We start from the raw sequence: 144,179 nt of genomic DNA, 5'->3' as shown, positions 1-144,179 counted from the left end.
ACACACGGAGCGAAGTGCTTTTTTTCACACAAGCAAGGGCATGTGTGATTGGCAGTGTATGTCACATGTCCTTGCCCTATAAGACCAAGCCATTTTCCCCGTCGCCACCATTTTCTCACTGCTGCAGCTGCGTGTTAGACGGCACCGCTGTTGCTGTGTGCGCTATACCTTGTTAATTTCAAGCCAATTTTCGCACAAATATACAGATAGCTTGGGAGTAGGGAATAGTTGTGATTGCAGTCCTTTTAAGGACTAGGTTACAGCATTTCCTACGACTTTTATCAGGCAGGTCTGTGCTCTTAAATAGATAGATTGTGGGAGTAAAGACTAATTGTAATTGGAGTCCTTTTCAGGACTAGGTTACATCAGTTCCTATCAGTTTTTGCCAGGCAGGTCTGTGCCAGTGCTGTGCAAGTTTTTTTCACAGCATTTGGCTGAATCTAGCAAAGCTAATCCTTTTTGGCCTATTGCAGAGTGTGTTAGTCAGTGGAGTAGCCTATCTGTGTTGCAAGATATACCACCTGTGTATAGAATACCAATTTTTTTACTGCACCTAGTGAAGTAAAATCTTTTGGGCATAGCATCATTCTATTAGTCCATCTATACTGACCTCCATCAGGTTGCAAACTGAATATAATTTTTTTCTGCATCTAGCTCTGAAAAAATATTTGGGCTTCTAGCAGTGTGTGGGACTTGTTCTATTAGTCCATCTATACTGACCTCCATCAGGTTGCAAATTAAAAATAATTTTTTTCTTCATTTAGCTCTGAAAAAATATTTGGGCTTCTAGCAGTGTGTGGGACTTGTTCTATTAGTCCTTCTATACTGACCTCCAGCAGGTTGCAAATTGAATATAATTTTTTTCTGCATCTAGCTCTGAAAAAATATTTGGGCTTCTAGCGGTGTGTGGGACTTGGTCTATTAGTCCATCTATACTGACCTCCATCAGGTTGCAAATTAAAAATAATTTTTTTCTGCATCTAGCTCTGAAAAAATATTTGGGCTTCTAGCAGTGTGTGGGACTTGGTCTATTAGTCCATCTATACTGACCTCCATCAGGTTGCAAATTAAAAATAATTTTTTTCTTCATTTAGCTCTGAAAAAATATTTGGGCTTCTAGCAGTGTGTGGGACTTGTTCTATTAGTCCTTCTATACTGACCTCCAGCAGGTTGCAAATTGAATATAATTTTTTTCTGCATCTAGCTCTGAAAAAATATTTGGGCTTCTAGCGGTGTGTGGGACTTGGTCTATTAGTCCATCTATACTGACCTCCATCAGGTTGCAAATTAAAAATAATTTTTTTCTGCATCTAGCTCTGAAAAAATATTTGGGCTTCTAGCGGTGTGTGGGACTTGGTCTATTAGTCCATCTATACTGACCTCCATCAGGTTGCAAATTAAAAATAATTTTTTTCTGCATCTAGCTCTGAAAAAATATTTGGGCTTCTAGCAGTGTATGGGACTTGGTCTATTAGTCCATCTATACTGACCTCCATCAGGTTGCAAATTGAATAAAAAAAATTTCTGCATCTAGCTCTGAAAAAATATTTGGGCTTCTAGCGGTGTGTGGGACTTGGTCTATTAGTCCATCTATACTGACCTCCATCAGGTTGCAAATTAAAAATAATTTTTTTCTTCATTTATCTCTGAAAAAATATTTGGGCTTCTAGCAGCGTGTGGGACTTGTTCTATTAGTCCATCTATACTGACCTCCATCAGGTTGCAAATTAAAAATAATTTTTTTCTGCATCTAGCTCTGAAAAAATATTTGGGCTTCTAGCAGTGTGTGGGACTTGGTCTATTAGTCCATCTATACTGACCTCCATCAGGTTGCAAATTAAAAATAAGTTTTTTCTGCATCTAGATCTGAAAAAATATTTGGGCTTCTAGCAGTGTGTGGGACTTGGTCTATTAGTCCATCTATACTGACCTCCATCAGGTTGCAAATTGAATAAAAAAATTTTCTGCATCTAGCTCTGAAAAAATATTTGGGCTTCTAGCAGTGTGTGGGACTTGGTCTATTAGTCCATCTATACTGACCTTCATCAGGTTGCAAATTGAATAAAAAAAATTTCTGCATCTAGCTCTGAAAAAATATTTGGGCTTCTAGCGGTGTGTGGGACTTGGTCTATTAGTCCATCTATACTGACCTCCATCAGGTTGCAAATTAAAAATAATTTTTTTCTGCATCTAGCTCTGAAAAAATATTTGGGCTTCTAGCAGTGTGTGGGACTTGGTCTATTAGTCCATCTATACTGACCTCCATCAGGTTGCAAATTAAAAATAATTTTTTTCTGCATCTAGCTCTGAAAAAATATTTGGGCTTCTAGCAGTGTGTGGGACTTGGTCTATTAGTCCATCTATACTGACCTCCATCAGGTTGCAAATTAAAAATAATTTTTTTCTTCATTTATCTCTGAAAAAATATTTGGGCTTCTAGCAGCGTGTGGGACTTGTTCTATTAGTCCATCTATACTGACCTCCATCAGGTTGCAAATTAAAAATAATTTTTTTCTGCATCTAGCTCTGAAAAAATATTTGGGCTTCTAGCAGTGTGTGGGACTTGGTCTATTAGTCCATCTATACTGACCTCCATCAGGTTGCAAATTAAAAATAATTTTTTTCTGCATCTAGCTCTGAAAAAATATTTGGGCTTCTAGCGGTGTGTGGGACTTGGTCTATTAGTCCATCTATACTGACCTCCATCAGGTTGCAAATTAAAAATAATTTTTTTCTGCATCTAGCTCTGAAAAAATATTTGGGCTTCTAGCAGTGTGTGGGACTTGGTCTATTAGTCCATCTATACTGACCTCCATCAGGTTGCAAATTGAATAAAAAAAATTTCTGCATCTAGCTCTGAAAAAATATTTGGGCTTCTAGCGGTGTGTGGGACTTGGTCTATTAGTCCATCTATACTGACCTCCATCAGGTTGCAAATTAAAAATAATTTTTTTCTGCATCTAGCTCTGAAAAAATATTTGGGCTTCTAGCAGTGTGTGGGACTTGGTCTATTAGTCCATCTATACTGACCTCCATCAGGTTGCAAATTAAAAATAATTTTTTTCTGCATCTAGCTCTGAAAAAATATTTGGGCTTCTAGCAGTGTGTGGGACTTGGTCTATTAGTCCATCTATACTGACCTCCATCAGGTTGCAAATTAAAAATAATTTTTTTCTTCATTTATCTCTGAAAAAATATTTGGGCTTCTAGCAGCGTGTGGGACTTGTTCTATTAGTCCATCTATACTGACCTCCATCAGGTTGCAAATTAAAAATAATTTTTTTCTGCATCTAGCTCTGAAAAAATATTTGGGCTTCTAGCAGTGTGTGGGACTTGGTCTATTAGTCCATCTATACTGACCTCCATCAGGTTGCAAATTAAAAATAATTTTTTTCTGCATCTAGCTCTGAAAAAATATTTGGGCTTCTAGCGGTGTGTGGGACTTGGTCTATTAGTCCATCTATACTGACCTCCATCAGGTTGCAAATTAAAAATAATTTTTTTCTGCATCTAGCTCTGAAAAAATATTTGGGCTTCTAGCAGTGTGTGGGACTTGGTCTATTAGTCCATCTATACTGACCTCCATCAGGTTGCAAATTAAAAATAATTTTTTTCTTCATTTATCTCTGAAAAAATATTTGGGCTTCTAGCAGCGTGTGGGACTTGTTCTATTAGTCCATCTATACTGACCTCCATCAGGTTGCAAATTAAAAATAATTTTTTTCTGCATCTAGCCCAGCCAATAGTTTTGGCCTAATACCACAGTTTGGCCACTCAGCTCTGCTCGGTTACCATCCATTGTTTTTTTGTGCAAACAACTCCAGAGTTGTGAATTAGTTAACCACCAAAATGAGTGGAAAAAGGCCTGCTGCTGGTGGAAAGGGGAATAGGCGTGTTGGGAAGGGGAAAAAAGGTTGTGTCCGTGGGGTAGGTGCAGAAGAAAGACCATCTTCCAGCCAAACTAAAATGTCTACTTCTTTTAGCGGACAATGTGATAAGATCCCTTTCTTACGGCCACGCCAATCGCTACAAATTCCAGATGAGGCACAAAAACAGCAGGTGCTTCAACGGATATCAAGTGCTCCTTTAAGTGGGCTCTCCTCCACATCAACTTCAACATCACAAATACTCCAGTCCTCAAAGGTGTCACCCAAATCGCACTTGCTTCCTCACAGCTCCCAAATCTCCAGCTGCCCGTCTGAGTATGAGGTAGAACAGATGGTTGAGTCTGCAGAGCTGTTTACTCATACTATAGCCTGGGAATCAGAGGTCGACTCCAGCGCTTCTGTGAATCCAGACGAGGAAATGATCTGCACTGATGCCCAGAATCTTTATGAGTCGGATCCAGGACCAGACGCAGAAGGTTCTGACCATAATGTAGACCCTCATTCCCAAACTGTAACTCCTGTTGGTGGAGACAATGAGGAAGACGATGATAAGACTCAAATACCTGATTGGAGCGACAACTTTAGTTTTTTGTCAGGGCAGGAACAGGTTGGCTCTGAGGACGACGGGTGTGATAACGCACAGGGTGATGATGATGAGGTCGGAGATCCCACTTACTGTCAACCCACAGTCAGCCAAGAGATGAGGTCAGCAGAGGAGGTGGAGGAAGATGCTAGTGACGACGAGGTCAGGTTGCGCCTTCCTGGACAGAGACGTAGTACTGGAAGCACGTCAACAACTGCATCCTCAAACACAACTCTGCCTCTCACCACAAGTCGTGGTGGCTCTTCAGGTCGCATGGGTGCTAAGCCTTGCATAGCCTGGGCATTTTTTCAGATCGATAAAGATGACCCAACTCGTGTTATCTGTAACATTTGTCAGCAAAAGCTAAGTAGAGGCCAAAAAATACATAGTTTGAGTACTTCATGCATGAACCGGCACATGGACATGAAGCATAAGTTGCAGTGGGAAGCTCAGTGTGCTACAATGCGGCCTAGCCGGCCGGGCCAATCACCGTCTGCCATATCTTGTGCATCCACGGCCTCTTCATCCTCTGTGACTGGGGGGACAGCAGTCACACCTGTTTTGGGGCGCAGACCTGCCACCTCTTTACCCGCAACAGCCAGCGTGATTGGCAGGTCATCATTTTCTTTGGAGGTGGTAACACCAGCTGGTGTTGAGCGCTGTCCGACATCGATAGCACCACCTTTGGATCAAGGCAACCTAACATGTCCGCCTGCATCTTCCTCACAGACCGGCAGTTTGCCGGGGACACCCTTATCAACCCCGTCTAAGCACAATAGCCAGCCCTCGGTCCCTCAGATGTGGACAAGTAAAAGACCATTTCCTCCTAGCCATGAGAAAGCTAAGAGGTTGAATTTCACCATCTGCAAGCTCTTGGCTACAGAAATGCTGCCTTTCCGCCTGGTGGACACAGAGGATTTTCGAGACCTTATGTCCGTCGCAGTGCCCCAGTACCAGATGCCCAGTCGGCACTACTTCTCAAAGAAAGGTGTGCCTGCGCTCCACCAGCATGTCGCACACAACATCACCGCTTCTTTGAGAAACTCTGTGTGTGACAGGGTGCATTTCACCACAGACACTTGGACGAGTAGGCATGGACAGGGGCGTTACATGTCGCTGACTGGGCACTGGGTAACTATGGTGACAGCAGGACAAGGGGCTGCTGTCCAAGTCTTGCCGTCCCCACGAGTTGTGCGTCAATCCTCTTTATGTCAAAGTTCCTCCACTGCTTCTGCCTCCTCAACCTCCTCTCGGTCTTCCACCTGCACCCAAAGCCTGTCTGGTCATGCCACAAGCTTTCTAACTGCGCAGAAGGGATCCTGCACACCTCCTTACTATGCTGGCAGTAGGGCTCAACGTCATCAGGCGGTTTTTACATTGAAATGTCTGGGAAATGTGAGTCACACAGCTGAGGAGTTGTGGTCAGCTCTGGAGAACCAATTTCATGAATGGTTGTCTCCACTGGACCTGAAACCAGGGAAGGCCGTGTGCGACAATGCTGCAAACCTGGGTGCGGCCCTTCGCCGGGGCAATGTCACACACGTGCCTTGTATGGCTCACGTGTTGAACCTGGTTGTCCAGCAATTTTTAGCCCACTATCCCAGACTAGATGGCCTTCTGCAGAGGGCACGGTCGCTGTGTGCTCACTTCCGCCGTTCGCATCCCGCAGCTCAGCGACTTACATCTCTACAGAAGTCGTTGGGCCTGCCACTTCACCGGCTAAAATGCGATGTGCCTACCCGGTGGAATTCAACTCTGCACATGTTGCAGCGACTGTGGCAGCATCGACAAGCCCTGGTGCAATACGTTCTGACGTATAGCCTGGGCCAACGAGATTCAGAGGTGGGGCAAATCACGCTGGAGGAGTGGTCTCAGATCAGGAACCTATGCACCCTTCTGCACAGTTTTGAAATGGCGACGAAGATGTTTAGTGCTGACGATGCCATTATCAGCATGACTATTCCGGTGATTTACATGCTGGAGCACATGTTAAACAGAATTCGGAGTCAGGTGGTGGCACAAGAGGAGGTGGAGGAAGTAGAGGAGGAGGAGTTGTATGCGGAAGGGCTAACATCTGCAAGGTCCAGACGGTCGGCAGCACCAAGGCGGCAGGCATGTGAGGGTGGGGGAGATGGTTTTACCAGGGCGCATGGTAGCAGCCAAACTAGTGAGGAAGGTGCAGGAGCCCAGGAAGAAGTGGAGGACGAACTGATGGAAGACTCATCAGATGAGGGAGACCTTGATCACATTTCTGTTGTGCGAGGTTGGGGGGAGAGGACAGAGGAAGGAAGCATGATTGTTACCTCGCCACCAACACAACAGGGACTTGGTGCTCCTGGATGCGCAACACACATGAGTGCCTTCTTGCTGCACTACCTGCAACATGACCCTCGAATTGTGAGAATTAGAAATAATCCTGACTACTGGGTTGCCACACTGTTAGATCCCCGGTACAAAAGTAAATTTGCAGAAATTATTCCTGCCATAGAAAGGGATGCACGCATGCAGGAGTATCAGCAGAGACTGTTGCAGAATCTTACATGTGCTTTTCCACAAAATACCAGTGGTGCACGTAGTGAATCTCACAGTTCCAACTTGCCAACCGTGGGACCGTCAAGTGTTCAGCACTCAAACCGTAACAGAACCACAGTATCTGCTGGTAACATCAATTTTGCGGAATCATTTCACCACTTTTTTAGCCCATCCTTTGCAAGGCCACAGGAGACAAGAAGTCTGACACATAGTCAACGCCTAGAGACGATGGTACAGGAGTATCTCCAAGTAAACATTGAAGCCACGACTGTGTCACTGGACCCTTGCTCTTTTTGGGCTTCCAATCTGGATAAATGGCCGGAGCTAGCCACTTACGCCTTGGAGATCTTGTCATGCCCCGCAGCCAGCGTTCTGTCTGAACGTGTGTTCAGCGCTGCTGGTGGTGTGCTGACAGATAAGCGCACGCGGCTCTCCACTGATAATGTAGACAGACTCACGTTCATAAAGATGAACAAATCATGGATCCGAAACGACTTTTCTACCCCTGTGTCATCCTGGGGAGAGTAAAAGCTTGATGATTGGTTAAAATCACCCTACCAACCGTTTTAAGCTTTCAAATTACTAATCATGTTTATCTGTATCTTGACTGGAAAATAATTTGGGCTTTGTAGCAGTGTGCAGCACTGATCCTATTAGGCCATCTATAATAAGCTTCACCAGATTTAAAATTAAAAATAATTTTTAGCTGCATCTAGCCCGGAAAATAATTTTGGGGCTCCGAGATGCGCAAGACACATAAGTGCCTTCTTGCTGCACTACCTGCAGCATGACCCTCATATTGTCAGAATTCGAAGTAATCATGACTACTGGGTTGCCACACTCTTAGATCCCCCAAACTTTTCGATCAACCTTTTCATTTTAATAAAGACCAAAAAAATGGTCATTTTTGAAATTATAAGCATTAGCAGGTTGTTAGAAACTGAAATCAAACAGTTTTCAACTCAAAACTTTATTCTAGGTGATGTTACATTTTCACATAGGACCCCTTGTTCGAAAGGAGCTTCTGAACTCTCTCGTCCATTGAATTTGTCAGGTTTTGGATGGTTTCTGCTTCAATTGTTTTGCATGAGGACAGAATACCCTCCCAGAGCTGTTGCTTAGATGTGAACTGCCTCCCGCCATCATAGACACTCCTTTTAATGATGCTCCAAAGGTTCTGAATGGGGTAGAGGTCAGGGGAGCATGGGGGTCACACCATAAGTTTGTCCCCTTTTATGCCCATATCAGCCAGAGATGCAGATGTTTTATGTGCAGCATGAGATGGTGCATTATCATGCAGAAAAATGATCTTGCTGTGAAATACACGGTTCTTCTTCTTGAACCATGGCAGGAAGTGCTGTTTGAGAAAATCCACATACATTATGGAGTTCATCTTTAGCGCCTTCAGGGATCCTAAAGGGGCCGACAATCTCTCTCCCCATGATTCCAGCCCAAAACATTACTCCACCTCCTCCTTGTTGGCGCTGTAGCCGTGTTTGCGTGGGGTGTCCATCAACCAGCCATCCTCCACTCCATTCATCTGGACCATCGAGCGCTGCACGGCACTCATCCGTGAACAAAACAGTTTTGAAATCAGTCTTCATGTAATGTTTGGCCCACTGGAGCCGTTTCTGCTTGTGTGAAGTGGATAGAGGAGGTCGACAGGATGGCATATGCACAGCTGCAAACCTCTGAAGGACCCTGCATCTTGTTGTTCGGGGGACGTTGGAGGCACAAGCAGCTTCAAAAACTTGTCTGCTGCTATGACAAGGCTTTTTTGCCGCTGCTGTTTCAACCTGACGTAATTGCCTGTAGGAAAGAGTCCTCAATTTGCCCTTATCAGCACGCACACGTGTGTACTGTGAATCAGCTACATACTTCTTGATTGCCAAGACACTTCATCCTGATCATCGCACAATGTTGATTGTAGTCATGCCTTGACCTAAACACTCCACAATTTGTTGCTTCTCAGCAGCCGACACATCCTTTTTCTTTCCCATTTTGGCAGAAAATGTAGGCTGCTTAATAATGTGAGAGAGCCTTCTTAAGTAGTCTTGCCTTTCATTGGACACACCTGCCAAACTAATTAGCACAGGTGTCTGCAATTGCTTACAGTGATATAAAGAGCCCTGACACACATCACCATCAATGAGTTTAACTGACAAACAAACAAATTCTTCCCTTATCACTCCTAAACACTTTTTGCATAATAATTTGGAACGCGGTGTACATGTGCTTTTCCACAAAACACCAGTGGTTCACGTAGTGAATCTTACAGTTCTAACTTGCCAACCGTGGTCTGTATGGAATTGTTCAATAAAGGGCCCAAAATTAAGATAACATAGATGGGAGAGGTCTCTATGAATAGGAATTCCTAAGTATTTGATACCCTGTGAGGGCCAGGCAAAGGGAAAGTTGGACTGGATGGAATCCTATATGGATTTAGGGAGGGAGACATCGAGGGCCTCAGACTTCGCTGCATTGATTTTAAAATTTTACCATGTAACAAAGTGATCTATTTCAGCCATAACAGCAGGGATGGATATATGTGATTGAGTGATATATACTAGGACATCATCAGCAAATAGAGAGCACTTGTACTCGGTGCCTCCCACCTCAATCCACCTAATATTGGGGTTATGGCGAATTGATGAGAGCAGGTGCTCCGTCACTAGGATGTATAAGAGAGGGGACAGAGGACATCCCTGCCTTGTCCCATTGGTGATTGTGAAAGGTGATGAAAATGTTCTGACGCACCCCCTGGGCCTTGGGACACCCGGAGCCGGACCCTTTTTGGTGGATGCTGGTGGTTGTAGTCTTCGTGGCGGCGATCCGGTTCCGTGGCTCAGGGCGGTCAAACCAGTGGCGGAACTATTTATGTGGTTTTGATGTTTAAATGTCCGACTACGCCACCCGTGGATTGCGGTCAGAGTGAACCGCCGCTACAGGGCAGACCGCTAAGGCTGGTGTTGTGGGTGCAGCAGAGCGTAGCATAACTCCCCACGGGAGGAGTATAGCCTCAGGGCAGTGTATGCGGAGGATGGGGGTGATGGTGCAGGGCAGCAGCAGTAACGACACGGAGTCAGTGATGCAGTTCAGGGCCTTTACTCACAGTTCTTATTATCCAGACCACGTCTGCAGGTAACGGCTGCCCACGTCGTACTGTGCTCACCAGGTGAGGGGCTCAGACAACTCCCAGATAACTTTGGAGCGCTTCACAGGACCCCCTTTGTGTGTCCTTTGTCTGGCCTTTCTTACCAACACTTCTGTCCGGCTGCCTCGGGCCTCCTCTTGGTAAACTTGGCGCCAGTTTCCCTGACCCTATGTGGTGCCTTCCTAGCGGGTGGAGCAAGGGGCTGCGCCACATAAAATGTCAGAGCCTCCGGTTTCTAGCTGAGGGTCGTTTCCTGCCTCCACTAGTTCGGGGACCGGTCTCCCCCTTTGGCCTGACCCCTCCACGCAGGTGGATTCGGGCGTGCGGTGGCGACTCGCCCGTCCGCACCCCTGGGATCCCTTCATTCCTCGTTTCTGGAGCCTTCTCCGCTCCTCTTCCTTCCTTCTCCCTCTTGCAGGCCTGGGCCTCTGTTACTAGGCCCGCCTCCGGAGCAGAGCTCATGCAGAGCCCCTGCTCCCTGCCACTTCTGCTCAGACTTCTCTGCACTGAACTAAGATGGTGCCCACCTTTTATACTCCCTTCTCAATGCACCCAGGAACTGCTTCCTCCCTGCTCCTGCACTGCAGGGTTCCCCTTCCTCAGTGTTCCCTCCCCCCACTCCAGCCAGGGACAGGGACTGTCGTGCCCATCTCAGGGGCATATTGGTCGCCCTGCCCCACGGCAATGTGGTGTAATGCATGCAGGTGTCGGGTCCTGATCCACACTCCATCCTTATCTGAGAGTGAGATATCACACCTCTGGGTGAGGTGCAATACGTCTGTAGCAACCGAGCCCTCGGTGCTACAGTTCCATTTATCTTCAGCCTAGGTGACGTATTGTGATACAGGGCCGTGATTTTGGCTATAAAAGGGTCCCCTAGACCCCTACCCCAAGCTTTTTAAGAGAATCATATATGGCGTGCCAGGAGACTCTATGGAATGCTTTCTCAGCATCCAACGAGAGTATCTACTTACAAATTTTTAACTGCATCTAGCCCAGGAAATACTTTGTGCCTAGTAGCAGTGTCTGCTAGTCAGCGGATTATCCCGGCTGTTAAGCAAGCTACACCACCTGTAGTTTGGACACTTAATTTTTTCAAAGGAAATGCTTCGGGACCACGGGATACTTAGTGAAGAGCATCAGGAGGCACCCCAAGGCATAGGGGCTGGGACTGGCACTAGGATGCCTTGCGGTGGACAGCCGAGCTCGATCCTTATAAAAGCTTTTTAACTGCAGCAGCTTTAGTGGACGCTACTGGAGCTGGAATTACGCGGCTGCTGGCATGAGACTTGCCCTCCAATAGATCCTTGTAAATGGATTTAAAGTGTATTCATTCAAATTAGAGGGACAATTTAAATTAAAAAGCTTAGAGCTGCCTCCACCACAGGGGGGCTCTCTCGACCCACCAGCGGACAGGCACCAGTATTGGGAGAGGGGGGCTGGCCGTCAGGGTTCACCGCGGCTCTGGCACAAACCCGGCGACACGGAGGTGGCACGGGCAGGAGCGGACTGGCCGTCTCGGCTTCTCACTTTTTGGATTTTAGAAGGGCATGACATGCCTATATCTGTGTCTCCCCCTCCTTTTACTCCTCCACCTCTTTTCTTTTCGCATGACTATATGTACTTGTCACTTTTCCATGTGTTAGTTGTGTCTTCTGAGCAGTTTGTCAGCTTTTGGACACCTTTGAAGGTGTTTTCTATGTGTTTATATGTGTTTTTGTTTGCCTGCCATTGGTTTTAACGGTGTTCGAAGGTGTTCGACGAACAGTTCGACGAACAGTTCGGCGAACACACGGGTGTTCGACGAACCGAACCGAACTCGAACACTACGGGGGTGGCTCAACACTACTCGTGATCTGAATCCTGTTCAGTTATCTTCTGTCAGATCCAGATAACACACCACCTTTATCTTCGGCTTCAGCCAGACTACAATAACAAGTTACCCACAATCCCCCTGGGGCTTTGCTAAAACACTCCCTGTCTCCTGTGACTGTGTTAACCCCTCTAGTTGCTGGATGCTTCTGAAGCACAATACTTCCTGTCTCCTTTGCTTGTGTTATTTGTAACAGTTGCTGGGTGCCTTTGAAGCCACAACACTACTTCTGCATGTCACACTTAGTTAATTTTTTTCAGAATTTTCATAAATATAGGGCCTCTTTCATTAAGACTGGCACTTAATCAATTTGGTGCAAGTTACCAATGGTGTCCGCCTAGCCAGAAATGTTACTCCAGCCAGGAACTAGAGTAACATTTCTGGCCTAAGAAACACCACCACTTTCCATGATTTTGACAAACAGGGCTATCCACAGACTGTTCCTCCCCAGCTTCAACCATTTTGGCTGAGCTGCTTGAAACTGGCCTGAAAACAACAAAAGTCGTAAAGTTTCTGCACAAAATGTTGCGACTATTCAAAGTATTTTATACCAAAGTATTTTAGACCCTATTTCTGTTTTAAACACTTTAATGTGTCTAAAATGATAAAATAAAATAAAAAGATACATTTTATTAGTGTTCCTTATTGTCTGTCACTAATTTTGATATATTTCATGTAATTTATACTAAATTAGGTTTAATCGATTACAGCAATGATTGGTTGTGGTAGTAATTTTTTTTTGTATCAAAAAAGACCATTGGGGCATGAGCAGTCACTCTAAACCTGCACTACAGACAGACGTGGACAAAATTGTTGGTACCATTTCGTTAAAATAAGAAAAACCAACAATGGTCACTGAAATAATTTAAAACTGACACAAGTAATTTTCAATTTAAATTTACTGAATATCAACTAATGAAAATCAGACATTACTTTTGAATTGTGGTTCAACAGAAAAAAAACTAATGAAAATGGCCTGGACAAAAATGATGATACCCCTAGAAAATATTAAAAATAATTTAACCACATGGACATGTGAAATTAAAGTGTGTCCTGTAATTAGCATCACAAGTATCTACAAACTTGTAATAAGACAGTCTACCTATTTGAAGGGTGAAAAGTAGTCACTGTGCTGTTCGGGACTGAGCATGGACCAAAGAAAGCTAAGGAGAAAGCTGTCTCAAGAGACTATAAAGAAAATTATAGTCAAATATATTTAAAGTTAAAGGCTATAAGACTATCTACAAACTGCTTAATGTTTCTGCAGGGCCGCCGTCAGAGCATTACTGCCCTTACTGGACCCAGTTCGACGCCCCCCTCTTTTGCTTCTGCTCACCGATTCCCAGGGTATAATATTGCATTGTGCGCTGACGTGCCACAATTGGCGACGCACATCTCTGTGCTGGGAGTTTTCCTGGAGCTCCACGACCGTCAAAACACAACAGCAGCGCAGCTCCTGGGGATATCCCTCCACCTCTTCTGTGACGCGTTGGTGACGGCGCCTACGTGATGACATCATTGCATAGGCGACGGCATGTACGCACACCAGGATACCAGTCCAGAAGTGGGGCTGCAGAGGATCGTATGAGAGGTAAGTATGAAAAACTTTATTTTTAATAAAATTAGTTAAATGGGTGTGGGGAGAGCAAGTGATGATGTATTGAGGTGGGGAGCACAAATAATGATGAATTGGGGGTGGGGCAGAGCAAATGATGATGTATTGAGGGTGGGGGACAGGCGACAGCAAATGATGATGTATTGAGGGTGGGGGCCGGGGGACAGCAAATGATGATGTATTGAGTGAGGGTGGGGGATGGGGGCCAGCAAATGATGATGTATTAAGCTGTAGGAGCTCAAATAATGATGAATTGGGGGTGGGGGAGAGCAAATAATGAATTGAGGGTGGGGACGGGGGACAGAAAATGATGAATTGAGGGAGGGATCCGGGGACAGCAAATGTTGTATTGAAGGTATTGGACAGCAAATAATGTATTGAATGTGGGGAACGGGCACAGCAAATGAGTTGAGGGTGAGGGACAGCAAATGATGAATTGAAGGTGGGGGACGGAGCAAATAATCTACTGAAGGTGGGTGGTGGGTAACAGCAAATTATGAATTGAAGGTGTGGGATGGAGGACAGTAAATGATGTACTGAAGATGGGGGGTGGGGAACAGCAAATTATGATGACTTGAATGTGGAGGGGTGGAGGAGAGAAAATAATGATGAATTGAGGGTGGGGGGAGTAAATGATGATGTATTGAGACTGGGGGATGAGGGACAGTAAATTATGATGAACTAAGGGTGGGAGAGAGCAAATGCTGATGAATTGAGGATGGAGGGTAGTGTATAGCAAATGATGATGGATTGATGGTGGGGGACAGCAAATGATGATGAATTGGGGTGGGGGCAGCAAATAATTATTATTTGAGGGTGGGGGAGAGCAAATGATGCAGCATTGAGGGTGGGGGAGACCAAATGATTAATTGAAGGTGGGGGAGAGCAGTTGATAATGAATAGAAGGTGGGGGTGGGAGAGAGAGAGGAAATTACATAATTAATTGGGGCAGAGGGGGCCATGTAAATGTAATGAATCGGGGGAGCGGGAGGTACAGAGTGGGGGGCGTTGAGGATGTAGGACTGTGACTGGTATTGAATTGGGGGAAAGAGTACAGGTGCTAATTAATTTATAAGTTTATTGGGTGGGGAAAGTGGCTATTTATAGTTAGTGGGGGCACAGTGGTGTATTACCATTTATATTTGGAATGGTGGATTGCATAATAACTAATTATATCTTAATGGTGGGTGCACGTCTGTATTCAGCTGCATAGTGGAGAAGTTGGCGAAAAGGGGGAAATGTGCTCTGGAAGCGGTGCTCTAGATAACTGTGTGTTATTTTCTGCAGAGACGAGTCCTTGCTGGAAGAAGTGATGGTAGTTTGCACTCAATGAAGAAGAAAAACAAAGATGAAAGACTTCAACTATAGACGTCACTGGTGAGTCAGTGTGTTACCTGTACACCTACTGTATATACTATATACAGAGCTCCTGTGTATAATGTCACTGGTGATCACTGTATTACCTCTACGCTATAAAATAATAGTAATCTTTATTTTTATATAGCGCTAACATATTCCGCAGCGCTTTACATACATAATCATCATATAGCATATACTGAGCTCTTGTGTATGGTGTCACTGATGATCTCTATTACCTGTACACTATTCACTATATACAGAGCTCCTGTGTATAATGTCGCCGGTAATCACTGTATTACCTGTACACTATACACTATATAGCATATACAGAGATCCTGTGTATAATGTCACTGATGATACCTGTATTAAAGGTACACTATACTCTATATACAGAGCTCCTGTGTATAGTGTCACCAGTGATCCCTGTATTACCTGTACACTGATACTATATACAGAGTTCCTGTGTATAATGTCATCGGTGATCACTGTATTACATGTACACTTACTCTATACACTGTATACTATGTACAGAGCTTTTGTGTATAATGGCACTTATGATAATATTAGTATTGTGTTTTTTATTGATGATCAGTATTGTATTCATTTACTATGTGATGTTAATATGCGGTCTGGTCATGGTGTGGTGCTATATGTTTCTTGTATGTGGTATTATTCGGTCACTATGTGGTGGTCATATGTGGTCTGATCATGGTGTGGTGGTATTCGTTTCTTGTATGTGGTATTATTCGGTCACTATGTGGTGGTAATATGTGGTCTGGGCATGGTGTGATGGTATTTGTTCCTTGTATGTGGTATTATTGGTCATTTTAAAAAATGTATGTGACACATTATCTTAAAGAAAAATAAATAAAAATATACATAAAGAGAGTATTGAAAAAACAAACAATCAAAAAAACAGGAAACAAAGGCCCCCCAGGTACATACCAGTCCTTGAAATATCCAAAAAAGGATGGAAGCAGCACACAAAAATAGAATGAAGTGATGTAATTTATTAGCCCATATAGCAGCGTTTCAGTTCCAATATTGTGGACCTTTCTCAAAAAGAGAAAGGTCCACAATATTGGACCGAAACGTTGCTATATGGGCTAATAAATTACATCACTTCATTCTATTTTTGTGTGCTGCTTCCATACTTTTTTTGGAGAAAGAGAGTATTGGATATTTTAAGAAATCTTTAATAGGTTAGAGTAGAGTAGCATCCGCCAAACGAGTCTACCTTGTTGTGGTGGTGGCTTAAAAAATCTTTTGGCCAAAAAAAAAGCTAATGGCTATGCATTATTATTATTATTATGTATGTGATATGATGTGCAATGGGAACTGTTAATGTGTGATTGGCGAGGACATGGTGCAGAAGTGGAGTTTTTCCAAGAGTGGGCAGTGGGACTGTGGAGGGGTGGAGCTTGGGCAGAGTCTGAAGGAGGCCTGAAAATGTTGCCAGTATGGGGCCCTGAAATTCCTGGCAGCCCTGTGTTTCAGAAGTGATAGACAGTCGTCCTATAGTTGGTTGCAGAAGATCTTTGTTTGGCATTACAGACAGTGGTCTCACTCTAGGACCCAGCGACTACCTCCCTCCGGTTAACTGACACCAAGGCTGGGTGTTTAAATACTGGCTGTTGCCAGTATTTATTGTTCTCATGAAGGGTGAGAGAGAGAAAGCTCGGCCACTTTGTGAATTTTTTTTTTTAATTAATAAAGTTAGTATTATCGCTTTCTGTAATATAAAAAAATACACATAGCTCTGATTGTTCAGTTTTGATGGAATTCAAATTTTCCTGTATATCCACAAGTCTCAGCCAGTGACGGAGCAGCCGACAGAATCATCAGAATGTACAGCACAAAAGTGGCGCGAATGAGAACAGCCATGTTCTCCAGTGACCTTAAACATTTCTGTAATAATTTGTCACTTCTGTGTCGTACATTATGGTTACTGTCGGGGGCGCTCTATTACGTCTCTCCCCACGGAGCTCCACCCACTCTTCACAAGGTCGATGCTGCAGACAGGACTGTGGACAAATGGGAAGAGTCACATTCTGGCAAAACTGAACGATCAGCGATAAGGGGAATTTTTTATATTACATAAAGCGACAATAAAAATGTAAGTTTCATTAATCAGGAAAAAAAAGAATTTTGGCCAAATCTATAAAATATATAACAGTGTAAAAATACATAAATTATACAACATTATAAAAAAATCATTTTTGACTTGTGATGTCAGCTCTATTAAAAACATGAGGAATTGCATAAAAAAGCATAAGAAAAACATTGAAAAGCCAGAAGAGGCGACTAGACAGAAGTGAGTATGAGGATCCTGGAATCAGCGCCATCTAGTGGTGTCAATGCTGAACTGTCTACATCGGAGGGGATTGTTTGAGGCCCTCACTCCTGCAACTCCGATCTAGTCTCCTCAGCAGTGAAGCGTCTAGATCGGAGTGGCTAAAGTGAGGAGCAAAAAAAATCACCTCCGATCTAAACACTTCACTGCTGAGGAGACTAGATCGGAGTTGCTGGAGCGAGGGCCTCAAAAAATCACCTCCGATCTAGATGCAACCTTGCCGGGAGCAATATACAAAAACATTGGAGGTTCCAGCAGTGAGTGAATGCGGTGCTGACCCTGACTGAATAGCAGGATCACACCCCTATGACTGAATATGAGCAGGTAGGACAAAGTATATATAATGTTATAACCTCATTATATTACCACTAGTGTTGAGCATTCCGATACTGAAATATCGGGTATCGGCCGATATTCGCGGTATCGGAATTCCGATACTTAATTCCGATACTTTTGCAATATCGTATACCGGAATCGGAAGTTCCCATAATGCAATGAGCCATTTTCATTTTATTCAGCCAATGAGGATCCTAAGAAGTGTGGGCGCATCCTGTTAGGCATGTAGGCATCTTAACTAATGGCATGGCTGTGATTGGCTGCTGAAATGATGTCATGATGCACTATAAAAGCCGCCGCCGCCATTTTGAGCTCACTCTGCTGTGAATTCAGTTAGGGATAGGATGCTGTTGTTCTGAAGGACAGTTTTAGCTACCTATTTGGTCTATTCTGCTTTACCCAAGCTACTTTATAAATCGCTGTGCCTTGCAGCGCTAGTGCACAGTTCCCTGTGCTGTTCACCACTTTCTGCAAGGTCTCTGTGTGTGAGTGCAGCTCACCCTGTAGTGTGTGCTTCAGCCACGTCTGGTTATAGTGCACTCAGTGTGTGTCACTGCCTCATACATTGTCCTTTTTTGCCAATTCATAATTTTTCCTGATATCTCCTATTAGTGTGGTGGTTCCATCCGTATTCAGCTAAATTTGTTCCAAACACACTATATAGGAGTAGATAGAGAAATTTTTTTGGTCTTGCAGCGCTAGTGCACAGTGCTCTGCATCTGTACTGTTCACTGCTGTCTGCAAGGTCTGGTGTGTGAGTGCAGCTCACCCTGTAGTGTGTGCTTCAACCCCGTCTGGTTGTAGTGCACTCAGTGTGTGTCACTGCCTCATACATTGTCCTTTTTTGCCAATTCATAATTTTTCCTGATATCTCCTATTAGTGTGGTGGTTCCATCCGTATTCAGCTAAATTGGTTCCAAACACACTATATAGGAGTAGATAGAGAAATTTTTTTGGTCTTGCAGCGCTAGTGCACAGTGCTCTGCATCTGTACTGTTCACCGCTGTCTGCAAGGTCTGGTGTGTGAGTGCAGCTCACCCTGTAGTGTGTGCTTCAACCACGTCTGGTTGTAGTGCACTCAGTGTGTGTCACTGCCTCATACATTGTCATTTTTTGCCAATTCATAATTTTTCCTGATTTCTCCTATTAGTGTGGTGGTTCCATCCGTATTCAGCTAAATTGGTTCCAAACACACTATATAGGAGTAGTTAGAGGAGCCTTTCTGCAGCATTGGGCCCTGCAGCCCCAGCCAGATTAGTATTAGCCTATTTTCTGCAGCCTCATCTATTGCATTGTAGGTTACCTTCCTACATTGTAATAGCTACAAAAAGTTTGTGATACTATCGTTATTACATCTTTAGGCACATCCAGTGTCTTTTTGTGACAAAAAAAACCTATATAAAGTTCACCAAACACTCCACTTTACAGTTGTGTAGGCCACATTAGCTCATATTAAAGTCTAGTCCACACTTTATAAAATTAGTACTTTTCTGCCTATCTTTATCAGTCTACCAAGATGAAGAAGGCAGGGAGTAAGGCATGTGGTCATGGGCGTGGGCGTGGGCGTGGAGTTTCTGCAGGGAGAGGACGTGAGGATTCTGTGCCTGCAGGGAGAGGACGTGGGGATTCTGTGCCTGCTGCGGGCACCAGTGACTCAGGATCCCCCAGTTTTACCGGGGAACAGTCCTTTATGCGCAGCTTTGTAGGAGCTAGCCGTACCCCACTGCTGCGGGAGGACCAAATTGAAGCTGTTGTCGGATGGATGGCAGCTAACGCATCGACTTCAATTAGTTCCAGATCCTCTCAGGTCCTGAGCACTGAAGAGCACCCATCTGTCTCTTTAACACCTGCCAAATTGCCCAGGCAGTCAGAGAGCCCTGGACAGGAGCCATCTCTACTTCTGTTCTCTGAATCTCTTGGCTTGGAAAGAGGGGGCCAGCCAAGCAGAATTCGAGAATTTGAAGAAGAGGTAGTATGCAGTGATGCGCAACCGTTTTGTCTCTCTGAATCTGAAGAGGCGGGTGGGCCAGTGCCTATGGTCAGCAGCACACCTCAGTACGCATCTGATGATGAGACTCAGGTGCCACTTTCTGGTGCGTACTGTGCTGTCGAGACTACCCAGGAGAAGCAGTTGTTTGAAGAGGGTGGTGTAGATGATGAGGTCCTTGACCCATCATGGCGTGAGGGACAGGAAGGTGGTGGGAGCAGCTCTGAGGAAGAGATTCCCCGAACAGCCCAAAAAGGAGGGAGAGGGAGGGGGCAGACTTGGTTGCCTATAGCCCCCACTTCGGCACCCATTAGAAGCATGGCTCTTCCAAAATCCAAAGCGGGCGCTCCCAAGACTTGCAGTGCCTGGTCCTTTTTTGACACAGTTGCAGATGACATTTGCTTTGTCAAATGCAAGCTGTGTAATCAGAAGGTGAAAAGAGGGAAAAGTGTCAGCAACCTCAATACCACAAATATGTGGAAACATGTGCGGACCAAGCACGTGGTGGAGTTACAAAAACACACTGAAGACCTAGGCCAACCTACAGCGCCACCTACCACCTCTTCAGCTCGTGTTGTAGCCTCTTCCTCCAGCTCACACACAGCTGGTTCGGCTTCCTCACAGGATCGCCATGGAAGAATCTCTGGCACTGTTGTACAGAGACACAGTGTAATTCCACCCACAGCACCACTTTCCCAGTCATCCTCACACTCCCAGGCCAGTCTACAGCCATCGTTAGCACAGGCATGGGAGAAAAGGCGCCCATACTCGGCAAACCACCCCCAAGCACAGGCTCTGAATGCTGGCATTGCTAAACTACTGGCCCTTGAAATGCTATCATTCAGGCTGGTGGAGACTGACACATTCCGTAACTTTATGGCATTGGCAGTCCCACAATACAACGTGCCCAGCCGATTTCATTTCAGCAGCCCTGCCCTGCAACATCATGTGGAGGGAAAAATTAAACATGCGCTACAAAACGCCGTCAGTAGCAAGGTCCACCTGACCACCGATGCGTGGACCAGTAAGCATGGACAGGGACGATACATTTCCCTCACTGCCCATTGGGTAAATGTTGTGGAGCCGGGTACAGATCTTGAGAGTGGCGCTGTACGTGTTCTGCCAACTCCAAGGATTGCAGGAATCCAGTCTGTACACATTGACTCCTCCTCATACTCCAGTTCCTCTGAATCAGCGCTGCAGGAGCCATCACGGTCTACCTCCACATCGACCCGTGAACGGTTACCTGTTATGGTGACCAATATGAGCACAGCCATGGCCAAACGTCAACAGGCCGTATTAAAATTAATTTCTTTGGGGAATCGAAGCCACACAGCGCAGGAGCTCTGGAATGCCATCAAGCAGCAGAGCGACGTGTGGTTTGTGCCAGCGAATCTCCAGCCAGGCATGGTAGTGTGTGACAATGGCCGAAATCTGGTGGCAGCTCTGGGCCTAGGCAACCTCACTCACATCCCATGTGTTGGCACATGTGCTCAACTTGGTCGTGCAGAGTTTTGAGGGACTATCCGGATCTTGATGCACTGCTTCACAAGGTCCGCATAGAGTGCGCTCACTTGTGGCGTTCCAGCAATGCAAGATCACGCATTGCAGCTCTGCAGCGCCGATTACGTCTTCCGGAACATCGCATCATATGTGACCTACCCACCAGGTGGAATTCAGCGTTACATATGTTGGAGAGGTTGTGTGAGCAGCAGGCAGCAGTAATGGAGTACCAGCTGCAGCAGGCGCAAAGAAGTTGCAGTGCGCGCCGTTCACACTTCACCACCACTGAGTGGGCCTCTATGAAGCCACGTTTTGCGTACCTTCGATTATTCCACGCGGATGGCGAGTGCAGATGATGCACTAGTCAGCATGACTATCCCCCTTATCTGCCTGCTTGAAAAAACACTGCAAGCACTAAGGGACGAGGTTTTGGAAGAGGTGGAGGATGAGGAGTCACAAATGCCATCTGCTTCTCTACAGTCTGCGCAACGTGGTTCCTCACAAAGGCCTAGGCAGGGGACACTTTGTGAGGAGGATGAGGAGGAGTCAATGGATGAGGAAGACATCTGTCCAGAGGAGGGAGGTACACAATGCTCTAGTAGTCAGTATCTAGAGCGAGGGTGGGGTGATGCAGAGCAGGCAGAGATCACGCCTCAAGCAGGGGACAGCGTTTCTTGGCCAGTTGGCAGTCTGCAGCACATGGTTGATTTCATGCTGCAGTGCCTGAGAAACGACCGCCGCATCGCCCACATTCTCAACACGGCTGATTATTGGGTGTCCACCCTCCTAGATCCTCGCTACCGGGACAACTTACAAAGCCTCATAACACCGTTGAACCGGGAGCGTAAAATGCGGGAGTACCAAGACGCACTGGTGCATTCCATCATGTTCTCCATTCCAACCGAGAGCAGTGCTGCTAGTGCTTTACAAAGCAGCTCAGTGCGTCGAGGCAGTGGAGGAAGCTCTGCACAAAGAGGAAGCAGAAGCAATGCCTCAGCACAAGGCAAGACCAGTATGGCCGAAATGTGGCAAAGTTTTGTGTCCCCGCCGCCACAAATGTCTACACCATCACAGACGGCTCCAGTCAGCAGGAGGCAACGTTTCCGTCAGATGGTGACAGACTACATGTCTTGCCCTCTTAGTGTACTCCCAGACGGCTCTTTTCCCTTCAAGTTTTGGGTCTGTAAGCTAGATACATGGCCAGAGCTAAGTCAGTATGCATTGGAGGTGCTAGCTTGCCCTGCTGCTAGTGTATTATCGGAACGCGTCTTTAGTGCCGCAGGTGGTGTACTAACAGACCGTCGCATGCGACTATCCTCCGATAACGTTGACCGGCTTACTTTTCTCAAAATGAACAAGGCCTGGATCGCTCATGAATTTGCCAGTCCTCTTCCAGAATAAATAATTGTTGGCAAAAGTATCCAGGTCTCCTGTTCTGTTCATGTTTCTACCACCTGAACTGTAATCCCTGAGCTCCAACACCGCCAGTTGGCGCTCGGAAGTGCCGTCTGCACAGTCAACACTTGCTGCCGTGTCATTGGGGTTCAGTAACGTCAGCTGTTCCCCGGCTGTGCGGACGGCAATTTCTCCTGCTCTGTCCACATTCTCACTACTACAGATTTTAAAGTTGCTCCAATTACACCTCTGGCTCCTCTGTTTTCAGTATTATCCCTGAGCTCCAACACCGCCAGTTGGCGCTCGGAAGTGCCGTCTGCACAGTCAACACTTGCTGCCGTGTCATTGGGGTTCAGTAACGTCAGCTGTTCCCCTGCTGTGCGGACGGCAATTTCTCCTGCTCTGTCCACATTCTCACTACTACAGATTTTAAAGTTGCTCCAATTACACCTCTGGCTCCTCTGTTTTCAGTATTATCCCTGAGCTCCAACACCGCCAGTTGGCGCTCGGAAGTGCTGTCTGCACAGTCAACACTTGCTGCCGTGTTATTGGGGTTCAGTAACGTCAGCTGTTCCCCTGCTGTGCGGACGGCAATTTCTCCTGCTCTGTCCACATCCACTGTACTACTGATTTAAAACCTCCTCCAAATACACCTTTGGCTCCTCTGTTTTCAGTATAATCCCTGAGCTCCAACACCGCCAGTTGGCGCTCGGAAGTGCCGTCTGCACAGTCAACACTTGCTGCCACGTTATTGGGGTTCGGTAACGTCAGCTGTTCCCCTGCTGTGCGGACGGCAATTTCTCCTGCTCTGTCCACATTCTCACTACTACAGATTTTAAAGTTGCTCCAATTACACCTCTGGCTCCTCTGTTTTCAGTATTATCCCTGAGCTCCAACACCGCCAGTTGGCGCTCAGAAGTGCCGTCTGCACAGTCAACACTTGCTGCCGTGTCATTGGGGTTCAGTAACGTCAGCTGTTCCCCTGCTGTGCGGACGGCAATTTCTCCTGCTCTGTCCACATTCTCACTACTACAGATTTTAAAGTTGCTCCAATTGCACCTCTGGCTCCTCTGTTTTCAGTATTATCCCTGAGCTCCAACACCGCCAGTTGGCGCTCGGAAGTGCCGTCTGCACAGTCAACACTTGCTGCCGAGTCATTGGGGTTCAGTAACGTCAGCTGTTCCCCTGCTGTGCGGACGGCAATTTCTCCTGTTCTGTCCACATTCTCACTACTACAGATTTTAAAGTTGCTCCAATTACACCTCTGGCTCCTCTGTTTTCAGTATTATCCCTGAGCTGCAACACCGCCAGTTGGCGCTCGGAAGTGCCGTCTGCACAGTCAACACTTGCTGCCGTGTTATTGGGGTTCAGTAACGTCAGCTGTTCCCCTGCTGTGCGGACGGAAATTTCTCCTGCTCTGTCCACATCCACTGTACTACTGATTTTTAAACCTCCTCCAAATACAACTCTGTCTCCTCTGTTTTCAGTATTATCCCTGAGCTCCAACACCGCCAGTTGGCGCTCGGAAGTGCCGTCTGCACAGTCAACACTTGCTGCCATGTTATTGGGGTTCGGTAACGTCAGCTGTTCCCCTGCTGTGCTGACGGCAATTTCTCCTGCTCTGTCCACATTCTCACTACTACAGATTTTAAAGTTGCTCCAATTACACCTCTGGCTCCTCTGTTTTCAGTATTATCCCTGAGCTCCAACACCGCCAGTTGGCGCTTGGAAGTGCCGTCTGCACAGTCAACACTTGCTGCCGTGTTATTGGGGTTCAGTAACGTCAGCTGTTCCCCTGCTGTGCGGACGGCAATTTCTCCTGCTCTGTCCACATCCACTGTACTACTGATTTAAAACCTCCTCCAAATACACCTCTGGCTCCTCTGTTTTCAGTATTATCCCTGAGCTCCAACACCGCCAGTTGGCGCTCGGAAGTGCCGTCTGCACAGTCAACACTTGCTGCCGTGTTATTGGGGTTCGGTAACGTCAGCTGTTCCCCTGCTGTGCGGACGGCAATTTCTCCTGCTTTGTCCACATCCACTGTACTACTGATTTAAAACCTCCTCCAAATACACCTCTGGCTCCTCTGTTTTTAGTATTTACCCTGGGCTCCAATACCGCTAGTTGCTGCTCAGAAGTGCCGTCTGCACAGTCAACGCTTGCTCCAGTGTTATTGGGGTTCAGTAACATCAGCTGTTCCCCTGCTGTGTGTCCGGCAAATTCTCCTGCTTTGTCCACATCCACTGTACTACTGATTTAAAACTTGCTCCAATTACACCTCTGGCTCCACTCTGTTTTTAGTATTTACCCTGGGTTCCAGTACCGTCAGCTGGTTCTCGGCAGTGACTTTGGCATGGGTACTCCCTCCTGCCCAGCCTGGTTCCAGCACGCCAGCTGTTTCCGGGTAGTGTCAACGTCACTTTGCCTCCAATGCGTTGTCCTGTCGTGTTGCGGTCGGGTTAGCCGACTCTATGGTGCCTGCAGTTTAGGTGACTCCTATGTGGGCTGCGGGATCTGGCAATGAAGGCTGGTTCCATAGTGCCAATAGGACAAGCACCCCCTGTAGGACTGTTGGTTTTGGTAACTGCGGCCGGCTCGCGGCCTTGAACTTTTTTTACATGGGTACCTTCTGCTACCCATCCGGGTTCCAGTACCGTCAGCTGGTTCTCGGCAGTGCCTTTGGATTAGGTGCCTCCTTCTCGGTATCCAAGTTCCACCAACGTCTGCTGGTCCTTGGTAGTGCTTTCTGGCACAGGTACCTCCTGCTTAGTAACCGAGTTCCAGTACCGTCAGCTGGTCTTCGGCAGTTCCATTGGCTCTTGTACCTTCTGCTACCCATCCGGGTTCCAGTACCGTCAGCTGGTCCTCGGTAGTTCCATTTGCTCTTGTACCTTCTACTACCCATCCGGGTTCCAGTACCGTCAGCTGGTTCTCGGCAGTGACTTTGACACGGGTACTCCCTCCTGCCCAGCCTGGTTCCAGCACGCCAGCTGTTTCCGGGTAGTGTCAACGTCACTTTGCCTCCAATGCGTTGTCCTGTCGTGTTGCGGTCGGGTTAGCTGACTCTATGGTGCCTGCAGTTTAGGTGACTCCTATGTGGGCTGCGGGATCAGGCAATGAAGGCTGGTTCCATAGTGCCAATAGGACAAGCACCCCCTGTAGGACTGTGGGTTTTGGTAACTGCGGCCGGCTCGCGGCCTTGAACTTTTTTTTACATGGGTACCTTCTGCTACCCATCCGGGTTCCAGTACCGTCAGCTGGTTCTCGGCAGTGCCTTTGGATTAGGTGCCTCCTTCTCGGTATCCAAGTTCCACCAACGTCTGCTGGTCCTTGGTAGTGCTTTCTGGCACAGGTACCTCCTGCTTAGTAACCGAGTTCCAGTACCGTCAGCTGGTCTTCGGCAGTTCCATTGGCTCTTGTACCTTCTACTACCCATCCGGGTTCCAGTACCGTCAGCTGGTTCTCGGCAGTGTCTTTGGCATGGGTACTCCCTCCTGCCCAGCCTGGTTCCAGCACGCCAGCTGTTTCCGGGTAGTGTCAACGTCACTTTGCCTCCAATGCGTTGTCCTGTCGTGTTGCGGTCGGGTTAGCTGACTCTATGGTGCCTGCAGTTTAGGTGACTCCTATGTGGGCTGCGGGATCTGGCAATGAAGGCTGGTTCCATAGTGCCTATAGGACAAGCACCCCCTGTAGGACTGTGGGTTTTGGTAACTGCGGCCGGCTCGCGGCCTTGAACTTTTTTTTACATGGGTACCTTCTGCTACCCATCCGGGTTCCAGTACCGTCAGCTGGTTCTCGGCAGTGCCTCTGGATTAGGTGCCTCCTTCTCGGTATCCAAGTTCCACCAACGTCTGCTGGTCCTTGGTAGTGCTTTCTGGCACAGGTACCTCCTGCTTAGTAACCGAGTTCCAGTACCGTCAGCTGGTCTTCGGCAGTTCCATTGGCTCTTGTACCTTCTGCTACCCATCCGGGTTCCAGTACCGTCAGCTGGTCCTCGGTAGTTCCATTTGCTCTTGTACCTTCTACTACCCATCCGGGTTCCAGTACCGTCAGCTGGTTCTCGGCAGTGACTTTGGCACGGGTACTCCCTCCTGCCCAGCCTGGTTCCAGCACGCCAGCTGTTTCCGGGTAGTGTCAACGTCACTTTACCTCCAATGCGTTGTCCTGTCGTGTTGCAGTCGGGTTAGCCGACTCTATGGTGCCTGCAGTTTAGGTGACGTCAGCTGGTTCTCGGTAGTTCCTCAGCTTTCTTGTACCTTCTGCTACATTTCCAAGTTCAAGCTTTTTGAAATGGTTCTTGGTAATCACTCTGGATCTCCCTGACGAGGACCCTGAAGATGAGGACCCTGAAGACCAACCCTAAGAAGACGAGGACCCCGAAGACAACGACCCTGAAGACGAGGACCCTGAAGACCACCCCGAAGAAGACGAGGACCCTGAAGACTACCCCGAAGAAGACGAGGACCCTGAAGACCACCCCGAAGAAGATGAGGACCCCGAAGACGAGGACCCAGAAGACCAACCCGAAGAAGACGAGGACCCCGAAGACGAGGACCCCCGAAGACGACGACCCTGAAGACCACCCCGAAGAAGACCAAGAAGATGACCCTGAAGAAGTTGACCAAGAGGACAAAGAAGAGAAGACAAGCACCAAGATACAGAAGAACAAGAGACAGAAAACCAAGAAGCAGAAATACAAGAAGCTGCAGAACAAAAAGCGGAAGAACATTAAGCATAAGACTAAAAATCAGAGCAAAAGATAATATCTAAATTATAAGCAGAAGATGACTAAGCAGTGTATGGGGGTGAGTCTGTTCCTCCTCGTGGTGCCCCTGGAAAAGACCTGCTGCTGCAGGCCAAACTGAACGCGGACGAATCCTGTTGTAAATCTTTTGTGACGGGCAGAACGAAAGGTGTAATGTCCAACCTTTTATAGATAACAACTACAGGAATGCCTGTCACAAATAAGAATATGATGAAGAAGAAGAATATGAAGAAGATGAAGAAGTAGAATATGAAGAATGTAAAAAAAAAGAATAATACGAAGAAGGTGAAGAAGAAGAAGATGAAGAAGGTGAAGAAGAAGAGGATGAAAAAGATGCTAAGGATGATGAAGGAGAAAGTGTGGGAGAAGTAAAAAAGAAGGTGAAGAGCATGGAAGTAGTGAAACATAAATATCTGACAAAATATAAAAATACTTAACATAGTCAATATTTCCGTAACTCAGAACGTCTTAAAAAAAATATTAATTCCTGCTATTCCATTTGATTGGGCTAAACCTCTATGCCTTTATTGTCTCCCCCACCTCCCCCAATACATTCTACATTATTCTTAGTTGTTTTCCTTCATGTAGAATTAACCTACAAGGAAAGAAAGGGTTTATTTTCATTCCGATATTTCTGTCCCATTGACTTGCATTGGTTTCCGGTATCGGAATCGGCGATATCCGATACTTTTTCGGTATCGGTCCAATCCAATCCGATCCGATATTTCCCGATATCGGAAGGTATCGCTCAACACTAATTACCACCGATTTTAATGAAAAAAGTTTGTTAGTGATGCACATTGCATCACTAACAAAGCAATGGGGGCAGTGCACATAGCAACTAGGACATGACAGGTTCCTTTTAAGTATACCATCAATTTTGTCCAGGTCATTTTCATTTTTTTTCTGTTGAACCACAATTGTTGTAAATTTACATGGAAAATTACTTTTGTCAGATTCAGTGACCAATGTGGGTTTTTCTTACTTTGACAGAAGGGTACCCACAATTTTGTCCACATCTGTGCACATATAAATACGGTGCTTAGCATAAATGAGTACACCCTCTTTGAAAAGTAAAATTGTAGTCAATATCTCACTGAACGCAAGAACAATTTTCAAAATTTTAACAAGTCTGAGGTTCAAAGAACATTTTTTTAACCCATAACATAAAAGTAAGGTTAATAATACTGCATAACTTTCATTGCAAAATCTTCAGTAGTACTCAAATTAGTTGATGCAAAAATCAATACACTCCACATCAAAAACTACCAGTAACATCTAGTATTTTGTATGCCGTCCATGATTTATAAGGACTGAATTAGGTCTTCTATGCATGGGATGAACAAGTGGAGACATATTGCAACATCTCTCTTTTTGCATTCTTCAAGAAGGACCTCTTTTAGAGCCTTGATGCTGGATGGAGAGTGATGCTCAACTTGTTTCTTCAGAATTCCCCATAAGTGTTTGATTGAGTTCAGATCAGGAGATATACTTGGCCACTTTCATCCTGTTCTTCAGAAATGCAATAGTGGCCTTACACGTGTGATTTGGATCATTGTCATGTTGGAAAAGTGCACATCTACGAAGGGCATGGAGTAATGGTAGTATCTTGTCTTTCAATATATAGCAGTGAATCTGTGAATTCGTGATACCATCAATGAAATGTAGCTCCATGACACCAGGAGCACTCATGCAGCCCCACATAAGGACATTGCCAACACCATAGATCACTGTAGGCACCATGCACTTTACTTTGCACTCCTCACCTTTGTGATGCCATACAGTTTTGAAGCCATCAGTTCCAAAAACATTTATCTTTGTCTCATGACTCCAGAGTATAGAGTCTCAGTAGTCTTCATATTTTTCAGTATGGGCCATGGCAAATTGCAGGCAAGCTTTTTATGCAAGGTGCTTTAGGAGAAGCTTCTTTCATGGACAACAACCATACATGCCATTCCTCTGCAATGTACACCATATTGTGTTAGTGGAACACCCACCCCAATTTGGCTTTCTACTTCGTTCGCTAACTGCAGTGAAATTGCATATTGATTTTCTTCAACCCTTCCCATCAGAAGACGCGCTTGTTTAAGTTTAGTTGTTTAGGTGTTAACTTCAGTGGTTCGCCTGGATGTCTTTGTGAGATAAGAAAGAAGGAGATTCCTGCATCAATGATGCTGGAATCTCCTTCTTTCTAATTGGTTTTCGTGTGGCACTGCAAGTTTTCCCTGCATCGGTCCTTCACATGGTTGACTTTTTCTTCTTTTTTATTTATTTTGTGTGAGATTGTTGCATTTCCACCTTTGTTAATTTTTTGTTTCACTTTTACTACAGTATTCAGAGTGATAAGTAAAGTTTTGCTGACCTTCTTGTATCCTTCACCTTTTATGTGTAAAGAAATGATTTTCTTCCTAAGGTCTTATGACATTTCTCTTCCATCTGGTGAAATAGCTGACAGCATGAAATGGGAAAGGGTTTTCTTTAAGTAATCCCTTTCTTTAAGTAAGACCTTTAATAGTCAACCGTCTTCTGGACATCTGATTAATGAATAATTAGACTTAGTTGTTGTTGAATTCTTGTAAATTTGAATTTTTTAATCTAATCTTTAGAAGACTTTCATTGGGGTGTACTCATTTTTTGCAACATGGTCTTGAATAAACTTGTTAGGAAAATCACTTTTATGAATGTGCAAAATAACAAATTTTCCTTTCAATGGTCCACATTTGTGGGAGTATATTGCAGTATGGTATCCCATAGAACATGTCGATTCTGAAAGGAAACCAAATGTTTTCTGACAAGTTTTTTTGGGGGTACTCATCTATGTTGTGTAATATATATGTCTTTATGCTGTATCATTTTATTCTTCCTTCATAAAGAAAATGTTAGAAAATAATGGACAAAGCTTTTAAGGCTGTGTTCGCAATACTGTTAAACCCTTGTGTTGTCCTGTCTCATTATAGGAGCAGAGCAGCTGAAGACAGCTGGGGATAAATTCATCATTAGACATAAACCAGCCAAGCCCAACTGTTCCTACTGACTATAATGAGCTCCGTCATCTTTTTGTGCAGGTGTCCATCATATTTCCAAGCTAAGTACTTATTTTAAGTACTAAGTACTTAAGTCCATGCTCCAGCTGGCTCCTCAACACCCCTCTCTACTCTCACACCAAGCAATGTCGCAACTCTAAACATCATTATATGCCCTGGACCAAGGGCAGAGAGGAGCAACTGATAAGAGCTGTCTTCATAGGCAACCCTTTAAAAGGGTTTTTCAACTTTCAAGTTTCTGTGCACCATCAGCAGGTCTACGTTAAAAATATTAAAATTAGTATGATCACCTTTCCCTGCTCTAGCACCAGTTCTCTGACCTTGTTCCTGGTGCTTGTTTACAGGCTGCAAGGGTAACATCATGACTATAGCTCACATGACTGCTGAAGCCTTTCACTAGACTTAGTAGTAAAGGGGTTTTACACTACTAAGACAACCCCTTTCCTATCCCAATGTTTGGCACCATAAAATAAAAACACTTATACTCACCTACTGTGCCGCCGCCGTTCCAGCAGTGTTGGCACTCGCGTTCCCAGGGCTCTCGTGTAGTTGTTTTGACATGTGAGCCCTGCGTCCAATCAGCACTGGCATCAATGCCCTGCCTTTGAACAAATCAAACATCAAAAGGAAGTCAGAGTGGAACCGCAGCTCTAACTTCTAGTAAATATATTTCTAAAGGTGCTATTGACATATAATTCTCATCAGATCTTGATAACAACCCTTCCAATCCACACAGGCAAAGAAATCAAACCATAGATGTCCAGAAATTAAGGAGAACAGGCATACACGGGGACTCACTAGAAGAACAGAATGGAGAACATAAAAGAGCACTGCTGTGAGTCATCAGACCTAAAGATGCTGCAGCAGGGCAAGACTGATGGCAGAGAGGGGCTGTGCTGTGTGAGCTGAACAAGTCAGTGACATGCTGACGTCACGCAGTACCCTTTCAATTTATGAAAGCATTCAGTTTTTTGGGTAGGAGTCTATCAGCATGGCACATCTAAAATTGTAATTCTTTGCCAACTCTAGCACCCTCATCAGGTCAATCCACACATTTTCAGTGAGATTCAGGTCTTCACTCTGGCTGGGCAAATCCAAAACGCTTATCTTATTCTGGCAAAGCCATTCTTTTGTTGATTTGAAGGTGTCTTTAGGGCAATTGTAATGCTGAAAGATGAAATTCATCTTTACCATCGGCTTTTTAGCAAAGGCCTGAAAGTTTTGATGCAAAATTGATTGATATTTGAAACTGCTCATTATTCCTTCCAACTTGACTAATGCCCCAGTTCCAACTTCCGAAAAAAAGCCCCAAAGCATAATGCTGCTTTCACTATGTTTCAGTATGGGTATGGTGTTCTTTTGGTAATGGGAAGTGTTAGCTTTGTGCCCAATATACCTTCTGAAATTATTGTGTCAGGAAAATCCTACTAGAACAGCTAAACATTTATATGGGGTTAATCAGAACCACTGTAAATGATGACAGCTGTGTACTGGCTACTATTTATCATGAGTTTAAATGTGATTGGCTACTTCTGAACACAACCACATTCCCGATTATAAAAGGGTGTTCACACTTATGCAACAACATTACATACGTATTACAACAACATACTTTAGTTTCTATTTTTATTTTCTCCCTCAAAATGATTTACATACATTCTAATCATAAGTAAGATATTTTTTTGGTAGGATAATAAAAACAAAACAGGTAATGTTCCTTACCTTATCTCCTTATGCACTTCCTATAGCTACATCTCTGGTGTTCTGATATACAGTACAGACCAAAAGTTTGGACACACCTTCTCATTTAAAGATTTTTCTGTATTTTCATGACTATGAAAATTGTGCATTCACACTGAAAGCATCAAAAATATGAATTAACACATGTGGAATTATACACTTAACAAAAAAGTGTGAAACAACTGAAAATATGTCTTATATTCTAGGTTCTTCAAAGTAGCCACCTTTTGCTTTGATGACTGCTTTGCACACTCTTGGCATTCTCTTGATGAGCTTCAAGAGGTAGTCACCAGAAATGGTTTTCACTTCACAGGTGTGCCCTGTCAGGTTTAATAAGTGGGATTTCTTGCATTATAAATGGGGTTGGGACCATCAGTTGTGTTGTGCAGAAGTCTGGTGGATACACAACTGATAGTCCTACTGAATAGACTGTTAGAATTTGTATTATGGCAAGAAAAAAGCTGCTAAGTAAAGAAAAATGAGTGGCCATCATTACTTTAAGAAAAGAAGGTCAGTCAGTCCGAAAAATTGGGAAAACTTTGAAAGTGTCCCCAAGTGCAGTTGCAAAAACCATCAAGCGTTACAAAGAAACTGGCTCACATGAGGACCGCCCCAGGAAAGGAAGACCAAGAGTCACCTCTGCTTCTGAGGATAAGTTTATCCGAGTCACCAGCCTCAGAAATCGCAGGTTAACAGCAGCTCAGATTAGAGACCAGGTCAATGCCACACAGAGTTCTAGCAGCAGACACATCTCTTCAACAACTGTTAAGAGGAGACTTTGTGCAGCAGGCCTTCATGGTAAAATAGCTGCTAGGAAACCACTGCTAAGGACAGGCAACAAGCAGAAGAGAGTTATTTGGGCTAAAGAACACAAGGAATGGACATTAGACCAGTGGAAATCTGTGCTTTGGTCTGATGAGTCCAAATTTGAGATCTTTGGTTCCAACCACCGTGTCTTTGTGCGACGCAGAAAAGGTGAACGGATGGACTCTACATGCTTGGTTCCCTCCATGAAGCATGGAGGAGGAGGTGTGATGGTGTGGGGGTGCTTTGCTGGTGACACTGTTGGGGATTTATTCAAAATTGAAGGCATACTGAACCAGCATGGCTACCACAGCATTTTGCAGCGGCATGCTATTCCATCTGGTTTGCGTTTAGTTGGACCATCATTTATTTTTCAACAGGACAATGACCCCAAACACACCTCCAGGCTGTGTAAGGGCTATTTGACCAAGGAGGGGAGTGATGGGGTGCTGCGCCAGATGACCTGGCCTCCACAGTCACCAGACCTGAACCCAATCGAGATGGTTTGGGGTGACCTTGACCGCAGAATGAAGGCAAAAGGGCCAACAAGTGCTAAGCATCTCTGGGAACTCCTTCAAGATTGTTGGAAGACCATTTCCGGTGACTACCTCTTGAAGCTCATCAAGAGAATGGCAAGAGTGTGCAAAGCAGTCATCAAAGCAAAAGGTGGCTACTTTGAAGAACCTAGAATATTAGACATATTTTCAGTTGTTTCACACTATTTTTTAAATATATAATTCCACATGTGTTAATTCATAGTTTTGATGCCTTCAGTGTGAATGTACAATTTTCATAGTCATGAAAATGCAGAAAAATCTTTAAATGAGAAGGTGTGTCCAAACTTTTGGTCTGTACTGTACATACAAAGTTTAGATAGAGATATAAAAACAAAAAAGTTGGGATAGTATATAATGTCTAACGAAAACAAGAATTTAATGATTTGGAAATCTCTTATAACCATATTTTATTTAGAACACAAAACATATCAGAAGTTGGACATTAGACATTTTTCCATAGCATTTGAAAACATTAACTAATTTAGATACTGATGTCAGAGACACATCTCAAAGAAAGTTGGGGCAGGGCCATGTCTACCATTGTGTAGCATCCCCTTTTCTTTTTACAACATTCTATAAATGTCTGTTAAGTAAGAAGACCGATTGCTGGTGTTTTGGGAGAGCACACTACACAACATGTTTTAGCCAGACAGGCACTGTTTAATTTGTAAAAACTCTAACAGATAATGCGTTTCAAAGCTATTTGCTCCTATAATAAATGACAAGACTGTGTGGCGTTTAGAGAGGAATGTTGTACCATTCTTGCTACAAAATAAGAATGCTTTAAAAAATAGAAGTATTAAGTAGAGATGAGCGTTGTTCTACTCGAACTGTTCGCCAATCTCAAATTCGAGCTGTTTTGGGCGGTGTTCGAGCCGTTTGGCGAACACGAACAATTTGAGAAAAATTCGGCTGTTCGAGGTTATGTTCGATAACTGATAACTGTATGATAACTGTTCGTGCACCAAAATCATAACTGGATTTTTTCTCAGTAATGATGAAAATTAATGTTAATACGCAGTTTGAGTGTACAGCGGGGTGGGGGGAGGGGCAGGGGATGGATCTCTGCAGGAACAATGAAGATCTCCATTTTTTTTTCTCTTTCCCGCATTTACAGTGGGGAGGTGCAATCTGTCAGCCTATCAGCAGCGCACACACGGAGCGAAGTGCTTTTTTTCACACAAGCAAGGGCATGTGTCATTGGCAGTGTATGTCACATGTCCTTGCTCTATAAGACCAAGCCATTTTCCCCGTCGCCACCATTTTCTCACTGCTGCAGCTGCGTGTTAGACGGCACCGCTGTTGCTGTGTGCGCTATACCTTGTTAATTTCAAGCCAATTTTCGCACAAATCTACAGATAGCTTGGGAGTAGGGAATAGTTGTGATTGCAGTCCTTTTAAGGACTAGGTTACAGCATTTCCTACGACTTTTATCAGGCAGGTCTGTGCTCTTAAATAGATAGATTGTGGGAGTAAAGACTAATTGTAATTGGAGTCCTTTTCAGGACTAGGTTACATCAGTTCCTATCAGTTTTTGCCAGGCAGGTCTGTGCCAGTGCTGTGCAAGTTTTTTTCACAGCATTTGGCTGAATCTAGCAAAGCTAATCCTTTTTGGCCTATTGCAGAGTGTGTTAGTCAGTGGAGTAGCCTATCTGTGTTGCAAGATATACCACCTGTGTATAGAATACCAATTTTTTTACTGCACCTAGTGAAGTAAAATCTTTTGGGCATAGCATCATTCTATTAGTCCATCTATACTGACCTCCATCAGGTTGCAAATTGAATATAATTTTTTTCTGCATCTAGCTCTGAAAAAATATTGGGCTTCTAGCTGTGTGTGGGACTTGTTGTATTAGTCCATCTATACTGACCTCCATCAGGTTGCAAACTGAATATATTTTTTTCTGCATCTACCTCTGAAAAAATATTGGGCTTCTAGCTGTGTGTGGGACTTGTTCTATTAATCCATCTATACAGACCTCCATCAGGTTGCAAACTGAATATATTTTTTTCTGCATCTACCTCTGAAAAAATATTGGGCTTCTAGCTGTGTGTGGGACTTGTTGTATTAGTCCATCTATACTGACCTCCATCAGGTTGCAAACTGAATATATTTTTTTCTGCATCTACCTCTGAAAAAATATTGGGCTTCTAGCTGTGTGTGGGAATTGTTCTATTAATCCATCTATACAGACCTCCATCAGGTTGCAAACTGAATATATTTTTTTCTGCATCTACCTCTGAAAAAATATGTGGCCTTCTAGCAGTGTGTGGGACTTTCTCTATTAGTCCATCTATACTGACCTCCATCAGGTTGCAAACTGAATATAATTTTTTTCTGCATCTAGCTCTGAAAAAATATTTGGCCTTCTAGCAGTGTGTGGGACTTTCTCTATTAGTCCATCTATACTGACCTCCATCAGGTTGCAAATTAAAAATAATTTTTATCTGCATCTACAGTACCTCTGAAAAAATATTTGGGCTTCTAGCTGTGTGTGGGACTTGTTCTATTAATCCATCTATACTGACCTCCATCAGGTTGCAAATTGAATATCATTTTTATCTGCATCTAGCTCTGAAAAAATATTTGGCCTTCTAGCAGTGTGTGGGACTTTCTCTATTAGTCCATCTATACTGACCTCCATCAGGTTGCAAATTGAATATAATTTTTATCTGCATCTAGCTCTGAAAAAATATTTGGCCTTCTAGCAGTGTGTGGGACTTTCTCTATTAGTCCATCTATACTGACCTCCATCAGGTTGCAAATTAAAAATAATTTTTATCTGCATCTACCTCTGAAAAAATATTTGGGCTTCTAGCTGTGTGTGGGACTTGTTCTATTACTCCATCTATACTGACCTCCATCAGGTTGCAAACTGAATATATTTTTTTCTGCATCTACCTCTGAAAAAATTTTGGGCTTCTAGCTGTGTGTGGGACTTGTTGTATTAGTCCATCTATACTGACCTCCATCAGGTTGCAAATTAAAAATAATTTTTATCTGCATCTACAGTACCTCTGAAAAAATATTTGGGCTTCTAGCTGTGTGTGGGACTTGTTCTATTAGTCCATCTATACTGACCTCCATCAGGTTGCAAATTGAATATAATTTTTATCTGCATCTAGCTCTGAAAAAATATTTGGCCTTCTAGCAGTGTGTGGGACTTTCTCTATTAGTCCATCTATACTGACGTCCATCAGGTTGCAAATTAAAAATAATTTTTATCTGCATCTACCTCTGAAAAAATATTGGGCTTCTAGCTGTGTGTGGGACTTGTTGTATTAGTCCATCTATACTGACCTCCAGCAGGCTGCAAATCAAAAATAATTTTTATCTGCATCTACAGTACCTCTGAAAAAATATTTGGGCTTCTAGCTGTGTGTGGGACTTGTTCTATTAGTCCATCTATACTGACCTCCATCAGGTTGCAAATTGAATATAATTTTTATCTGCATCTAGCTCTGAAAAAATATTTGGCCTTCTAGCAGTGTGTGGGACTTTCTCTATTAGTCCATCTATACTTACCTCCATCAGGTTGCAAATTAAAAATAATTTTTATCTGCATCTACCTCTGAAAAAATATTTGGGCTTCTAGCTGTGTGTGGAGCTTGTTCTATTAATCCATCTATACAGACCTCCATCAGGTTGCAAACTGAATATAATTTTTTTCTGCATCTAGCTCTGAAAAAATATTTGGCCTTCTAGCAGTGTGTGGGACTTGTTCTATTAGTCCACCTATACTGACCTCCATCAGGTTGCAAATTCAAAATAATTTTTTGTCTGCATCTAGCTCTGAAAAAATATTTGGCCTTCTAGCAGTGTGTGGGACTTTCTCTATTAGTCCATATATACTGACCTCCATCAGGTTGCAAACTGAATATATTTTTTTTCTGCATCTACCTCTGAAAAAATATTGGGCTTGTAGCTGTGTGTGGGACTTGTTCTATTAATCCATCTATACAGACCTCCATCAGGTTGCAAACTGAATAAAAAAAATTTCTGCATCTACCTCTGAAAAAATATTTGGGCTTCTAGCTGTGTGTGGGACTTGTTCTATTAGTCCATCTATACTGACCTCCATCAGGTTGCAAATTGAATATAATTTTTTTCTGCATCTAACCCAGCCAATAGTTTTGGCCTAATACCACAGTTTGGCCACTCAGCTCTGCTCGGTTCCCATCCATTGTTTTTTTGTGCAAACAACTCCAGAGTTGTGAATTAGTTAACCACCAAAATGAGTGGAAAAAGGCCTGCTGCTGGTGGAAAAGGGGAATAGGCGTGTTGGGAAGGGGAAAAAAGGTTGTGTCCGTGGGGTAGGTGTTAAAGCAACAGTAACATCTGCAGAAGAAAGACCATCTTCCAGCCAAACTAAAATGTCTACTTCTTTTAGCGGACAATGTGATAAGATCCCTTTCTTACAGCCACGCCAATCGCTACAAATTCCAGATGAGGCACAAAAACAGCAGGTGCTTCAACGGATATCAAGTGCTCCTTTAAGTAGGCTCTCCTCCACATCAACTTCAACATCACAAATACTCCAGTCCTCAAAGGTGTCACCCCAATCGCACTTGCTTCCTCACAGCTCCCAAATCTCCAGCTGCCCGTCTGAGTATGAGGTAGAACAGATGGTTGAGTCTGCAGAGCTGTTTACTCATACTATAGCCTGGGAATCAGAGGTCGACTCCAGCGCTTCTGTGAATCCAGACGAGGAAATGATCTGCACTGATGCCCAGAATCTTTATGAGTCGGATCCAGGACCAGACGCAGAAGGTTCTGACCATAATGTAGACCCTCATTCCCAAACTGTAACTCCTGTTGGTGGAGACAATGAGGAAGACGATGATAAGACTCAAATACCTGATTGGAGCGACAACTTTAGTTTTTTGTCAGGGCAGGAACAGGTTGGCTCTGAGGACGACGGGTGTGATAATGCACAGGGTGATGATGATGAGGTTGGAGATCCCACTTACTGTCAACCCACAGTCAGCCAAGAGATGAGGTCAGCAGAGGAGGTGGAGGAAGATGCTAGTGACGACGAGGTCAGGTTGCGCCTTCCTGGACAGAGACGTAGTACTGGAAGCACGTCAACAACTGCATCCTCAAACACAACTCTGCCTCTCACCACAAGTCGTGGTGGCTCTTCAGGTCGCATGGGTGCTAAGCCTTGCATAGCCTGGGCATTTTTTCAGATCGATAAAGATGACCCAACTCGTGTTATCTTTAACATTTGTCAGCAAAAGCTAAGTAGAGGCCAAAAAATACATAGTTTGAGTACTTCATGCATGAACCGGCACATGGACATGAAGCATAAGTTGCAGTGGGAAGCTCAGTGTGCTACAATGCGGCCTAGCCGGCCGGGCCAACCACCGTCTGCCATATCTTGTGCATCCGCGGCCTCTTCATCCTCTGTGACTGGGGGGACAGCAGTCACACCTGTTTTGGGGCGCAGACCTGCCACCTCTTTACCCGCAACAGCCAGCGTGATTGGCAGGTCATCATTTTCTTTGGAGGTGGTAACACCAGCTGGTGTTGAGCGCTGTCCGACATCGATAGCACCACCTTTGGATCAAGGCAACCTAACATGTCTGCCTGCATCTTCCTCACAGACCGGCAGTTTGCCGGGGACACCCTTATCAACCCCGTCTAAGCACAATAGCCAGCCCTCGGTCCCTCAGATGTGGACAAGTAAAAGACCATTTCCTCCTAGCCATGAGAAAGCTAAGAGGTTGAATTTCACCATCTGCAAGCTCTTGGCTACAGAAATGCTGCCTTTCCGCCTGGTGGACACAGAGGATTTTCGAGACCTTATGTCCGTCGCAGTGCCCCAGTACCAGATGCCCAGTCGGCACTACTTCTCAAAGAAAGGTGTGCCTGCGCTCCACCAGCATGTCGCACACAACATCACCACTTCTTTGAGAAACTCTGTGTGTGACAGGGTGCATTTCACCACAGACACTTGGACGAGTAGGCATGGACAGGGGCGTTACATGTCGCTGACTGGGCACTGGGTAACTATGGTGACAGCAGGACAAGGGGCTGCTGTCCAAGTCTTGCCGTCCCCACGAGTTGTGCGTCAATCCTCTTTATGTCAAAGTTCCTCCACTGCTTCTGCCTCCTCAACCTCCTCTCGGTCTTCCACCTGCACCCAAAGCCTGTCTGGTCATGCCACAAGCTTTCTAACTGCGCAGAAGGGATCCTGCACACCTACTTACTATGCTGGCAGTAGGGCTCAACGTCATCAGGCGGTTTTTACATTGAAATGTCTGGGAAATGTGAGTCACACAGCTGAGGAGTTGTGGTCAGCTCTGGAGAACCAATTTCATGAATGGTTGTCTCCACTGGACCTGAAACCAGGGAAGGCCGTGTGCGACAATGCTGCAAACCTGGGTGCGGCCCTTCGCCGGGGCAATGTCACACATGTGCCTTGTATGGCTCACGTGTTGAACCTGGTTGTCCAGCAATTTTTAGCCCACTATCCCAGACTAGATGGCCTTCTGCAGAGGGCACGGTCGCTGTGTGCTCACTTCAGCCGTTCGCATCCCGCAGCTCAGCGACTTACATCTCTACAGAAGTCGTTGGGCCTGCCACTTCACCGGCTAAAATGCGATGTGCCTACCCGGTGGAATTCAACTCTGCACATGTTGCAGCGACTGTGGCAGCACCGACAAGCCCTGGTGCAATACGTTCTGACGTATAGCCTGGGCCAACGAGATCCAGAGGTGGGGCAAATCACGCTGGAGGAGTGGTCTCAGATCAGGGACCTATGCACCCTTCTGCACAGTTTTGAAATGGCGACGAAGATGTTTAGTGCTGACGATGCCATTATCAGCATGACTATTCCGGTGATTTACATGCTGGAGCACATGTTAAACAGAATTCGGAGTCAGGTGGTGGCACAAGAGGAGGTGGAGGAAGTAGAGGAGGAGCAGTTGTATGCGGAAGGGCTAACATCTGCAAGGTCCAGACGGTCGGCAGCACCAAGGCGGCAGGCATGTGAGGGTGGGGGAGATGGTTTTACTAGGGCGCATGGTAGCAGCCAAACTAGTGAGGAAGGTGCAGGAGCCCAGGAAGAAGTGGAGGACGAACTGATGGAAGACTCATCAGATGAGGGAGACCTTGATCACATTTCTGTTGTGCGAGGTTGGGGGGAGAGGACAGAGGAAGGAAGCATGATTGTTACCTCGCCACCAACACAACAGGGACTTGGTGCTCCTGGATGCGCAACACACATGAGTGCCTTCTTGCTGCACTACCTGCAACATGACCCTCGAATTGTGAAAATTAGAAATAATCCTGACTACTGGGTTGCCACACTGTTAGATCCCCGGTACAAAAGTAAATTTGCAGAAATTATTCCTGCCATAGAAAGGGATGCACGCATGCAGGAGTATCAGCAGAGACTGTTGCAGAATCTTACATGTGCTTTTCCACAAAATACCAGTGGTGCACGTAGTGAATCTCACAGTTCCAACTTGCCAACCGTGGGACCGTCAAGTGTTCAGCACTCAAACCGTAACAGAACCACAGTATCTGCTGGTAACATCAATTTTGCGGAATCATTTCACCACTTTTTTAGCCCATCCTTTGCAAGGCCACAGGAGACAAGAAGTCTGACACATAGTCAACGCCTAGAGACGATGGTACAGGAGTATCTCCAAGTAAACATTGAAGCCATGACTGTGTCACTGGACCCTTGCTCTTTTTGGGCTTCCAATCTGGATAAATGGCCGGAGCTAGCCACTTACGCCTTGGAGATCTTGTCATGCCCCGCAGCCAGCGTTCTGTCTGAACGTATGTTCAGCGCTGCTGGTGATGTGCTGACAGATAAGCTCTCCACTGATAATGTAGACAGACTCACGTTCATAAAGATGAACAAATCATGGATCCGAAACAACTTTTCTACCCCTGTGTCATCCTGGGGAGAGTAAAAGCTTGATGATTGGTTAAAATCACCCTACCAACCGTTTTAAGCTTTCAAATTACTAATCATGTTTATCTGTATCTTGGCTGTAAAATAATTTGGGCTTTGTAGCAGTGTGCAGCACTGATTCTATTAGGCCATCTATAATAAGCTCCACCAGATTTAAAATTACTAATCATGTTTATCTGTATCTTGACTGGAAAATAATTTGGGCTTTGTAGCAGTGTGCAGCACTATTAGGCCATCTATACTAAAGCTTCACCAGATTTAAAATTAATAATGATTTTTAGCTGCATCTAGCCCGGAAAATAATTTTGGGGCTCCGAGATGCGCAAGACACATAAGTGCCTTCTTGCTGCACTACCTGCAGCATGACCCTCATATTGTCAGAATTCAAAGTAATCATGACTACTGGGTTGCCACACTCTTAGATCCCCCAAACTTTTCGATCAACCTTTTCATTTTAATAAAGACCAAAAAAATGGTCATTTTTGAAATTATAAGCATTAGCAGGTTGTTAGAAACTGAAATCAAACAGTTTTCAACTCAAAACTTTATTCTAGGTGATGTTACATTTTCACATAGGACCCCTTGTTCGAAAGGAGCTTCTGAACTCTCTCGTCCATTGAATTTGTCAGGTTTTGGATGGTTTCTGCTTCAATTGTTTTGCATGAGGACAGAATACCCTCCCAGAGCTGTTGCTTAGATGTGAACTGCCTCCCGCCATCATAGACGCTCCTTTTAATGATGCTCCAAAGGTTCTGAATGGGGTAGAGGTCAGGGGAGCATGGGGGTCACACCATAAGTTTGTCCCCTTTTATGCCCATATCAGCCAGAGATGCAGATGTTTTATGTGCAGCATGAGATGGTGCATTATCATGCAAAAAAATGATCTTGCTGTGAAATACACGGTTCTTCTTCTTGAACCATGGCAGGAAGTGCTGTTTGAGTAAATCCACATACATTATGGAGTTCATCTTTAGCGCCTTCAGGGATCCTAAAGGGGCCGACAATCTCTCTCCCCATGATTCCAGCCCAAAACATTACTCCACCTCCTCCTTGTTGGCGCTGTAGCCGTGTTTGCGTGGGGTGTCCATCAACCAGCCATCCTCCACTCCATCCATCTGGACCATCGAGCGCTGCACGGCACTCATCCGTGAACAAAACAGTTTTGAAATCAGTCTTCATGTAATGTTTGGCCCACTGGAGCCGTTTCTGCTTGTGTGAAGTGGATAGAGGAGGTCGACAGGATGGCGTATGCACAGCTGCAAACCTCTGAAGGACCCTGCATCTTGTTGTTCGGGGGACGTTGGAGGCACCAGCAGCTTCAAAAACTTGTCTGCTGCTATGACAAGGCTTTTTTGCCGCTGCTCTTTCAACCTGACGTAATTGCCTGTAGGAAAGAGTCCTCAATTTGCCCTTATCAGCACGCACACGTGTGTACTGTGAATCAGCTACATACTTCTTGATTGCCAAGACACTTCATCCTGATCATCGCACAATGTTGATTGTAGTCATGCCTTGACCTAAACACTCCACAATTTGTTGCTTCTCAGCAGCCGACACATCCTTTTTCTTTCCCATTTTGGCAGAAAATGTAGGCTGCTTAATAATGTGAGACAGCCTTCTTAAGTAGTCTTGCCTTTCATTGGACACACCTGCCAAACTAATTAGCACAGGTGTCTGCAATTGCTTACAGTGATATAAAGAGCCCTGACACACATCACCATCAATGAGTTTAACTGACAAACAAACAAATTCTTCCCTTATCACTCCTAAACACTTTTTGCATAATAATTTGGAACACAGTGTACATGTGCTTTTCCACAAAACACCAGTGGTTCACGTAGTCAATCTTACAGTTCTAACTTGCCAACCGTGGTCTGTATGGAGTTGTTCAATAAAGGGCCCAAAATTAAGATAACATAGATGGGAGAGGTCTCTATGAATAGGAATTTCTAAGTATTTGATACCCTGTGAGGGCCAGGCAAAGGGAAAGTTGGACTGGATGGAATCCTATATGGATTTGGGGAGGGAGACATCGAGGGCCTCAGACTTCGCTGCATTGATTTTAAAATTTGACCATGTAACAAAGTGATCTATTTCAGCCATAACAGCATGGATGGATATATGTGATTGAGTGATATATACTAGGACATCATCAGCAAATAGAGAGCACTTGTACTCGGTGCCTCCCACCTCAATCCACCTAATATTGGGGTTATGGCGAATTGATGAGAGCAGGTGCTCCGTCACTAGGATGTATAAGAGAGGGGACAGAGAACATCCCTGCCTTGTCCCATTGGTGATTGTGAAAGGTGATGAAAATGTTCTGACGCGCCCCCTGGGCCTTGGGACACTCGGAGCCGGACCCTTTTTGGTGGATGCTGGTGGTTGTAGTCTCCGTGGCGGCGACCTGGTTCCGTGGCTCAGGGCGGTCAAACCAGTGGCGGAACTATTTATGTGGTTTTGATGTTTAAATGTCCGACTACGCCACCCGTGGATTGCGGTCAGAGTGAACCGCCGCTCCAGGGCAGACCGCTGAGGCTGGTGTTGTGGGTGCAGCAGAGCGTAGCATAACTCCCCACGGGAGGAGTATAGCCTCAGGGCAGTGTATGCGGAGGATGGGGGTGATGGTGCAGGGCAGCAGCAGTAACGACACGGAGTCAGTGATGCAGTCCAGGGCCTTTACTCACAGTTCTTATTATCCAGACCACGTCTGCAGGTAACGGCTGCCCACGTCATACTGTGCTCACCAGGTGAGGGGCTCAGACAACTCCCAGATAACTTTGGAGCGCTTCACAGGACCCCCTTTGTGAGTCCTTTGTCTGGCCTTTCTTACCAACCCTTCTGTCCGGCTGCCTCGGGCCTCCTCTTGGTAAACTTGGCGCCAGTTTCCCTGACCCTATGTGGTGCCTTCCTAGCGGGTGTAGCGAGGGGCTGCGCCACATAAAATGTCACAGCCTCCTGTTTCTAGCTGAGGGTCGTTTCCTGCCTCCACTAGTTTCGGGGACCGGTCTCCCCCTTTGGCCTGACCCCTCCACGCATGTGGATTCGGGCGTGCGGTGGCGACTCGCCCGTCCGCATCCCTGGGATCCCTTCGTTCCTCGTTCCTGGAGCCTTCTCCACTCCTCTTCCTTCCTTCTCCCTCTTCCAGGCCTGGGCCTCTGTTACTAGGCCCGCCTCCGGAGCAGAGCTCATGCAGAGCCCCTGCTCCCTGCCACTTCTGCTCAGACTTCTCTGCACTGAACTAAGATGGTGCCCACCTTTTATACTCCCTTCTCAATGCACCCAGGAACTGCTTCCTCCCTGCTCCTGCACTACAGGGTTCCCCTTCCTCAGTGTTCCCTCCCCCCACTCCAGCCAGGGACAGGGACTGTCGTGCCCATGCCCTCCAATAGATCCTTGTAAATTGATTTAAAGTGTATTCATTCAAATTAGAGAGACAATTTAAATTAAAAAGCTTAGAGCTGCCTCCACCACAGGGGGGCTCGCTCGACCCACCAGCGGACAGGCACCAGTATTGGGAGAGGGGGGCTGGCCGTCAGGGTTCACCGCGGCTCTGGCACAAACCCGGCGACGCGGAGGTGGCACGGGCAGGAGCAGACTGAACGTGTCGGCTTCTCACTTTTTGGATTTTAGAAGGGCATGACATGCCTATATCTGTGTCTCCCCCTCCTTTTACTCCTCCACCTCTTTTCTTTTCGCATGACTATATGTACTTGTCACTTTTCCATGTGTTAGTTGTGTCTTCTGAGCAGTTTGTCAGCTTTTGGACACCTTTGAAGGTGTTTTCTATGTATTTCTATGTGTTTTTGTTTGCCTGCCATTGGTTTTAACGGTGTTCGAAGGTGTTCGACGAACAGTTCGACGAACAGTTCGGCGAACACACGGGTGTTCGACGAACCGAACCGAACTCGAACACTACGGGGGTGGCTCAACACTAGTATTAAGATGAAGTGCACACGTTTTGATGCATTTTCGCGGCGTTTTTTCCACGTGGAAATGCATCAAAAACGCTTGGTAATCACTCTGCGAGCTAATGCTATGGCAGTCCTGATGTGCTGTGCACATGATGCGCAAATTTCCGCTCAGGATTGGCATTGCGTTTTAAAACGCAGCATGTCCTTTCTATGCAGCGTTTCCGCAGTGTTTCCCACCCATTGACTTTAATTGGACAGTAGCAAATCCGCAGGTATAATAATTAGTCAATGGGCTGCCGAAACGCTTCAAAAACGCTGCATAGAGTGGTACCTGGGTCGGCTGGGGAGGACTACTACTCCCATCATCCGACCAAGAGAATGCCAACAGTGTGCAAAGCAGTCATCAAAGGAAAAAGGTGGCTACTGTGAAGAACCTAGAATATAAGACATATTTTCAGTTGTTTCACACTTTTTTGTCAAGTATATAATTCCACATGTGATAATTCATAGTTTTGATGCCTTCAGTGTGAATGTACAATTTTCATAGTCATGAAAATACAGAAAAATCTTTAAATGAGGTGTGTCCAAACCTTTGGTCTGTACTGTATACCCTCAATTTTTGGGGGGTTCCCCCTGTAATCTAGCCAGTAAAGACTGAACAAACAGCAGTGGGTGGTTATTAATAGCCAGGGAACATTTTTGGCTAATGGCCCCTTCCCCGGCTACTAATATCAGCCCCCAGCAGTCGGCTTTCCCTCTGCTGGTTATGAATATGATGCGGGAGCCCACGCCATTTTTTTGGAAAAAAAAATTTAGACTATGTGCCCACGATCTGAACGTAGCAGCGCTTTGGATGCAGCATATTTTTGCTGCATCCAAAACGTTGCATTCTACTGAACGCAGGTAAATCCACTTGTGTTCACTGAACCATGCAGATTTACTGCATTCAATACATTTTAGTGGTGAAATTTCTGTTGCTAAAAGAGGCGCCGCATGTCAGTGTCCACGGGTGATCTGCAGCCTCAGATGCACGCATAGTGGACATGGGATTTCTAGAAATACCATTCACTATGCTGTAACATTTGAACGCTGCGGGTTTGACGCTGCATAAGCACACAGCATCAAACCCGCAGCAGCTCCTGATCGTAGCCACATACCCAGACTCATTTGCAGCATGTCAATTCCTGTAGCGGACATGCTAGTCTCCACTGCAGATTTTGACCGATTGAAGTGTCATTATATGCAGTGGATTCACATGTACCGACAACAAAATGTGCTGAATTAGAACACCGTGTTTTGGACGCAGCAAAAATACACTGCGTGCAAAGCGCTGCTTCTTGCTGTTCGTGGGGACGTAGCAACTAACCAAACAGCTGTGAGCTGTTAATGATAGCCAGGGGCCATGTTTGCCTAATGGCACCTTCCTAGGCTAAAATAGCTGCTCACAGCTGCCCCAGAAATTACATGAATGGGAATGCTAATGAAGATTGGATTTATGGGATTCACTGACACCTAGCTGTTTTGTTTAGTGATGACAAGGTGTCAATCAGACCCTTTCATTACCAAACCTAATTAAAGTAAAGTAAAGAGTTAAATAAACACACAGACCAAACACTTTATTTGAAATACAACAGACACATTCCTAAATTAATCAATATACTCACCCCAATTCTGATGGTAACCCAAGGGTTAAAGCAATGTCCCACATTCCTTTTCAAATAAATTTATTTAGCTCCAAAAAGCATTCATTGATGTACAAAAACGCATTAAAAAATGCTTAAAAAAAGCGTAAAAAAAAAGCGTTTTTCCTGCCAAGGAGATGCAGAAACGCTGCAAAAATTTCTGCTACAAATCCTGAACGTGCACACATACCGTAATTGTTTGTTCTTATCAATTAACAAAATGCAAACTGAATGAGAAAAAGAGAATTCTAAATCAATTCAATATTCCATGTGACCACAATTTCCATCAAAACAGTCGCAAAATTTGCAAAAAGAAAAAGTCAGAGATTTTGTAGGATTATAGGTGTATGAGTAAGCAATTATACCAAACAAGTGATAATGAGCATCTAAAAAAGTAAAATAAGTAAGATTGCAATTGTTGATCATTTGTCTAACTACTTTTTACATTATTTAATTGAAACAAAAACTTTTATCAATTTCCTTTTGTATTTGTATTGTCCTCTAGACTCCATGGTTGATGCCTTTTTTTCTCTCTCTTTGAATGAATACACGGTTACATAGTTACAGTGGTGGCCAAAAGTATTGGCACCCCAGCAATTCTGTCAGATAATACTCAGTTCATTCCTGAAAATGATTGCAATCACAAATTCTTTGGTATTATTATCTTCATTTAATTTGCTTGCAAGGAAAAAACACAAAAGAGAATGAAGCAAAAATCAAATCATTGATCATTTCACACAAAACTCCAAAAATGGGCCAGACTAAAGTATTGGCACCCTCAGCCTAATACTTGGTTGCACAACCTTAAGCCAAAATAACTGTGAACAACCGCTTCCGGTAATCATCAATGAGTTTCTTACAATGCTCTGCTGGAATTGTAGACCATTATTCTTTGGCGAACTGCTCCAGCTCCCTGATATTTGAAGGGTGCCTTCTCCAAACTGCCATTTTGAAATCTCTCCACAGGTGTTCTGTGGGATTCAGGTCTGGACTCATTACTGTTATGTTCTGCTACCAGAGCTAAGGAAAGAGAGGAGATCTGTCCCTACGATAGAACTCAGCTGAATCCCTACAATGTAACAGGGAACCTGATCCTGCGATCAGACCTGCTAAAGTCCTAAGCTAGTCTGTACGGAGACCTATAGATGTGGGGAAGGAATCCCTACAAGTACTAAGGACTGGGAGGAATATGGGACACCTCCTAACAGAAATAGTAGCAGACAGACGAACAAACAAAATATAAAGAACATAGAGGTCCGTAGACCAAGCAAACTAACCGAGTTAGATACAGAGCACAGGCTAGCTAGAAAGTAGTTATACAATGAAGTCCAGCAAAGCCAGAAGGGCGGAGCAGGCTTAAATAGGCCAACAAGGTCATGTGACCAGCAAAGGAAAAAAAACCTAAGAGCAAGGTTCTAACAGTACCCCCCCTTCTAAGAGGATCCTCCGGATCCCCTAGGACCAGGCTTATCAGGAAATCTCCTGTGAAACGCTCTGATAAGTCTGGACGCGGAAACATCATCCGACCTCACCCAAGAGTTATCCTCGGGTCTGAAACCTTTCCAGGCCACAAGATACTGCAAACTACCTCTATACAGTCTAGAGTTAAGGATGCGAGAAATTTCATATTCCCCGTCCTCCACCACCGGAGGAACAGAGGCAGAGGCGTCACAATCCGATACAACAGCTTTTTTCAACAGAGAGACATGAAATACCGGATTAATTCTCCAGGAGGTAGGAACCTCCAACCTAACAGCAGATTGGTTGACAACCTGAAGCACCTTAAAGGGCCCTACAAACTTGGGACCCAATTTCTTAGAAGGAATCCTCAACCGCAGATTCCTAGAGGACAACCAAACCATGTCACCAACAGCGAACAAAACCTCCTGTCGTTTCCTATCAAAGTAGTCCTTAGATTTTCTGTTGGCCTCCTGAAGATTACCACGCACATCCGTCCAAACTCTCTCCAAATCACCGGAAAAATTCTCCTCCTCAGGCACGGCAGATCCCAACTTGGAGAACGACCCAAACGACGGATGTCTCCCAGAACAACAAAAAAAAGGCGAACAACCAGCAGAAGAAGATGTATGATTGTTCAGAGCAAATTCAGCAAGTGGCAGAAACTCAGACCACCCCTCTTGATTGTCTGCCACAAAACAACGCAAGAACTGCTCAACATCCTGGTTTTTCCTTTCTGTCTGGCAATTAGATTCAGGATGATATCCGGACGAGAACGATAAATGAACTCCCAACCTGTCACAAAAGGCACGCCAAAAACAAGCCACGAACTGAGGACCCCTATCAGAAACAATGTCAGTAGGAACGCCATGAAGTCTGACAATTTCCTTGACAAAGGCCTTAGCGAGAGTTTTAGCGCAGGGTAGTTTGACAAAGGGAACCAAGTGACACATCTTGCTAAAACGGTCCACGACCACCCAGATGACAGTAAAACCCTCAGAGGGGGGAAGGTCAGTTATAAAGTCCATAGCCAAATGTGTCCAAGGAGCACTGGGAACCTCCAAAGGACAAAGCAACCCCGCAGCAGGAGTATGTGAGGACTTAGATCTAGCACATATAGTACATTGACGCACCCACTTAATGACTTCCTTCTGCCATCCAGGCCACCAAGAACTGCGACCCACCAGTCTCTTGGTCTCAGAGATTCCGGGATGACCTGCCAACCGAGATTCGTGACACTCAACAAACAAATCTCTCCTAAAGGTCCCAGGCACAAACAACCTCCCATGAGGAGTGTTAGATGGGGCATTCTCCTGTGCTTTAAGAATCTCATCTTCCAAAACGGAGTCCAAAGCAGCTATCACAACACCTTCTTGTAAAATGTTCTCCTCTTTCTCAGCACCGACTATGGGAGAAAAACTGCGAGACAAGGCATCCGCCTTAACATTCTTAGTACCAGGGATGTAAGTAATGGAGAAATTAAACCGCGAGAAAAACAGTGCCCACCTAGCCTGACGGGCATTCAGGCGCTTGGCAGCATCAAGATATATCAGATTTTTATGATCCGTAAGAACCTGAACGGGAAATTCCGCACCTTCCAAGAAGTGACGCCAGTGTTCAAATGCGAGTTTAATAGACAATAATTCACGATTACCAATATCGTAATTCAGTTCAGTCTCCGAAAATTTTTTTGAAAAAAAGGCACAGGGATGTAATCCATCCCCGTTATCCTGAGACAATACTGCGCCAACCCCCACAGAGGAAGCATCCACCTCAACCAAAAACGGCTTAGTCACATCAGGCTGCATAAGGATGGGAGCAGAGGTGAACCTCTCCTTGAGATACACAAAAGCTTCAATGGCCTCAGAAGACCACTGAACCGCATCAGCATCCTTCCTGGTGAGATCGGTCAGAGGTTTGACAATACTAGAAAAAATTTTTATGAATTTTCTGTAATAATTGGCGAAACCTAAAAACCTCTGTATCGATTTCAAACCAATAGGCCTAGGCCATTCCTGTACAGCTTGAACTTTAACCGGGTCCATCTCAAAACCTTCGCTGGAGATAATGTAACCCAAAAAACTAATTCTCTGTACAGCGAACTCACATTTCTCCAGCTTAGCAAAAAGCGAATTGTCCATTAACAACTGTAATACCTCACGTACGCTCCGCCAATGAGACTCCAGATCCGGCGAATAAATCAAAATGTCATCCAAATACACAACCACATTTTTGCCGATCAAAGGTCTCAGGATGTCATTAATAAGATTCTGAAAAAATGCAGGAGCATTAGTAAGACCAAAAGGCATAACCAGATTCTCAAAATGACCCACAGGAGTGTTAAAAGCAGTCTTCCATTCATCACCCTCCTTCATGCGCAACAGATTGTATGCCCCCTTAAGGTCAATTTTAGAGAACCACTTGGCCCCCATTAACTGGTTAAACAGATCAGGAATCAATGGCAGTGGGTAAGGATTGCGTACAGTAATTTTGTTAATCTCACGAAAATCCAGACAAGGACGTAAACCGCCGTCCTTTTTTTTACAAAAAAAAATCCAACCGCCACAGGAGACTTAGAGGGCCTAATGTGACCGGCGGCCAAACTTGTCTGTATGTATTCCTCCAAAGCCTTCCTCTCAGGAATAGTAAGGTTAAATAAACGACTTTTAGGAAGAGTCGCTCCAGGGACAAATTCAATAGAACAATCATAGTCTCTATGGGGAGGCAAAACCTGCGATTCCTTCTCAGAAAAAACTCTCCAAAAATCCTGAATAGGAACAGGCAATTCTCCCCTATCCAAAGCTGCAATACGCCCGTTACAACACTTGTCATAACATTTATGGCTCCAGGATTTAATTTCATTGGTAGACCAATCCAGTACAGGATTGTGAAATTTTAACCAGGGCAATCCCAATATTACTGGAGAAGGCAAGTTATTCAAAACTACCAAATCCAATTTCTCATGGTGAACACCATTAATAGTGGGAGGAAATTCACAGACCTTGAGAGTAATATTCTTCAAAGGGGAACCATCCACAGAAACCACAGCAATGGGGGATGATAAAGGTTCGGGTTTTAAATTGAGTCTTTCCAAGAATCCCCCATCAATTACATTCAGAGTAGACCCACAATCAACAAACACCCGAAATTCCATTAATTTTTCCTGAGCAATCGTGGAAACAGCTAAAAATACACCCTTGGAATTTAAACAGGCAATACGGGCATGACTGACCTTTTTTTTTTCTTTCTTCATACGAAGCTCACAGCCTTTAATCAAATGACCAGATTTTCCGCAATAGAAACACAAGCCTTCAGAAAATCGACGGTCTTTTTCTTGAGAGCGAGGTGCCACCGATCCAATCTCCATCGGTTCACCACTGTTAGTACACACATTCTCATAACCAGAAACTGACATAGCAGAGGATTTGCTCTCATTAACCCTTGCACGCAGTCTCCTATCCACCCGTATAGCTAATTGCATAGCCTGTTGCAAATCTTCAGGTGTAGGATAAGCAATTAGCAGGTCTTTAACCCTTTCACTGAGCCCAGCAAGAAATAGACTTTTCAGAGCAGAATCGTTCCACCCTATTTGAGTAGACCAACGACGGAAATGAGTACAATATTTTTCCACATTACCTGATCCCTGTTTCAAACGTCTCAACTCAGTCTCAGCTGATGCAACACGGTCAGGATCATCATATAATAGTCCCAAAGCAGAAAAAAAACTATCCACTGATCTGAAGCATGTATCACTAGGTTGCAAAGAAAAGGCCCACTCCTGAGGCTCTTTGCGCAAAAGTGACATTATGAACCCTATGCGCTGGGATTCATCCCCAGAGGACTTGGGTCTCAAATGAAAATACAATAAGCAAGCATTTTTAAATGAAAAAAATTCTCGATGCTCACCAAAAAATAAATCCGGCAAACATACCTTAGGCTCCAAGAAATGTGCTCCAGGACAGTTACTCACGTGCTGACGGAGCTCGGTCACCTCCAGAGAGAGTCCCTGCAGGCGATGAGCCAAATCCTGAACCGACACCATGATGGAACAGAAAAATCTTTCCTTAGAGAATTTGCAGGCTGGACTTACTGTTATGTTCTGCTACCAGAGCTAAGGAAAGAGAGGAGATCTGTCCCTACGATAGAACTCAGCTGAATCCCTACGATGTAACAGGGAACCTGATCCTGCGATCAGACCTGCTAAAGTCCTAAGCTAGTCTGTACGGAGACCTATAGATGTGGGGAAGGAATCCCTACAAGTACTAAGGACTGGGAGGAATATGGGACACCTCCTAACAGAAATAGTAGCAGACAGACGAACAAACAAAATATAAAGAACATAGAGGTCCGTAGACCAAGCAAACTAACAGAGTTAGATACAGAGCACAGGCTAGCTAGAAAGTAGTTATACAATGAAGTCCAGCAAAGCCAGAAGGGCGGAGCAGGCTTAAATAGGCCAACAAGGTCATGTGACCAGCAAAGGAAAAAAAACCTAAGAGCAAGGTTCTAACAATTGCTGGCCACCTTAGAAGTCTCCAGTGCTTTCTCTCAAACCATTTTATAGTGCTTTTGGAAGTGTGTTTTGGGTCATTGTCCTGCTGGAAGACCCATGACCTCTGAGGGAGACCCAGCTTTCTCACACTGGGCCCTACATTATGCTGCAAAATTTGCTGGTAGTCTTCAGACTTCATAATGCCATGCACACGGTCAAGCAGTCCAGTGCCAGAGGCAGCAAAGCAACTCCAAAACATCAGGGAACCTCCGCCATGTTTGACTGTAGGGACCGTGTTCTTTTCTTTGAATGCCTTTTTTTTTTCCTGTACACGCTATGTTGATGCTTTTTCCCAAAAAGCTCTACTTTTGTCTCATCTGACCAGAGAACATTCTTCCAAAACGTTTTAGGCTTTCTCAGGTAAGTTTTGGCAAACTCCAGCCTGGCTTTTTTATGTCTCGGGGTAAGAAGTGGGGTCTTCCTCGGTATCCTACCATACAGTCCCTTTTCATTCAGACGCCGACGGATAGTACGGGTTGACACTGTTGTACCCTCGGACTGCAGGGCAGCTTGAACTTGTTTGGATGTTAGTCGAGGTTCTTTATCCACCATCCGCACAATCTTGCGTTGAAATCTCTCGTCAATTTTTCTTTTCCGTCCACATCTAGGGAGGTTAGCCACAGTGCCATGGGCTTTAAACTTCTTGATGACACTGCGCACGGAAGACACAGGAACATTCAGGTCTTTGGAGATGGACTTGTAGCCTTGAGATTGCTCATGCTTCCTCACAATTTGGTTTCTCAAGTCCTCAGACAGTTCTTTGGTCTTCTTTCTTTTCTCCATGCTCAATGTGGTACACACAAGGACACAGGACAGACGTTGAGTCAACTTTAATCCATGTTAACTGGCTGCAAGTGTGATTTAGTTATTGCCAACACCTGTTAGGTGCCACAGGTAAGTTACAGGTGCTGTTAATTACACGAATTAGAGAAGCATCACATGATTTTTCAAACAGTGCCAATACTTTTGTCCACCCCCTTTTTTAGCTTTGGTGTGGAATTGTATCCAATTTGGCTTTAGGACAATTCTTTTTGTGTTTTTTCCTTGCAAGCAAATTAAATGAAGATAATAATACCAAAGAATTTGTGATTGCAATCATTTTCAGGAAGAAACTGAGCATTATCTGACAGAATTGCAGGGGTGCCAATACTTTTGGCCACCACTGTACGTAGGTTGAATAAAGACCTAGGTCCATCAAGTTCAACCTTCCTCCCCCAATTGTACATTTTGTCTAATTTAACTGTAACCCACAATGTTATGTGCATCGAGGAAATCATCCAGCCCTTTTTTGAAAGCTGTTAGAGTGTCAGCCATTACTACCTCTTTTGGTAAGGCATTACACAGTCTAACTGCTCTGACTGTAAAGAACCCTTTCCTGTTTAGCTGCCGGAATTGCCTTTCTTCCACCCGTAATGAGTTCCCCCTGGTCTTTAGGCTATGCTCACACATGTTGGATTTTTTGGCATCACAAATCTGCAGCAAAACATAATCTCTGGCAGGAAATCAGCTGCATCAAAAACGCAGGTTTTGCTGCGTTTTTTGATGAAGCTTTTTGTGGTTTTTTTTCAGCATTTTTTTCACTGTCCTTCTGTCTCTATTTATGCATGTACATAAAGTTATGTGAAAAAAAAGAGCCCCATTCTATTTTGCCATCAAAAACACTGAGAAAACGCTGAAAAAATACTGATGCAAATTTTGGTGCATTTTTGATGCATTTTTCAGCGTTTTTTTCCTCCACCCATTGTTTCCTATGGGTGAAAAAACGCTGAAAATACACTGAAATAAGTGACATGCTCTATTTTCCAAAAACCCAACCAAGGCACAAAATACGCAACAACAACAAAAAAAATGATGTGTGAACAGAGAATTCTGGTTTCTCATAGACTTTGTTGGTACTGCAAAACGCAGCTGAAAATTTGCATAAAAATCTGCAGCAAAAAACGCTGAAAAACCCAACATGTGTGAACATAGCCTTAGTATGGTCTTTGGAAGGATTAAGTCATATGCTAGTCCTTTGTACTGACCACATATATATTTATAAATGTAATTGAGATCTCCTCTGAGGCGTCTTTTTTCTAAGCTAAACAATCTCAACTTTTTCAACCTCTCTTCATTTGAGAGGCCTTCCATCCCTTGTAATAATCTAGTTGCCCGCCTTTGAACTAACTCTAACATCTGAATATCCTTTTTAAAATGTGGAGCCCAAAATTGGATCCCATACTCTAGATGTGGCCCCACCAGTGATTTATAAAGGTGTAACAATACATTGGGAGAGATTATCTCTCTTTTTATACATCCTAAGATCTTGTTTGCTTTTGCGGCTGCTGCCTGACATTGAGTACTGCTGCTCAGCTTACTTGTAACAAGAATACCCAAGTTCTTCTCCTGCTCTGTAGTCTCGAGTATACTCCTATTTAATGTAAATGCAGTAACAGGATTACTCCATCCTAGGTGCATTACTCTGCATTTATCTACATTAACCTTTAAACCCCGAAGCCTGTTTCACCTTCCTGACCAGGCCAATTTTTTCAATTCTCACCAGTGTCAATTTATGAGGTAATAACTCTGGAATGCTTCAACTGATCCTGTTGATTCTGAGAATGTTTTGTCATGACATATTGTACTTCACAATAGCGTAAAAAAAATTTGATATGACTTAGGTTTATTTGTGAAAAAATCTGAAATTTGGCGAAAATTTGGAAAATAACATTTCCCACATGTCTACTTTACATCAGCACAATTTTGGAAACATAATTTTTTTCTTAGGAAGTTATAAGGGTTAAAGGTTGACCAGCGATTTCTCATTTTTACAACAAAATTTACAAAAACATTTTTTTAGGGAACACATCACATTTGAAGTGACTTTGAGGAGTCTATATGACAGACAATACCCAAAAGTGACACCATTCTAAAAACTGCACCCCTCAATGTGCTCAAAACCACATTCAAAAAGTTTATTAACCCTTTAGGTGCTTCACAGGAATTATTTGAATATGGAAGGAAAAAAAAATAACTTTTTTTCACAAACATTTTACATTAGACACAATTTTTTTTACTTTTACAAGGGTAACAGGAGAAAATGGACCCCAAAATTTGTTGTGCAATTTCTCATGAACACACCAATACCCAGTATGTGTGGGAAAACAACTGTTTTGGCTCACGGCAGGGCTTGGAAAGGAAGGAGCGCCATTTGACTTTTTGAATGTAAAATTTGCTGGAATAATTAGCGGATGCCATGTCGCGTTTGGAGAGCCCCTGATGTGCCTAAACAATGGAAACCCCCAAAAGTGACACCATTTTGGAAACTAGACCACTCAGGGAATTTATATAGATGTGTGATAAGCACCTTGAACCCCCAGGTTCTTCACAGAAGTTTATAACATTGAACCGTGAAAAGAAAGAAATCACATTTTTCCACAAAAATGTTTTTTAGCCCCAGATTTTACATTTTCATAAGGGTAAAAGGAAAAATTGCACCATACAATTTGTTGTGCGATTTCTCCTGAGTATTCAGATACCCAATATGTGGAATAAAACTACTGTTTGGGCACATGGCAGGGCTCAGAAGGGAAGGAGCGCCATTTGACTTTTTGAATGCAAAATTTGCTGGAATAATTAGCGGACACCATTTAGAATTTGAAGAGCCCCTGATGTGTCTCTCTATGTGAGAGGTGACACTCGCACTCGAACACGGCGGCGCTCAGCGTGAGCCTGCATGATTGTAGCGCCGTTTATATACGGCGTATGTCGGGAAGGGGTTAAACCTCATTTGCAAAGTGTTTGCCCATTCAGTCATCTTCTCCAGATCGTTCTGCAATATCGTAATGTCAAGATCAGATTTTAATATCCTACATAGTTTGGTGTCGTCAGCAAAGATTGACACTTTACTCACAATCCCATCCACAATGTCATTAATAAAGAGGTTAAACAGAATCGGTCCTAGCATAGATCCCTGCGGCACCCACTGCTGACTATATCCCATTTAGAGAATGCAGCTGTTACGCTCACGCCTGGACTGACTGGCGTGAGCGTGGTTAGTGGTCCCACTGGGCCACGAACCGAGGAGTGCCTGGAGGGGCGTGACTAGGGGCCTCACCAGATCTGACCACGAACACACTGCGGCTTAATTGACTCCGTGGTCCGAGAAGGGACATGGGAGGTGGACCAGGTGCTACTCCAGGTCAGACCCCGGTCACAGCTGTTGACCCACACCGCGGAATGCAGGAACGGGCAGGTTTGGCTGGTATGCAGACAGGCGGATGCTAGCAGGTACGACAGGTATGCAGAGAGGTGGGTACTGGCAGGCACGGCTGGTATGCAGGCAGGTGGGTACCGGCTGGCACGGCTGGTATGCAGGCAGGTGGGTACCGGCTGGCACGGCCGGTATGCAGGCAGGCGGGTACTGGCAGGCACGGCTGGTATGCAGACTGGCCGATAATGCAGACAGGCGGGTACTGGCAAGTAGGAAAACAGGCTGGATAGGGACCAGTACAGACTGGGATACAGGAACAGAGCCGCAGGTGTGGTGGACAAGCAGAGCAGAACAGAGCCGCAGGCACGGTGGACAAGCGAAGCAGAACAGAGCAGAAACGCAGACGCGGAGGACAAGTGGAGCAGAGCAGCACCGCAGACGCGGAGGACAAGCGGAGCTGAGCAGAGCGGAACCGCAGACGCAGAGGACAAGCAGAGCAGAGCCGCAGGCACGGTGGACAAGCGAAGCCGAACAGAGCAGAAACACAGACGCGGAGGACAAGCGGAGCAGAGCAGCACCGCAGACGTGGAGGACAAGCGGAGCTGAGCAGAGTGGAACCGCAGTTGCGGTGGACAAGCAGAGCAGAGCAGAGCCGCAGGCACGGTGGACAAGCGAAGCCGAACAGAGCAGAAACGCAGACGCGGAGGACAAGCGGAGCAGAGCAGCACCGCAGACGTGGAGGACAAGCGGGGCTGAGCAGAGTGGAACCGCAGTTGCGGTGGACAAGCAGAGCAGAGCCGCAGGCACGGTGGACAAGCGAAGCAGAAAAGAGCAGAAACGCAGACGAGGAGGACAAGCGGAGCAGAGCAGCACCGCTGACGCGGAGGACAAGCGGAGCTGAGCAGAGCGGAACCGAAGACACGGAGGACAAGCAGAGCAGAGCGGAACCGCAGACGCGGAGGACAAGCAGAGCAGAGCGGAACCGCAGAAGCGGAGGACAAGCGGAGCAGAGCGGAACCGCAGACGTGGAGGACAAATGAAGCAGAGCAGAGCGGAACCGCAGACACGGAGGACAAGCGGAATGGAGCAGAGCGGAACCGCAGGCGTGGAGGACAAGCGGAGCAGAGCAGAGTTAAGCTGTAGGTGCAGAGGGCAAGAGGAGCAGAGCAGAGCCGCAGGTGCAGAGGACAAGCGGAGCAGAGCAGAACCGCAGGCGCGGAGGACAGGTGGAGCAGAGCAGAACCGCAGGCGCGGAGGACAAGCAGAGCAGAGTTAAGCTGCAGGTGCAGAAGGCAAGAGGAGCAGAGCGGAGCAGAGCCGCAGGTGCAGGCAGACAGGACAGGGCTCTGTTCACATGGAACCGACTGGGAAACACAGGAAGATAGCTAGAACACAGGAGGTAGATACGGAGGCAGGGAAACGGGACAAGCAGAACCAGATGCACACAAGGTATTTGCAATGAAGTAGCGAGTGGACACAAAACTCACAAGCAGAAGTACAGAGACAATGAGCTGGAGTTAGGTGCAGGTTCAGACACTGCAGGAAAAGGAAAGGATCGGACAAAGAGACAAACAGGTAACGGGCTAGGACACAGTTCAGACAGGAGCTGGACCTGGAACGAGATACAGGAACGAGCCTGGGTACTCAGCCCCCTGGGGTGGTGGAAACAGACTAGAAGTCACAGATACAGGTAACGGGCCTGGGTACTCAGCCCCCAGGGTGGCGGAAACAGACTAGAAGTCACAGATACAGGTAACGGGCCTGGATACTCATCCCCCAGGGTGGCGGAAACAGACAAGATACAGGACAGGACCTGGCGACTCAGTTGCACAGAACACACTGAAAGAAAGTGTTTCTCAGGCACCTCCTACTGGGTGGAGGGGGTTTAAGTATCCAGTGACTCACAGCAATAGGCTGGGGACGCATTAGGACTGCGCACACTGTAACTTTAAGAATCAGGAAGTAACAGGGCCGCTGCCCTAAGCAATCAGACAAGAGACATGCACACAGCAAGTAATGGAGCAAATTGTGCAGCCTGGACTGATAGGTAAGTTGGCGGTCTTGAATGGTCGTAGATGGTAAGCTATGCCAGTAAGCCGCCAGGGATGTTACAGCAGCATTTATGACAACTCTTTGTTTCCTGTCATTTAGCCAATTTCTTAGCTATCTGCATATAGTTCCCCCAAGTCCTTACTTCTGTAGCTTCAGTATAAGGCTGTTATGTGGTACAGTATCAAATGCCTTTGCAAAGTCCAGATAAATCACATCAGCCACATTACCAACATCCAGATTTACACTTACCTCCTCATAGAACCCCAACATGTTGGTTAGACACAACCTTTTTTTCATGAATCCGTGCTCGTTATCATTTATTATATTATTCTCTGCCATATAACTCTGCAGGTCATCTCTTATGATGCCCTGAAAAACTTTGCACACTTCCAATGTCAGACTTGCTGGACGGTAGTTACCTAGTGTGAAAAATGGCACCAGAGAGATCCACAGAAACCCACTGTTGCCACCACATGTCTAGAATGGCACCAGAGAGATCTCGCATAATCCCACTGCTGCCACTACATGTGACGAATTCCCACCACGCCGCCGCCTGACATCGATATTACGTCAGACGGATCACGTGATACAGATCAGGACTTTGCGCCAATGTGATGTTCCGCACCCCCTCGGGGACACGTAAGGTCAGATTGGTACAGTTCTACACAGACACCCTCTGACCTCATGGGTCCAAGAAGTTACCGGGGGTGAGAAGAGGTGGCCCACTCAGTAACTTACGTGGCATCACACTTGCTCACACCACTGACAGGTTGAGATGCCCCTCTCACTGACTCCAATGAAACAGAACCTTATCAACCCGGTAGAGCTGCCACCAGTACCTATTAGACAAAAGCCCAGGTCTGTAACAGGAATTATATCGGGCCATAATCCTGCCCCGGTAGCGTGTGAGTTGAACCGAACAACGAACGTGTGGATTCGTAGATCGAGATAAAAGAGCAGCCCAAGGTTAAATTATATATTTCATCGCCTTAAGGGCACACTAGACAATACACTATATACATAAGTGTTATACATAGATAATGGTCAGAGATGCAAACACAATAGTAGTGATACAAAAGATATAAGCAGATATTAAGAGTCAGTTACCAGTCAGATGAAAGGCTTGGCTTGCGGGGGAGGGGCAGCCAAATGGGAGGCTTGTGGGTCCCTCTGTTGGGTGACTTCTCTCACATGATGAAAGCCCTAGGCCAAGAGCTGCAGGAGCTTTTTCACCTCTCTGGGTCTTCCCCTTCTGCCCCCTGGGCTGGACACAGATCTCTACCCCTGACTTCTAGTTGCTACAAACTGCAGAAACTAAGATGGGTCATAGCTCCTGAATGGATGGTCCTAGGGAGCCGATTCTGGTGTCATTGGATCCAGCTGGGCCCCTGCTACGCATGGAGACCAAACACAGTGGCCCTAGGGGTTTCCAAAAGGCTGTGCCATGTGTCTCCCTATCCCTATGTGCTAGAATGGTGGAGACCCAGGTGGACATTCCACATGTTTTTGGGATTTCGGAAATCTGATCAGTGTATGGCTGGCACGTATAGTATTTCCATAACTCAATAGTGAATTATAGCTGTCTGAAACAAAAGGAGACTGCATGGCTGAGATCCACAGGGGGTCTTCCAGTAGCAGCTCACCAGCTAGCTGGTGGGGGTTTAACTCCTTTGTTGAAGCTGGCCAGGTGAGATATTTTTCACTCCTAGTCTCTTGACCCCCCCCCCCCGCTGCTGCTCCAGGTCCTGTTACAACTGCACACTGAAGGGCTTTATAATCCTCTGCCAAATAGTATAAATTGACATGGAATAACATCTCCAATATTCTTCACACATGGATCCACCTTCTTACCTTTCTTAAATATCGGTATCACATCACCTATCTTCCAGTCTTGTTGCAACAACCCTGTTACGAGAGACAGAGACTAAGAATATGAGATATAGCAGTCTGTCAATTACTGAGCTCAATTCCCTCAGTATCCTTGGATGAATGCCATCTGGGCCAGGGGATTTGTCAATGTTTCATTTGCTCAGACGCAGGCGTACTTCTTTTTGTGTTAAACTAGTTATATCAGGTGGTGAACTTGTTGAAAGATCCCTGGAACAGACGGTTCATTGGTGAACATGGATAAAAAGTGTCTATTTAATATCTCAACCTTTTCTTTGTCCTGTATAATAATCTTGTTCTTAATTTTTTTTAGGGGGCATATACCTTCTGTTTTTTTCTTTTTGGCATTGATGCATTTATAAAAAAATTTGCATTTAATTCAATGTCGCTAGCGATTTGTTTCTCTGTAGATAACTTTGTTAGCTTGATTTCTTTTTTAAATTTCTCATTTATGTCTTTATACTCCTAAAATGCTATTTCTGTATTCCCGGCCTTCAAGATTTTGAATTCCCTTTGTTTTTTGTCTTAGTAAACTGTGTACTGGCTTATTCATCCATAATGGTTTATTTTTATTCCTTGACATTTTGTTACCAGAGGGTATAAATTTTCTACAGGATTCTAGTAATATTTCCTTAAACATGCCCCATTTATGTTTGGTATGTCCAGTTACCATGACATGGTCCCAGTCTACACAATTAAGCTCTTTCTTTAATTTGTTGAAATCAGTTCCAGGTTTTAGCATTTCCCCTTTTAAATGTTTGATTGAAGATTACATTGAAACTTACCATATTATGGTCGCTGCTTCCCAATTATTCCCTGACCTGTACTTCTGAAATTGTATCTGGTTTATTTGACAGAACCAGATCCAGCAGATTACCTCCCATGGTTGGTTCATCTACCAGCTGAGAGAGGTAATTGTCCTGAACTGTGGATAAGAACTTGCAGCTTTTAGCACAACCAGAAGATTATATGTCCCAATGAATGTCTGGATAGTTAAAATCCCCCATAATAAGGACCCTATTGTAATTTGCCGCCTTTTTAATTTGTTGCAGCATTTCATCCTCTACCTGTTCAGCTATATTAGGAGGTTTTAATTTGAATCTTAAGAAAATACACACCCCTCCACCTTTTTTGTCTTTCCTGTTATTTTTAAGTGTAGTGTATCCCTCCACGTTTGTCACCCAGTCATGGCTTTCATCCAGCCAGGTTTCCGTAATGCCCACCACATCGTATTCATAAGACATGAATAAGAGTCTCCAGCTCATTCATTTTGTTTGCGAGACTTCTTACATTTGCCAGCAGACATTTAATACTATTGTCACATTTGTTATTTCCACTCAGCTCCCTACTTTCCTTGTATATCCCAGCCCCCCAAATCCTCATTAACCCCTACTGTCTCACTCTTTGTCTACTCTATCTATCCCCTTATTAGCACGCCTACCCTCCCTCCCCTAGACCCTAATTTTAAAGCTTCTCCATCCGTCTGACCATTTTCTCCCCAAGCACAGCTGCACCCTCCCCTTCCCTAACCGACAGAGAAGTTGGCCCAGTTCTCGATTAAACCAAACCGTTCCTTCCTGCACCAATTCCTAAGCCACTTATTTAACTCCCTAAGCTGCCGCTGTCTTTCTACTGACACTCGTGGCACTGGCAGTATTTCTGAAAACACCACCTTGGAGGTCCTGGCCATCAGCTTCTCTCCTAGTTCCCTGTTATCATTTTTAAGCATCTTCCACCTCCCTCTAACTTTGTCATTGGTACCGATGTGTACCATGACCTCTGAATTTTCCCCAGCCCCACCCAGCAATCTGTCTATCCAATCCGCAATATATCGAACCTGGCAGACAACACACTATTCGGCATTCACGGTCTCAGTGGCAGATGATCCTGTCTGTCTGCCTAATTATAGAGTCCCCTACCACCAACATCTGTCTGGCCTTTTCTGCACTCCTACATCCCTCCTTCCTACAGCAGTCGTTTTCCTGGTTGCTAGGAGCAATGTCCTGCTGCTGTGATCCCAGCCCTGGGCTTGCATTCCTAACATCAGCCAAACAGGCATATTTACTAGGTTGTGCTAGATCAGAACTGGGCTCCCTGGCACTTTTCCCCCTACCCCTTCTTCTAACTGTTACCCAAGTACCTACTTCCAGGTCCTGATCTTCCCCACATCCACCCTCCTCCATATCACTGGCCCCAACCAGTGCAAGCTCATTGAGCTCTAAACTGTTGTAGAATTTTATCTACATAAACATTAATTTGATAAGTAATCTAGAAGTATAATTGTAAAAGTAGTAACCCCAACTTTGATTACTATATAGACCTCCTATAAACTGTCCGTGGTACATTCTGTGAAACTTATAGTTACAATTATATTCTCATTCGCAAAAATCTATTCATATGACAGACTGAAATGTGAGTGAAAAACAAACGATTAAGCTTTTTTAAAAAAACAAAACGATAAATGGTCTATGGGGAAAAATTATTGATTATTTGCGAAACAGGAGTAGTTGCTTCTTTTATTATCTTGTGTTTTGTTATTTTGTTTTGTTATAGTGGTTACAGAAGTCCAGGCCTATACATCAATCTGTCAGTGTCATGTGTGTCCATGTGCACTAATCAATATTGCAGTGTTTGCCTGCATTACAAGTTTTGTTCTCATGAATTAGAATACATGTACAAAAACAGAATGTATAACAATATAGCTAGGATACTTTTATGCATTTTTCTTGCTTAACAAGAAAGTTGATGCACGATTAAAAGCAGCTGAAGCAAAAAAACAACTAAAGAAAGTTTTCAACTATAAAATATAAATTTCAACTACAAAATATAAATTTCCTAAACTTAAAGGGGTTGTCCAGTGAAAACAAGTTATCACCTATCCACAGCATGTGTGATAACTTACTGACCAGTGGGAGTCAGACCGTTGGAACCCACAAGGATAGGCAGAATGGGGCATTTTTATCTCTAATGGACACTTTTATCGCCGTTACAAAATGGAGTGGCAGGTCAGATGCCTGACTGCTGCTACACTCATCCTTCATGAGTCTGTCGGAGAAAGCCATGCGCAGCTGAAAAGGTAATGAATAGAGCGGCAGTCGAGCAAGCGAACTGCCACTCCATTCTACTGGGAATAACAGTGGACCATTCTGCTGGTCCCAGCAGCGATCAATCAGTTATCATCCTATTCAGTGGGTGGGTTATAACTTGTTTTCACCAGACAACATCCTTAAATTAAATTTCTCATTAATTTTAACTACTTAAACTATCCCTGCCATTTCACACAAAACCTGTAGAGAAGAATAGTCATTCAACCCTCATCCTGAAATGAAAGAGAGAAGAGAGGGAAGCGCGCACCCCCTAAAATACTGGGATTAACCGAAAACATACTAGACAAATGCCATAACAAAAAAAGAAGAAAAAGAAGAAGTATGCAGAAACAGGGATCACCAAAAAATAACAAATTATTTATTGAAAAACCTGACAAACCAAGAAACCCCTCCATCTGGGACACTATAGCAGTGTGCAGCTTCATGCTGTTACTATCAGCCAGTCTCCTGATAATTAGAGATGAGCGTTGTTCTACTCGAACTGTTCGCCAATCTCAAATTCGAGCTGTTTTGGGCGGTGTTCGAGCCGTTCGGCGAACACGAACGATTTGAGAAAAATTCGGCTGTTCGAGGTTATGTTCGATAACTGTTCGTGCACCAAAATCATAACTGGATTTTTTCTCAGTAATGATGAAAATTAAGGTTAATACGCAGTTTGAGTGTACAGCGGGGCGGGGGGAGGGGCAGGGGATGGATCTCTGCAGGAATAATGAAGATCTCCATTTTTTTTTCTCTTTCCCGCATTTGCAGTGGGGAGGTGCAGTCTGTCAGCCTATCAGCAGCGCACACACGGAGCAAACTGCTGTTTTTCACACAAGCAAGGGCATGTGTCATTGGCAGTGTATGTCACATGTCCTTGCCCTATAAGACCAAGCCATTTTCCCCGTCGCCACCATTTTCTCACTGCTGCAGCTGCGTGTTAGACGGCACCGCTGTTGCTGTGTGCACTATACCTTGTTAATTTCAAGCCAATTTCGCACAGATCTACAGATAGCTTGGGAGTAGGGAATAGTTGTGATTGCAGTCCTTTTAAGGACTAGGTTACAGCATTTCCTATGACTTTTATCAGGCAGGTCTGTGCCAGTGCTGTAGATAGATTGTGGGAGTAAAGACTAATTGTAATTGCAGTCCTTTTCAGGACTAGGTTACATCAGTTCCTATCAGTTTTTGCCAGGCAGGTCTGTGCCAGTGCTGTGCAAGTTTTTTTCACAGCATTTGGCTGAATCTAGCAAAGCTAATCCTTTTTGGCCTATTGCAGAGTGTGTTAGTCAGTGGAGTAGCCTATCTGTGTTGCAAGATATACCACCTGTGTATAGAATACCAATTTTTTTACTGCACCTAGTGAAGTAAAATCTTTTGGGCATAGCATCATTCTATTAGTCCATCTATACTGACCTCCATCAGGTTGCAAATTGAATATAATTTTTTTCTGCATCTAGCTCTGAAAAAATATTTGGGCTTCTAGCAGTGTGTGTGACTTGTTCTATTAGTCCATCTATACTGACCTCCATCAGGTTGCAAACTGAATATAATTTTTTTCTGCATCTAGCTCTGAAAAAATATTTGGCCTTCTAGCAGTGTGTGGGACTTTCTCTATTAGTCCATCTATACTGACCTCCATCAGGTTGCAAATTAAAAATAATTTTTATCTGCATCTAGCTCTGAAAAAATATTTGGCCTTCTAGCAGTGTGTGGGACTTTCTCTATTAGTCCATCTATACTGACCTCCATCAGGTTGCAAATTGAAAATAATTTTTATCTGCATCTAGCTCTGAAAAAATATTTGGCCTTCTAGCAGTGTGTGGGACTTTCTCTATTAGTCCATCTATACTGACCTCCATCAGGTTGCAAATTAAAAATAATTTTTTTTCTGCATCTACCTCTGAAAAAATATTGGGCTTCTAGCTGTGTGTGGGACTCGTTCTATTAATCCATCTATACAGACCTCCATCAGGTTGCAAACTGAATATAATTTTATTCTGCATCTACCTCTGAAAAAATATTTGTGCTTCTAGCTGTGTGTGGGACTTGTTCTATTAGTCCATCTATACTGACCTCCATCAGGTTGCAAACTGAATATAATTTTTTTCTGCATCTAGCTCTGAAAAAATATTTGGCCTTCTAGCAGTGTGTGGGACTTGTTCTATTAGTCCACCTATACTGACCTCCATCAGGTTGCAAATTCAAAATAATTTTTTGTCTGCATCTAGCTCTGAAAAAATATTTGGCCTTCTAGCAGTGTGTGGGACTTTCTCTATTAGTCCATCTATACTGACCTCCATCAGGTTGCAAACTGAATATATTTTTATCTGCATCTACCTCTGAAAAAATATTTGGGCTTCTAGCTGTGTGTGGGACTTGTTCTATTAGTCCATCTATACTGACCTCCATCAGGTTGCAAATCGAATATAATTTTTTTCTCCATCTAACCCAGCCAATAGTTTTGGCCTAATACCACAGTTTGGCCACTCAGCTCTGCTCGGTTCCCATCCATTGTTTTTTTGTGCAAACAACTCCAGAGTTGTGAATTAGTTAACCACCAAAATGAGTGGAAAAAGGCCTGCTGCTGGTGGAAAGGGGAATAGGCGTGTTGGGAAGGGGAAAAAAGGTTGTGTCCGTGGGGTAGGTGTTAAAGCTACAGTAACATCTGCAGAAGAAAGACCATCTTCCAGCCAAACTAAAATGTCTACTTCTTTTAGCGGACAATGTGATAAGATCCCTTTCTTACGGCCACGCCAATCGCTACAAATTCCAGATGAGGCATAAAAACAGCAGGTGCTTCAACGGATATCAAGTGCTCCTTTAAGTGGGCTCTCCTCCACATCAACTTCAACATCACAAATACTCCAGTCCTCAAAGGTGTCACCCCAATCGCACTTGCTTCCTCACAGCTCCCAAATCTCCAGCTGCCCGTCTGAGTATGAGGTAGAACAGATGGTTGAGTCTGCAGAGCTGTTTACTCATACTATAGCCTGGGAATCAGAGGTCGACTCCAGCGCTTCTGTGAATCCAGACGAGGAAATGATCTGCACTGATGCCCAGAATCTTTATGAGTCGGATCCAGGACCAGACGCAGAAGGTTCTGACTATAATGTAGACCCTCATTCCCAAACTGTAACTCCTGTTGGTGGAGACAATGAGGAAGACGATGATGAGACTCAAATACCTGATTGGAGCGACAACTTTAGTTTTTTGTCAGGGCAGGAACAGGTTGGCTCTGAGGACGACGGGTGTGATAATGCACAGGGTGATGATGATGAGGTTGGAGATCCCACTTACTGTCAACCCACAGTCAGCCAAGAGATGAGGTCAGCAGAGGAGGTGGAGGAAGATGCTAGTGACGACGAGGTCAGGTTGCGCCTTCCTGGACAGAGACGTAGTACTGGAAGCACGTCAACAACTGCATCCTCAAACACAACTCTGCCTCTCACCACAAGTCGTGGTGGCTCTTCAGGTCGCATGGGTGCTAAGCCTTGCATAGCCTGGGCATTTTTTCAGATCGATAAAGATGACCCAACTCGTGTTATCTGTAACATTTGTCAGCAAAAGCTAAGTAGAGGCCAAAAAATACATAGTTTGAGTACTTCATGCATGAACCGGCACATGGACATGAAGCATAAGTTGCAGTGGGAAGCTCAGTGTGCTACAATGCGGCCTAGCCGGCCGGGCCAACTACCGTCTGCCATATCTTGTGCATCCGCGGCCTCTTCATCCTCTGTGACTGGGGGGACAGCAGTCACACCTGTTTTGGGGCGCAGACCTGCCACCTCTTTACCCGCAACAGCCAGCGTGATTGGCAGGTCATCATTTTCTTTGGAGGTGGTAACACCAGCTGGTGTTGAGCGCTGTCCGACATTGATAGCACCACCTTTGGATCAAGGCAACCTAACATGTCCGCCTGCATCTTCCTCACAGACCGGCAGTTTGCCGGGGACACCCTTATCAACCCCGTCTAAGCACAATAGCCAGCCCTCGGTCCCTCAGATGTGGACAAGTAAAAGACCATTTCCTCCTAGCCATGAGAAAGCTAAGAGGTTGAATTTCACCATCTGCAAGCTCTTGGCTACAGAAATGCTGCCTTTCCGCCTGGTGGACACAGAGGATTTTCGAGACCTTATGTCCGTCGCAGTGCCCCAGTACCAGATGCCCAGTCGGCACTACTTCTCAAAGAAAGGTGTGCCTGCGTTCCACCAGCATGTCGCACACAACATCACCGCTTCTTTGAGAAACTCTGTGTGTGACAGGGTGCATTTCACCACAGACACTTGGACGAGTAGGCATGGACAGGGGCGTTACATGTCGCTGACTGGGCACTGGGTAACTATGGTGACAGCAGGACAAGGGGCTGCTGTCCAATTCTTGCCGTCCCCACGAGTTGTGCGTCAATCCTCTTTATGTCAAAGTTCCTCCACTGCTTCTGCCTCCTCAACCTCCTCTCGGTCTTCCACCTGCACCCAAAGCCTGTCTGGTCATGCCACAAGCTTTCTAACTGCGCAGAAGGGATCCTGCACACCTCCTTACTATGCTGGCAGTAGGGCTCAACGTCATCAGGCGGTTTTTACTTTGAAATGTCTGGGAAATGTGAGTCACACAGCTGAGGAGTTGTGGTCAGCTCTGGAGAACCAATTTCATGAATGGTTGTCTCCACTGGACCTGAAACCAGGGAAGGCTGTGTGCGACAATGCTGCAAACCTGGGTGCGGCCCTTCGCCGGGGCAATGTCACACACATGCCTTGTATGGCTCACGTGTTGAACCTGGTTGTCCAGCAATTTTTAGCCCACTATCCCAGACTAGATGGCCTTCTGCAGAGGGCACGGTCGCTGTGTGCTCACTTCCGCCGTTCGCATCCCGCAGCTCAGCGACTTACATCTCTACAGAAGTCGTTGGGCCTGCCACTTCACCGGCTAAAATGCGATGTGCCTACCCGGTGGAATTCAATTCTGCACATGTTGCAGCGACTGTGGCAGCACCGACAAGCCCTGCGATGTGCCTACCCGGTGGAATTCAACTCTGCACATGTTGCAGCGACTGTGGCAGCACCGACAAGCCCTGGTGCAATACGTTCTGACGTATAGCCTGGGCCAACGAGATCCAGAGTTGGGGCAAATCACGCTGGAGGAGTGGTCTCAGATCAAGGACCTATGCACCCTTCTGCACAGTTTTGAAATGGCGACGAAGATGTTTAGTGCTGACGATGCCATTATCAGCATGACTATTCCGGTGATTTACATGCTGGAGCACATGTTAAACTGAATTCGGAGTCAGGTGGTGGCACAAGAGGAGGTGGAGGAAGTAGAGGAGGAGGAGTTGTATGCGGAAGGGCTAACATCTGCAAGGTCCAGACGGTCGGCAGCACCAAGGCGGCAGGCATGTGAGGGTGGGGGAGATGGTTTTACCAGGGCGCATGGTAGCAGCCAAACTAGTGAAGAAGGTGCAGGAGCCCAGGAAGAAGTGGAGGACGAACTGATGGAAGACTCATCAGATGAGGGAGACCTTGATCACATTTCTGTTGTGCGAGGTTGGGGGGAGAGGACAGAGGAAGGAAGCATGATTGTTACCTTGCCACCAACACAACAGGGACTTGGTGCTCCTGGATGTGCAACACACATGAGTGCCTTCTTGCTGCACTACCTGCAACATGACCCTCGAATTGTGAGAATTAGAAATAATCCTGACTACTGGGTTGCCACACTGTTAGATCCCCGGTACAAAAGTAAATTTGCCGAAATTATTCCTGCCATAGAAAGGGATGCACGCATGCAGGAGTATCAGCAGAGACTGTTGCAGAATCTTACATGTGCTTTTCCACAAAACACCAGTGGTGCACGTAGTGAATCTCACAGTTCCAACTTGCCAACCGTGGGACCGTCAAGTGTTCAGCACTCAAACCGTAACAGAACCACAGTATCTGCTGGTAACATCAATTTTGCAGAATCATTTCACCACTTTTTTAGCCCATCCTTTGCAAGGCCACAGGAGACAAGAAGTCTGACACATAGTCAACGCCTAGAGACGATGGTACAGGAGTATCTCCAAGTAAACATTGAAGCCATGACTGTGTCACTGGACCCTTGCTCTTTTTGGGCTTCCAATCTGGATAAATGGCCGGAGCTAGCCACTTACGCCTTGGAGATCTTGTCATGCCCCGCAGCCAGCGTTCTGTCTGAACGTGTGTTCAGCGCTGCTGGTGGTGTGCTGACAGATAAGCGCACGCGGCTCTCCACTGATAATGTAGACAGACTCACGTTCATAAAGATGAACAAATCATGGATCCGAAACGACTTTTCTACCCCTGTGTCATCCTGGGGAGAGTAAAAGCTTGATGATTGGTTAAAATCACCCTACCAACCGTTTTAAGCTTTCCAATTACTAATCATGTTTATCTGTATCTTGGCTGGAAAATAATTTGGGCTTTGTAGTAGTGTGCAGCACTGATTCTATTAGGCCATCTATAATAAGCTCCACCAGATTTAAAATTACTAATCATGTTTATCTGTATCTTGGCTGGAAAATAATTTGGGCTTTGTAGCAGTGTGCAGCACTGATCCTATTAGGCCATCTATACTAAGCTCCACCAGATTTAAAATTAATAATAATTTTTAGCTGCATCTAGCCCGGAAAATAATTTTGGGGCTCCGAGATGCGCAAGACACATAAGTGCCTTCTTGCTGCACTACCTGCAACATGACCCTCATATTGTCAGAATTCGAAGTAATCATGACTACTGGGTTGCCACACTCTTAGATCCCCCAAACTTTTCGATCAACCTTTTCATTTTAATAAAGACCAAAAAAATGGTCATTTTTGAAATTATAAGCATTAGCAGGTTATTAGAAACTGAAATCAAACAGTTTTCAACTCAAAACTTTATTCTAGGTGATGTTACATTTTCACATAGGACCCCTTGTTCGAAAGGAGCTTCTGAACTCTCTCGTCCATTGAATTTGTCAGGTGTTGGATGGTTTCTGCTTCAATTGTTTTGCATGAGGACAGAATACCCTCCCAGAGGTGTTGCTTAGATGTGAACTGCCTCCCGCCATCATAGACACTCCTTTTGATGATGCTCCAGAGGTTCTGAATGGGGTAGAGGTCAGGGGAGCATGGGGGTCACAACATAAGTTTGTCCCCTTTTATGCCCATATCAGCCAGAGATGCAGATGTTTTATGTGCAGCATGAGATGGTGCATTATCATGCAAAAAAATGATCTTGCTGTGAAATACACGGTTCTTCTTCTTGAACCATGGCAGGAAGTGCTGTTTGAGAAAATCCACATACATTATGGAGTTCATCTTTAGCGCCTTCAGGGATCCTAAAGGGGCCGACAATCTCTCTCCCCATGATTCCAGCCCAAAACATTACTCCACCTCCTCCTTGTTGGCGCTGTAGCCGTGTTTGCGTGGGGTGTCCATCAACCAGCCATCCTCCACTCCATCCATCTGGACCATCGAGCGCTGCACGGCACTCATCCGTGAACAAAACAGTTTTGAAATCAGTCTTCATGTAATGTTTAGCCCACTGGAGCCATTTCTGCTTGTGTGAAGTGGATAGAGGAGGTCGACAGGATGGCGTAAGCACAGCTGCAAACCTCTGAAGGACCCTGCATCTTGTTGTTCGGGGGACGTTGGAGGCACCAGCAGCTTCAAAAACTTGTCTGCTGCTGTGACAAGGCTTTTTTGCCGCTGCTCTTTTAACCTGACGTAATTGCCTGTAGGAAAGAGTCCTCAATTTGCCCTTATCAGCACGCACACGTGTGTACTGTGAATCAGCTACATACTTCTTGATTGCCAAGACACTTCATCCTGATCATCGCACAATGTTGATTGTAGTCATGCCTTGACCTAAACACTCCACAATTTGTTGCTTCTCAGCAGCCGACACATCCTTTTTCTTTCCCATTTTGGCAGAAAATGTAGGCTGCTTAATAATGTGAGACAGCCTTCTTAAGTAGTCTTGCCTTTCATTGGACACACCTGCCAAACTAATTAGCACAGGTGTCTGCAATTGCTTACAGTGATATAAAGAGCCCTGACACACATCACCATCAATGAGTTTAACTGACAAACAAACAAATTCTTCCCTTATCACTCCTAAACACTTTTTGCATAATAATTTGGAACACAGTGTACATGTGCTTTTCCACAAAACACCAGTGGTTCACGTAGTCAATCTTACAGTTCTAACTTGCCAACCGTGGTCTGTATGGAGTTGTTCAATAAAGGGCCCAAAATTAAGATAACATAGATGGGAGAGGTCTCTATGAATAGGAATTCCTAAGTATTTGATACCCTGTGAGGGCCAGGCAAAGGGAAAGTTGGACTGGATGGAATCCTATATGGATTTGGGGAGGGAGACATCGAGGGCCTCAGACTTCGCTGCATTGATTTTAAAATTTGACCATGTAACAAAGTGATCTATTTCAGCCATAACAGCATGGATGGATATATGTGATTGAGTGATATATACTAGGACATCATCAGCAAATAGAGAGCACTTGTACTCGGTGCCTCCCACCTCAATCCACCTAATATTGGGGTTATGGCGAATTGATGAGAGCAGGTGCTCCGTCACTAGGATGTATAAGAGAGGGGACAGAGGACATCCCTGCCTTGTCCCATTGGTGATTGTGAAAGGTGATGAAAATGTTCTGATGCACCCCCTGGGCCTTGGGACACCCGGAGCCGGACCCTTTTTGGTGGATGCTGGTGGTTGTAGTCTTCGTGGCGGCGACCCTGTTCCGTGGCTCAGGGTGGTCAAACCAGTGGCAGAACTATTTATGTGGTTTTGATGTTTAAATGTCCGACTACGCCACCCGTGGATTGCGGTCAGAGTGAACCGCCGCTGCAGGGCAGACCGCTGAGGCTGGTGTTGTGGGTGCAGCAGAGCGTAGCATAAATTCCCACGGGAGGAGTATAGCCTCAGGGCAGTGTATGCGGAGGATGGGGGTGATGGTGCAGGGCAGCAGCAGAAACGACACGGAGTCAGTGATGCAGTCCAGGGCCTTTACTCACAGTTCTTATTATCCAGACCACGTCTGCAGGTAACAGCTGCCCACGTCGTACTGTGCTCACCAGGTGAGGGGCTCAGACAACTCCCAGATAACTTTGGAGCGCTTCACAGGACCCCCTTTGTGTGTCCTTTGTCTGGCCTTTCTTACCAACCCTTCTGTCCGGCTGCCTCGGGCCTCCTCTTGGTAAACTTGGCGCCAGTTTCCCTGACCCTATGTGGTGCCTTCCTAGCGGGTGTAGCGAGGGGCTGCGCCACATAAAATGTCAGAGCCTCCGGTTTCTAGCTGAGGGTCGTTTCCTGCCTCCACTAGTTTCGGGGACCGGTCTCCCCCTTTGGCCTGACCCCTCCATGCAGGTGGATTCGGGCGTGCGGTGGCGACTCGCCCGTCCGCACCCCTGGGATCCCTTCATTCCTCGTTCCTGGAGCCTTCTCCGCTCCTCTTCCTTCCTTCTCCCTCTTCCAGGCCTGGGCCTCTGTTACTAGGCCCGCCTCCGGAGCAGAGCTCTTGCAGAGCCCCTGCTCCCTGCCACTTCTGCTCAGACTTCTCTGCACTGAACTAAGATGGTGCCCACCTTTTATACTCCCTTCTCAATGCACCCAGGAACTGCTTCCTCCCTGCTCCTGCACTACAGGGTTCCCCTTCCTCAGTGTTCCCTCCCCCCACTCCAGCCAGGGACAGGGACTGTCGTGCCCATCTCAGAGGCACGTTGGTCGCCCTGCCCCACGGCAATGTGGTGTAATGCATGCAGGTGTCGGGTCCTGATCCACACTCCATCCTTACCTGAGAGTGAGATATCACACCTCTGGGTGAGGTGCAATACCTCTGTAGCAACCGAGCCCTCAGGGTGCTACAGTTCCATTTATCTTCAGCCTAGGTGACGTATTGTGATACAGGGCCGTGATTTTGGCTATAAAAGGGTCCCCTAGACCCCTACCCCAAGCTTTTTAAGAGAATCATATATGGCGTGCCAGGAGACTCTATGGAATGCCTTCTCAGCATCCAACGAGAGTATCTAATTACAAATTTTTAACTGCATCTAGCCCAGGAAATACTTTGTGCCTAGTAGCAGTGTCTGCTAGTCAGCGGATTATCCCGGCTGTTAAGCAAGCTACACCACCTGTAGTTTGGACACTTAATTTTTTCAAAGGAAATGCTTCGGGACCACGGGATACTCAGTGAAGAGCATCAGGAGGCACCCCAAGGCATAGGGGCTGGGACTGGCAGTAGGATGCCTTGCGGTGGACAGCCGAGCTCGATCCTTATAAAAGCTTTTTAACTGCAGCAGCTTTAGTGGACGCTACTGGAGCTGGAATTACGCGGCTGCTGGCATGAGACTTGCCCTCCAATAGATCCTTGTAAATGGATTTAAAGTGTATTCATTCAAATTAGAGAGACAATTTAAATTAAAAAGCTTAGAGCTGCCTCCACCACAGGGGGGCTCGCTCGACCCACCAGCGGACAGGCACCAGTATTGGGAGAGGGGGGCTGGCCGTCAGGGTTCACCGCGGCTCTGGCACAAACCCGGCGACACGGAGGTGGCACGGGCAGGAGCGGACTGAACGTGTCGGCTTCTCACTTTTTGGATTTTAGAAGGGCATGACATGCCTATATTTGTGTCTCCCCCTCCTTTTACTCCTCCACCTCTTTTCTTTTCGCATGACTATATGTACTTGTCACTTTTCCATGTGTTAGTTGTGTCTTCTGAGCAGTTTGTCAGCTTTTGGACTCCTTTGAAGGTGTTTTCTATGTGTCTCTATGTGTTTTTGTTTGCCTGCCATTGGTTTTAACGGTGTTCGAAGGTGTTCGACGAACAGTTCGACGAACAGTTCGGCGAACACACGGGTGTTCGACGAACCGAACCGAACTCGAACACTACGGGGGTGGCTCAACACTACTGATAATAGCTGTTGCTCTGTAGAGAAAAGAGGGCGTGGCCATGCCCCCTGTTCTCAGACTGGCTGTTACTCACAGGGGGAGCTGCACACTGGTGTGTGATGTAATGACACAGATGGGAGGGGGGAGCAGTGAGGAGCAGCTCCTGTCAAACTCAATTACAAGTGTTCTAAAGATAATAAAAGTGGAAAGGGCATCTTATCTTTATAGTTTATGAGGGCAGGGACAGTACAACAACTTTTAATGTCCCAGGAGTACTTTTTTAAAAACAATTTAAAAAGCCCAAAGCCTCTAGAAACCTGATCAAACAAGCCATAATGGAGCTGTGGCCCAACCTATTCAAACATGCAAAGTGCAGGAAAAATGCAATAGTAAATGAAAATAAATGACAACATGCCCACAATAAATTTGTGGTATATACAGTAATAAATAGCAATAATAAAGAAAATCGTGGCCTATCTGTTTAGGTAAGGATAAACATCAAGATGAAAAAACAGCATACTGTCAGCATAAAGTAAAAACAATAAAAATTAATACCACATTGAAAAAGACCCAGTTAGGGCAAGGCATCTGCACATCCAATAATGTTGGGATAGGGACAAAACCCCATGCGTATCGCCACAAAGATGTGGCTTCTTCAAGCGGAAATGATCAATGAAAAGAGGCCCCTTAAGATTATATATGATAGTCAATAATCAAAATAGTTAGTTACTAGTGTTGAGCGAGCACTAAAATGCTCGGGTGCTCGAAGCTCGGTCCGAGCTCACTGTGATACTCGGGTGCTCGACCCGAGCAACGAGCCCAATGTTAGTCTATGGGAGACCCGAACATTTTTGCGGCGGCTTCCCCGGCAGTCTGTAGAAAGCCTAAAAAGTGCCCAAAACGATAGTGACAGTGCTCAAATGACATGGGGACAGCATGGGGATCGCCCCTGGAAGCATTTCTGACCCCCAGGTCACTGCTGTCAACAACGTGGTCAGAGGTATTAAGCCACTTTTACAGGCTCACAATAAAACGTTCAAAAACGAAAGTGAAAGTGCTTTCCTGTGAAATATGTTAACCCCTTAACGACCATGGGTCTTTCTGTTTTTGTGTTTTCCTTTTTTGCTCCCCTTCTTCCCAGAGCCAGAACTTTTTTAATTTTCGTTCAATATGGCCATGTGAGGGCTTATTTTTTGCGGGACGAGTTGTACTTTTAAACGCCATCACTGGTTTTACCATATCATGTGCTGGAAAATGGGAAAAAAATTCCAAGTGCAGTGATACTGCAAAAAAAATGCAATTCCACAGTTGTTTTTTGGGTCCTTTTTTTACCACATTCACAGATTGCTAAAACTGACCTGCCATCATTATTTTCCAGGTCGTTATGAGTTCATAGACACCAAACATGTATAGGTTCTTTTTTATTTAAGTGGTGAAAAAAAAATCCAAAGCTTGCTAAAAAAAACAAAAAAAATGACGCCATTTTCCGAGACTCTTAGCTTCTCCATTTTTCGGGATCTGGGGCCAGGTGAGGGCTTATTTTTTGCGTGCCGGGCTGACGTTTTTATTGATACCATTTTGGGGTAGATCCGATGTTTTGATCGCCCGTTATTGCATTTTATTGCAAAGTTGTAGCGACCCAAAAAACTTAATTCTGCCGTTTAAAATTTTTTTCTCGTTACGCCATTTACTGATTGTATTAATTCTTCTTTTATATTGATAGATCGGGCGATTCTGAACGCAGCGATACCAAATATGTGTATGTGTTTTTTTTTTATATATATATATATATATAGATTTTATTTTGAATGGGGCGAAAGGGGGGTGACTTAAACTTTTATATATTTTTTATTTTTTTTAAAAACTTTTTTTTTACACTTTCTGCTTGCTTCTATAGTCTCCAGAGGAGACTAGAAGCAGCAGTTGTCTGATTGCTTCTACTGCATACAAGCGATGAGCAGATCGCTTGTATGCAGGAGAAATGCTCACTTGCTATGAGCGCTGACCACTAGGTGGTGCTCATAGCAATTGAGACATGACAACCACAGGCGTCTGCTGCAGACCCTGAGTTGTCATGCCCACCCATTGGTGACCCGCGATCAAGTGACGGGGTCACTGATGGGCGGGGCTTAGGACTCCCAGAAGCGCGAGTTAAATGCCACTGTCAGAGATTTAACATGTTAACAGCCGCGGGTGGATTGCGATTCCAGTAATCAGCTGACATGTGCTCGCTTCAGTGCGGGCTCACCGCCGGAGCCCCCGCTGAACCGGCCTTCCCGACCTGGTGCGTACTATTACTGACCAGGTCGGAAAGGGGTTAAGGAACATCCTTTCCAGGGTAAAGACTTGTGTATAAGGTAAAATAAATAACCAAAAACAAAAATACTCCTCCACACCTTGGGCTATGTTCACAAGTAGCATTTTTTATGCGTTTTTGCACATTTGTATTGCTTTCAACCGTGACAAATGCATTCACCGGGAAATGTCATTTTAACATTTTACAAGCTTATCTGGCCATGTGCTGTGTGACACATGCATACAGTGCTAAAAAGACATGGGAACAGCATGGGGAAGACCCCTGGAAGCATCTCTGACACCCAGGTCACTGCCTAAAAGTGTGCCCATCAGAAGTGATCCTTGCCGCATCAGAAGATGCAGACTTGCAACTATCCCCGTGCAAGTCCTTGTCCCAGGGCAGTGTTCAATTGTACCTCCCCCATAACTTGCAATACAAGCGCAAGTATGCAGCCTGCCACCCACCCACCCCCAGGCTGCAATACCATACTGCTAGCTTGCTTGCACTTGAAATTGGGCCTTTTAGGCATGTGGAGGTGGAATCTGGCCACCACGTCATGGCTGCGTCGGTAGCCTGGTATTCATACTCAGTCCCCAGCCGCCCGGCGGCCGGGTGTCCACGCTTGGTCCCCAGCCGCCAGGGGGCAGCCGGGTGTTCATACTCAGTCCCCAGCCGCCCCGCAGCCGGGTGCCCACACACAGTCGCCAGCCGCGTGGGGGTGGCCGGGTGTCCATAAACGGTCCCCAGCCGCCCCTATTTCTCCCGGTGCGCCTTATACACAAGTGCGCATACCGAAACATTACCTGTGCCCTCCCCAGTGCATTTAGTAGGAAGGACAGCCTAACCACAAACACGTGGACAAGTGAATGTGGCCAGGAATGGTCCATCTCACTGACGCCTTCACACTGGGTTAATATTGTGGAAGCCGGGACACAGTTGGACACTGGGATGCAACACGTCCTCCAGACATAGAGGATTGCGGGTCCTGGGTCAATCAGGCTTCAACACAAAGTTCAGAAGGTAGACAGCATCAGTGGTCGGCCTCCTACACAACGAGTAAATTATTCATGATCATGAGGCCATCCACCTCCTTAGCTTGCTGTTCCTTGGAATGCAAGCGCATGTATGTAGTAGCAGCTAGGCCTGAGGTGGTCAGCGTTTTGGCGCATATTCTACCTCCTTCGAGGATTGCTGGATGTTTTCCTGCTACTATCCCAGTTCTATGACTCCCGTTAAAACAAAGCTTCAGGTGATGAATGATGGATGAGGTGGTGGCAAAGGAGAAAGAGCAGGAGGAACAGGGACCATTCACATCAATATCAGGCCAGCCAACCACACATGTCTTGTAGGATATGTTTCTGTACCAAAAGGAGCGGTTCAGCTACACAGTTATAAGGCATACAGTGAATGCAATGCCTACCAAAAATTTCGAGGCACTCCAATGCCCCTTGGAAGTGACATGGAGGTCAGAGGGCCTTAACTAAACCTTTTTTTCCATTTATAGCAACTGGGTCTCCTGTACACTGTTGGCCTAAGCAGGGAATGGAAGGCTTTCCAAAAATTATTAGGCACTGCAATGCCCCTTGAAACAGACGTGGATTACAGCGTATTAAAAACCTTCTACCCATTATTGGGGAGTGGGTCTCCCTTAGTGTTCGCCTATGCATTGAAAAGCAAAAGCTGACAAAAATTAGGAGGAAATGCAATGCCCGTTGCAAGAGTCGTGGAGGTTAGAGGTAATTAAAAACAACATGTCAATGCCCCTTGGAAGAGATGTGGAGTTCAGAGTGGTTTAACAAGACAGTTTTAATGCCCCTTGGAAGAGATGTGGATGTCACAGTAGCTTAACAAGATGGTTTTAATGCCCCTTGGAAGAGACGTGGAGTTCAGAGTGGTTTAACAAAACAGTTTTAATGCCCCTTGGAAGAATGGTGGAGGTTACAGTGGAATAAAAAGACAATATCAATGCCCCTTGGAAGAGTGGTGGAGGTTACAGTAGCTTAACAAGACGATTTTAATGCCCCTTACAAGAGCCATGCAGTACAGCATATTAAAAACATTATTCCCATTATTGGGGAGTGGGTCTCCCATAGTCTTTGCCTATGCCTTCCAAGCAAAAGCTGGCAAAAATTAGGAAGGGGGAACTTGCAATGTCGCTTACAAGAGCCATGCAGTACAGCATATTAAAAACATTATTCCCATTATTGGGGAGTGGGTCTCCCATAGTCTTTGCCTATGCCTTCCAAGCAAAAGCTGCCAAAAATTAGGACAGAGGAACTTGCAATGCTGGCAACATGGACCACGGTCACCCTGGTGGTATAGTGGTCGTGGAGGCTGAGGATAAGGAGAAGAGCAAAAAACAGCCAAAATGAGGAAGCGTATACCCATGTGTGGGTGTGAAGCGATGCATGGGAATACACCTCCCGAAATAACACAGTGGATTTGACTTTATGTTACTCTGCTGTCATTTGGTGGTGATGAGAAGTCTGGCCCAATCCAGCCCTTGTTCATTTTGATAAGGGTCAGCTTGTCAGCATTGTCAGTTGACAGGCGAGTGCGCTTATCAGTTATAATTCCCCCAGCGGCACTAAAAATACGCTCCGATAACACGCTAGCGGCAGGGCAGGCCAGGACCTCCAAGGCATACAGAGGGAGTTCATTCCAAGTGTCCAGCTTGGATACCCAATAATTAAAAGGCACAGAGGAATCACGGAGGACGCTGGTACTCCCTCACCATCTTTTGAAACTTTCCACTCCTTGTGAGAGTACCCTGCGCCTCAGGGCCTGTAAGCTGGGCAGGTCTCAGAAATCTGTACTAGAACATTGACAGTGTTCCCCTGCCTCTGCTGGATTGGAGTTGCGTCTCTCTCACCTGTATGCCTTAGTTGGGCAGCGAACTGTGACCTCTGCCGCTACCGTGTTCAGATGGGAATTTTTTTAATAGTTCTGCAGCAAGGGCCTTCTGGTATTGCCCCATTTTTGTAGACCTCTCCAGCTCAGGAATAAGAGAGTGAAAGTTCTCCTTGTAGAGGGGGTCTAAAAGTGTCATCAACCAGTAATGACTGTCACCCAACATTTTGACAATGCGAGGGTCACGGTTAAGGCAGAGTAACATAAAGTCAGCCATGGGTGCCAGACTGGTAACGGGCAAGACTTCCGTGTCCTCACCAAGATGACGACTGATAGTGTTGAGCGATCACTAAAATGCTCGGGTGCTCGAAGCTCGGGCTGAGCTTACCGTGATACTCGGGTGCTCGACCCGAGCAACGAGCCCAATGTTAGTCTATGAGAGACCCGAGCATTTTTGCAGTAGCACCCCCGGCAGTCTGTAGAAAGCCTAAAAAGTGCCCAAAACGATAGTGACAGTGCTCAAAAGACATGGGGGCAGCATGGGGATCGCCCCTGGAAGCATTTCTGACCCCCAGGTAACTGCTTTCAACAACGTGGTCAGAGGTATTAAGCCACTTTTGCGGGCTCACAATAAAACGTTCAAAAACGAAACTGAAACGGTTTTCCTGTGAAATATGTTAAGGAATTTCCTTTCCAGGGTAAAAACTTGTGTATAAGGTAAAATAAATAACCAAAAACAAAAATACTCCTCCACACCTTGGGCTATGTTCACAAGTAGCATTTTTCATGCTTTTTTGCACTTTTGTATTGCTTTCAACCGTGACAAATGCGTTCACCGGGAAATGTCATTTTAACATTTTACAAGCTTATCTGGCCATGTGCTGTGTGACACATGCATACAGTGCTGAAAAGACAAGGGATCAGCATGGGGAAGACCCCTGGAAGCATCTCTGACCCCCAGGTCACTGTCTAAAAGTGTGCCCATCAGAAGTGATCCTTGCCGCATCAGAAGATGCAGAGTTGCAACTATCCCCGTGCAAGTCCTTGTCCCAGGGCAGTGTTCAATTGTACCTCCCCCATTCCTTGCAATGCAAGCAAAAATATGCAGCCAACCACAAACCCACCCGCAGGCTGCAATACCATACTGCTAGCTTTCACTTGAAATGGGGCCTTTTAGTTTGGAGGAGGCCGAAGCTGGCCACTACCTCATGGCCGCTTCGGCAGCGAGGTATCCATACTCTGTCCCCAGCCGCCCGGCGGACGGGTGTCCACGCTCGGTCCCCAGCCGCCAAGTGGCGGCCAGGTGTCCATACTCGGTCCCCAGCCACCCTGATTTCTCCTGTCACCTTCCCCCACACTTTTCTTAGCCTGGCCTGCTTTAGGGCAGCATTGGATGAGCCCACCAGAGAACCAGACTCCTCCGGTGGGCCCTGGCTTCTCCATCAGGGGAGTTGAGAGTACCTAGGTCAGGAGCATGATGATGATGATAGAAGTTAGCATCTGCTTTGTTTTCTTGGAATGCAAGCGCATGTATGTAGTAGCGGCTAGGCCTGAGGTGGTCCGCGTTTTGGCGCATATCCTACCTCCTCCGAGGATTGCTGGATGTTTTCCTGCTACTATCCCAGTTCTATGACTCCTGTTAAAACAAAGCTTCAGGTGATAAATGATGGATGAGGTGGTGGCAAAGGAGAAAGAGCAGGAGGAACAGGGACCATTCACATCAATATCAGGCCAGTCAACCAGATATGTCTTGTAGGATATGTTTCTGTAACAAAAGGAGCAGTTCGGCTACACAGTTATAGGGCATACAGTGAGTGCAATGCCTACCAAAAATTTCGAGCCACTTCAATGCCCCTTGGAAATGACATGGAGGTCAGAGGGCGTTAACTAAACCTTTTTTTCCATTTATAGCAACTGGGTCTTCCGTGCACTGTTGGCCTAAGCAGTGAATGGAAGGCTTTCCAAAAATTATGAGGAACTGCAATGCCCCTTACAAGAGCCATGTGTGGCACCCCAGGGGTCTGGTCACCACAGTAATAGAGATATTACGTCGGAGAGCAAGTGGGAGGTTTCCTGGTCAGGATCCCTTAAACATGCAACATCCTCCTGCCCCAGTCCTGGGAGGGGAGAAATCTGCCCTTATAAACTGGATCTGGGGCGGGGTTGAGTGAGTCAGAGAACAGTCAGAGTCAGAGTGAGAGCAAGGGAAAGTAACAGCAAGGAGCTCTGTAGGAGCTAGGAGCTAAAGACCAGGGGCTGGAAGCTGAGCAGAGCTCGCCCTGGCAGAAGACAATAGGAACCGGACACAGGAGTCCGAAGCTGTGAGGACTTATATATCCAGCAGCAGAAACCAGCCGGCAGGGGATTTCAGGTCCTCTGGCCATAGAAGCCCGGAGGCTCAGTCACAAGCAAGGGACCAGCACCGCCGTCGTGGAGCGGAGGCTAACAGAAGGCCCCAAGTCACCAGCCATACGGGTGAGCACTACACGGTACACTCAGGGAAGTGGGCTACTTCTACCCACTTACAGCAAGGTAGCCAGGAAGAGAGCAGACAGACGGGGAGGCCTACAACTCCACCTGGCCAGGGGAACTCCTGCTTGCTCACAGACTGACCTGGCCTCTTATGCTAGCCAGTACTCCCGGGAGGGTCTACCTTATAATCATCAGTAAAGACACTGAACTGCACTGCAAAGACTCTGAGTCGTTCCTGCTGCTCTCGTGCACCATCACCCCCATCATCCACACTCACTGCCCTGAGGCTATACTCCTCCCGAGGGGAGTTATCCCATTCTATGCTGTGCACACAACACCAGCCTCAGCGGTCTGCCTCGCAGCGGTGGTACTCCCTGACCGCAATCCACTGGTGGCGCAGTCAGACAATTAACCTCAAAACCTAAGAAAGACTGCCACTGGTTTGACCAGCCTGAGCCACGGGACCGGGTCACCGCCATTGAGACTACAGACCCCAGAGACCCGGCACCGGGTATCCCACACACGTGTACACACGGCCCAGGGGGCGCGTCACATGCAGTACAGCATATTACAAACATAAGTCCCATTATTGGGGAGTGGGTGTCCCATAGTATTTGCTTATGCCTTGCAAGCAAAAGCTGCCAAAAATTAGGACGGAGCAACTTGCAATGCCCCTTACAAGAGCCATGCAGTACAGCATATTACAAACATAAGACCCATTATTGGGGAGTGGGTGTCCCATGGTATTTGCTTATGCTTTCCCAGCAAAAGCTGCCAAAAATTAGGACGTAGGAACTTGCAATGCTGGCACCCTGGTGGTATAGTGGTGGTGGAGGCTGAGTGTAACGGGTCTGGGAGGCGGAACCTCTGAGCTACTATACAAGGGGGCGGTCCTTGTAAGGGAGCGGGTGGCGACCAGGCAGGCAGTCACAGCAGGTGACCGGGACAGTCTCTAGAAGAACGGGCAGGAGGTCACGGCAAGTGACCGGGGCAGTCTCTGGATGAACGGGCAGATGGTCACGGCAAGTGACCGGGGCAGTCTCTGGATGAACGGGCAGATGGTCACGGCAAGTGACCGGGGCAGTCTCTGGGTGAACGGGCAGATGGTCACGGCAAGTGACCGGGGCAGTCTCTGGGTGAACGTGCAGATGGTCACGGCAAGTGACCGGGGCAGTCTCTGGGTAAAGGGTTGGTACGACCTGTGGCGGCTGATGGTAGACGTGAGCTCCCAGGTGAGCAGGCGAGAGTCTCTGGATAAACGGGTGGTCACAGCATGTGACGGCGGAGCCTCCAGGAAGACCAACAGACAGGCGGCAGATGAGCGCTCCCAGGTGAGCGGGCAGAAGTCTCTGGACAGGCGGGTGGTCACAGCACGTGACGGCAGAGCCTCCAGGTAGGCTAGCAGACAGGCAGCAGATGAGCGCTCCCAGGTGAGCGGGCAGGAGTCACTGGACAGGCAGGTGGTCACAGCTCGTGACGGCAGAGCCTCCAGGTAGGCTAGCAGGCAGGTAGCAGGAGTGCGCTCCCAGGTGAGCGGGCAAGCTGGTCCATAGACAGACTGACAGGAGTAGTAAGGCAGACCGTCGGACCTCAGGCTAGCAGGCAGGTAGCAGGATATCAGGCAGGAATTAGACAGCAGACTGGCAGGAATCTGGCAGGTATCTGGCAGGTAACTGGCAACGGGACCTGAGGGCTGAAGCAGAGTAGTGAACAGTGCTACAACATTGCTCGGGCACCTCCAATTTGGAGGAGGTGCCTTTTATATGGGAGGTCCTCCGGCAATTGGCCGGGGACTCCTTAGGACGGCGCGCGCAGTCCCTTTAAGAGAGGGGGAGAGCGCGCGCGCGCCCTAAGCACACTGCCGGGGAAGGAGCGCGTGCCGGAAGCAGCAGGGAGAGCAGCGCTGGAGGATGCCGCGCCAGGAGCGGGGAGGTGAGAGGGACGGCGTCTCTGCCTAGAACGGGGCAGAGACGCCGATGCTACAGTACCCCCCCTTTAGGCCCCCTCTTTTTTTGGCCAGAAAGAAATTTCTCAAGGAGAAGCGAGGCATTGATGTTCTCCCTGGGTTCCCAAGTTCTCTCCTCAGGACCAAACCCCCTCCAATCTACCAGAAAAAAGGTCTTTCCTCTTACCCTCTTGGAGGCCAGAATACTCTCTACCTCAAAGACGTCATCAGCGGAAACCGGAGCAGGAGGGGCACCTGGATTATTGGAAAAAGAGTTAAAGACAACGGGTTTGAGGAGAGACACATGGAAGGAGTTAGGAATCCGTAAGGTGGCCGGGAGTTTCAGTTTGTAGGCCACCGGATTTATTTGCCTGAGGATTTCGAATGGGCCGATGAAGCGAGGACCTAACTTGTAGGAGGGTATCTTGAGCCGCACATGTTTGGAGGAGAGCCAAACCTTGTCTCCCGGACGGAATTGAGGCGGATCCAGACGTCTCTTATCAGCATATCTCTTCATCCGCTCGGAGGACAGAAGAAGTGCGGATCTAGTACTTTCCCAAATGGTAGAAAACTCGATGACAAGAGACTGCGCGGCAGGGTTGTCCACAGAGGCGGAGACGGGAAACGGAATCCGGGGGTGCTGGCCAAAGACAACAAAGAACGGGGATTTGGAAGAGGACTCGCTCTCGTGGTTATTGTAAGAGAACTCGGCCCAAGGGAGGAGGTCCACCCAATCAGAATGGTGGGCATTAACAAAGTGCCGGAGATAGCTGGTAAGGATCTGATTGATCCGCTCCACTTGACCATTGGACTGAGGGTGGTAAGCGGAGGAGAAGTCCAGGGTGACGTCCAGCAGTTTACAAGTGGCTCTCCAGAAGCGCGAGGTGAACTGAACTCCTCGATCCGACACGATGTGGAGGGGTAGGCCATGAAGACGGAAGATATGGCGGATAAAGTCCTTAGCCAGCTCAGGTGCAGATGGAAGACCAGGCAGGGGAATGAAGTGGGCCATTTTAGAAAAGCGGTCAGCGACCACCCAAATGACAGTACATCCGGCAGAGACAGGAAGATCGGTAATGAAGTCCATAGCGATGTGTTGCCACGGGGCAACAGGTATGGGAAGCGGCAGGAGATGACCAGCTGGTAAGTGTCTGGGAACCTTGTTGCGGCCACAAGATGAACATGCAGAGACGAAGTCCACCACATCCTTACGCAGGGTAGACCACCAGTAATGCCGGGAAATGAGTAGGAAGGTCTTTTTTTGGCCGGCATGGCCAGCAAGTTTAGAAGAATGACCCCAGTGAAGAACCTTCCTACGGTCAGGAGGCGCCACGAACGTCTTGCCGGGTGGAAGACGAGTCAAATCCAGGGGGGCCACATTCATCACCTTGGAGGGGTCGATAATGTGCATAGGCTCCTCCTCTTGGTCGGAGGACAGGAAGGATCGGGACAAGGCATCAGCTTTGACATTCTTGTCCGCCGGGCGGAAATGAAGGATGAAATCGAAGCGGGCAAAAACCAAAGACCACCGGGCCTGACGTGGATTAAGTCTCTGGGCATTTTGGAGATATGCCAGGTTTTTGTGATCCGTGTAGATGATCACCGGGTATAGAGCCCCTTCAAGCAGGTAACGCCACTCCTCCAGCGCCAATTTAACGGCTAACAGTTCTCGGTCTCCAATGGAGTAATTGCGCTCAGAGGAGGAGAAGATTTTAGAGAAGAAGCCGCAGGTTACCATTCTCCCGGAAGAAGACTTTTGGGTGAGCACCGCTCCGGCTCCAGAGGAGGAAGCATCAACTTCCAGGTAGAACTGTTTGTTGCAGTCCGGACGGTGCAGCACAGGGGCAGAGGAGAAGGCTTGCTTCAGGGAAAGGAAGGCCTCCTCAGCTTCGGGTGGCCATACCTTGGGATTTGCTCCCTTACGGGTGAGCGCAGATATGGGCGCAGTCCGAGACGAGAAGTGAAGAATGAAGAGACGATAGTAATTAGCGAAGCCCAGGAATCGCTGTATCGCCTTCAAGCCCTCCGGCCGGGGCCACTTTAGGACAGCAGAGAGCTTCTCGGGATCCATTCGCAAACCCGTCTGGGAGATAACGTAGCCCAGAAATGGAAGAGAGGTCTGCTCAAAAAGGCACTTCTCGTATTTAGCATAGAGGTGGTTCTGCCTGAGCCTCAGCAGGACCTGACGAACATCCCTCCGGTGTGAGGGAAGATCCGGAGAGAAGACCAAGATATCGTCCAGGTATACCACCACGCAGGAGTAAAGAAGGTCACGGAAGATGTCGTTGACCAGTTCTTGGAAGACGGCGGGAGCATTGCAGAGACCGAAGGGCATCACACGGTACTCATAGTGTCCGTCACGGGTATTAAATGCCATTTTCCACTCGTCTCCCTGACGGATACGGACCAGGTTATACGCTCCACGTAGATCCAGCTTGGAAAAGATCCTGGCGCCTTTAAGGCGATCAAATAACTCGGAGATGAGCGGAAGGGGGTATTTATTTTTAACCGTGATCTGATTGAGTCCTCTATAGTCAATACAGGGGCGTAGCGAGCCATCTTTTTTTTTGACAAAGAAGAATCCGGCTCCAGCCGGGGAAGTAGAGTTCCGGATGAATCCCCTGGCCAGATTCTCCTCTATGTACTCAGACATGGCCCGGGTTTCGGCCGCAGACAACGGATAAATACGCCCACGGGGTGGAGTGGCGCCAGGAACCAGGTCAATCGGGCAATCATATGGCCTATGAGGTGGCAATGTCTCTGCTTCCTTCTTACCAAAGACGTCAGCATAGGTCCAGTAAGGAGCCGGAAGACCGGGTAAGTTAGCTGGGGTAGGTGGAGGACGAACCGGACGAACCGGAACCAGGCAGGTCTTATGGCAGTCCGGCCCCCACCGGAGTACTTCACCGGAATGCCAGTTCAACACGGGTTCTTGTGTTTGGAGCCAAGGTAGACCTAGCAATAGGGAGTGGGAGAGTCCGGGCAACACATGGAAGGAGATTACCTCAGAGTGCAGCATTCCCACCTGCAGGGTTATGGGTTCCGTGGCGAGCAGGATGGTCACCGGAAGGAGTCTTCCATCCACTGAGGCGACCGACAAGGGTTCAGCCAGAGACTTGGTGGGAATACGGTATTTCTCAACCAGGGACTGGGAGATGAGGTTTCCAGCGGATCCAGAATCCAGGTGGGCGAGTTCAAAGTGACGGGTCTCTCCCCAGGAGATAGATACAGACAAAGTCAGGGTTGGAGAGGATTTATTTTTGTCTAGGGCGACCTCTCCGAGCGGTCCTAGACACTGGAGTTTCCCGGCCTCTCCGGGCAGGAACGAATCAAGTGCTCCTTACTGCCACAATAGAAGCAGCTCCCCTCGGCTCGGCGAGACTCCTGGCGAGATTTGACCATCTTGGTCTGGTCGACCTGCATGGGCTCGGGTGAGTGTGCCCGGGGAGTGACAGAAGAGGAGACAGGTTTCTGGAAAGTAGGAGCTAGGCGGGGAAACCTTCTCTCTCGGGTGGTCTCTTTGGTGCGTTCTTGAAACCGGATGTCAATCCGGGTAGCCAACGACACCAGGTCATCCAGGGTGGTAGGAATATCCCGACCGGCGAGCTCATCTTTAATCCGACCGGAAAGGCCCTCCCAGAAGACGGACACCAGGGCCTCATTATCCCAGGCAAGCTCAGAAGCGAGGGTGCGGAACCGTATGGCATATTGGCCCACGGTGAGACTCCCTTGACGGAGACGTAGCAAAGAGGAGGCAGATGAGGTTTTTCGTCCCGGTTCATCGAAGACTCTCCGGAAAGCAATGAGGAAAGACGACAGGTTGGACACCAGGGGATCCCCTCTCTCCCACAGGGGGTTAAGCCATGCCAGTGCCTCCCCAGTGAGATGGGACATGATGAATGCCACTTTGGCCCGGTCGGAGATAAACTGGTGAGTCAAGAGTTCAAAGTGCAGGGTGCACTGGTTTATGAAGCCCCGAGCTTGAGCGGGGTCCCCTCCGAAGCGAGGAGGTGCAGACAGCCGGGGTCCGAGACAGGATGCCATGGTATTGGTGGGCAACGGTGCTGCCGGGGTGCGAGTCGTGACACTAGCGGTGGTTGCTGGTGGAGCAGACAGTGTGTCCAGGCGGGAGTTGACATTCCGCAGGTGGTTCAGGATGGACTCCTGCTGGGATCTCTGACGGGAGAGTTCATGGTATAGGTCAGAGAGCGAGGGAGCTTGGGTGCCACCGGGTTCCATGGCCCGAGCAAACTGTAACGGGTCTGGGAGGCGGAACCTCTGAGCTACTATACAAGGGGGCGGTCCTTGTAAGGGAGCGGGTGGCGACCAGGCAGGCAGTCACAGCAGGTGACCGGGACAGTCTCTAGAAGAACGGGCAGGAGGTCACGGCAAGTGACCGGGGCAGTCTCTGGATGAACGGGCAGATGGTCACGGCAAGTGACCGGGGCAGTCTCTGGATGAACGGGGAGATGGTCACGGCAAGTGACCGGGGCAGTCTCTGGGTGAACGGGCAGATGGTCACGGCAAGTGACCGGGGCAGTCTCTGGGTGAACGGGCAGATGGTCACGGCAAGTGACCGGGGCAGTCTCTGGGTAAAGGGTTGGTACAACCTGTGGCGGCTGATGGTAGACGTGAGCTCCCAGGTGAGCAGGCGAGAGTCTCTGGATAAACGGGTGGTCACAGCATGTGACGGCGGAGCCTCCAGGAAGACCAACAGACAGGCGGCAGATGAGCGCTCCCAGGTGAGCGGGCAGAAGTCTCTGGACAGGCGGGTGGTCACAGCACGTGACGGCAGAGCCTCCAGGTAGGCTAGCAGACAGGCAGCAGATGAGCGCTCCCAGGTGAGCGGGCAGGAGTCACTGGACAGGCAGGTGGTCACAGCTCGTGACGGCAGAGCCTCCAGGTAGGCTAGCAGGCAGGTAGCAGGAGTGCGCTCCCAGGTGAGCGGGCAAGCTGGTCCATAGACAGACTGACAGGAGTAGTAAGGCAGACCGTCGGACCTCAGGCTAGCAGGCAGGTAGCAGGATATCAGGCAGGAATTAGACAGCAGACTGGCAGGAATCTGGCAGGTATCTGGCAGGTAACTGGCAACGGGACCTGAGGGCTGAAGCAGAGTAGTGAACAGTGCTACAACATTGCTCGGGCACCTCCAATTTGGAGGAGGTGCCTTTTATATGGGAGGTCCTCCGGCAATTGGCCGGGGACTCCTTAGGACGGCGCGTGCGGTCCCTTTAAGAGAGGGGGAGCGCGCGCGCGCGCGCCCTAAGCACACTGCCGGGGAAGGAGCGCGTGCCGGAAACAGCGGGGAGAGCAGCGCTGGAGGATGCCGCGCCAGGAGCGGGGAGGTGAGAGGGACGGCGTCTCTGCCTAGAACGGGGCAGAGACGCCGATGCTACACTGAGGATAAGGAGAAGAAGATTAAACAGCCGAAACTAGGAAGCGTATACCCATGTGTGGGTGTGAAGCGGTGCATGTGAATACACCTCCCGAAATAACACAGTGGATTTGACTTTATGTTACTCTGCTGTCATTTGGTGGTGATGAGAAGTCTGGCCCAATCCAGCCCTTGTTCATTTTGATAAGGGTCAGCTTGTCAGCATTGTCAGTTGACAGGCGAGTGCGCTTATCAGTTATAATTCCCCCAGCGGCACTAAAAACACGCTCCGATAACACGCTAGCGGCAGGGCAGGCCAGGACCTCCAAGGCGTACAGAGCGAGTTCATTCCAAGTGTCCAGCTTGGATACCCAATAATTAAAAGGCACAGAGGAATCACGGAGGACGCTGGTACGATCAGCAAGGTACTCCCTCACCATCTTTTGAAACTTTCCACTTCTTGTGAGAGTACCCCGCGCCTCAGGGCCTGTAAGCTGGGCGGGTGTCAGAAAACTGTCCCAGAACGTTGAAAGTGTCCCCCTGCCTCTGCTGGATTGGAGTTGCATCTCTCTCGCCTGTACGCCTTGGTTGGGCAACGAACTGTGACCTCTGCCGCTAGCGTGTTCAGATGGGAATTTTTTTAAGAGTTCTGCAGCAAGGGCCTTCTGGTATTGCCCCATTTCTGTAGACCTCTCCACCTCAGGAATAAGAGAGTGAAAGTTCTCCTTGTAGCGGGGGTCTACAAGTGTCACCAACCAGTAATGACTGTCACCCAACATTTTGACAACGCGAGAGTCACGGTTAAGGCAGCGTAACATAAAGTCAGCCATGCGTGCCAGACTGGTAACGGGCAAGATTTCCGTGTCCTCACCAAGATGACGACTGACCATGCTCTCCTCCTCCTCTTCCTCCTCCCCCCTGTCCTCAGGCCACCCACGCTGAACCAACGGTATGACACTTGTACAGGTACTACCGTCTACAACGCATGATAGCAGATCCTGTTCTTCCTCCTCCTCCTCCTCCTCTCCCTCATTGTCCCCCAATGCACGTTGGGATGAGATGAGGCTGGGCTGTGTGTAATCGCCCGCTACGGCTTCTTGATCCATCTCATCATACTCTGGCTGCAATGCCTCCTCTTTAATTCTCTGCAGAGAGCGTTGCAAAAGACAGACAAGTGGGATGCTGACACTAATGATGGCGTCATCGCCACTTACCATCTTGGTGGCCTCCTCAAAGTTTGTCAGGATGGTACATATGTCAGACATCCAGGTCCACTCCTGAGGTCTTATGTGTGGAGTCTGACCTGAATATCGACGGCCTTGTTGCAGCTGGTACTCCACAACTGCTCTCTTCTGCTCACAAATCCTTTGCAACATGTGGAGGGTAGAGTTCCAACGTGTGGGGACATCACACACCAGTCGGTGTGCCGGAAGCTGCAAACGCTGCTGCAACACAGCAAGGGCGGCGGAAGCTGTAGCCGACTTGCGAAAATGAGCTGACAGGCGGCGTACTTTCACGAGCAGATCTGGCAACTCGGGGTACGATTTAAGAAACCGCTGAACCACGAGGTTAAGCACATGAGCCAGGCATGGTACGTGTGTGATCTCACCTCGCCTCAGAGCTGCCACCAGGTTACGGCCATTCTCACACATGACCATGCCGGGATGAAGGTTCAGCGGTCTCAGCTACAGATCTGCCTGCTCTTTCACAGCTGTCCACAACTCACAAGCAGTGTGAGGTTTATCACCTAAGCTTATGAGTTTCAGCACAGCCAGTTGCAGCTTGGCGGAGGCAGTACTGCAATGCTTCCAGCTTGTAACTGATGTGGTGATATCTGAGATGGAGGCTGAACATGAGGAGGAGGAGGAGGAGGATGCGCAGGAGCTGTACACTGTGGGGGCAACTCTGACTGACATAGGGCCCGCAATCCTCGGTGTGGGGAGGATGTGTTCCGTCCCAAGGTCCGACTGGGTCCCGGCTTCCACTATGTTTACCCAGTGTGCCGTCAGAGAGATGTACCGTCCCTGGCCACAAGCACTTGTCCACGTGTCCGTTGTCAGGTGGACTCTCCCAGTAACTGCGTTGTTGAGGGCACGGCAGATGCTTTGGGACACGTGCTTGTGTAGTGCGGGGATGGCACACCAGGCAAAATAGTGTCGGCTGGGGACCAAGTACGAGGGACGGCCACCGCCATAAGATTGCGGAAGGATTCCGTCTCCACCAGTGTAAAAGGCAGCATTTCCAATGCAAGCAGTCGTGAAATGTGCGAATTTAGGACTGTGGCCTGTGGGGCGTTAGCTGCGAATTTCTGCTTTCGTTCAAAGGTCTGGGATATGGACAATTGAACGCTGCGGTGGGACGTGGACGTGGACGTTGATGCTGTTTCTTGAGAAACTGCCATAACAAGTGAAGACTAAGAGGAGGGGGCATCTTTACATGCAGTATGGACAGGGGATTGCCTTGCACACACAACAGGGGGTTCTATTGCACGCACAACAGTGGAAGAAGCAGTGGTGACACCCACTGACACTGGTCGTGGACCCTGGGTTTCGCCCCACAAAGTCGGGTGCTTTGCTGCCATGTGCCTGATCATGCTGGTGGTGGTCAGGCTGGTAGTTTTGTCACCCCTGCTGATGCTGGTATGGCAGGTGGAACATATGGCCTTTTTGGGGTTATCAGCAAAGTCTTTAAAAAAATTCCAGACTCTGGAAGACCTACCGCTTGTACTGGCAACGTCCCTCGTGTTGGTGTTACGGGGAACGGTTGCCTGCCTTCTGTCTGCGGCCACCACACTGCTTCTTCCTGCCTGTTGGGGTACTCTGCCTCCCTCCCCCTGTGTGCTGCTGGCCTCACTCTGCATGTCTTCCTTCCACGTTGGGTCAGTTACTAGATCATCCACCACCTCCTCCTCTTCCACTTGCGCACCACGATCCTCCTCCTCACTTCCTGGCAATTGTGTCTCGTCATCGTCCACCTCTTGTGACAGATTGCCAACGTCGACTTCCTGTGGCCGTGGCTGTTCAAATATTTGGGCATTGCAACATGGGATCTCCTCTTCCACCACTTCAAGCGTATCAGGCGAGGGGCCCAAATATGGAAATGGACCAGTGAACAGCTCTTCAGAGTGTCCAAGTGTGGGATCACTTGCTGTCTGACGACACTCGGCATGGTGGGAGGAAGGAGCATCAGGGTGAGGAGGAGTATGCGGTCGAGACTCACGGCTACTAAGAGTTGACCGTGTGGAAGACAGACCGGAGGTGGTGGTGCCCAGGTAACTGGAAGTATTGTCTGCTATCCAATTAATAACCTGTTCACACTGATCAGTTCTCAACACTGGTGTTGTTCTGTGCTTCCCTAGTAATTCGGTCAAGAAGTGGGAGCGAGAAGATGTGGCTGTTGGTTGTGGCACATTTTCACCTTGGCCACGGCCCCGTCCTCTGCACGAACCATCACCAGAACGTCCACTTCCACGTCCCTTGCCACGCGCCTTGCCCATTGTAAATGAAGTAAAATAGCTTACACTTGCACTATTAATGGAAAAAGGGTAATAAAGAGTAGATTAGAACCGTGGAAGAGGAAAACCACAGTTATTGTTTACTGGGGTATACCACACTTTTTTAAATAGAGATATTTGCGGCTGAACAGTGAGCAACACGCCCAAACTGCTTTTTTTTTAAGATACCAAAGGCCCATAACTGGATAGTACAGCAATTTGACCCATGGAACTGCGAAACCACACTGGGATGTCGGGCCTACACAAGACTATTTTCAACAGATATATTTTTGTGTCACAACAGTCAGGAGACACTACTATTTTTCTTTACGGAAAAAACTACCAAAACCTGAATAATAGAGATTTTTTACCGTGGGATGGCAAAACCACAGTTATTGTTTACTGGGGTATACCACACTTTTTTAAATAGAGATATTTGCGGCTGAACAGTGAGCGACACACTGAAACTGCTTTTTTTTTAGATACCAAAGGCCCAAAACTGGATAGTACAGCGATTTGACCCGTGGAACTGCGAAATCACACTGGGATGTCGGGCCTACACAAGACTATTTTCAACAGATATATTTTTGTGTCACAACAGTCAGGAGTAGTGTTGAGCGAACATGCTCGACACTGCTCGGTACTCGCCCGAGCATCACGCTACTCGGGATGTTCGGCGAGCACCGAGCATTTCCGGGTTACTCGGGCGGGAGCTCGGGTCTCCGCCCTGCATGTTTGGCGCTCTTTACAGAGCCAATGAACATGCAGGGATTGCCAGCCAGTCACTGTAATGCCGCAGCCATGTTGTCTGTGGGCATTACAGTGATTGGCTGGCCGCACAGCGTCACCTCGAGTATTTAAAACCGGGCGCCGCCATCTTGGACACAGTCGCTCCGGATCAGACAGTGTAGGGACAGCGCTGCTGATTTAGGGAGAGATATATCCTGCAAAATAGTTAGTGTAGGGTCTGTAAAGGCTGCCAGATCAAACAAACAGTCCTTCTCAGGACTAATATCCATCCCAGGTATATCAGGCAGGCAGGCTGTATAGGAGATGCAGTGGTTATACCAGCAAACGCTGCATTACAGTCCTGTGTGCTGCTCCTGTTGCTGAAATTGCTAGACTTAGCTCCAGGTCCCGGGGGCCAGGAAAAATCCTTTTTTTTTATTTAAATCCTCTTTTTTTTCCTCCTTCACAATGTACAAATACCCATTTTATTAACCTTTTGGTCCCCCCCCCCCCCAAAAAAAAAGTGTGCCTCTGATTTTTCAGACACAAATATATCTGTTGAAAATAGTCTGGTGTAGGCCAGAGAAATAGAAGTGTGGTTTTGCAGTTCTATGGGCCATTTGTATCTAAAAAAAACAGTTTGAGTGTGTCGCTCACTGTTCAGCCGCAAATATATATATATATTTTAAAAAGCCTGGTATACACCAGTAAATTATTACTGTGGTTTTGATATTCCACGGTAAAACATCTCTATTATCCAGTTTTGGGCATTTTTTGCTGTATAAAAATAATAATAGTGTCTCCCTGATTTTTCAGACACAAATATATCTGTTGAAAATAGTCTGGTGTAGGCTAGAGAGACAGAAGTGTGCTTTTGCTGTTCCACGGTAAAAAATCTCTATTATCCTGCTTTTTGCATTTTTTGCTGTAAAAAAAAAAAAATTGTGTCTCCCTGATTTTTCAGACACAAATATATCTGTTGAAAATAGTCTGGTGTAGGCCAGAGAGACAGAAGTGTGCTTTTTCTGTTCCACGGTAAAAAATCTCTATTATCCTGCTTTTTGCATTTTTTGCTGTAAAAAAAATAAAAAAATAGTGTCTCCCTGATTTTTCAGACACAAATATATCTGTTGAAAATAGTCTGGTGTAGGCCTGAGAAATACAAGTGTGGTTTTGCAGTTCCACGGTACAAACCTCTGTATTATCCACTTTTGGGCCATTTGTATCTAAAAAAAACAGTTTGAGTGTGTCGCTCACTGTTCAGCCGCAAATATATATATATTTTAAAAAGCCTGGTATACACCAGTAAATTATTACTGTGGTTTTGATGTTCCACGGTAAAACATCTCTATTATCCTGTTTTTGGCATTTTTTGCTGTATAAAAATAATAATAGTGTCTCCCTGATTTTTCAGACACAAATATATCTGTTGAAAATAGTCTGGTGTAGGCCAGAGAGACAGAAGTGTGCTTTTGCTGTTCCACGGTAAAAAATCTCTATTATCCTGCTTTTTGCATTTTTTGCTGTAAAAAAAAAAAAAAAATATAGTGTCTCCCTGATTTTTCAGACACAAATATATCTGTTGAAAATAGTCTGGTGTAGGCCCGAGAATACAAGTGTGGTTTTGCAGTTCCACGGTACAAACCTCTGTATTATCCACTTTTGGGCCATTTGCATCTAAAAAAAACAGTTTGAGTGTGTCGCTCACTGTTCAGCCGCAAATATATATATATACATTTTAAAAAGCCTGGTATACACCAGTAAATTATAACTGTGGTTTTGCTGTTCCACGGTAAAAAATCTCTATTATTGAGGTTTTGGTAGTTTTTTCCGTAAAGAAAAACAGTAGTGTCTCCTGACTGTTGTGACACAAAAATATATCTGTTGAAAATAGTCTTGTGTAGGCCCGACATCCCAGTGTGGTTTCGCAGTTCCACGGGTCAAATCACTGTACTATCCAGTTTTGGGCCTTTGGTATCTAAAAAAAAAAGCAGTTTGAGTGTGTTGCTCACTGTTCAGCCGCAAATATCTCTATTTAAAAAAGTGTGGTATACCCTAGTAAACAATAACTGTGGTTTTCCTCTTCCACGGTTCTAATCTACTCTTTATTACCCTTTTTCCATTGATAGTGCAAGTATAAGCTATTTTACTTCATTTACAATGGGCAAGGCGCGTGGCAAGGGACGTGGAAGTGGACGTTCTGGTGATGGTTCGTGCAGAGGACAGGGCCGTGGCCAAGGTGAAAATGTGCCACAATCAACAGCCACATCTTCTCGCTCCCACTTCTTGACCGAATTACTAGGGAAGCACAGAACAACACCAGTATTGAGAACTGATCAGTGTGAACAGGTTATTAATTGGATAGCAGACAATACTTCCAGTTACCTGGGCACCACCACCTCCGGTCTGTCTTCCACACGGTCAACTCTTAGTAGCCGTGAGTCTCGACCGCATACTCCTCCTCACCCTGATGCTCATTCCTCCCACCATGCCGAGTGTCGTCAGACAGCAAGTGATCCCACACTTGGACACTCTGAAGAGCTGTTCACTGGTCCATTTCCATATTTGGGCCCCTCGCCTGATACGCTTGAAGTGGTGGAAGAGGAGATCCCATGTTGCGATGCCCAAATATTTGAACAGCCACGGCCACAGGAAGTCGACGTTGGCAATCTGTCACAAGAGGTGGACGATGACGAGACACAATTGCCAGGAAGTGAGGAGGAGGATCGTGGTGCGCAAGTGGAAGAGGGGGAGGTGGTGGATGATCTAGTAACTGACCCAACGTGGAAGGAGGACATGCAGAGTGAGGCCAGCAGCACACAGGGGGAGGGAGGCAGAGTACCCCAACAGGCAGGAAGAAGCAGTGTGGTGGCCGCAGACAGAAGGCAGGCAACCGTTCCCCGTAACACCAACACGAGGGACGTTGCCAGTACAAGCGGTAGGTCTTCCAGAGTCTGAATTTTTTTAAAGACTTTGCTGATAACCCCAAAAAGGCCATATGTTCCACCTGCCATGCCAGCATCAGCAGGGGTGACAAAAATACCAGCCTGACCACCACCAGCATGATCAGGCACATGGCAGCAAAGCACCCGACTTTGTGGGGTGAAACCCAGGGTCCACGACCAGTGTCAACGGGTGTCACCACTGCTTCTTCCACTGTTGTGCGTGCAATAGAACCCCCTGTTGTGTGTGCAAGGCAATCCCCTGTCCATACTGCATGTAAAGATGCCCCCTCCTCTCAGTCTTCACTTGTTATGGCAGTTTCTCAAGAAACAGCATCAACGTCCATGTCCACGTCCCACCGCAGCGTTCAATTGTCCATATCCCAGACCTTTGAACGAAAGCGGAAATTCGCAGCTAACGCCCCACAGGCCACAGTCCTAAATTCGCACATTTCACGACTGCTTGCATTAGAAATGCTGCCTTTTAGGCTGGTGGAGACGGAATCCTTCCGCAATCTTATGGCGGTGGCCGTCCCTCGGTACTCGGTCCCCAGCCGACACTATTTTGCCCGGTGTGCCATCCCCGCACTACACAAGCACGTGTCCCAAAGCATCTGCCGTGCCCTCAACAACGCAGTTACTGGGAGAGTCCACCTGACAACGGACACGTGGACAAGTGCTTGTGGCCAGGGACGGTACATCTCTCTGACGGCACCCTGGGTAAACATAGTGGAAGCCGGGACCCAGTCGGACCTTGGGACGGAACACATCCTCCCCACACCGAGGATTGCGGGCCCTATGTCAGTCAGAGTTGCCCTCACAGTGTACAGCTCCTGCACATCCTCCTCCTCCTCCTCATGTTCAGCCTCCATCTCAGATATCACCACATCAGTTACAAGCTGGAAGCATTGCAGTACTGCCTCCGCCAAGCGGCAACAGGCTGTGCTGAAACTCATAAGCTTAGGTGATAAACCTCACACTGCTTGTGAGTTGTGGACAGCTGTGAAAGAGCAGGCAGATCTGTGGCTGAGACCGCTGAACCTACATCCCGGCATGGTCGTGTGTGACAATGGCCGTAACCTGGTGGCGGCTCTGAGGCGAGGTGAGATCACACACGTACCATGCCTGGCTCATGTGCTTAACCTCGTGGTTCAGCGGTTTCTTAACTCGTACCCCGAGTTGCCAGATCTGCTCGTGAAAGTACGCCGCCTGTCAGCTCATTTTCGCAAGTCGGCTACAGCTTCCGCCGCCCTTGCTGTGTTGCAGCAGCGTTTGCAGCTTCCGGCACACCAACTGGTGTGTGATGTCCCCACAAGTTGGAACTCTACCCTCCACATGTTGCAAAGGATTTGTGAGCAGAAGAGAGCAGTTGTGGAGTACCAGCTGCAACAAGGCCATCGATATTCAGGTCAGACTCCACACATAAGACCTCAGGAGTGGACCTGGATGTCTGACATATGTACCATCCTGACAAACTTTGAGGAGGCCACCAAGATGGTGAGTGGCGATGACGCCATCATTAGTGTCAGCATCCCACTTGTCTGTCTTTTGCAACGCTCTCTGCAGAGAATTAAAGAGGAGGCATTGCAGCCAGAGTATGATGAGATGGATCAAGAAGCCGTAGCGGGCGATTACACACAGCCCAGCCTCATCTCATCCCAACGTGCATTGGGGGACAATGAGGGAGAGGAGGAGGAGGAGGAGGAAGAGGAAGAACAGGATCTGCTATCATGCGTTGCAGACGGTAGTACCTGTACAAGTGTCATACCGTCGGTTCAGCGTGGGTGGCCTGAGGACAGGGGGGAGGAGGAAGAGGAGGAGGAGGAGAGCATGGTCAGTCGTCATCTTGGTGAGGACACGGAAATCTTGCCCGTTACCAGTCTGGCACGCATGGCTGACTTTATGTTACGCTGCCTTAACCGTGACCCTCGCGTTGTCAAAATGTTGGGTGACAGTCATTACTGGTTGGTGACACTTGTAGACACCCGCTACAAGGAGAACTTTCACTCTCTTATTCCTGAGGTGGAGAGGTCTACAAAAATGGGGCAATACCAGAAGGCCCTTGCTGCAGAACTCTTAAAAAAATTCCCATCTGAACACGCTAGAGGCAGAGGTCACAGTTCGTTGCCCAACCAAGGCGTACAGGCGAGAGAGATGCAACTCCAATCCAGCAGAGGCAGGGGAACACTGTCAACGTTCTGGGACAGTTTTCTGACACCCGCCCAGCTTACAGGCCCTGAGGCGCGGGGTACTCTCACAAGGAGTGGAAAGTTTCAAAAGATGGTGAGGGAGTACCTTGCGGATCGTACCTCCGTGATTCCTCTGTGCCTTTTAATTATTGGGTATCCAAGCTGGACACTTGGAATGTACTCGCTCTGTACGCCTTGGAGGTCCTGGCCTGCCTTGCCGCTAGCGTGTTATCGGAGCGTGTTTTTATTGCCGCTGGGGGAATTATAACTAATAAGCGCACTCGCCTGTCAACTGACAATGCTGACAAGCTGACCCTTATCAAAATGAACAAGGGCTGGATTGGGCCAGACTTCTCATCACCACCAAATGACAGCAGAGAAACAAAGTAAAATCCACTGTGTTATTTCGGGAGGTGTATTCACATGCACCGCTTCACACCCACACATGGGTATACGCTTCCTCGTTTCGGCTGTTTAATCTTCTTCTCCTTATCCTCAGCCTCCACCACCACTATACCACCAGGGTGCCAGCATTGCACGTTCCTCCGTCCTAATTTTTGGCAGCTTTTGCAGGGAAAGCATAAGCAAATACCATGGGACACCCACTCCCCAATAATGGGACTTATGTTTGTAATATGCTGTACTGCATGGCTCTTGTAAGGGGCATTGCAAGTTGCTCCGTCCTAATTTTTGGCAGCTTTTGCTGGGAAAGCATAAGAAAATACTATGGGAGACCCACTCCCCAATAATGGGACTTATGTTTGTAATATGCTGTACTGCATGGCTCTTGTAAGGGGCATTGCAAGTTGCTCCATCCTAATTTTTGGCAGCTTTTGCTTGCAAGGCATAAGCAAATACTATGGGACACCCACTCCCCAATAATGGGACTTATGTTTGTAATATGCTGTACTGCATGGCTCTTGTAAGGGGCATTGCAAGTTGCTCCGTCCTAATTTTTGGCAGCTTTTGCTTGCAAGGCATAAGCAAATACTATGGGAGACCCACTCCCCAATAATGGGACTTATGTTTGTATTATGCTGTACTGCATGGCTCTTGTAAGGGGCATTGCAAGCTGCTCCGTCCTAATTTTTGGCAGCTTTTGCTTGCAAGGCATAAGCAAATACTATGGGACACCCACTCCCCAATAATGGGACTTATGTTTGTAATATGCTGTACTGCATGTGACGCGCCCCCTGTGCCGTGTGTACACGTGTGTGGGATACCCGGTGCCGGGTCTCTTGGGTCTGTAGTCTCCGTGGCGGTGACCCGGTCCCGTTGCTCAGGCTGGTCAAACCAGTGGCAGTCTTTCTTAGGTTTTGAGGTTAATTGTCCGACTGCGCCACCCGTGGATTGCGGTCAGGGAGTACCACCGCTGCGAGGCAGACCGCTGAGGCTGGTGTTGTGTGCGCAGCATAGAATGGGATAACTCCCCTCGGGAGGAGTATAGCCTCAGGGCAGTGAGTGTGGATGATGGGGGTGATGGTGCACGAGCGCAGCAGGAACGACTCAGAGTCTTTGCAGTGCAGTTCAGGGTCTTTACTGATGATTATAAGGTAGACCCTCCCGGGAGTACTGGCTAGCATAAGAGGCCTGGTCAGTCTGTGAGCAAGCAGGAGTTCCCCTGGCCAGGTGGAGTTGTAGGCCTCCCCGTCTGTCTGCACTCTTCCTGGCTACCTTGCTGTAAGCGGGTAGAAGTAGCCCACGTCCCTGAGTGTACCGTGTAGTGCTCACCCGTATGGCTGGTGACTTGGGGCCTTCTGTTAGCCTCCGCTCCACGACGGCGGTGCTGGTCCCTTGCTTGTGACTGAGCCTCCGGGCTTCTATGGCCAGATGACCTGAAATCCCCTGCCGGCTGGTTTCTGCTGCTGGATATATAAGTCCTCACAGCTTCGGACTCCTGTGTCCGGTTCCGATTGTCTTCTGCCAGGGTGAGCTCTGCTCAGCTTCCAGCCCCTGGTCTTTAGCTCCTAGCTCCTACAGAGCTCCTTGCTGTTACTTTCCCTTGCTCTCACTCTGACTCTGACTGTTCTCTGACTCACTCAAACCCGCCCCAGATCCAGTTTATAAGGGCAGAATTCTCCCCTCCCAGGACTGGGGCAGGAGGATGTTGCATGTTTAAGGGATCCTGACCAGGAAACCTCCCACTTGCTCTCCGAAGTAATATCTCTATTACTGTGGTGACCAGACCCCTGGGGTGCCACACATGGCTCTTGTAAGGGGCATTGCAGTTCCTCATAATTTTTGGAAAGCCTTCCATTCACTGCTTAGGCCAACAGTGCACGGGAGACCCAGTTGCTATAAATCGAAAAAAAGGTTTAGTTAACGCCCTCTGACCTCCATGTCATTTCCAAGGGGCATTGGAGTGGCTCGAAATTTTTGGTAGGCATTGCACTCACTGTATGCCCTATAACTGTGTAGCCGAACCGCTCCTTTTGTTACAGAAACATATCCTACAAGACATATCTGGTTGACTGGCCTGATATTGATGTGAATGGTCCCTGTTCCTCCTGCTCTTTCTCCTTTGCCACCACCTCATCCATCATTTATCACCTGAAGCTTTGTTTTAACGGGAGTCATAGAACTGGGATAGTAGCAGGAAAACATCCAGCAATCCTCGGAGGAGGTAGGATATGCGCCAAAACGCGGACCACCTCAGGCCTAGCCGCTACTACATACATGCGCTTGCATTCCAAGAAAACAAAGCAGATGCTAACTTCTATCATCATCATCATGCTCCTCACCTAGGCACTCTCAACTCCCCTGATGGAGAAGCCAGGGCTCACCGGAGGAGTCTGGTTCTCTGGTGGGCTCGTCCAATGCTGCCCTAAAGCAGGCCAGGCTAAGAAAAGTGTGGGGGAAGGTGACAGGAGAAATCAGGGCAGCTGGGGACAGAGTATGGATACCTCGCTGCCGAAGTGGCCATGAGGTAGTGGCCAGCTTCGGCCTCCTCCAAACTAAAAGGCCCCATTTCAAGTGAAAGCTAGCAGTATGGTATTGCAGCCTGCGGGTGGGTGGGTGGTTGGCTGCATATTTTCGCTTGCATTGCAAGGAATGGGGGAGGTACAATTGAACACTGCCCTGGGACAAGGACTTCACGGGGATAGTTGCAAGTCTGCATCTTCTGATGCGGCAAGGATCACTCTGATGGGCACACTTTTAGACAGTGACCTGGGGGTCAGAGATGCTTCCAGGGGTCTTCCCAATGCTGATCCCTTGTCTTTTCAGCATTGTATGCATGTGTCACACAGCACATGGCCAGATAAGGTTGTAAAATGTTAAAATGACATTTCCCGGTGAACGCATTTGTCACGGTTGAAAGCAATACAAAAGTGCAAAAACGCATGAAAAATGCTACTTGTGAACATAGCCCAAGGTGTGGAGGAGTATTTTTGTTTTTGGTTATTTATTTTACCTTATACACAAGTTTTTACCCTGGAAAGGAAATTCCTTAACATATTTCACAGGAAAACCGTTTCAGTTTCGTTTTTGAACGTTTTATTGTGAGCCCGCAAAAGTGGCTTAATACCTCTGACCACGTTGTTGACAGCAGTGACCTGGGGATCAGAAATGCTTCCAGGGGCGATCCCCATGCTGCCCCCATGTCTTTTGAGCACTGTCACTATCGTTTTGGGCACTTTTTAGGCTTTCTACAGACTGCCGGGGGTGCTGCTGCAAAAATGCTCGGGTCTCTCATAGACTAACATTGGGCTCGTTGCTCGGGTCGAGCACCCGAGTATCACGGTAAGCTCGGCCCGAGCTTCGAGCACCCGAGCATTTTAGTGATCGCTCAACACTATCAGTCGTCATCTTGGTGAGGACACGGAAGTCTTGCCCGTTACCAGTCTGGCACCCATGGCTGACTTTATGTTACGCTGCCTTAACCGTGACCCTCGCATTGTCAAAATGTTGGGTGACAGTCATTACTGGTTGATGACACTTTTAGACCCCCTCTACAAGGAGAACTTTCACTCTCTTATTCCTGAGTTGGAGAGCTCTACAAAAATGGGGCAGTACCAGAAGGCCCTTGCTGCAGAACTATTAAAAAAATTCCCATCTGAACACGGTAGCGGCAGAGGTCACAGTTCGCTGCCCAACTAAGGCATACAGGCGAGAGAGACGCAACTCCAATCCAGCAGAGGCAGGGGAACACTGTCAATGTTCTAGGACAGTTTTCTGAGACCTGCCCAGCTTACAGGCCCTGAGGCGCAGGGTACTCTCACTAGGAGTGGAAAGTTTCAAAAGATGGTGAGGGAGTACCAGCGTCCTCCGTGATTCCTCTGTGCCTTTTAATTATTGGGTATCCAAGCTGGACACTTGGAATGAACTCACTCTGTATGCCTTGGAGGTCCTGGCCTGCCCTGCCGCTAGCGTGTTATCGGAGCGTGTTTTTAGTGCCGCTGGGGGAATTATAACTGATAAGCGCACTCGCCTGTCAACTGACAATGCTGACAAGCTGACCCTTATCAAAATGAACAAGGGCTGGATTGGGCCAGACTTCTCATCACCACCAAATGACAGCAGAGTAACATAAAGTCAAATCCACTGTGTTATTTCGGGAGGTGTATTCCCATGCATCGCTTCACACCCACACATGGGTATACGCTTCCTCATTTCGGCTGTTTTTAGCTCTTCTCCTTATCCTCAGCCTCCACGACCACTATACCACTAGGGTGACCGTGGTCCATGTTGCCAGCATTGCAAGTTCCTCTGTCCTAATTTTTGGCAGCTTTTGCTTGGAAGGCATAGGCAAAGACTATGGGAGACCCACTCCCCAATAATGGGAATAATGTTTTTAATATGCTGTACTGCATGGCTCTTGTAAGGGGCATTAAAATCGTCTTGTTAAGCTACTGTGACCTCCACGTCTCTTCCAAGATTCATTAATATTGTCTTTTTATTCCACTGCGACCTCCACCACTCTTCCAAGGGGCATTAAAAGCGTCTTGTTAAGCTACTGTGACCTCCACGTCTCTTCCACAGGGCGTTGATATTGTCTTTTTATTCCACTGTAACCTCCACCACTCTTCCAAGGGGCATTGATATTGTCTTTTTATTGCACTGCGACCTCCACCACTCTTCCAAGGGGCATTAAAACCGTCTTGTTAAGCTACTGTGACCTCCACGTCTCTTCCACGGGGCATTGATATTGTCTTTTTATTCCACTGTAACCTCCACCACTCTTCCAAGGGGCATTGATATTGTCTTTTTATTCCACTGCGACCTCCACCACTCTTCCAAGGGGCATTAAAACCGTCTTGTTAAGCTACTGTGACCTCCACGTCTCTTCCACGGGGCATTGATATTGTCTTTTTATTCCACTATAACCTCCACCACTCTTCCAAGGGGCATTAAAACTGTCTTGTTAAACCACTCTGAACTCCACGTCTCTTCCAAGGGGCATTAAAACCATCTTGTTAAGCTACTGTGACCTCCACATTTCTTCCAAGGGGCATTAAAACTGTCTTGTTAAACCACTCTGAACTCCACGTCTCTTCTAAGGGGCATTAAAACCATCTTGTTAAACCACTCTGAACTCCACAGCTCTTCCAAGGGGCATTGACATGTTGTTTTTAATTACCTCTAACCTCCACGACTCTTGCAACGGGCATTGCATTTCCTCCTAATTTTTGTCAGCTTTTGCTTTTCAATGCATAGGCGAACACTAAGGGAGACCCACTCCCCAATAATGGGTAGAAGGTTTTTAATACGCTGTAATCCACGTCTGTTTCAAGGGGCATTGCAGTGCCTAATAATTTTTGGAAAGCCTTCCATTCCCTGCTTAGGCCAACAGTGTACAGGAGACCCAGTTGCTATAAATGGAAAAAACGGTTTAGTTAAGGCCCTCTGACCTCCATGTCACTTCCAAGGGGCATTGGAGTGCCTCGAAATTTTTGGTAGGCATTGCATTCACTGTATGCCTTATAACTGTGTAGCTGAACCGCTCCTTTTGGTACAGAAACATATCCTACAAGACATGTGTGGTTGGCTGGCCTGATATTGATGTGAATGGTCCCTGTTCCTCCTGCTCTTTCTCCTTTGCCACCACCTCATCCATCATTCATCACCTGAAGCTTTGTTTTAACGGGAGTCATAGAACTGGGATAGTAGCAGGAAAACATCCAGCAATCCTCGAAGGAGGTAGAATATGCGCCAAAACGCTGACCACCTCAGGCCTAGTTGCTACTACATACATGCGCTTGCATTCCAAGGAACAGAAAGCTACGGAGGTGGATAGCCTAATGATCATGAATAATTTACTCGTTGTGTAGGAGGCCGACCACTGCTGCTGTCTACCTTCTGAACTTTGTGTTGAAGCCTGATTGACCCAGGACCCGCAATCCTCTATGTCTGGAGGACGTGTTGCATCCCAGTGTCCAACTGTGTTCCGGCTTCCACAATATTAACCCAGTGTGAAGGCGTCATTGAGATGGACCATTCCTGGCCACATTCACTTGTCCACGTGTTTGTGGTTAGGCTGTCCTTCCCACTAAATGCACTGGGGAGGGCACAGGTAATGTTTTGGTATGCGCACTTGTGTATAAGGCGCACCGGGAGAAATAGGGGCGGCTGGGGACCGTTTATGGACACCCGGCCACCCCCACGCGGCGGGGGACTGTGTGTGGGCACCGGGCTGCGGGGCGGCTGGGGACTGAGTATGGACACCCGGCCGCCCCCTGGCGGCTGGGGACCAAGCGTGGACACCCGGCCGCCGGGCGGCTGGGGACTGAGTATGAATACCAGGCTACCGACGCAGCCATGACGTGGTGGCCAGATTCCACCTCCACATGCCTAAAAGGCCCAATTTCAAGTGCAAGCAAGCTAGCAGTATGCTATTGCAGCCTGGGGGTGGATGGGTGGCAGGCTGCCTACTTGCGCTTGTATTGCAAGTTATGGGGGAGGTACAATTGAACACTGCCCTGGGACAAGGACTTGCACGGGGATAGTTGCAAGTCTGCATCTTCTGATGCGGCAAGGATCACTTCTGATGGGCACACTTTTAGGCAGTGACCTGGGTGTCAGAGATGCTTCCAGGGGTCTTCCCCATGCTTTTCCCATGTCTTTTTAGCACTGTATGCATGTGTCACACAGCACATGGCCAGATAAGGTTGTAAAATGTTAAAATGACATTTCCCGGTGAATGCATTTGTCACGGTGGAAAGCAATACAAACGTGCAAAAACGCATAAAAAATGCTACTTGTGAACATAGCCCAAGGTGTGGAGGAGTATTTTTGTTTTTGGTTATTTATTTTACCTTATACACAAGTCTTTACCCTGGAAAGGATGTTCCTTAACCCCTTTCCGACCTGGTCAGTAATAGTACGCACCAGGTCGGGAAGGCCGGTTCAGCGGGGGCTCCGGCGGTGAGCCCGCACTGAAGCGAGCACATGTCAGCTGATTATTGGAATCGCAATCTAGTTGTCAGCGCTCATAGCAAGTGAGCATTTCTCCTGCATACAAGCGATCTGCTCATCGCTTGTATGCAGTAGAAGCAATCAGAAAGTGTAAAAAAAAAGTTTTTAAAAAAAATAAAAAATATATAAAAGTTTAAGTCACCCCCCTTTCGCCCCATTCAAAATAAAATATATATATATATAAAAAAAAAAAAACACATACACATATTTGGTATCGCCGCGTTCAGAATCGCCCGATCTATCATTATAAAAGAAGAATTAATACAATCAGTAAACGGCGTAACGAGAAAAAAAATTTTCTTTGCAATAAAATGCAATAACGGGCGATCAAAACATCGGATCTACCCCAAAATGGTATCAATAAAAACGTCAGCCCGGCACGCAAGAAATAAGCCCTCTCCTGGCCCCAGATCCCGAAAAATGGAGAAGCTAAGGGTCTCGGAAAATGGCGTCATTTTTTTTTGTTTTTTCAGCAAGCTTTGGATTTTTTTTTCACCACTTAAATAAAAAAAAACCTATACATGTTTGGTGTCTATGAACTCATAACGACCTGGAAAATAATGATGGCAGGTCAGTTTTAGCAATCTATGAACGTGGTAAAAAAAGGACCCAAAAAACAACTGTGGAATTGCATTTTTTTTTGCAGTTTCACTTCACTTGGAATTTTTTTCCCATTTTCCAGCACATGATATGGTAAAACCAGTGATGGTGTTTAAAAGTACAACTCGTCCCGCAAAAAATAAGCCCTCACATGGCCATATTGAACGAAAATTAAAAAAGTTCTGGCTCTGGGAAGAAGGGGAGCAAAAAAGGAAAACACAAAAACAGAAAGACCCATGGTCGTTAAGGGGTTAACATATTTCACAGGAAAGCACTTTCACTTTCGTTTTTGAACGTTTTATTGTGAGCCTGTAAAAGTGGCTTAATACCTCTGACCACGTTGTTGACAGCAGTGACCTGGGAGTCAGAAATGCTTCCAGGGGCAATCCCCATGCTGTCCCCATGTCATTTGAGCACTGTCACTATCGTTTTGGGCACTTTTTAGGCTTTCTACAGACTGCCGGGGGAGCCGCCGCAAAAATGTTCGGGTCTCCCATAGACTAACATTGGGCTCGTTGCTCGGGTCGAGCACCCGAGTATCACAGTGAGCTCGGCCCGAGCTTCGAGCACCCGAGCATTTTAGTGCTCGCTCAACACTAGTCAGGAGACACTACTGTTTTTCTTTACGGAAAAAACTACCAAAAGCTGAATAATAGAGATTTTTTACCGTGGGATGGCAAAACCACAGTTATTGTTTACTGTGGTATACCACACTTTTTTAAATAGAGATATTTGCGGCTGAACAGTGAGCGACACACTCAAACTGTTTTTTAGATACAAATGGCCCAAAAGTGGATAATACAGAGATTTGTACCGTGGAACTGCAAAACCACACTTGTATTTCTCGGGCCTACACCAGACTTTTTTCAACAGATATATTTGTGTCTGAAAAATCAGGGAGACACTATTATTTATTTTTTTTACAGCAAAAAATGCAAAAAGCAGGATAATAGAGATTTTTTACCGTGGAACAGCAAAAGCACACTTCTGTCTCTCTGGCCTACACCAGACTATTTTCAACAGATATATTTGTGTCTGAAAAATCAGGGAGACACTATTATTATTTTTATACAGCAAAAAATGCCCAAAACAGGATAATAGAGATGTTTTACCGTGGAACATCAAAACCACAGTAATAATTTACTGGTGTATACCAGACTTTTTTAAATATATATATTTGCGGCTGAACAGTGAGCGACACACTCAAACTGTTTTTTTTAGATACAAATGGCCCATAGAACTGCAAAACCACACTTCTACTTCTCTGGCCTACACCAGACTATTTTCAACAGATAAATTTGTGTCTGAAAAATCAGAGGCACACTTTTTTTTGGGGGGGGGGAGGGGGGGACACCAAAAGGTTAATAAGATGGGTATTTGTACATTGTGAAGGAGGAAAAAAAAAAGAGGATTTAGATAAAAAAAAGGATTTTTCCTGGCCCCCGGGACCTGGAGCTAAGTCCAGCAATTTCAGCAACAGGAGCAGCACACAGGACTGTAATGCAGCGTTTGCTGGTATAACCACTGCGTCTCCTATACAGCCTGTCTGCCTGCCTGATATACCTGGGATGGATATTAGTCCTGAGAAGGACTGTTTGTTTGATCTGGCAGCCTTTACAGACCCTACACTAACTATTTTGCAGGATATATCTCTCCCTAAATCAGCAGCGCTGTCCCTACACTGTCTGATCCGGAGCGACTGTGTCCAAGATGGCGGCGCCCTGTTTTAAATACTCGAGGTGACGCTGTGCGGCCAGACAATCACTGTAATGCCCACAGACAACATGGCTGCGGCATTATAGTGACTGGCTGGCAATCCCTGCATGTTCATTGGCTCTGTAAAGAGCGCCAAACATGCAGGGCGGAGACCCGAGCTCCCGCCCGAGTAACCCGGAAATGCTCGGTGCTCGCCGAACATCCCGAGTAGCGTGATGCTCGGGCGAGTACCGAGCAGTGTCGAGCATGTTCGCTCAACACTATTAGTTACCAAACACCTACATAGAAAATCTAGGAGTATAAAGCCAAATACACCTGTATATTTTCAATAATTTTTATTAAGCAAATAGACAGAAAAACAAATAACATAACATTGGATGAAGGGGGGAGATGTTATTACAGAATATATCTGACCAAGGGTATAGATGTGTAAGAGGTAAGAGGATATTCAAATACATTCACAAAAGATATATATATACCTATAGGGTTCAATATACATTCACAAAAGATATTTATATATACCTATAGGGTTCAATACCATCAATACATACTGGGTGCATAATCAATGCTGTTAATGTGCATGCATTATTCAAAAGACATATACCGGAGTGTTCCACTGAATAGCAGAAAAAGTGAAGTATATAGACAAAGTTGCAGGCACCTAGTCAAACACCGATGTCACATGTGAATACAGCAATCCTACAAAACATTAGTTGTGTTTTCAAATAGTGGTTGCATCTAGGTGCTATTGTGCCCTCAAGAATGTATACTAGAGTCCAGATTAAGTATCAAGAATCACATATATGTTTCCCATGAACCTGCTTGATGCATGTGTGACACCCCAGGGGTCTGGTTGCCACAGTGATAGAGATATTACGTCTGAGAGCAGGTGGGAGGTCTCTTGGTCAGGGATCCTATGAATGCCACACCTCCTGCCCAGTCCTGGGAGGGGAAGAACTTCCCCTATATAAACCTAGGGCTGAGGCAGGGTTAGTGAGTAGAGAAGAAGTAGAGACAGAGAAGCAGATATAGGAAAAGAACATCAGGAGCTCTGTGGCAACAGTGCTACAAGGAGTCAGGGGCTGGCAGCTGCAGAGCTCGCCCTGACTGAGAAGTATCACCGGACCCGGAGTCTGAGGCTGTGGGGACTAATCTCTACCCAGCAGCAGAAACCGACCGGCAGGGGATTGCAGGTCCTCTGGCCCAGAAACCCGAAGGCACGGTCACACGCGTGGGACCAGCACCGCCATCATGGAGCGGAAGCCATTAGAAGGCCCCGAGTCACCGGCCATACGGGTGAGCACCACACGGTACACTCAGGGACGTGGGCTACTTTTACCCGCCTCTAGCAAGGTAGCCAGAAGAGTACAGTTAGTTGGGAAGGCCTACAACTCCGCCTGGCCAGGGGAGATCCCATCTGCTCAAGGACTGACCAGGCCCCGATTGCTAGCAAGTACTCCGGGAGGGTCTATCTTTGTCACCAGTAAAGACCCTGAACTACACCGCATCGTCTCTGAGTGGTTCCTGCTACCCCCATCATCCACGTCGGCTGCCCTGAGGCCATACCCCTCCCGTTGGGGGTTATACCATCCACGCTGCACCATCCTTCCACCGGCCTCAGCGGTCTGCCCTGCAGCGGCAGCTCCATAGCTGCATTCAACGGGTGGCGTAGTCATCCACCATCTACTGCTAATAGACTGCCACTTAGTCTGACTCCCTGGGCACGGACCGGGTCACCGCCACGAGACTACTACCCCCATCTGATCCGGCTCCGGGTAGGCTCCCGCGTGCGCAACGCTGCGCGACTCAGGCCCAGGGGCGCGTCACATGCAAGGAGTGATTTTAAAATTGCATAATTACGCAGGCTCAGAGCTGGTATCCAGAAGAAAACCCCTAACGCACGTTTCGCATCTGGCTTCTTCGGGGGACCCAATTCCCGGTTCTCTCCTGGTCACAAGACTGTGTCGAGGAGGTACTGAATGGTCTGGCAGGTTGTGTATGCGATATACTGCTCTCTTGAGTTCTATGACATTGATGATGACAGTAATGTTCAGAACTCGGCTATCTTTAGTGTCATAGCTTTTAATGAAGGAGCAGGGTACATGCACAACCTGCTGGACCATTCAATATCTTCTGGGCACAGTCTTGTGGCCAAGGGAGAACAGAGAGTTTGATATAAAGAGCTGCTCCTGGTATGTACACTGTGTTCCAAATTATTATGCAAATTGGATTTAAGTGTCATAGATGTAATTTTTTGTTTTTGAAGTAAACTCATGGATGGTTTTGTGTCTCAGGGCTCTGTGTATCACTGAAATCAATTTCAAACACCTGTGATAATTAGTTTGCCAGGTGAACCCAATTGAAGAAAACTACTTAAGAAGGACATTCCACATTATTAGACAGGTCACAGGTTTCAAGCAATATGGGACAGAAAAAGGATCTCTCTGCTGCTGAAAAGCATCAAATAGTGCAATGCCTTGGACAAGGTATGAAAAAATTAGATATTTCAAGAAAACTTAAGCATGTTGAAGAGATTTGTGACTGATACAGAGCACAGATGGGTTCATGCAGATAAGAGCATAATGAGGAAGGTTTCTGCCAGCCAATTTCATTGTATTAAACTGCTAAAATACCATTATAAAGCTGCAAACCGGTATTTGAAGCTCCTGTTACCTCTGTAGTCCTGCAAACTTCAAGGTGTAGGATCCTCCAGAGGCTTGAAGTTGAGCATAAACCTACTATATGCTGACAGTGCTGACAAGCAGAAACGGCTGCAGTGGGCCCAGACATACATGAAAACTAATTTTGAAACAATGTTGTTTACTCAGGAGTGCTGTGCAACCCTAGATGGTTCAGATGGATGGAGACAAGTAGTGATGGGCCGTTCGCAAACGATCAGGTACAAGGGGCCATCTCCCTGCTTTGTAGGAGATGACAGCCACTAAATTCTCTGAATGGCTCTCACTGGGCGTAAAATTCCAGTGTTCAGTGGACGTAACTCTGCCCACCCAAACCAAACTCCACCCACTCATCAATTTAACATGTTGACAGCAAGTAGGCAGAGTTTTGGTCGTAGGTGGACGGGGTTTCCGTCGCATTAATGTCAGCTTAAATAAGTGTTCACCTATTGTGAACATATTTAATAGGGATCCAGTTAGGATCCAAAAGAGCTGGCTCTTTTTGGTGAGTGGAGTCAGGAGAGCCAGATCAACAAAAAGACCCGGATTGCCCATCACTAGATACAAGGCTGAGACATCAGCAAGGAGGTGGCGGAGTAATGTTTTGGGCTGGAACTATAGGGAAAGAGCTTGTAGGCCCCTTCAGGGTCCCTGAAGGTGTGAAAATGACCACGGCAATGTATATATAGTTTCTGACTGACCACTTTCTTCCATGGTACAAAAGAAGAACAGTGTCATCCGTAGCAAAATCATCTTCTTGCATGACAATGCGCCATCTCATGCTGCAAAGGATACCTCTGAGTCACTGGCAGCTATGGGCAGAAAAGGAGAGAAACTCATGGTGTGGCCACCATCCTCCCCTGATATTAACCCTATGAAGAACCTTTGGAGTATCTTCAAGAAAATGATCTCTGAGGTTGGAAGGTAGTTCAGATCAAAACAGCAGCTCTGGGAGGCTATTCTGACATCCTGCAAAGATATACATGCAGAAACTATCCAAAACGCACAAGTTCAGTGGATGCATGAGTTGTGAAGGCGATATCAAAGAAGGGGTCCTTAACATATAAATTGCCCTGTTAAGATGTTTTTGATTGAAAAAGCTTTTGATTTCTGTAAATCTGACTTCTTAAAACTTCAAATTCAACAAATGACCATTTTTAGTTCTTTACAACCTGTAAAATGTTTGGAAACTCTGTTGTGCATAATAATTTGGAACAGTGCATTTTGATGTTTTTTTTAGTTAAAAAAAAAAATACTGTAATCATTGGAGGTTTGTCCAATAAAATGTGATTTATCCTCTAACAATTGATGATTTGAACATTATACTGACTCATTTGCATCGCCGATTTAGGAAAATCAGAGAAAAATAGCATTTGTATAATAATTTGGAATGCGGTGTAAATTCACTGTCGATGAGAAGAGGGACATCAGATAAGTGCAAAGTTCCCAAGGAGAAAAGTAGGAACAGCCCACAAACACATACTGTATTTATAAGACTCACTTTTTTCCCCAAAATTTTGGGGGAAAATTGGGGTGTGTCTTATAGGCCAAATGTAGCTTAGGGGGAATCAGGCGATACTGTGGGCAATTCTGTGGGTCCTGCGCTTGGAGGAGGGGGTGTCCGGAGGTACGACACTGTGGGCTGATGCTGCGAGTCCCAGGGTGGTTGGAGGGGGTGTTTGACGGTCCTCGGCAATGTGGGGGCTCCACCGACATTTTGTGAAAGTCTAGAGCCCCCGCACTTCTATGCTTCCGAAATGGTGGACTCCGGAAAAATGGCCACCGGAGGCGACACCAGATTGAGATCTCGGTATCGATATCTCCTGAGATCTTGCAGTACAAAGAGGACTCGGGTGATGGGCAAGATGGTGACCGTTGGATTTTCTAAGATGACACCTAACAAGGACTGCAAAATGGCAGTGACTGGCGCAAAAAGGCGAGACAGACCCGCCCATTGTGGGCAAGCTGAAGGCAAAAAAGGCGCAAAGGGGAGTCCAACCTTTCATCTGGCACGCCTACCAAGGTGAATACAAAGTGCCCGCCCTTAGCAAGGAGTGACCGTCTTCACAGAGTGAAGTGGAAGGAGAAGATCCTTCCAGTAAGGTGTGGCCTGAGGAAACTGGTAGAGACATTTGAGAAACGAGATGGTGAGTCAGGGTGGACTCCACCTAGTGAAAGGCGTGGCCATGACAGGCCTCAGGAGGTAGAAGAGATGACGCCATTCAAGGGTTGTCAGAGAGAGAACAGTGGTGTGAAGATATGATAGCAGAGTGCAGATTATGTTCACGCAGAGTGAATTTTCCGAGAAGGAAGATGGCAGAGGACAGTTGCGCCAGAGATGGTGAGCAAGGAGGTGAGGCCAGGTGGCCTGTTGGAGGAGAGCAAGGCTGGGCGGGAGTCAGGGCCATGGACAATGGCCTGGTTCATGGCCAGCAGACAGGCCAAACATCTGGAAGTCTTGCAAGCCCAGAAGCCGGTGAGTCCCCCACCTATGTCGGAGGATCCCCCATCTAGCCCAGAGGTGAACCACGACCCGAGGTGTACACCGCTTGAAACTCAGGCAAAGTGGAATGCGGAAGTGGTGCCGCAGACCGCGCTTCAATACCTGGAACATTTCAGAGAAAATATAGTTAAAGGATCCGGCTGGGGATCAAAGCAAGAGACAATCCAAGTCCGGCGCTGCCCACATTGGGCTTTTCCCAGTGCCGTTTCAGGTCATTAACAGGTCTCTTCCAAACATTTTTCCATTTCAAAGTAAAATATACCTGGCTGCAATCGTGCTCTGATGGTTTTGGCAATATGAATTGCATGACAGGTTCCCTTTAACCCCTTGCTGACATCCATTGTACATGTACAACGCAAGTCAGTAACAGGTGTGTGGAGCAGGTAAGGGCTTTGCATTATCACAAGGACCTGCCTCTAATAGCAGTGGATGGAGCAGAGCTCTGTCAGCAATTGTTAACCTGTTAATAGCCGCTGTCAAATTCTGAAAGAGGCATTAACAGAGCACTAGCATAGGAGCATGTCAATCTATGTGCCTATTGGCGCGCCTTTAAACAGTGTAAGAAAGACTTGGCACTCGCTTCTTCACATAGACTTAAATATTTTATTGTTCATAGAAATTCCAGATTCAAGACGTTTCAGTCAGTAAGACCTTCATCAGTATCACTTGTCTAGCAAGTGGCCACTTGTCTGAGCAGTGGATACTGCAGACACCTTTACAGTGCTGCCTGCTGCAGTGTAATCAACTCCCAGATGGCTGATGAAGGTTTTACTGACGGAAACGTCTTGAATCTGGAATTTCTATGAACAATAAAATATTTCAGTCTATGTGAAGAAGCGAGTGCCAAGTCTTTCTTACACTGTTTAAAGGATAGGGGTCCTAGTTGTGCACCGAAGTATACCCGGAAGTGCAGTGTTTGTTATCATTATTGGCGCGCCTGTGACGTTATCAGGGGAGTTAATTGGTTGCTATGACAGCCAGGGGTTTGTTGAAGATGTTTGAGCCTGTCATTATGGAGCTCCCTTTAAACCCAGCATGTGGCCGGGCTTTACAGCAGACTTTGATTTTTATTATATGCAGCAAAACTGTGGTATTGCTGTGTATAGAGTACAAACGATTGGCGTCCCAAAGGGGACTAACAAGTACAGTAAAAGGTTAAAGAAGTTGTCCACTACTTTATTCCCCCCCCCAATGTATCCCCCCGGGGCCCCTAAGACTTATTGTAAATACAGTACCTTCTGTTGCTGATAATGCCTGTGAGCGGCGCTATTGACTCGCCCAGTGGGATATAGGGGGAGACTCGGTACCCGGGCCTTGACCTTCTATGGGATTGTTAACAGTTTTGTCTCGTGACGCCACCTGTGGTTCCCGTTAATGAGTACCGGCGCTGCTGCAGACCTCCGGGGGTGATGGGATGGCAGCTAGGATGTTTCTGCTCCCCACAGGTGGAGCGGGCCCCCGGGGCAGGGTTGATGGAAGGGATGCAGGTGAGAGGTGGCCCCGCCCGGCCAGGGGAGAATAACAGACACGCACACAGGGGGTTCGCTTCAGTACCTTTACTGCTGTAGACGGCAGGTACGGTCCAGGGAACTTGATAGGAAGGGTGCACTTCTGGACTCTCCCCAGTGAGCAGGTATAAGGCCTCCTGATCTGTTTCTTCCTCTCTCTCTGAAGCTTCTGACCAGCCTGAAACTAGGCCTAGCTTCTGTATTCTTTCCCTCTCCTCACCTGCATGCTTGGTGGTAAGAACTTTCTTCTGGCTACCACTATCCCTGGCCGCTGGGGCCTTCCTGGTTCCTAGTTTAAATGATTGTAGCTTCAGGTTGACCAGGGGTTTAGAATCCTCCTGGTATACCGGTTATTCCTACTGGGCGTAGAGGATCCTGTAGGTGCCGACCCGGTGTCCGGCTTGTGTTCTGGGGTAAGCCTAAGATGCTCCTCTGCCCCCATAACTCCTCTCACTCTTCTCCTTGCCTCCGGCCCCGCTCTAGGCCCTCAGGCTTCAGCACGTGCTTTAGGCCCTGGCTGGCCCTCAGCACAGCAGCTCACATGCTGCTTCTTCACTGATCTCTGTGCCAACACACACTGACTCCCTAACTCCACTCTCCAGTATATATATCCCTAACAGGGCTCCCTCTGGTGGTATGAGGTGGAAGGGTGGAGGTGTCTGTTATGTAATGAGGGCCTCTTGTGGAGAAGTCCGTCCATGCACCCTTTTGGGTCCTGTGGTACCTGTGGTAGCAGGGTGCCACACTATTGGTGGCCGCTCACAGGCATCACGTGACAAGTGAGGCGTGACACAGCGCTGGGGTCCCCGCGGTGGCTGATGGGTTGTAGGTGGGGTTACCCCCCGCGTCACACCCAGCATCCACCGCGCACTTTCCCAATGAATAGGGAGAGGCAGAGCGCGCGGTGGATGCCGGGTGTGACGCGCGGGGTAACCCCGCCCACAGCCTGGCATCCACCGTGGAACCAGGAAGATCGTGACCTCCGGCTGCTGCCAGCAGTTGTCGTGACATCAGAGGATGTCAGCGCCGGCTGCAGCTGGGGGTCACGTGATGCCTGTGGGCGGCCAGTGATAGCGCCGCTTACAGGCATTATCAGAAACGGAAGGTATTTACAAGAAGTCTTAGGGGCCCTGGGGCGATACATAGGGGGGGGGATATAAAGTAGTAGACAACCCCTTTAAAAAAAAGTTTTAAAAGATATGGAGAGAAAAAGAACATAAAAACATTCAAATCACCCACTGAAGAGAATCATACTTCCAGGTCATTTTTACCACACAATGTACACCGCAAAAACATTTCCCAAAAAACATTGTCAGAATTGCATTTTGCTCACAATTTCCCACACTTTGAATTTTTTTTCCCATTTTCCAGTACACAAAATGGTACTGGAGTGTCAATCAAAAGTACGACTCGTCCTGCAAAAAACAAGCCCTCATAAGTCTATGTGGATAGAAAAATAAAAAAAGTTATGTCTCTTGGAATAAGAGAAGGAAAAAACTAAAATGAATCAGTAATTGGCCAGGTCGGGAATGGGTTAAAGTCTGCACATGACAAGCAAAATGGGATTTTTATACAGCTATGACTCAGGTAAGCATAACATGTATAGTAGGAGATATTTTACTTCCCCTGCTCTCTTCTGTACAGCGAACTATAAAATGAACAGGTAAGTACGTAGGTAACATCTAGTGTAGTTTGAAGCACCTGCACACCATTAAAACATAACTTTATAGGGAAAAACATAGTGATGGGCTTTCTTCAACAATCAGCCTGGACTTTTAGGCTGTCCCAGCTCATTTGCAGATCAGCTTTGAATTGAAAACCACTAAATTAAAAAACCTATTTCGATTTTCAGGCCAACCATGAGAACATTCTCGGATCTTTATAGCATGCAAGTGACGCGCCCCCTGGGCCGTGTGTGGGGGAATACCCGGAGCCGGGTCTCTGTGTAATGCTGGGGGTTTGTAGTCTCCGTGGCGGCGACCCAGTCCTGTGGCTCAGGGTGGTCAAACCAGTGGCGGATCTGTTTACTTGGTTTTGTAATGTTTAAATGTCCGACTACACCACCCGTGGATTGCGGTCACTGAGAACCGCCGCTGCTGGGCAGACCGCTGAGGCTGATGTTGTGTGCGCAGCAGAGGGTAGTATAACTCCCCACGGGAGGAGTATAGCCTCAGGGCAGTGAGTGCAGATGGTGGGGGGTGATGGTGCGCGGGAGCAACAGTAATGACTCAGTCCAGTGATGCAGTTCGGGGTCTTTACTCACAGTTTTACACTTCAAGCCACTTCTGCAGGTAATGGCTGCCCACGTCGTACTGTGCTCACCAGGTGAGGGCCTCGGCCAACTCCCAGGTACCTTTGGAATGCTTTTCAGGACCCCCTTCATGTGTCCTTTCTCTGGCCTGTCGTACCCCACAATTGACTACGTTTCTGTCCAGTTGCCTCGGGCCTTGGCGGGCAAACGTATGTTCCGTTTCCCTGGGTCCTATATGGTGCCTTTCTAACTGGTGTAGTGAGGGTTCGTAACACGTACAATGCCACGGCCTCCGGTTACTAGCTGAGGGTAGTTGCTCTCCTCCACTAGATGAGGGATCCGGTTCCCTTTCTTGGCCTGACCCCCCTACTCTGGTAGCGGCGGGCGTACGGTCGCGACCGGCCGGTCCGCACCCCTGGGGTCCCTTCACTCCACTCCTGGAGCCTCCTCCGTTCCTCTCCTTTCTGTTTTCTCCCTCCAGGCTCAGGCCTTGAGGCTGGGCCTGCCTGCGGAGCAGAGCCCGTACAGAGCCCCTGCTCCAGCCTCCTTCTCTCTCTGCTCTCCCCTCTCTCTTCTCTCTGACTCCAAGATGGTGCCCACCTTATATACTCCTACTTTACAGTGCACCCAGAATCTACTCTCCCCACCCACACACTACCGGGTTCCCCCTTTCTAGGTGTTCCCTCCACCCACTCCAGCCAGGGACAGGGACAGTTGTGCTCACGCTTGGGAGCATTGTCGTCCTGCCCCCCGGAAATGTGGTGTAGTGCATGTGGGTGTTAGGGTCCTGAGCCACACTCCATCCTTACCTGGAAGTGAGATATCACACCTCTGGGTGAGATGCAATACCTCTGTAGTGACCGAACCCTCGGGGCGCTACACAAGTACTTTAACATTGCAGGTACACTGAACTGGACTTTTATGCCTTACAAACTATATTAGTGTTACTGTTTACACTTCTCTATTTAGATGTAGCACCATTAGAAATGCTTTGTATAGTCTGCATTTTGGTTCTTTTCCTCGTCCATCATTTCTGCACATGCAGATTTTCTTTCTCTACTTTTACTGAGTGAAATAGTCCTTCAAAAGGCTAAGGCAGAGAAACTGCAGAATCATCTCCCTTCTCCACACTCTCTTTCCTCTGTTACTAAATTACTACAGACAAGTTTATTAAAGAATAAGAAGGATTATTATGGGAAATCTGTTGCCAGATTATTTTCTACTCCTTCTGAGAGCATCATATGGGCAGAAACCCAGATTCCAGTGATGTATGTGTGTCACCCCAGGCCTGGATGCCCAAATATTAAAGGCTGTGTCTGAGAGCAGGAGGGAAGTTCCCTGGTCAGGGACCATTAGCATGCAGCACCTCCTGTCCCAGGCCAGTAGGGGGAGCAGGCTGCCCCTATAAAAGCTGGAAATGAGGGCAGGGTTAGGGAGACCAGGACCCACTTCTGAAGCATCCAGAAGGGTTCCCAGAGGAAAGGGACAGGTCAGCAGCAGCTGAGGAGTCCGGGAGGCAGAGGAGGAGCAGCAAGCCAGGGACAGAGGTGACGAGAGCCGGTCCTGGCTGAGAGAGAACTACACAACCGGACACTGGGGTCCGAGGCTGTCAGGGTTGCCAGCCCGGCAGCAAATAACCAACCCGCAGGGGATTTCAGGTTCCTTGGCCTAAGAAGCCTGGAGGCTCCGCCACACAGAGGGACCGGTACAGGACGGAAAAGCAACAGGTACCTAAGGCCCGAGTCGCAAGCCATACAGGCGTAGTACACGGCCAGCTCAGGGACGTGGGCTATCACACCACGATAAGGGGGATAGTCAGCAAGGGCAGAGAGAGAACGGTAGACCTACCCACTCACCCTGACCAGTGGGGCTCGCCCGAATGCTCTCAGACACCCAGGCCCATTCCTACCCTGTACTCCTGTTGGGTCATTAGTACTAACTACAATAAAGACCCTGGACTGTTTGAAGCAGACTCTGAACCCTTATTATTGCGGCTTGCACCATCACCCCCAACATCCTATTACACTGCCCTGAGGCTACACTCTTCCCGTGGGGAGTTATCCTATCCCTGTGCTGCATACCAACATCAGCCTCAGTGGTCTGCCTTGCAGCGGCGGTCATCCCTGACCGCAATCCACGGGTGGCGTAGTCGGACATTCAAAACCCTACAAATAGACTGCCACAACAATTGGTCTGACCACCCTGAGCCACGGGATCGGGTTGCCACTACTACCCCCAACATTGCACCAAAGCCCGGTTCCGGGTGCCCCACGGCCCAGGGGGCGAGTCATATGTCTTCCTGGGCTGCTTGTTGCAGTTTTTATAACATCACTGTTTTCTCTACTGCAGACCAACCAGGTCTCTGAATGCTGAGCTCTGTATATCCCTGCCCACACCTCTCATTGGCAACTTTCTGTGTACATAGGCAGAAAGCTGCCAATCAGTGATGTGGGCGGGGTTATACAGAGCTCATGAATATGGAGTACTGCATTGAAGCAGGTTTACTAGTGCTCAAGTGGTGATAATCTCGTGCTGATAAAAAAGTGATGTTATCAAAACTATAGCAAGCAGCTAAGTAAGTGACTCTTTGCTGGAATCAGGGTCTCTGGCTCATCATAATCTGATGGAGCAGTCAAGGAAATGTCTGGCAGTGTGGGGCAGCATTAGTAGTACAGTATAGATGATATGATGAACAGAGAATAAATGCCTGGCTGATCATGGGTCGTATGCACTGGACGAAATAGAAATGGGTAGAGAACAGACGACAGAAAGGCAGACAGGCAGATGGTATGGCCAAACGGGCAATCTAGTCATTGGCATCAGACACAGGTGAATGAAAGTTGGTACTGATCCAGGTGTTGTCTGCAACAGTGCTATTTACTTTACCACAGTACCGTCGTTCTTTCACACTGTTTTAGACTGAAAATAATACTTACTTCCCTCTTAGTCTAACTCAGCACCAACAGATGGATACAGGCTTTTCTCCAATTAGTGATGAGCGAGCACTAAAATGCTTGGGCGTTTGTTGCTCGGGTCGAGCAAATTGTAATGCTAGGGTGCTCGACCTGAGCAACGAGCCCAATGTAAGTCAATGGGAAACTCAAGCATTTTTCCAGAGGCCCACCCGGAGGTCTGCAGGGGGCCTAAAAATTGCCCAAATCGATGGGAACAGTGCTGAAAGACCCATGGAAGCATTTCTGACTCATAGGTCACTGCTGTGAACAATGTTTTACGCCACTTTTACAGACTGATAGAAAAACCTACAAAAACAAAGCCGACGTGGATTTTCCTGGAAAAAACGTTAAGGAACAATCTTTCCAGGTAAAGACTTGTATATAAGGCAAAAAAAACAAAATAAAATGCTCCTCCACACCTTGGGCTATGATCGCAAGTAGCGTTTTTGATGCGTTTTTACACTTTTGCATTGCTTTCAACGGTGAAAAATACATTCACCAGTAAATGTAATTTTAACATTTTACTACCTTATCTCCCCATGTGGTGTGTGAGACATGATCAGACACATCCTGTTTCATTTATGAAGGAGCGACTCTGTAAGTCACAAAGCATATTTTTACAAGGCCATCAGGCGGTCCTTACTATTGTTAAAGAGCCAGTAGTGAGCCCTCACTATTGTTAGAGGGCCATCAGCCGGCTATGCTTTGTTGTTCCCATTATTAAAGAGCGAGTCTCCTATACTGTTACTGCATATGCAGTGACTGTAAGGGCTGCCAAAAATTTGGATGCACCCCAATATCCCTTTGAAGAAACATAGAGGAGGGCCTTAGTAAAAAAAAATGTTCCCATTATAAAGGAGTGGGTCTCCTATACTGTTATTGCGCATGCAGTGACTGTAAGGGCTGCCAAAAAGTTGGACGCACTCCAATACACTTTTGAAGAGACGTAGAGGAGGGCCTCATTAAAAAATTGTTCCCATTATTAAGGAGTGGGTCTCATATAGTGGTAATGCCCATTCAGTGACTGCAAGGGCTGCCAAAAAATTGGAAACACTCCAATACCCCTTTGAAGAATGCATGGGCTGAAAAACATTTACCCCTGGGGGGTATACATGAACATACTGTATGACATAGAGAATGCTAGTGGTAGGCCTCTAAAAAAAATTCCTACGGGCATCATAAAAAATTATGTGGGTGTTGCATCACGTTCACACTGGTGATTTGGTGGTGGAGGATGAGAAGAAGGAGGAAGACAACAGAAAATAGATAAAATCAGAAAGCATATACCCATGTTTGGGTGTGAAGAGGTGCATGGGAATAGACCCCCCCCCCAAAAAAAAAACACTGGAATTGACTTTATGTTCCGCTGCTATCATCTGGTGGTGTTGAGAAGCCTGGCCCAATCCAGCCCTTGTTCATTTTTATAAGAGTCAGCCTGTCAGCATTTTCAGTTGACAGGCGGATCAGTTATAATACCCCCGGTAGCACTAAAAACCCGCTCTGATAAAATGCTAGTGGCAGAGCAGGCCAGGACCTCCAAGGCTTAGAGAGCCAGTTTATGCCACGTGTCCAGCTTGAATACCCAATAGTTATAAGGCACAGAGGAATCACAGAGGACGTGGTAAGGTACTCCTTCAGCATCTTCCAAAACTTTTCCCTCCTTGGGAGAGTACCCCGCACATCAGGGCCTGGACACTGGGAGGAGCTGAGAAAACTGTCCCAGACCTTTGACAGTGTTCCCCTGCCTCTGCTGTATCGTATTTGTGTCTCCCTCACCTGTACTCCTTGGTTGTCCAGCGAACTGTGACCCCTGCCGCCAGCATTTTCAGATGGGAATTTTTATAATTTCACAACAAGGGCCTTCTGGTACTGGAAAATTTTATTAGACCTCTCCACCATGGGAAGGAGAGATAGAAAGTTCTCCTTGTAGCGTGGGTCTAGAAGTGTGACCAACCAGTAATTACTGTTAGCCAAAATGTGTACAACACGAGGGTCACGGGAAAGGCAACGGACGATAAACTCAGCCATGTGTGCCAGACTGCCAACCGCCAAGACTTTCCTGTCCTGACCGAGAGGACAACTGTCCATGCTCTCCTTCTCTTTCTCATCCTCCTCCTCATCCTCCCTTTCCTCAGGCCATCCATGCTGAACAGACGGTATGACAGTTGTGTGGTTAGTACCATCTGTAGCACAGTGTAACATACCTGGCGGAGTCCTTGCATAGTGGTCCATCTCCCACTGTGCAAGAGCGCGCACTTGATTTCCAGTCCAGACTGCCACTCTGGCTTCTTTCCATACTGTCTGCTTTGCTCTGCTCTGGCGGCTTAGGGCGACGCCCGCTGAACTTCCTGTTTCTTGTAGCTGCTGCAGACACACCCCTAATGCGTCCTCAGCCTATTGCTGTCTGTCACCTGGTATTTAAACCAGCTCCTCCTTGGAATCCATGCATGAGCATCTTGTTCTGTCAGTTGGCTTCTTGTCACTGATGTGCCAGGTCCTGTCTATGTTTCCTGCCTTGCGGTATCAGTTCCCGTGTCTGAACTGTGTCCTGTCTGTGCACTCTAGCCAGCTGTCTTTCTGCCTTTCCTGGAGGCTGTAATTCCAGGCCCGTGTGAACACGCTCTTAGCCTGTTCCTTCTGCCCTCTAGGGACCGCATACCTAGATCTGTTGTCTGTGTCTTTTCCCAGTGTCTATTCCTGCCCTAACTATCTTCCAGCCTGTTTCCCGTTTCTCTCTACGCCCATATCTTCCCTTTTTCTGCAGAGTCTGAACTCGTACCTAACTCCTGCTCGTGGTCACTGTACTTCCGTTTGTGAGTTGTGGTCCACTCGCTAATTCACTGCAAGTATCTTGTGTGTATCTGGTTCTGCCTTTCCCTTCCAGTATGTTCCGTGTGAACAGAGCCCTGTCCCCTCTGCTCTGCCTTGCTCGCCACTCCGGCGGTCCTTGCCTGCTCTGCCTTGTTCACCGCTCCGGCGGTTCTTGCCTGCTCTGCCTTGCTCACCGCTCCGGCGGTTCTTGCCTGCTCTGCCTTGCTCACCGCTCCAGCGGTTTTTGCCTGCTCTGCCTTGCTCACCGCTCCGGCAGTCTCGCTCTGCTCTGCCCCTTTGCTCACTGCTCCGGCAGTCTCGCTCTGCTTTGCCCCTTTGCTCACTGCTCCGGCAGTCTCGCTCTGCTCTGACCCTTTGCTCACTGCTCCGGCAGTCTCGCTCTGCTCTGACCCTTTGCTCACTGCTCCGGCAGTCTCGCTCTGCTCTGACCCTTTGCTCACTGCTCCGGAAGTCTCGCTCTGCTCTGACCCTTTGCTCACTGCTCCGGCAGTCTCGCTCTGCTCTGACCCTTTGCTCACTGCTCCGGCAGTCTCGCTCTGCTCTGACCCTTTGCTCACTGCTCTGGTAGTCTCGCTCTGCTCTGACCCTTTGCTCACTGCTCCGGCAGTCTCGCTCTGCTCTGACCCTTTGCTCACTGCTCTGGCAGTCCCGCTCTGCTCTGACCCTTTGCTCACTGCTCCGGCAGTCTTGTCCTGCTCCACTCTTGCTCACCGCTCCAGGTGGCCTAGTCCTGCTCTACTCTCGCTCACCGCTCCAGGCGGTCTCGTCTTGCTCTGCTCTTGCTCGCCGCTCCGGGCGGCCTCACTCTGCTGTGTTTGTCCACCGCATCTGCGGTTCTGTTCCTGAGTCTCAGTCTGTACTGGGTCCTATCCACTCTGTGCTCCAACCTGTCGTACCTGCCAGTACCTCCCTGCCTGCATACCAGTCGTGCTTGCCTGCATCCACCCATCTGCATACCAGCCGTGTCTGCCTATACCCTCCAGTCTGTGTGCCAGCCTAACCTGCCTGTTCCTGTATTCCCCGGTGTGGGTCAACAGCCGTGTCCGGGGTCTGACCTGGAGTAGCACCTGGTCCCTCTGCTCGGTTCCTCCTTGGTGCACTGGCGTCGTATGCCGTCGTGCGACCTTGGTCGGATCGGGTGGATACTTAGTTACGCCCCTCCAGGCATTCACTCTCCGGTACGGTCCAGTGGAATCACTACATATACACGCACACGCCAGTCAGTCCGGGCGTGTGCATTACACACAGGAAACCAGCTTCTGTTCCTCCTCCTCTTCCTCAATATCACCCAATCTGTGTTGGGATGACATGAGGCTGGGCTGTGTGGTATCACTCTGTATGGTTCCTTGCTCCATGTCATGCTCTGCTTACAATGCCTCCTCTTTAATTGTGAGCAGCGAGCGTTTCAGTAGACAGAGAAATGGGATGGTGACGCTCATTATGGTGTCATCGCCGCTCACCATCTTGGTGGAGTCCTCAAAGTTTTGGAGGACGGCACAGATGTCTGACATCCATGCCCACTCATCAGATCTTATGTGTGGAGGCTGACCTGAATAACGATGGGTATGTTGAAGCTGGTACCCAACAACTGCCCTCTGCTGCTTACAAATCCTTCCCAACATCTGCAACATTGAGTTCCAACATGTGGTGACATCACACACTAGTCGGTGAGCTGGAAGCACGGCAAGGGTGGCGGAAGCTGCAGGTGATTTTCGAAAATGGGCACACAGGCGGCGTACTTTGACAAGCAGCTCAGGCAGATCCGGGTAGGTTTTGAGAAATCGCTGAACCACGAAGTTAAGCACATGGGGCAGGCATGGTACGTGTGTGAGCTTGCCTAGCTTCAGAGCTGCCACCAGGTTCCGGCCACTGTCACAAACGACCATGCCTGGCTGTAGGTTCAGCTGTGACAACCACAGATCTCCCTGCTCTTTTACAGCTGTCAACAGCTCTGCAGCGGTGTGCGGTTTGTCACCTAAGCATATTAGCTTCAGCACAGCCTGTTGCCGCTTGGCCGAGGCAGTGCTGCAGTAAACTGATGTGGTCACTTTGGAGATGTAGGCTAAAGAGGAGGAGGAGGAGGTGCAGGAGCTGTAGAATGTAGGGGCAACCCTCATTGACCCAGGGTCTGCAATCCTTGGCATTGGGAGGACATGTTCCATCCCAGGGTCTGACTGGATCCCGACTTCCACTATATTAACCCAATGTGCCATCAGCAAGATGCACCACCCCTGGCCACAAGCACTTGTTGCCCATGTGTCCGTGGTTAGGTGGACCTTCCCAGTAACTGCGTTGTTGAGAGCACAGGTAATGTTCTGTGACACGTGCTTGTGAAAGGCAGGGACAGCACACTGGGAGAAATAGTGACGGCTGGGGACAGAGTACCGAGGGTTGTGGAAAGATTCCGTCTCCATGAGCCTAAAAGGCAACATTTCAAGTGCAAGCATTCAAGAAATGTGGGAGTTTAGTAGTGTGGCCTGTCGGGCATTGGCTGCGTATTTGTGCTTACATTCAAAGGATTGGGGTAGGGAAAACTGAACGCTGTGCTGGGACAGGGATGTGGACATGGTTGCTGATGGTGGTGGTTGCAAGTGTACATCGACGGGTGAAGGGTGGGAGGCATCTTTGCCTGTGCCACGGACAGGGGATTGGCGTGCACACACAACAGCGGAACAGGCAGTGGTGTCACCCGCAGGCACTGTTTCTGGACCCTGGCGTTCGGCCCACCTAGTCGGGTGCTGTCATGTGCCTGAGAATGTGGTGGTGGTCAGGCTGGTAGTTTTTTTGCCCCTGCTGATGCTGGCATGGCAGAGGTTGCAAATGGCCTTTTTGGGGTTATCTGGACAGTCTTTATAAAAGAGCCAGACTCTGGAAGACCTAACAGTTGGACTGGCAACTTCCCTAGTTGTAGCATCGGCGTCTCTGCCCCTTGCTAGGCAGAGACACCGTCCCTCTCACCTTCCTCCAGCCGTCCTCCAGCGCTTCTCTCCCCGCTGCTGCCAGCGCGCACTCCTTCCCCAGCACTGTGCTTAGGGGGTGCGCTCCCCCTCTCTTAAAGGGACCGCGCGCACCGTCCTAAGGAGTCCCCGGCCAATTGCCGGAGGACCTCCCATATTTAAGGCACCTCCTAAAAAATGGAGGTACCCGAGCAAAGTTGTTGCACAGTTTCTTATCTCTGCTTCAGCCCTCAGGTCCCGCTGCTAGCCTGACTCATCGTCCTGCCTTCCAGCCTGTTATATGCCCGTTACCTGCCGAGCCTGCCAGCCTGCTCACCTGGAGCGCTCACCTGTTACCTGCCTATTACCTGCCTTGGCTGTCAGTCCGCTCATCTGGGAGCACCCGCCTGTTACTTGCTGTGTCCGTCAGCCCGCTCACCTGGGATCGCCCACCTGTTACCTGCCTTGGCTGTCAGTCCGCTCACCTGGGAGCACCCGCCTGTTACTTGCTGTGTCCGTCAGCCCGCTCACCTGGGAGCGCCCACCTGTTACCTGCCTTGGCTGTCAGTCCGCTCACCTGGGAGCACCCGCCTGTTACTTGCTGTGTCCGTCAGCCCGCTCACCTGGGAGCGCCCACCTGTTACCTGCCTGTTACCTGCCTTGGCTGTCAGTCCGCTCACCTGGGAGCGCCCGCCTGCTACCTGCTGTGTCCGTCAGCCCGCTCACCTGGGAGCGCCCACCTGTTACCTGCTTTTTACCAGTCTTGTCTGTCTGCCCGCTCACCTGGGAGCACCCGCCTGTTTTCTGCCAACCTGCCTGGAGACTCTGCCGTCACTTGCTGTGACCACCTGACTGGTAAACCTAGAGACTACTACTCGCTCTACCGTGACCACCTGTCAGCTAACCAGAGACTTCTGCCTGCTTGCTGTGTCCATCCGTTATACCGGCCAGTCCCAGCTATCTGACTCATGGGAGCCACCTACTCTCTTACAAGGTTGTCCCCAGAGTAGCACCTGGTCACTCTGCCTGGATCCTCCCTGGTCACAGAGTCGTTTGCCGCTGTCCGACCAGGGTCGGTTCGGGTTGATACTTAGTCACGCCCCTCTGGGTTCCTCCTTGCACCTCGGCACAGAGGTTCCACCACCCGGACCCGTAACACTAGTATTGGTGTTCCGGGGAAGTTGCCCGCCTTGTCTCTGTGGCCACCCCACTGCTTGTTCCTGACTGTTGTGGTGCTATGCTTCCCTCCCCCTCTGTGGTGCTGTCCTCACTATGCATGTCACCTTGCCAGGTTGGGACAGTGAATTCACCATCCACCGCCTTGTCTTCCACTTACGCACCCTGGGCCTCCTCCTGACTTGATGACAATTGTGTCTCATCATCATCATCCACCTCTTGTGACAGTTTCCTACCGTCGCCTGTATGTGACCATGGCTGTTCAAATATTTGGGCATCGCTACATGCAATCTCCTCTTGTCTCGCTTGAAGCGGGCCGGGCAAGAGGCCCGAATCTACAGGATGGGCCATTTATATGGATACACCTAAATTAAATGGGAATGGTTGGTGATATCAACTTCCTGTTTGTGGAACATTAGTATATGGGAGGGGGAAAAATTTTCCAGATGGGTGGTGACCATGGCGGCCATTTTGAAGTTGGCCATTTTGGATCCAACTTTATTTTTTTTCAATGGGAAGAGGGTCATGTGACACATCAAACTTATTGAGAATTTCATATGAAAAGCAATGGTGTGCTTGGTTTTAAGGTAACTTTATTCTTTCATGAGTTTATTACAAGTTTATGACCACTTATAAAATGTGTTCAAAATGCTGCCCATTGTGTTGGCTTGTCAATGCAACCCTCTTCTCCCACTCTTGACACACTGATAGCAACACTGCAGAAGAAATGCTAGCACAGGCTTTCAGTATCCGTTGTTTCAGATGCTGCACATCTCGTATCTTGATGGTATGGTGTGGTATATGGGGTACAAAGATAGTGTATAAATGGAAGCGTGAACAGCTCTTCAGAGTCTCCAAGTGTGGGATCACTTGTCTCCGGGCACTCGGCATAGTGGGAGGAAGAAGGATCAGGGTGAGGAATATGTGGTCCAGACTCACGGCTACTAAGACTGGACCATGTGGAAGACAAGGTGGTGGTGGCAAACTGACTGGAAGCATCTGCTATCCAACTAGCAACCATTTCACACTGCACTGGCTTCAAGAGTGGTGATCCGTGGCCCCCTACAAATTGGGACAGGAAGGTAGTTCGACATGATGTAGGTGTTTCTTGCGCTCCCTCAGCAGGCACAATTTCATCTTGCCCATGGCCTCGGCCTCTGCGTGCACCATCACCTTCACATCCACTTCTCCATCCCTTGCCACGCGTCTTGCCCATTTTAAATGGAGTATAATATTTGGCATGCTCCACAAAATGTCTGTATTATTACAGCAGTAATATGGAATCACGTGTGATGACCACGGTTTTAGGCAGTGGCCTTGTAGTGTGGTATTGGTCAGCGACCAAGTGTGAATAGGTTTAACAACACACAACTGGCAAACTTGCAATGGAGTGTAATATTTGGCACGCTCCAAAAAATGTCCCAATTATTACGGCAGTAATATCGGATCACGTCTGATGATGGACAAGTTTCTCTGCTTCCACAATACAGCAATGTGAATAAAATCAAAAAATCTGGCTGTATTCTGCTAACAAGCAAATGGAGCAGTAAAAATGGTGTACTATATTGCTTTTTAAGCAAATAATCAGAATTGAAAGCAAAAAAAAAAATTAGCCCTGATATCTAGGGCAATGGATATCTGTAACAGCAGCAGACAGAATGTACAATGGACCCTATTCTGCTGTATACAGTGTCCACAAACTCTGCCTGCCTAACTCTTTCTCCCATTGTTTCAAAATAATGTAAAAAAAATGAGGATAAAGCATCTTCAAACCTGAGAACAGTGTTGAAAGCCAATATAAAATAAGAGGGAACAGCGGACAGATATGTAACAGCATAGGATCAGTATGAGCAAAGCTAGAGGTGAGAGGTGGCTGTATAGTTCCTTCATTGATATAATTCCAGGCACGGTTCTTCCGTTTTCTCATTCCACACACAGCTGGCAGATGCTGGCATTGATTGCTCCATTTGTATTTCACATCGCAGCCGTAGAGGGCGGGCTGAACAGGCGGAAGGCAAATCTGACATTTTTAAATCCTGATACTTAAAAACTCAATAGCCCCCAGGAGAACAGGGGGATCAATCTTTGTGATTGGGAAGCAATCTGGGCTTTGCTGTAGCTTCTAAATCATTTGGGATTTTTTAACTCATTCATTTCTCAGTGACAAATATTACTTGTCAGACAGTTTTAGAAATGTTCGTAATTAAATTCCAAGGTGAGGATTTACTTGACATAAGGTTGGATCAAGGTTTGCCTCATTTAATTACCCTTTTGCTTCTGTAGCTACAGTAGTCTGAAAAGAGGATTAAAATGCACAGTAAAAACAGAAAACAGGATTGTTGGTCAGAAAACTATAGGAAGTCTTGGCAGCCCTTATTAGAAGATAGATTTGCGGCATTGTATTTATTAGTAAGACATAATTAACTTTATAAATTAAAGCTGTATAATTTCTAGATGTCTATAAACCAGTGCAGCCCCTAATGGTCACATTACAGTTATAAATATAATTTAATACAGAAAAGGAAACATTTACTATAAATCTTTTCTTTGCAGGTATCCTACTTCCATAACTTGTGGAAAGATCTGAATCATTGGGAACAATTTCCAACTTTCCAAAATTTACTAAATATGAAATTTTAAGCGATAAATATCAAAGTAATTTAAAACACAGATTTGGGATATATAATATCTTTAATAATAATACTTATGGCTAAAGGGGTATCTACAGTGGGCACTACACATACAAATATAACCTTTTCTGTTCCTGTATTCTACTTGCTCTTGGGAATTTCCACGCAGTACTACCAGTGTATGGTCCTGTTAACATCTTGCATTTTCCCTTGAGATTGTGGATATTTTTCAACAATTTAGGATCTCAAGTCCTCATAAGGTTCTCTTCTTCTCTTTCTGTTCTCCATGCTTAGTGTGGCACGCAGAGACACACAATGCAAAGATTGAGGCAACTTCTCCCCTTTTTATCAGGTTTCAGGTGTAATTTTCATATTGCCCACGCCTGTTACTTGCCACAGGTGAGTTTGAACAAGCATCACATGCTTGAAACAAAGTTATTTACCCACATTTTTGGAAAGGTGACAACAACTTTGTCTGACCCATTTTGGGGGTTTAGTGTGAAATCATGTCCAATCAGCTTGGTTCGAAGGCAACAACTGTTAGCACAATTATTAGAAAATGGAAGAAACACAAAATGACTCTCAATCTTCCTCGGTCTGGGGCTCCATGCAAAATCTCAGCCCAAGGGGTAAGGATGATTCTGCGAAAGGTCAGGAATCAGCCCAGAACTACACGGGGGGACCTGATCAATGACCTGAAGAGAGCTAGGACCATAGTCTCAAACATTACCGTTAGTAACACACTACTAAGGTATCCTGCTCGGCAATAGGTGAGGAACCTATTTAGGGACGATAAGGGAGCCAGGGTGTTGTAAGATCTACCTAGGAGTCTTCACTCTCCCTTTCCCTAGTTGCTGGGCTTCCCCTCGTTTTCCCCTCTTCGTATGCTGGGTCCTTCCCATACCCAGCAAGACAGTGGCCCAGCGACAGCCCTGAATTCTGAAAGATGTAGAGAAGATCTGTATGGAGGAGTGGGCCAAAATCCCTGCTGCAGTGTGTGCAAACTTGGCCAAAAACTTCAAGAAACGTCTGACCTCTGTGATTGCCAACAAAGGTTTCTGCACCAAATATTAAGTTCTGTTTTTCTATTGTATCATATACTTATTACATGCAATAAAATGCAAATTAATTATATAAAAATCATACAATGTGATTTTCTGAATTTTTTTTAGAATCCGTCTCTCACAGTTAAAGTGTACCTACGATAAAAACGACACACCTCTCCATTCTTTGTAGGTGGGAAAGCTTGCAAAATAGGCAGTGTATGAAATACTTATTTTCCCCACTATATATATATATATATATATATATTACAGACCAAAAGCTTGGACACATCTTCTCATTTTTCTGTATTTTCATGACTTTGAAAATTGTACATTCACACTGAAGGCATCAAAACTATGAATTAACACATGTGGAATTATATACTTAACAAAAAAGTGTGAAACAACTGAAAATATGTCTTATATTCTAGGTTCTTCAAAGTAGCCACCTTTTGCTTTGATGACTGCTTTGCACACTCTTGGCATTCTATTGATGAGCTTCAAGAGGTAGTCACCGGAAATGGTTTTCACTTCACAGGTGTGCCCTGTCAGGTTTAATAAGTGGGATTTCTTGCCCTATAAATGGGGTTGGGACCATCAGTTGTGTTGTGCAGAAGTCAGGTGGATACACAGCTGATAGTCCTACTGAATAGACTGTTAGAATTTGTATTATGGCAAGAAAAATGCAGCTAAGTAAAAAAAAACGAGTGGCCATCATTACTTTAAGAAATGAAGGTCAGTCAGTGCGAAAAATTGTTAAAACTTTGAAAGTGTCCCCAAGTGCAGTTGCAAAAACCATCAAGCACTACAAAGAAACTGGCTCACATGAGGACCGCCCCAAGAAAGGAAGACCAAGAGTCACCTCTGCTTCTGAGGATAAGTTTATCCGAGTCACCAGCCTCAGAAATCACAGGTTAACAGCAGCTCAGATTAGAGACCAGGTCAATGCCACACAGAGTTCTAGCAGCAGACATCTCTTCAACAACTGTTAAGAGGAGACTTTGTGCAGCAGGCCTTCATGGTAAAATAGAAGCTAGGAAACCACTGCTAAGAACAGGCAACAAGCAGAAGAGACTTGTTTGGGCTAAAGAACACAAGCAATGGACATTAGACCAGTGGAAATCTGTGCTTTGGTCTGATGAGTCCAAATTTGAGATCTTTGGTTCCAGCCACCGTGTCTTTGTGCGATGCAGAAAAGGTGAACGGATGCAAAGCAGTCATCAAAGCAAAAGGTGGCTACTTTGAAGAACCTAGAATATAAGACATATTTTCAGTTGTTTCACACTTTTTTGTTAAGTATATAATTCCACATGTGTTAATTCATAGTTTTGATGCCTTCAGTGTGAATGTACAATTTTCATAGTCATGAAAATACAGAAAAATCTTTAAATGAGAAGGTGTGTCCAAACTTTTGGTCTGTACTGTATATATATATATTATATTTTATAATGTTTATGCACTGTAAATTTAAAAAAGTGTTTATGAAGGGATGTGTTTTTAGCCGTCAGTCATTTCTATGCAAAAGTGTAGCAATCCACACTCTTTCATGCAATATATCAAGGCACACCACCTAAATATATTCAATATGCATATGTCTGAAATGTAATCAGACATACAGGTTAAATGCAGTAAAAAAAAAAAAAAAAAACTTGTTGCTGGAGGCAGATTTTTCCTCTTCCCACCAAGAATAATTTAGATGAATTTGTGATATTCGTTATATGGAACACTTGACTGCCACACTAAATGCAAAGGTTGACTCATTCAAGACAATTTGGGCTCCTTGGAACTATTTCTGGGTCCAACAAAATATTTAGATCCTTTTCCACTCTCCTTCCCTTTACCTACACTTCTGTCCAGTGTCCACGTCACTTGTCATCAGTGTGGTTTGTAGTTTTCGCCAAAGCTCTGTTTTTAATGTGTGAGAATTGTTTTATAGCCTGAAGCCTCAACAGCACTTTTCCTTTATGATGTTGTTTGATGTGTCATATTTTATTTCAGGGCACTTCTGACCTGTACCCCTCTCTGACTCCAATGATGTCCAAGGATCAGTGTAAGGGGCTCCATCCTTTGATTTCTATATGTTTGTCTTATTACAATTCTTTGACATTCCATTGTGTATTTTCGTATTGTTGTCTCTGTTAACATTGTATAAAATCTAATAAAAATTACAGTTTAAAAAACAAAAAAAACAAAGATATGAAAATAGCTTTACTCTACATGTTACATCCAAAAATTACCACTTTCTTTCTGTGAGTCGAGGTCACATGAGAGGATGTTCATATACAAAATATCAAATTGCTATTATTGCAACTGCACAGCAAGCAAAATAGTTTTATCAAACAAACTAGCTAAAACTTTCCCCCTGATTTTGGCTCTTCAGAGAGGAAGAGGACAGCAATCCTAAAAGGTCACTATCGACCCTTTAACGAGTCTTGCAATATGACTTAGGATAAAAGTCAAATCAGAATATAGGATTGCTGCTTCCAACAGGTGGCGCTATAGAGTTCAAGTCCTCTTCCTCTCTAAAGAGGCAATTTGCATATTGAATTTCCCAGAGGAGCATTGCACGTCGAATAAGCCTCCTTACCTTGGCATGCTAGAGTTGGTATGTCACTCTCCACAAGGAAAAAAGTTACCCCTTAGACCTCTGATTTTGGAAAATCCTCCTGAATCACTAACAAAGTTGGCAAGTCTTCTGTGAAGCCAGGAATCAAACAGTCAAAAACCAAGAATAACTTCTGATGTCCCAGAAAAATATAATGGCATCGGCCTTTCCGTTTATAAATCATATAATTTGTCAGCCAATACATCTTTTAGTCTGAAAAGAGAGAGTTTTAAATGTCTTCCTCCATTACATGTCATCTGTATCCAAGTCACCAGGAGGATAATGATCTAGATCAGTTTCCTCTGACATTTTCTGAAAATAATAATTTATTGTCGATGAAAAATGCTAGATCATTATCTGTATGGTGCAAGTGGGTTAAATAACATCCCCATGGCCGTATTGTACTACATCACTATTGCAGCCAACAAGAAAGCAGAATTTATATTATGTTTACATACGCGGATGCATTTAATAATTGGCTTCCTCAAAATCAAAAGGATCTACAAAAATCCTCAGTAAGTATTTGAGTTATTCCAATTCTATTCAGACATATCTTAGTGCTTCAAAGATAGGAAAGGCATCACTCTCTGTCCCATAAAAAGGTATTTTATTGCAAAAAAATCCTGAAACATGGATGGAGGAAAATACAGGTACATAAGACGGACGACGGCCGTTTCATACAAAATGGTCCATTGTCCATGGACCTGTTGAAGCACTATTGTATGCGAAACAGCTGTCATCCGTTTTATGCACCTGTATTCTCCTGCATCAATGTTTTAAGATTTTTTGCAATAAAATAAGTTTTTATGGGACAGAGAGTGCCCCCTTTCCTATCTTTGAAGCAAAAGTGACTTGAAGATGGTGCTATAAGTTGTTACTCAACTCATACAATACTCATATAAGGATGAATTTGTCATCTTCATTTGTAGGCCAGCATGATGGGTGATTAATATATGCCACCCTTCATTGTCTGCCCCCTTGACACTTTTAGGAGGGGAAAACAAGTCGGGACAGGACCATGAGCTCGGACCTGCAGGGACCAGGGCCAGTTGGATAAGGGGTTATTCGCTTCCCACATCACTACATGGGCCTTATGCAAAGCAGCAGGAATCTAAGCTAAGTGAATATATCTTCATAGCTTTAAATATCTTATGACCCTTTTATTATCTACTTATTGGCAAATGTCTAGCAAGGGTTATTTATAGGGAAAGTGATTAGGGATAGCCTCCGGTGAGCGGGGCGCCATATCGCTTATTAGAGTGCTAGCTTTGTTGTGCACTTTACTTGGACTTATCCTACTACGGTGGTCCGTTTATACTTTTTGATTTTTTTCTATAAATATATGGGGAATTTTAATGCATATTAATAAAGGTTTATATATTTTATTAGGGTGATATTTTTTCTGATACATCAACTCATACTAAGCCAGGGGTTCATTTTCATGAAACTAAACAACCGCCGATTGGTAAACATTTACCAATCGGGGGTCAGTTAGTAGCCCAACAGACCGCAGTAAACGATACTCACGGAACAATCTGTAATAGATAGTCCAGAGTGCATAGGCTGGCACTGTTCTTGACAATGCGAATCTGGTTTACAGAGGACGGTGCACCAACAAGAACGCTGAGCTTTTGTACTGCACAAAATATCATTTCGCTCAATGAATGAGCATTTTGCTCTTTCATCAGCGGCCTGTTTACACTGGAAATTTGTTGTGAACGAGTGTTCTAAAGAACTCTCGTTCACAATAATCTTTCAGTGTGAATGCAGCTTAAACGGAGCCTGCAGGGACTGGACAAGGTATTTTGGTGCCCTAGTCAGATAAAGCCAATAGGGCCCTCTCTACCCCAAAGCAAAGGAATAGGTCAGAGACTAAGATAACAGGACCCCTAATGCACTGCCCCCTCCCCCTCCGATGGGTTAGGTAACAATTGCCGATGACCAGTTCCACTAGAATTGTTACCTTTTTCACAAAAAAAATTCAGCAAAAGTAAAAAAAGTGGTGTACTTTAGGGATGCATGTGACTTAACAGGGAGTGGAATTTCAAAGTTAGATATAGAATCAATCATTTTTTGAGGACCATTTACACAATACAGAGGACAAAATAGTGATATTCATCCCTGACATCCTATATTTTAAATGTGAAACCCAAGAATAGTCATGCAAACTAATATAGCTTAACTATCATGGGAGCCATTTGGTTTCAGTTTAGGTGTCCAGCATTTGGTAGATACCCTAATGGAAAATAAACAGACCCCCATTATAACTAAAGGGATACATCTGATGGTTTTTACATCTGTCATGCGACAAAAACAGCTTGCATAAAACGGATGATGGTTCTGGTGATGTATTCCAGTTATGGTGACATGGTGACATATTCATGAAGTGATGGTTGTTCTGGTGCTGTATTCACATAGTGATGATGATTCTGGTGATATATTCATCACCAAAACCATCATCAGTACATGAATATGAAACCAAAATCATCACCCGTGCATAATTAGAGCACCAGAGCCATTAATAGTACATGAATATGGCACCAGAAACATAATCAGTAGATAAATAATACATCACCAGATCCACCATCAGTACATAAATAAGTCAACAGAATCACCATTAGTACATTAATGCATCAATAGACCCACCATCACTACATGACTACATCACAAGAACCACCATCAGTAAATTAATACGTCACCAGAACCACCATCAGTACATTATTACGTCACCAGAACCACCATAAGTACATGACTACATGACCAGAACTAGAAGTACTTGAAAACAAGAACCAAGCTTAGTACACTGATCAATTGTAATGTCAAGTCAGCTCTATAAACAAGTGTATCGCATGAACCTACAACCCTACAATTCCTAGTATGTCCTTGATGCGCTCCCTGTGCTGTGGGGTACTTGGTGCCGGGCCGGTCGTTGCTAGGGGAGATGTCACAGTGGCGGTGACCCGGTCCGTGACCCAGGGCGGTCAATAAAAGGGGATATTTACAGGGGATTTATAGTTTTTATATAATGTTCGTGACGCCACCTGTGGTATGCGGCTAAAGGGAGCCTCCGCTGCGGAGCAGGTCCTCTGGAGCTGTTGTTGATGCAGCAGAGCTGGTTCAGCTCTCCACAGGCAGAGCTTATCTCCAGGGCACTGTAGATGTTGTAGATATTGAGGTAGCGGTTGTGGTGCAGTGTAGTGCAGGGGGTGATGGCGCAGCAGTAATAATTCACAGAGACAGTGGGGTGCAGTCTTCTGGATTTACTCACAGTTCTCACTTTGCTCCTGGTTACAACTGCAGATCATAACTTCCCACGTCGTCCTGTGCTTACTCAGGGAGGGGTTCAGCAAACCCTCAGGTACCTCCGGAGTACATAACAGGACCCCCTTCTGTGTGTTCCTTTTGGCCGTCTCCCTGCACCTCACACCCAGTGTCCCAATCCAGTGACTGCAGACCTTGTCGGGCGATGTCTTCTCTGTCCCCTGGGTCCTCTATGGCCACCTTTTCGGTGAGATAGATGTGGCTTTTGGCTGCAGCACCTGAAATGCAGCACCCTCCGGTTACCTAGTTGAACGTTGCAAATCTCACTAGTTAGGGGCCGGTCCCCTCTGCGACCCGATCCCTCCACCGCCTGGTAGATTTGGGCGTACGGGTGGCCTCCAGCACTGCCCGTACCCCTGGGATCCTTTCTTCACTCCTGGAGCCTTCTCTCTGCTCCCGTTCCTTCCTCCTCTCCTTCTTCTGGGCCTCCTCACTTAGCCCCGCGCTTCCCCTGAGCAGAGCTCCTGCAGAGCTCCTGCTCCGAACTCGTCCTCTGAATCAGACTCCCTCTCAGACTCCGACTCTAGAATGTTCCACCTACTCTTTTATATCACTTCTTACTGAGCTCCCTTGAGCTACTTCCTCCACCCACACCCACTACATGGTTCCCCCTACTTTGGTTCCCCCCACTCCAACCAGGGAGAGGGCTCAGCAGAGGAGCAGCGCATCTTGCCCCTCCTGCTGGTCTGGAGTAGTGTAGTGTTGGATGCAGGTATTAGGGTCCCAGGCAGTACTCCTTCCTTACCTGAGAGCGAGATACCACACCTCTGGGTGAGATGCAGTACCTCTGTGGCAACTGAACCGCAGGGGCGCCACATCCTTAAGAATGGTAAGTAAATACTGGGAGTTGTTATTAACAGCTTTATCAGACTGCGGACCATACAGGAACCACAGTACTGATGTGACGCAGTCAGTATCACAAATAAACATTTACATCCAGTTATCTTATAGATGACATCTTTTCTGAAGTCATCTCTTATTTTCATCTCCATCTTGACTAGATGCCATGATGATTTTTCACATCCACAGCTAGTCTCTGCAGACCTCCCTCTTCTCCAGTCTTTTGCAACATATCCTCACACAGTGCCCTTTAAAATAAGTGTTATTAAAATGCCCTATGCATATAAATATCTGTCCATACTGTACCCTAAATAAGCCTCCTATGGTATATGGCCTCCACACTGTCTACCATTATCAGCTATAACTGCCACACCATCTGCCCCTTATGAACCACGGTCTACAACATGGCTGTCTCCTCTCTAATGTTCCATTACACTTTCTATATCTCCACACTGTCCCCCCACCATGCTAACCCCTCTCCATATTGTGCCCCTATTTCACGCTGTCCCCTCTCCATCTCCATTCTGAGCCCCCTCTTCACACTATGCCCTCATATTGCCCACCACGCTGCCCTCTTCAAACTAACCACTCCTCACACTGTCCCCCCTACACAGTATGATGGTCATCACAGCATGATATCCACAACAAGCCCCCCATATTTATAGTATGGTAACCACCACAACCCCCCCATATATAGTACAATGTCCACCATAGCCCCCCACATAAAGTATGATGTCCACCACAGCCCCCCATAAAGAGTATGATGTCCAAAACAGCCCCCCATGTATACTGTGATGGCTCCCATAACACCCCATGCAGTATTATGCCCCAAACAGCACCCCAAACAGTATGATATTCACCACAATCCCCTATCCAATATCATCACCACAGCCCACAGTATAATGACCTTCACAGCTCCATATACAGTATGGTCCCCACAGCTTCTCATATACTTCACTGTCCCCCCGCACAGCCCCTCATTTGCTGTCCCCTTGCACAGTCCCTCATTTCATGCCTCCCCTGCAAAGTCTCTCATTTCATGCCCCCCCCTTGCACAGCCCCTCATTTCATGGCCTCCGACACAGCCCCTCATTTCATGCCTGTTATGATCTGCAACATGTACTAAGGAAAGATAGGGGAAAGCTGTCCCTACAGTAAGACTAAGCTGAATCCCTATGATGTAGCGGGCTGCCTGTTCCTAGTGAACAGACCCGCCTTAGTCCTCGGCTAGTCTGAAGGAAGACCTATAGAATTAAGGGAGGGGTCCCTAAATGAACTAAGGACTGGGACAAAAAATGGGACACCTCCTAAACAGAGAAGTTGTTGCAGAACACAAAAAGACAAACTGACAAAAATGTACTAGAGGTCCCAGAGGACCAAGCAAACTAACAGAGAAAGGCACGAAGCACCAGGCTAGAGAAACAGTCAAACACCGAAGTCCAGCACAGCCAGAAGGACGGAGCTGGAATATAAAGGCCGATGGTCACGTGACCGCAAAACACAAGATAGAAAAAACAAACAGGAGGGTTCTAACAGTACCCCTCTTTTATGAGGATCCTCCGGATCCTCCAGGCCCAGGCCTATCCGGAAACCTCCTGTGGAAAGCTTTAACAAGCCTAGGAGCAGAGACATCATCTGTCCTTACCCAGGAGTTCTCTTCGGGACCGAAACCCTTCCAGGAGACAAGATACTGTAATCTCCCTCTATGCCATCTAGAATTCAAGATACGAGAAATTTCATATTCGCCATCTTCCACCACAGGAGGAACTGTGACAGTGGCGTCCCTATCAGATACGTCAGCCTTTTTCAACAAGGAAACATGAAACACAGGATTAATCTTCCAGGAAGTATGGACATCCAACCTAACAGCAGACGGGTTAACAACCTGAAGCACTTTAAATGGACCCACAAACTTAGGACCCAGTTTTTTAGAGGGAATCCTCAACCGCAGGTTCTTTGAGGACAACCAAACCATGTCACCCACAGTAAACAAAACCTCTTTACGTTTCCTGTCAAAATACTTCTTGGACTTCTTGTTAGACTCTTGAAGGTTGCAACGTACATTAGTCCAAACTCTCTCCAAATCACCGTAAAAATTCTCCTCCTCCAGCACCACCGACCCCAATTTGGAGAACGAATCAAAACACGGATGTCTCCCAGTACAACAAAAAAAAGAACACCCAGCAGAGGAGGATGTATGATTGTTAAGAGCAAATTCTGCGAGAGGCAGAAACTCAGACCACACCTCTTGATTGTCCGCCACAAAACAGCACAAAAACTGTTCAGCATCCTGGTTCTTTCTTTCAGTCTGTCCATTAGACTCAGGATGATAACCAGACGAAAATGACAAATGGACTCCCAACCTGTCATAAAAAGCACACCAAAAGCGAGCCACAAACTGAGGTCCTCTATCACAGAGGTCCCCAACCGCCGGTCCGCGGACCAGGACCGGGCCGTTGGGGTTTTTCAGCCGGTCCGCGGGGAGAGGGGGCCCCTCCAGCCTCCAGCAGGGCTGCCATCAGGGCATGACTGCCCTGACTCCAGTATGGGGCCCGGCCAGTAGGAGCCCCCTCGGAGCCCCCCTCTTGTGCGTCTCTCTCCTCATGGGGCCCCCGGCCGCATGCTAAGCGCCGGGTCCGGGACATCTTAGCGCTGCGCTGCTGCGGCAGCACCTTCACGATTCCCCTGACTTCCGGTCATGTGACGGCGCCGTCACATGGCCGGAAGTCAGGAGAACCTGGTGTCAGAGATTTGGACGAGCGCCAGGATTCTGCAGGGATCGCATGGGGGTAAGTATAACAAGTTTTATTTTTTTTTTTAAATACAATTAACTAGGAGTGGGGGGAATGGGAGATGCACATGGGGGGGAGGGGAGAGATGAGAGATGCACATGGGGGGGAGGGGAGAGATGAGAGATGCACATGGGGGGAAGGGGAGAGATGAGAGATGCACATGGGGGGAAGGGGAGAGATGAGAGATGCACATGGGGGGGAGGGGAGAGATGAGAGATGCACATGGGGGGGAGGGGAGAGATGAGAGATGCACATGGGGGGGAGGGGAGAGATGAGAGATGCACATGGGGGGGGAGGGGAGAGATGAGAGATGCACATGGGGGGGGAGGGGAGAGATGAGAGATGCACATGGGGGGGAGGGGAGAGATGAGAGATGCACATGGGGGGGAGGGGAGAGATGAGAGATGCACATGGGGGGGAGGGGAGAGATGAGAGATGCACATGGGGGGTGAGAGATGCACGGGGGGGTGAGAGATGCACGGGGGGGTGAGAGATGCACGGGGGGGTGAGAGATGCACGGGGGGGGTGAGAGATGCACGGGGGGGGTGAGAGATGCACGGGGGGGGGTGAGAGATGCACGGGGGGGGGGTGAGAGATGCACGGGGGGGTGAGAGATGCACGGGGGGGTGAGAGATGCACGGGGGGGGGTGAGAGATGCACGGGGGGGGGTGAGAGATGCACGGGGGGGGTGAGAGATGCACGGAGGGGGATGAGAGATGCACGGAGGGGGATGAGAGATGCACGGAGGGGGATGAGAGATGCACGGAGGGGGATGAGAGATGCACGGAGGGGGATGAGAGATGCACGGAGGGGGATGAGAGATGCACGGAGGGGGATGAGAGATGCACGGAGGGGGGATGAGAGATGCACGGAGGGGGGATGAGAGATGCACGGAGGGGGGATGAGAGATGCACGGAGGGGGGATGAGAGATGCACGGAGGGGGATGAGAGATGCACGGAGGGGGATGAGAGATGCACGGAGGGGGATGAGAGATGCACGGAGGGGGATGAGAGATGCACGGAGGGGGATGAGAGATGCACGGAGGGGGATGAGAGATGCACGGAGGGGGATGAGAGATTCACGGAGGGGGGGATGAGAGATGCACGGAGGGGGGGATGAGAGATGCACGGAGGGGGGGATGAGAGATGCACGGAGGGGGATGAGAGATGCACGGAGGGGGATGAGAGATGCACGGAGGGGGATGAGAGATGCACGGAGGGGGATGAGAGATGCACGGAGGGGGATGAGAGATGCACGGAGGGGGATGAGAGATGCACGGAGGGGGATGAGAGATGCACGGAGGGGGAAGAGAGATGCACGGAGGGGGATGAGAGATGCACGGAGGGGGATGAGAGATGCACGGAGGGGGATGAGAGATGCACGGAGGGGGGATGAGAGATGCACGGGGGTGAGCTGCACATGGGGGGGTGAGAGATGCACATGGGGGGGTTATGTTTACATAACTTTGTTGCCTTATGAAGGGCGGGGGGGCCCCCAAAAATTTCTTGCACAGGGGCCCACTACAGTCTGTGTCCGCCCCTGGGATGAAGTAAATGCAGCTGAACAGCAGCTGTCAGGACAGCTGCCCTGTCCTGCTGCAGGGCGTGATGGGGCCTCAGTGATGCGGCTCCTGGCACAGCACATTATGTGGGGCTCCTGGCATAGCTCCTGGCGGGGACCTGGTCTACACTATATGATAAGTATGCACTAAACTCCAAATCCCTCCATTACCCCGCCCCCATATGACCAAAGCCCCGCCCACCCCACCCCCTCCTTGCTGGGCCATGGAAAAATGATCTTGCTTCAAGCCGGTCCCTGGTGCAAAAAAGGTTGGGGACCACTGCTCTATCAGAAACAATATCCGTGGGAACGCCATGAATGGAACCAAATGACATATCTTACTAAAATGGTCCACGACCACCCACATGACAGTAAAACCCTCGGACACAGGAAGATCAGTAATATAATCCATTGTGAGATGGGTCCAAGGCGCACTAGGAACCTCCAGAGGGCAAAGCAACCCCGCAACAGGAGTATGTGAAGCCTTTGACCTAGCACACACAGTACACTGATGCACCCACTTGATGACTTCCTTCTGCCATCCAGGCCACCAAAAACTGCGACTGATAAGTCTCTTAGTCTCCGAAATTCCTGGATGACCAGCCAACCGAGACTCCTGACACTGCACAAACAAATCTCTCCTAAAGGCTCTAGGCACGAACAACCTCCCATGGGGAGTGTTAGATGGAGCATCATCTTGAGCTTTCAGAATTCCATTCTCCAAAACGGAGTCCGAAGCCGCCACCACAACTCCTTTCTGTAAAATGCTCTCCTCCTCCTCCTCGGCACCGACCGTAGGAGAGAAGCTGCGATATAAAGCATCGGCTTTAACATTCCTAGTACCAGGGATATAGGTAACAGAAAAATGAAACCGAGAAAAAAAAAAGCGCCCACCTAGCTTGACGGGCATTCAAGCGCTTGGCAGCATCCAGATAGATCAAATTTTTATGATCTGTGAAAACCTGAATAGGAAATCTAGCGCCTTCCAAAAAATGACACCAATGTTCAAACACAAGTTTAATAGCAAGCAACTCCTGATTTCCAACATCATAGTTCAGTTCGGTTTCCGAAATTTTTTTCGAAAAGAAGGCACAAGGATGTACTCCATCCCTTGTTCTCCTGAGACAAAACTGCTCCGACCCCCACCGATGAAGCATCGACCTCGACCAAAAAAGGTTTGGTCTCATCAGGCTGCACAAGGATAGGGGCAGAACTGAACCTCTCTTTGAGATACTCAAACGCTTCAATGGCCTCAGTAGTCCACTGGGCCGTATTCGCACCATTCCTGGTGAGATCGGTTAGAGGTTTAACAATTACAGAAAAATTCTTAATGAATTTCCTGTAATAATTGGCAAAACCCAAAAATCTCTGTATAGATTTCAAA

The sequence above is a fragment of the Phyllobates terribilis genome, unplaced genomic scaffold (assembly GCF_046119375.1).
Source record: "Phyllobates terribilis strain yellow unplaced genomic scaffold, ASM4611937v1 Scaffold_2__4_contigs__length_985480577, whole genome shotgun sequence".
Taxonomy (NCBI): Eukaryota; Metazoa; Chordata; class Amphibia; order Anura; family Dendrobatidae; genus Phyllobates; species Phyllobates terribilis.
This window is presented reverse-complemented; position numbering follows the sequence as displayed.